Source organism: Zophobas morio, unplaced genomic scaffold (genome assembly GCF_036711695.1).
Source record: "Zophobas morio isolate AGI-343-1 ecotype UQ-CSIRO unplaced genomic scaffold, CSIRO_AGI_Zmor_V1 ptg000007l, whole genome shotgun sequence".
Classification (NCBI taxonomy): Eukaryota; Metazoa; Arthropoda; class Insecta; order Coleoptera; family Tenebrionidae; genus Zophobas; species Zophobas morio.
The window spans coordinates 990,356-1,112,251 of NW_026972112.1; the positions used below are offsets into that span (position 1 = coordinate 990,356).

Here is a 121,896-nt window from a genome sequence, read left to right on the forward strand (position 1 = left end):
ATTTTCACAAAAACATACCATAAATATTCAAATATGTCATAACTACCATCCACGTACAATTCCAACACGCCTATAGATAACAAAAAAATGTAACATTATAGCTATAATTGAAAATCGATTACACCAAATCGCCTCAACAAATAAAACCTCATTAATAACCACTCATATCATATTCCACAATCGATTGACCCAACGTACCATCGTCAGACAACACAATTAAACCATAATGACGGAAAATCCACACGGAAGAACTATATAAAGCTCCGCTTTTTTACCAGCAACCAGAATCACCAGCGTCTTCAACAATGAAACTCATAGTAAGCAACCACTATAATTACCAACACCCATTTTACTTTGTTTCCTAGATTCTAGTGTGCCTGGCTTTCGCCGCCGCCAACGCCGGCATCCTCGGCCGCGTCAGCTTCGAAGAGCACCACGAACTCCTCCCCCTTGACGAACACCACGACGAAGGCGGCGACGATGGACAGTACCATGAGATGCACGGTGACGAAAGCGGCGAGGATGGTAGCTACCGTGTTATCGAGGGCGTGGATGATGGTAGCTACCACGGAGACCACTCCACTGAAGGCGGCGATGATGGTACTTACCATGAAGAGTTACCAACCGGAGACGATGGTTCCTACAAGGAGTTGACGGTAAGCGAGGGAGACGATGGACTGTACCATGAGGAAAAGCACGAGGAGGGTGATGATGGTACCTATCACGAAGATGACGCGCATAGAGAAGTTCGCGAGAGTGGCGATGATGGACAGTACCACGAGTTGGTCAACCCCATTCGACTGGTACCTGTGCCATTGAAACCAGAGTATGTTCTGCCGTACGATGGAGGGTTGTACCCTCATCATCTGCCATACAATGGAGGGTTGTACCCTCATCATCTGCCATACAGCGGGTTATCTCACTTTTACCCATATGGCCCTGGTTATGGTGCTTATCCTTATAGCCATCTTGATGGTCATTTCTATAACCATTTTGGTACTCATCCCTATAATCTCCTGAGGTTGTAAAATTTTTGTTTTTAAAAATGTAATGCAGGAGAATGTTAATAAAATTTGAATAAAAAGTAAGGACTTGGGTTTGATTGCTCGCTTCGAATCATGGCGTCCTGATCATTTGCTAATGACGGAAACTTGATCCACCTAGTAGACCTATAATTTGTTTAACGATACTTGCAAAATTTTTAACCAAAATATTAAAACTAGAGACTGTACAGGTTATTCAACAGCGTCTAATTAGTTAAAATTGCAGAATTACCATAGAAAACTTGGTCATATACAATTCGTACGAAAATTGAAATTTTACAAAAATTTGCAACACTCACCTTTAAACTGTGGTTGGACAAGCACCAGAAGCTAAGTTCTTCAGTTTTACACAATTTTCCGCACATGTTTGGTATTTTTTTCACAAACAAAGTTCTAAAATGCAAACGACTTAACTGAACCGCCGTATCAACTGTCAAAAAATAGTCATAGTCCTTCCGTGTGGATGAACGTCTCAATTGAAGAGGGAGCTGTTAATTTATGTATTGTAACAGCAATATTTCTTCTACTAAATAAGAAAGCTACCAGCATTTACGACACTGCAGTATATAAGATAAAATCGAACAGTTTTGAAACACAATGGGCACTCTTACTTTAAAGGAAGACTTTATCCCTATGGTAGGACTGTTGTTAGATTTTTTTGACATTTGGTGTGGAGGGGTTCAGACTAGTTAGCTATTGTTTGTATTGTAGCATTTTTGTGCGAAAAATAGCAAAAATATTACAGAAAAATGTGTTAAATTTAAGTTTGTGGTTTCCCGTACAAGGTCAGCAGTAATCTACAGGTACGTAATTAATATTTTCAGTAAATTCGATAAATCTACCGAAAACGTCCGTATCGAAATTTTTCATAGGGCACTGGAAATTCTAAGCACAGAGGACCTAAATGTATACTGAGTCCTTTTAAAAGTACTCCAGAGTCTTTAATTTCAATATTCCAAGTTAAATAGTGTAATATTCCAAGTGAAACAGTGTCATTCAAAATTATAGATCTACCGGGTGGATCAACTTTTGTTCAGAATCCACAAAATCAAGTTGTCCAGAGCAGATTACAGGTTGTAACAATTTTTTTTAAGTCCCGTTTTTATCTACTTCCAATGTGATTTGTATATCCAAAATAATGGTTTTTGAAATATTCTCACTTACTTTTGTTTACATCAATTTACTACAACATGTATTTTAGAACTTTCAAGATTTTGAGAATCAAACAGTTTGATAAATTTTGGAAAAAAAAAATTTGAAACATTTTATAACGGACGATGTCTCTACAGTTATTATTCGAGTTGTGAAAGTATGCAAAATCAAAAAATAAGAGTATTTTAAAAATTTTCAATTAAAAATGAAAAATTTTCGAAATTTGGAAATTTTTTATACCACGTAATTTTCAGTTCTACGCTAGTTGGCGGCAGTTTCATTACCAGAAAGTTTTGAATTATGAGTGTTATGACATACATAACTTCCGACCTTCATATTCTCAATTAGCCGATGATTCAAAAAATGAAACATCTAATCCAACAATTTAATAAAAAATAAACACACGAAAATATTTCAAAACTTCGGAACATTCCAAACCTTAACATTAATTCTTAACTATTACTAAAATTACTATTTTCATATTTTCAAATGTTCATTTCAACAGTTTTTCGATTTTTTAATTTTTTTTTATTTTTATTTATTTATTTATTTTACAGAGAAATTACAGAGTAGAGGAAAAAAAAAAATCCTATGGGTACTCTATACAAATTAAACTAAATTATTAAAGTTAACTAATTGAAAGTAACAGAGTTGATTCCCTTTTTGAAGATGCTTGTAGTGGGTGCGGCGACTAGGGTAGGTTGTAAAGAATTCCACTCCTTGAAAACGCGATTGGGTAAAAAAAATTGACGGCTCTTCGTCGAGTATGTCTGGTGTTTTAGTTGTCGAGGGTGGCCTCGTAACCTGTTGTCATTTTGTGGTTTGTAAATGTGCGAGAGGTCCACGCTGAACTTGGATGTTAGAATGTTGTAGGTGGTTATAAGATCGAGTTTTCTCAGTCTCGTTGTAATTGGTTCAAGACGCATTTGTGAGAGGCGTTCGGCATATGATGGTCTTCGAATTCCAAAACCAAGACGGGTGGCCTTTCGTTGTGTTTGTTCTAATAGATTTCTGTCCCGACAAAGTATTGGGTACCATATAGCGCTGGCATATTCCAGGAGGGGTCTGATATACATGATGTAAAGTTTCCGAGTTGTTTCATACGACGGCTTTGAGAAAATTTTGTTACAGATGTATATCGTTGAGTTAGCTTTCTTGCATATTTTATCAATGTGTTGTGTCCAAGTCAAACGGTCATTAATGATGACACCCAAATCGTTTACAGATTTTACAGAGCGCAAGAGTTTTCCATTGATGGAGTAAGTGTTAAGAGGGTTGTTTGGCCCGATGTGAAGAACGACGCATTTGTCTTCGTTTAGTGGTAGAAGCCAAGCTGAAGACCAAATGGCGATTTTGTGCAGATCACTTTGGAGAGTGTCCCAGTTAGATGTTGGGTCAGCAAAAATTTTTGCGTCGTCAGCATAAAGGGCGCATTTTGAACTGATGACAGCGACGAGATCGGATGTGTAAGCCAAGAAGAGTAGTGGCGCCAGGACGGATCCTTGTGGTACACCACTTAAAACACTTCTGGGATTAGAATACTCCTTGTCCACCCGGACTTTGAACGAACGGTTATTAAGAAACGATGAAATCCACGTTAAGAGGTCTCCACGGACGCCTTGGTGATGGAGTTTGTGCATCAATCGCTGATGAGGGACACGGTCAAACGCTCGGGAAAAGTCTAAGTAAATGACGTCTGTAGGCTTATGTTTGTCAAGTGAGTCAGACCACTCGTTTAAGCATGATAATAAGTTGGTGACGATTGAGCGGCCTTTAAGGAAGCCATGCTGAACGTTAGGAATGATTTCGTTTTCAACAAGAAATTGAGATAATGAATCGACTATGATAGATTCCATAATTTTGGACACCACTGACACTAAGCTAATCGGCCTGTAGTTGTCTGGAGAGAGCTTGTTGCCTTTTTTAAAAATAGGTGTGACGTAAGCACAACGCCAGACGTCTGGCACAATGGAAGTTTTAAAAGAGTTTGTCATTATTATGGCCAGGGGTGAGCTTAGGGAGCTGATACAGTGTTTCAGTAGGTGCACATCAATGTTGTCAGGTCCAGGGGCAGAGTTGGACTTAAGATTTTTTATTTTTTGTCTTATTATCGATGGAGTGAAATTGATGTTACTTAGAAAGTTCTCACAACTGGGAGTAGAGAGTACTGCTGTCAGTGGATCGTTTGGCTCTGGTGTGAAAGACTTGCAAAAACTCTCAGCTAATAACTCGGCTACTTCCAGGTTGTTGTTGCACAGAGTTCCGTTGGGGTGTTGGATCAGAGGTACGCTGACCTTTGAGCACAGGGCATTCCGAATGTATTGGTGGAACTTCTTTTGGTTGTTGCTGAAAATTACTGACTGTTCATATGCCTTCTTAGCTTTCTGTAATTTGATAGATAGTTCGTTTGAGAAAAGCCTGTGAGCTACGTAGTCATTATTGCATTTTGTTCTCCGAAATTTTTTCCAAAGGGCTTTCTTTTTTGATAATTCTTTTATAAGGTTACGATTTATCCAAGGTTTATTTTTCGCTCGTTTGATAACCATCGTCTTAGTGTATTTTGCTTTGAGTGATGTAATGATCGCTGTCAGGTAATTCCATTGCTCATTTGGATCTAAGTTACGGAGACAGGAGTGCCAATCAATTTGATTAATATCGCTGTTAACTAAATTGTAGTTAATACGCTTAACCACCGTTGAGTCAACGCGATTGGGGTGAGTCGAAACAAAAAATTGAATTTTTGTGTCCTTAATTTTTTGATTTGCGATGTTTCAGTCTCACTTTTTCCGATTGTACGATTTTCCGAATTACGATTTTGCAGTTTTTTCATTTGTATAATTATTCGTATTTATAATTTGCAAATTGTACAATAATTTGTCGATTGTTCAATTTTTCAATTTTACAATTTTTCCAGGTTTTATCTTAGATTTTTCGTTCCTTCATTTGTTTTTTTCAATTTCCCACTTTCAAATATTTGGCTTTTCCATCTTTTCTGTTTATCAATTTCTCGATTTTTTAACTTTTCGTTTCTTCTTTCAGTTTGCAAATTTTCGATTTTACATTTTATTTATTTTTTTTATTTTTCACATTTTCGGTTTTTTGGTTTCTCAATTTTTCTTTTCTGGTGTTTCCAACTTTTGTTTCTTCAATTTTTCGACTTACAACTATTCGATTTTACTTTTATGGTGTTTTCAAGTTTTCGTTTCTACAGTTTTTTGATTTTACAATTTTCACATATTTATTTGTAATTTGTAAATTTTACAATTTTTCGTTTTTTGATCGTACTTTTTTCGATTTTGCAATTTTTCTGGACCTTTATATCTTACATTTTTTAACCTTCTTCAACTTTTCAATTTTCCTGCATTTTTGTTTTTCAATTTTCCTGTTTGCAATTTTTCGATTTTAGAATTTTTCCATTCTTCAATGTTTAGATACCTACATATTTTACTTTTGGTATTTACTATTTGAATTTTTGCGAATGTTCAATTTCCCGATTTTTCGTTTCTTTGTTTTCAATTTTTGAATTTCAAATATTTGGCTTTTTCAACTTTTCGTTTTTTCGGTTTTTAAGTTTGCAATTTTTCTTTTCAATTATTCGACTTGCAAGTTTGATCTTACTTTTTCGAATTTCCAAGTTTTCGTTTCTAGGCTTTTTCGATTTCTCACAATTTTTCGTTTTTCCACATTTACGATTTTTTAATTTCTCAATTTTTCCATTATTCACAATTTTTCCATTTTCGGTTTTTTGGTGTTACTTTTTTCGATTATACAATTTTTCGTATTTATTATTTTCCGAAATTTGTAAATTTTTCATACCACCTAATTTTCAGTTCTGCGCTGCTGCAGTTTTATTACCAGGAAGTTTTGAGTTATGAGTGTTATGACATACATAACTTCCGACCTTCATATTCTCAATTAGCCGATGATTCAAAAAATGAAACATCTAATCCAACAATTTAATAAAAAATAAACAACGAAAATATTTCAAAACTTCGGAACATTCCAAACCTGTGGTCATTAATTCTTAACTATTACTACTATTACTATTCATATTTTCAAATGTTCATTTCAACAGTTTTTCGATTTTTTAATTTTTGTGTCCTTAATTTTTTGATGTGCGATGTTTCAGTCTCACTTTTTCCGATTGTACGATTTTCCGAATTACGATTTTGCAATTTTCCAGTTTTTCGTTTTTTCAGTTTCTGGATTTTTCAATTTTTCGATTTTGCAGTTTTTTCATTTGTACAATAATTTGTAGATTTTTCAATTTTTCAATTTTACAATTTTTCCAGGTTTTATCTTAGATTTTTCGTTCCTTCACTTTTTTTTTTCAATTTCCCACTTTCAAATATTTGGCTTTTCCATCTTTTCTGTTTATCAATTTCTCGATTTTTTAACTTTTCGTTTCTTCTTTCAATTTGCAAATTTTCGATTTTACACTTTATCTAATTTTTTTATTTTTCACATTTTCGGTTTTTTGGTTTCTCAATTTTTCTTTTTTGGTTTTTTCAACTTTTGTTTCTTCAATTTTTCGACTTACAACTATTCGATTTTACTTTTATGGTGTTTTCAAGTTTTCGTTTCTACGGTTTTTTGATTTTTTTTTAATTTTGTGTCCTGAATTTTTCAAATTGCGATGTTCCGATCTCACTTTTTCGTTTTTTCAATTTTTCGTTTTGAAGTTTTTTGATTTTACTTTTTCCGATTGTACAATGTTTTGATTTTATGATTCTTGATTTTGCAGTTTTTCAAATTTATAGTTTTTCGTTTTCTGAATTTTTCAATTTTTCGATTTTACAATTTTTGATATTTATTTGTAATTTGTAAATTTTACAATTTTTCGTTTTTTGATCGTACTTTTTTCGATTTCGCAATTTTTCGGGACCTTTATATCTTAAATTTTTTAACCTTTTCAACTTTTCAATTTTCCTGCATTTTTGTTTTTCAATTTTCCTGTTTGCAATTTTTCGATTTTAGAATTTTTCCATTCTTCAATGTTTAGGTACCTACATATTTTAATTTTGGTATTTACTATTTGAATTTCTGCGAATGTTCAATTTCCCGATTTTTCGTTTCTCTGTTTTCAATTTTTGAATTTCAAATATTTGGCTTTTTCAACTTTTTGTTTTTTCAGTTTTTAAGTTTGCAATTTTTCTTTTCAATTATTCGACTTGCAAGTTTGATCTTACTTTTTCGAATTTCCAAGTTTTCGTTTCTAGACTTTTTCGATTTGTCACAATTTTTCGTTTTTCCACATTTTCGATTTTTTAATTTCTCAGTTTTTCCATTATTCACAATTTTTCCATTTTCGGTTTTTTGGTGTTACTTTTTTCGATTATACAATTTTTCGTATTTATTATTTTCCGAAATTTGTAAATTTTTCATACCACCTAATTTTCAGTTCTGCGCTAGTTGGCGGCAGTTTCATTACCAGAAAGTTTTGAGTTATGAGTGTTATGACATACATAACTTCCGACCTTCATATTCTCAATTAGCCGATGATTGAAAAAAATTAAACATAATCCAACAATTTAATAAAAAATAAACACACGAAAATATTTCAAAACTTCGGAACATTCCAAACCTGTGCTCATTAATTCTTAACTATTACTACTATTACTATTTTCATATTTTCAAATGTTCATTTCAACAGTTTTTCGATTTTCTAATTTTTGTGTCCTTAATTTTTTGATTTGCGATGTTTCAGTCTCACTTTTTCCGATTGTACGATTTTCCGAATTACGATTTTGCAATTTTTCAGTTTTTCGTTTTTTCAGTTTCTGGATTTTTCAATTTTTCGATTTTGCAGTTTTTTCATTTGTATAATTATTCGTACTTATAATTTGCAAATTGTACAATAATTTGTCGATTTTTTAATTTTTCAATTTTACAATTTTCCAGGTTTTATCTTAGATTTTTCGTTCCTTCGTTTTTTTTTTCAATTTCCCACTTTCAAATATTTGGCTTTTCCATCTTTTCTGTTTATCAATTTATCGATTTTTTAACTTTTCGTTTCTTCTTTCAATTTGCAAATTTTCGATTTTACATTTTATCTAATTTTTTTATTTTTCACATTTTCGGTTTTTTGGTTTCTCAATTTTTCTTTTTTGGTTTTTCAAACTTTTGTTTCTTCAATTTTTCGACTTACAACTATTCGATTTTACTTTTATGGTGTTTTCAAGTTTTCGTTTCTACAGTTTTTTGATTTTTTTTTTAATTTTCGTGTCCTGAATTTTTCAAATTGCGATGTTCCGATCTCCCTTTTTCGTTTTTTCAATTTTTCGTTTTGGAGTTTTTTGATTTTACTTTTAACGATTGTACAATGTTTTGATTTTATGATTCTTGATTTTGCGGTTTTTCAAATTTATAGTTTTTCGTTTTCTGAATTTTTCAATTTTACAGTTTTTTGATTTTACAGTTTTTCATATTTATTTGTAATTTGTAAATTTTACAATTTTTCGTTTTTTGCAATTTTTCGGGACCTTTATATCTTAAATTTTTTAACCTTTTTCAACTTTTCAATTTTCCTGCATTTTTGTTTTTCAATTTTCCTGTTTGCAATTCTTCGATTTTAGAATTTTTCCATTCTTCAATGTTTAGGTACCTACATATTTTAATTTTGGTATTTACTATTTGAATTTTTGCGAATGTTCAATTTCCCGATTTTTCGTTTCTTTGTTTTCAATTTTTGAATTTCAAATATTTGGCTTTTTCAACTTTTCGTTTTTTCAGTTTTTAAGTTTGCAATTTTTCTTTTCAATTATTCGACTTGCAAGTTTGATCTTACTTTTTCGAATTTCCAAGTTTTCGTTTCTAGACTTTTTCGATTTCTCACAATTTTTCGTTTTTCCACATTTTCGATTTTTTAATTTCTCAGTTTTTCCATTATTCACAATTTTTCCATTTTCGGTTTTTTGGTGTTACTTTTTTCGATTATACAATTTTTCGTATTTATTATTTTCCGAAATTTGTAAATTTTTCATACCACCTAATTTTCAGTTCTGCGCTAGTTGGCGGCAGTTTTATTACCAGAAAGTTTTGAGTTATGAGTGTTATGACATACATAACTTCCGACCTTCATATTCTCAATTAGCCGATGATTCAAAAAATGAAACATCTCATTCAACAATTTAATAAAAAATAAACACACGAAAATATTTTAAAACTTCGGAACATTCCAAACCTGTGCTCATTAATTCTTAACTATTACTGCTATTACTATTTTCATATTTTCAAATGTTCATTTCAACAGTTTTTCGATTTTTTAATTTTTGTGTCCTTAATTTTTTGATTTGCGATGTTTCAGTCTCACTTTTTCCGATTGTACGATTTTCCGAATTACGATTTTGCAATTTTTCAGTTTTTCGTTTTTTCAGTTTCTGGATTTTTCAATTCTTCGATTTTGCAGTTTTTTCATTTGTATAATTATTCGTATTTATAATTTGCAAATTGTACAATAATTTATCGATTTTTCAATTTTACAATTTTTCCAGGTTTTATCTTAGATTTTTCGTTCCTTCATTTTTTTTTCCAATTTCCAATTTTCAAATATTTGGGTTTTTCTATCTTTTCTGTTTATCAATATCTCGATTTTTTAACTTTTCGTTTCTTCTTTCAATTTGCAAATTTTCGATTTTACATTTTATCTAATTTTTTTATTTTTCACATTTCGGTTCAGTTTCTCAATTTTTCTTTTTTGGTTTTTCCAACTTTTGTTTCTTCAATTTTTCGACTTAGAACTATTCGATTTTACTTTTATGGTGTTTTCAAGTTTTCGTTTCTACAGTTTTTTGATTTTTTTTAATTTTCGTGTCCTGAATTTTTCAAATTGTGATGTTCCGATCTCACTTTTTCGTTTTTTCAATTTTTCGTTTTGAAGTTTTTTGATTTTACTTTTTCCGATTGTACAATGTTTTGATTTTATGATTCTTGATTTTGCAGTTTTTCAAATTTATAGTTTTTCGTTTTCTGAATTTTTCAATTTTTCGATTTTACAATTTTTGATATTTATTTGTAATTTGTAAATTTTACAATTTTTCGTTTTTTGATCGTACTTTTTTCGATTTCGCAATTTTTCGGGACCTTTATATCTTAAATTTTTTAACCTTTTCAACTTTTCAATTTTCCTGCATTTTTGTTTTTCAATTTTCCTGTTTGCAATTTTTCGATTTTAGAATTTTTCCATTCTTCAATGTTTAGGTACCTACATATTTTAATTTTGGTATTTACTATTTGAATTTCTGCGAATGTTCAATTTCCCGATTTTTCGTTTCTCTGTTTTCAATTTTTGAATTTCAAATATTTGGCTTTTTCAACTTTTTGTTTTTTCAGTTTTTAAGTTTGCAATTTTTCTTTTCAATTATTCGACTTGCAAGTTTGATCTTACTTTTTCGAATTTCCAAGTTTTCGTTTCTAGACTTTTTCGATTTCTCACAATTTTTCGTTTTTCCACATTTTCGATTTTTTAATTTCTCAGTTTTTCCATTATTCACAATTTTTCCATTTTCGGTTTTTTGGTGTTACTTTTTTCGATTATACAATTTTTCGTATTTATTATTTTCCGAAATTTGTAAATTTTTCATACCACCTAATTTTCAGTTCTGCGCTAGTTGGCGGCAGTTTCATTACCAGAAAGTTTTGAGTTATGAGTGTTATGACATACATAACTTCCGACCTTCATATTCTCAATTAGCCGATGATTGAAAAAAATTAAACATAATCCAACAATTTAATAAAAAATAAACACACGAAAATATTTCAAAACTTCGGAACATTCCAAACCTGTGCTCATTAATTCTTAACTATTACTACTATTACTATTTTCATATTTTCAAATGTTCATTTCAACAGTTTTTCGATTTTCTAATTTTTGTGTCCTTAATTTTTTGATTTGCGATGTTTCAGTCTCACTTTTTCCGATTGTACGATTTTCCGAATTACGATTTTGCAATTTTTCAGTTTTTCGTTTTTTCAGTTTCTGGATTTTTCAATTTTTCGATTTTGCAGTTTTTTCATTTGTATAATTATTCGTACTTATAATTTGCAAATTGTACAATAATTTGTCGATTTTTTAATTTTTCAATTTTACAATTTTCCAGGTTTTATCTTAGATTTTTCGTTCCTTCGTTTTTTTTTTCAATTTCCCACTTTCAAATATTTGGCTTTTCCATCTTTTCTGTTTATCAATTTATCGATTTTTTAACTTTTCGTTTCTTCTTTCAATTTGCAAATTTTCGATTTTACATTTTATCTAATTTTTTTATTTTTCACATTTTCGGTTTTTTGGTTTCTCAATTTTTCTTTTTTGGTTTTTCAAACTTTTGTTTCTTCAATTTTTCGACTTACAACTATTCGATTTTACTTTTATGGTGTTTTCAAGTTTTCGTTTCTACAGTTTTTTGATTTTTTTTTTAATTTTCGTGTCCTGAATTTTTCAAATTGCGATGTTCCGATCTCCCTTTTTCGTTTTTTCAATTTTTCGTTTTGGAGTTTTTTGATTTTACTTTTAACGATTGTACAATGTTTTGATTTTATGATTCTTGATTTTGCGGTTTTTCAAATTTATAGTTTTTCGTTTTCTGAATTTTTCAATTTTACAGTTTTTTGATTTTACAGTTTTTCATATTTATTTGTAATTTGTAAATTTTACAATTTTTCGTTTTTTGCAATTTTTCGGGACCTTTATATCTTAAATTTTTTAACCTTTTTCAACTTTTCAATTTTCCTGCATTTTTGTTTTTCAATTTTCCTGTTTGCAATTCTTCGATTTTAGAATTTTTCCATTCTTCAATGTTTAGGTACCTACATATTTTAATTTTGGTATTTACTATTTGAATTTTTGCGAATGTTCAATTTCCCGATTTTTCGTTTCTTTGTTTTCAATTTTTGAATTTCAAATATTTGGCTTTTTCAACTTTTCGTTTTTTCAGTTTTTAAGTTTGCAATTTTTCTTTTCAATTATTCGACTTGCAAGTTTGATCTTACTTTTTCGAATTTCCAAGTTTTCGTTTCTAGACTTTCTCGATTTCTCACAATTTTTCGTTTTTCCACATTTTCGGTTTTTTGGTGTTACTTTTTTCGATTATACAATTTTTCGTATTTATTATTTTCCGAAATTTGTAAATTTTTCATACCACCTAATTTTCAGTTCTGCGCTAGTTGGCGGCAGTTTCATTACCAGAAAGTTTTGAGTTATGAGTGCTATGACATACATAACTTCCGACCTTCATATTCTCAATTAGCCGATGATTCAAAAAAATTAAACATAATCCAACAATTTAATAAAAAATAAACACACGAAAATATTTCAAAACTTCGAAACATTCCAAACCTGTGCTCATTAATTCCCCCATCAGTACTGTTCATCACTGGCTTCCACTTCGTCTTATATAAAACGCGCAAGGTTAGTCGAGCGAAGGTCACGGGTCCTAAAATGTCGCAATACGGACCACACTAAGGTAATCCAGTGGCGCATCACTCGGCCAGCGCTCAGAGAAAGGGAGGCCAATTCGGGCCCTTCCAATCGCGCTCAATCAAGGGCCACAGGCCCAGATGTTCCACCTTTTCGTCCCAACGCAAAACGACCATGAAATTTACCACACACTAAATCAAAGTCCGTCGAACATCGCGAATTCTTTCAAATGTTAAGCAACAACAATAACAATGAGTTATGGCCATTCTCTGGACCAATGAGGGTAGATTTGACGTTTTTGTGCGATACATTCACATTTTTATGTGTGTCTCAATGTCGCCGCCATTAATCAATTAAAAGAAGAAGGTAACGTTCTGCATAAAATTAGAACGGTGATAATGACGTCGGTGGCAATTTTTCGGAAAATTGCCAATTATGGAATTTTGTAGACGATGATAAAGCGCCAATTAAGAAAATTCCGTGATTTATGAGGTTCGTGTGCGTTATAAGTTTTTCGATATTGTTCCGTGTTAATTAAAAATTTGGTTTTGGGGGGAACCACACCTTCAAAAAAGTGCTATAAAAGCGAATCTGGCGTGGTGATGAGCAGATCCGTGCAAAAAATCCTACACAGCAACATGGTGTTCAAAGTAAGTAGCTGAGAGTACCCAAAACGGTCCCAATTAGCGGTTTACTCAAGTGTTATATTTTCTTCAAAATCTTGTTTTTTTGATTTTATTTTTTCGATTTGCAAATTTTCGAGTTTTCATGTTTGAATTTTTCGCTTTTTCACTTTTAAAACTTTTGAATTTTTCAATTTTTTGATTTTTTCTATACTCAAACATATTTTTTCTTATAATGAAAATATCCATTTTTGCTGATGTTGGACCCGAAATTAGCAAGGACCCGAAAACGTCCCTTTTTTCCAAAAATGAAATTCCTTTTCAGGTCGTAGTTCTCGCCGCCGTCTTGGCCGTGGCCCGCGCCGGCGTGCCCTTCAGCTACTCCGCCGCCCCCGTGGCCCACGTGGCCCACGCGCCCGTGGCGTACGCCGCCCCCATCATCGCCGAGCCGCGCGCGCCCGCCCACTACGACTTCGGTTACGCCGTCAACGACCCCCTGACTGGAGATAGCAAGAGCCAGCACGAGGTCCGTCGCGGGGACATCGTCCAGGGCAGCTACTCGGTGGTGGACCCCGACGGCACCAAGCGCACCGTCAACTACGCCTCCGACCCCCACAACGGCTTCAACGCTATAGTCCACAAGGAGCCGCTGGCTGTTGCCGTCAGGGCGGTGGCACCAGTGGCGCACGTCGCCCCCGTCGCCAGGGTCGCCTACGCCCCGGCCCCCCTGCACGCGCACTCGCACGCCCATGCCATCCACTACTGAGCACGATTGTTGATTTTGTAAATTAATTACGTTCGTTATGAAAATAAAAATAAAGTTGGTTTTGAGAGATGTTGTCGTGACTTGGTGCTGGAGGAAATTGGACGCCTTGACCATAGAGCAATGCGGAGTCAAGGATTTTTTCGCTGGTTTTTTGCCGCGATGGATGCGGATGTTGGGGGACCTTCGGTGATGGGGGGTTTGGTGGGTGGATTTTGGTGGAGGTTGGTGCGACCTTTGGGTTGGATGGGTTGAGGAAAGATGCGGTGGTTGCGCAAGGTTTGGCAGAATTAGCAAAAAACGGCGCAAGAAATAAATCATGGGTAACTGAAAGCGCAAAGCATGTGCAAGTCATGGTCACTTTCGTTATTTTGAGATTGGCATGGGAAGCTTCCTACATGGTTGGAAGCGATTTGTAAATAATTAATTATTGAAACAAAAATCGACACAAATATGCAGTTAATTTGCATTTTTAAATATGAGTCGTGGCGATGATTTTTGCATACGGTAATATTTTCTGAAAATAAATAAATTAACTTTTATAAAATGACATCGGAATCTTAAATATTTAAGATCTAAGAAAAGTTTGCTTTCGATAAATATGAGACAAAAGCTGGTAGAATTAATAATTATTGATTTATGCAAAACGGAAAACATCCTGTTTACTATAAAATTCTGAAAAAAAAAAATATATTCAGAATTATAAGTTGAAAATATCGTAATACAACTTACAAATGTGCAAAACGACTTTATTTCGAAAAAGAAAAAAATGTATTTAAGCTTAAACAGATCGCGTATACAGAGTAAGTCACTGAAGGATTTGTCAGTTTTTCGATTTTTATTTATAACTTTTCGTTCCTTCAATTTTTTGATTTTTCACTTTTTAATTTTTTCGTTTCTTCAGTTTTCTATTTACAATTTTTCGTTTCTTCAGTTTTCGACTTACAATTTTTCGAACTTACTATCTTCATATTTTCAAATGTTCATTTCAACAGTTTTTCGATTTTTTAATTTTTGTGCCCTTAATTTTTTGATTTGAGATGTTTCAGTTTCACTTTTTTGGTTTTTTCACTTTTTATTTTGCAGTTTTTTTTATCTTACTTTTTCCTATTGTACGATTTTTCGAATTACGATTTTGATTTTGCAATTTTTCAGTTTTTCGTTTTTTCAGTTTCTGGATTTTTCAATTTTTCGATTTCTGAATGTTTTGTTCTGCAATTTTTTGTTCTCATGTTTTTGATTTTTTAGCTTTAAGTTATATCGATTTTTTGGTCTGAAAGGTTTTTATCTTAAATTTTTGGTTCCTCAATTTTTTTTTCAATTTCTCATTTTCAAATATATGGCTTTTTCAACTTTTCAATTTCTCGATTTTTTAACACTTCGTTTCTTCTTTCAGTTTGTAAATGTTCGATTTTACAATTTATCTTATTTTTTTATTTTTCACATTTTCGGTTTTTTGGTTTCTCATTTTTTTTTTTATTTTTCCAACTTTGGTTCTTCAATTTTTCGACTTACAATTATTCGATCTTACTTTTATGGTATTTTCAAGTTTTCGTTTCTACAGTTTTTTGATTTTTCACAATTTCAATTGTTCAATTTTTCACTTTTTAATTTTAGGTTTTTCAAATTTTTGTTTCAACAGATTTTCGATTTTTTTTTAATTTCCGTGTTCTGAATTTTTCAATTTGCGATGTTTCGATCTCACTTTTTCTTTTTGTCAATTTTTCATTTTGGAGTTTTTCGATCTCACTTTTTTCGATTTTACAAATTTTGATTTTGCAGTTTTTCAAATTTACAGTTTTTCGTTTTTTCAATTTCTGGATTTTTCAATTTTACAGTTTTTTGATTTTACAATTTTTCATATTACTTACTTATTTATATAAGTATAATTTGTAAATTTTACAATTTTTCGTTTTTTGGTGGTACTTTTTTCGATTTTGCAATTTTTCGAGGCTTTTATGTCTCAAATTGTTTAACTTTTTTCCACTTTTAAATTTCTTTGCTTCTTTATTTTTCAATTTTTCGGTTTGTAATTTTTAGATTTTACAGTTTTTCCTTTTTTCAATTTTTAGGTACCTACATATTTTAATTTTGGTATTTCCCATTTGAATTTTTGCGAATTTTCAATTACTCGATTTTCCGTTTCAATTCGTTGTTTTCAATTTTTGAATTTCACATATTTGGCTTTTTCAACTTTTCGATTTTCTAATTTTTCGTTTTTTCAGATTTGAAGTTTGCAATTTTTCATTTCTAGACTTTTTCGATTTTTCACAATTTCGATTTTTCAGTCTAATTTTTATCGATTATACAGTTTTTGAATTTACTACTTTCCGAATTATTTTCACATTTTCGCTTTTTAGTTTCGCAAATTTTTATTTTTAGATTTTTCAATTTTTCGTGTTTAAATGTTTCGATCTTTCTTTTTCCAGTTACAGTTTTCGATTTTACAATATTTCAATTTTGCAATTTTTTAATTTCCCGATTTTTTTTACTCTATTTTACGATTTTTCTTATTTTTTTGATTTTTCACATTCTCGACTTGTCGGTTTCTCAGTTGTTCGTTTTAGGATTTTCCAACTTTTCGTTTTTTCGACTTGCAATTTTGCGATCTTACTTTTTCTGTATTTTACAATTTTTCGTTTTTTCACATTTTCGATTTTTCAATTTCTCAGTTTGCCAATTGTTCACAATTTTTATTTTAAAATTTTTCCATTTGGGGTTTTTCGATCATACAATTTTCCGTATTTATCTACTATTTTCCGAATTTCCACATTTTCGTTATTTCAGTTTCTTAAATTTAAATTTTTAGATTTTTCAATTTTTCAATCTTGTAATTTTTCAATTTTACAATTATTTTTTGTTTATCCAAATTTTTTCGATTTTGTAATTTTTCAATTTTACACTTTTTTGTTTATCCAAATTTTTTCGAATTTTTCAATTTTGAAAATTTTCAATTTTTCATATTTACAATTTTTCACTTTTACAATTTTTCTATTTTTCAGTTTTTTGGTTTTTGAATTTATCGATTTTTCACATTTTCGATTGTTCAGATTCTCAATTTTTAATATTCAGGATTTTTCAATTTATTCTTCACAATTTTTATTTTAAAATTTTTCCATTTGCGGTGTTTCGGTCTTACTTTTTTCGATTATACAATTTTTCGTATTTACTATTTTCCGAATTTCCACATTTTCGCTATTTAAATTTCTTAAATTTTTATTTTTAGATTTTTCAAATTTTCGTTCTTAAATTTTTGTTTTCGGATTGTACAATTTTGGAGTTTACAATATTTCCATTCTGAAATTTTTCAATTTTTCGATTTTCGTATTAACAATTTATCACCTTTACAATTTATCACTTTTTCAGTTTTTTAATTTTTTAATTTATCGACTTTTTGCATTTTCGATTGTTCATATTCTCAAATTTTAATATTGACAATTTTTCCATTTCTCAGTTTTTCAATTGTTCACAATTTTTGTGTTAAAATTTTTCCATTTGCGGTTTTTCGGTCTTATTTTTTTCGATTATACAATTTTTTGTATTTACTATTTTTCGAATTTCCACATTTTCGCTATTTCGGTTTCTTAAATTTTAATTTTTAGATTTTCAATGTTTCGTTTTTTAATTTTTTCTCTTTTCCATTGTTTGTAATTTTATTTATATAATTGAAACACAATTTTTCTATTTTTCAATCTGAATTTTCAATTTCTCGATTTTTCGTTTCTTTTTTTTCAGTTTTTGGGTTTGCAATTTTTCGATTTTCTGTTCTCAATTCTACATTTTTTCTAATTTTTGTAATTTTTCACTTTTTCGATTTTTCGGTTTCTCAGATTCTCATTTTAGGTTTTTCTAACTTTTCGTTTCTTCAGTTTTTTGACTTGCAATTTTTCGATGTTACGTCTTTCGTATTTTCAAGTTTTCACAATTTCCATTTTTCAATTTTTCGTTTGTTTAATTTTTCCATCTGCGATGTTTCAATCTTACTTTTTTCGATTATACAATTTTTCGTATCTACTATATTTCGAATTTTCCCATTTTCCCATTTTCAGTTTCTAAAATTTTAATCTTTAGATTTTTCAATTTTTTGCTTTTAAATCTTTCGATGTTACTTTTTCCGATTTTACAGTATTTGAATTTTGGAATTTTTCAATTTTTCGATTTTGTAATTTTTCAATTTTACAATTTTTTGTTTATCCAAATTTTTTCGAATGTTTCGATTTTTCGTAAGTATTCACGATTTTTCAGTTTTACAAGATTTCGTATTTTCGATTTTTCAGTTTTTTGGTTTTTGCATTTATTGATTTTTCAGATTTTCAATTTTTAATTTTTATATTTTTCAGTTATTCAGGGTACTGAAATATTTTGTTGTTGAAAAAGTTGACAAAAAGTTCCCTAGAAATTCTGGCATATAGAGTTCGTTGTGCTGATTCAAAAAATATAGCGCTGCAAAATTTAAAATATTTCATTTGATTTTTTTTGTCCAAAAAAATTGCAATATTGGGCGAATCTACAAAAGTGGTAGGAGCTATCGAAGAAAAGATGTCGAAACTAACTTCTGAGGTCGTAATTTATTAGAAAATGTTTTTTGTTAAATTTCGAAAATTGTCTAAAAATTTTGCTTTTGAAAGTGTAGCAAAAAAATCCCAAAAAATTCAGGGATATAGAATTTCTCGTGTTGATTCCTAAAAACAGTGTTTTTATGATGCTGCTGGTGTAACATTTAAAAACATTTTGTTTGAAAAATTTTTTTTTTCAAGTTTAAAAAATTGCAATAGTTCAATGGGCAATTCTGGAAAAATGGTAGGAGACACCGAAGAAATGAGGTCTAAACTAACTTCTGGAAGTCGAAATCTATAAAAAAAAAATTTAGTTAAATTGTCAAAAATCGGTCAAAATTTTAAAAAATTTTGCTTTTGAAAAAATTAACCAAAAAAAATCCCAAAAAATTCAGAAATTGTTCGTGTTGATTCCAAAAACGGCGTTTTCATGCTCCTAGTGCAAGACATAAAAATATTTTGTTTGAAAACAATTTTTTTTTCAATTCCAAAAAAATTGGAATAATTTAGTGGACAATTTTCGAAAAATGATAGGACCAATTTGACCAAAGAAAATGTCTTTGGTTAAATGTCGAAAATTTTGGAAAATTGGCCAAAATTTTCGTAGGGGAAGTATTAAAAAATTTTGGTTTTGGAAAAGTTGCCGAAAGTAGTTTATACGAGACTATAAAAGTGAGTTAATGGGTTTTTTGGTAACGCTATAAATTTAATGGTAGTTGTGAGAGCAGTTAAAATTAGAGTATAATTGCATGGCAACAAGAATAATTAGCTCAATACTTTTATAACTACGAAAATAAAAACGCCCTTACTTAATTAACTTCTTAATATTTTTTATTTTATTTTCGCTTAATTAAGTCATAAGCTAGCATTAGCACTTACAAAACAACCACCCAAAACCGGTACCAAATTTTGAAAAAACAAAGATCAATAAATTCGCAAGATCGAAGTAAAAGTGCTCAGCCTCTCCGCAAAAAGAACACGACTGACCGAAACAGGTAACTGGCTTAAAAAATTCCCCAAGTTATCACACCGCCAAAGCCAGAACTCTTACAAAATAAACGAAATAATGTGCACATTCTCCACTAACCCTATTTGTCGCACATTTCTCGCGTCTCCTAAAACGCGTTACAACCTCACCTATCCATTAAAACCCACCCAGAAACCCATTCCTCCGCCATAAATCCGTCCAAGTTCCGCAAATTTCGGCATGCACTTAAAAAATTTCCTGTCGGAAGAAACCTCGAAACCGTCGGCACTTTTACGTCAGCCGTCCATCCTCCCACTAACACACATTATAAAAATGAGCAAAACCCGCTGTGCTCTCCCACAAAAAACACTTATGTCATCCAGTGCAACAAGCAAACAAGTTTGTTGCTCTCGTACCCACATAATCGCAATTAATTAAAAAAATGTTATTTAACTGCGGAGCGAGATTTCACGTGAAGACACACCTCTGGCCGGTATATATAGAAGCGCGACATGCACGCGCACATCCGACTTAGGCATGGCAGCTAGAGTAAGTAACCTACTTAAGTAATTGACTAAGAGCTAGCGACAGACTTAGTTTGCATATTTTAACAGCCGACAAAGTCTCGATATTTTTTTGTCACCTAGTTCTTAGTCACCTGAAACGCGATTTTTGGCAGAGTCTCATCATAGTTGCCATTATTGGGACCTCTCTGGCCCAGAGTGCCCCATCGGTACCATTTTCGTTATCCTTCAAGAGGGTCCAGCTGCCACTACCATCCCCAGCGCAGGAAAAAATCACCCAGGCGATCCTACCCCAACCCACGGCGGTACCCAACTACGACTATAACTACGTAGTGCGGGATCCGCACTCCGGGGATGCTAAAAGCCAGCAGGAGTCCAGGCAGGGGGATGTGGTTAAAGGGAGGTACGAGTTTGTGGAGGCCGATGGGAGCAGGAGGATCGTGGAGTACTTCGCTGATCCTGTTCGAGGGTTTAACGCGGTGGTGAAGAGGGTGTACCCGAATCGGGGTGGGGATGACTTAAGTAATGAGTTGTTGCAAGTTTAAGTTATTTGTTGTTGTAGGTTTGTAATAAATTTTGTGATTTAAAGTTGTGTGGTCAGTTTTATTGTTTTATTTGCATGGTCAGTATAGTGTTATTCAATAAAGTACTGTTTTTGTATATTTTTTGGTTTTGTTGTGTTAAAGACGGAAAGATTTTTAGAAATGGTGAGGAATGTCGTGTCTGGTTGCAAAATGTGGAGCTATAAATATATTAACGATTGATAATGGGTTTGTGATGTTATGTGTAGGAAGGAACTGGTTGGACTGCAGTGGCAGATTAAAAAGTGGATCAGTTTTCTAATACTGGTGGCGATTAAAGTTTTTCGGGGCTATAAAATAGATATTTATTGTTAATTTGAATAGCGAAAATAACGATACAAACAAATAAAAAAAATTTCGTATTTTTTCGGACCGTTTGAAAAATCGTTGCTACTTTCGATTTATTAATTTTTTTAAATTTGGAAAAGAGGGCCTCATTTAAAGTTCAAGTTGTTAATAAGGAAGTAGTTTTAAATATAAAAATAAAAAAAACAAAGGGTGATGAAATTGTAGCTTTAAACATTCCTATGCTATGAAACAAGGTATAGAAACTTTTTAAGTCTTTAAAAAGTTGTATGTATTTGATTCCGACTGAAAATATAAAACCATTTTTTTTTCTGAACTAGTGAATTTCTTTTTTCAGAATTTTTATGTTCCCTATTTTTGTTAAGAACAGTGCCCCTGTTTTTGAAAAAATTCAAAAAGTTTCTTGGATTTAGCAGTGTTTTGTTCTTGAAAAATTGAAAGGATACTGGGAATTTTTTGTGTTTTTAAAAATTTGAAAGAATCTTTGAGCCCGTGGTGTTTTCGTTTTTGAAAGAATTTAAGAATCTTGGACGTCCTAGTGCTTTCTTTTAAGAAATTTCAAAAATTTTTCAACGAATTTGAAAGAATTTTTCGTTTTTGAAAGAATTTAAGTGTTCTTCTTCCGTATATACTATTTTCCGAATTTCCACATTTTCGCTATTTCAGTTTCTTAAATTAAAATTTTTAGATTTTTCAATTTTTCGATTTTGTATTTTTTCAATTTTACAATTATTTTTTGTTTATCCAAATTTTTTCGAATTTTTCAATTTTGAAAAATTTAAATTTTTCGGACTTAAATTTTTAGACTTTTCGATTTTGTAAATTTTCAATTTTACAATTTTTTGTTTATTCAAAGTTTTCGAATTTTTCAAATTTGAAAATTTTCAATATTTCATATTTACAATTTTTCACTTTTACAATTTTTCGATCTTTCAGTTTTTTTTTTAATTTATCGATTTTTTACATTTTCGATTGTTCATATTCTCAATTTTTAATATTCACGATTTTTCAATTTCTCAGTTTTCCAATTTATTATTCACAATTTTTATTTTAAAATTTTTCCATTTGCGGTTTTTCGCAAATGGAAAAAGTAAGAACTTTTTTCGATTATACAATTTTTCGTATTTACTATTTTCCGAATTTCCACATTTTCGCTATTTCAGTTTCTTAAATTTAAATTTTTAGATTTTTCAATTTTTTGTTTTTAAATTTTTTCTTTTTCGATTTTTAGGTACCCACATATTTTAATTTTTGTTTTTTCCGTTGTTTGAATTTTTATTTACATATTTGAACCACAATTTTTCGATTTTATAATCTGCGAATTTTCAACTTCTCGATTTTTCGTTTCTTTTTTTTTCAATTTTTCATTTTCAAATATTTGGTTTTTTAACTTGTCCATATATCAATTTCTCGATTTTTTAACTTTCTTTTTTCAGTTTTGAGTTTGCAATTTTTCGATTTTCTGTTCTCGATTTTACAATTTTTCTAATTTGTTTATTTTTCACATTTTAGTTTTTCAGTTTCTCAATTTTTCATTTTAGGTTTTCCCAACTTTTCGTTTCTTCAATTTTTCGACTTGCAATTTTTCGATCTTACTTTTTGGTATTTTAAATTTTCCTTTCAATAATTTTTCAATTATTCACTTTCTTTTAATTTTTTCCGTTGTGGTTATTCGGTCTTAGTTTTTTTGATTAAACAATTTTTCGTATTTACTATTTTCCGAATTATCACATTTTCATATTTTCAGTTTCTCAAATTTTAGTTTTTAGATTTTCCAATTTTTCGGTTTTAAATTTTGTACAACGATTTTACCATGTTTCGGTTTAGAACTTTTCAATATTTCGATTTAATTTTCCCGATTTTACATTTTTTCTAATTTTTTTCATTTTAGTGTCCCTGTTTTTTTGAGAATTCAAAAAGATTCTTGGATTTAGTAGCCTTTTTTTCTGAAAAATTGAGAGGATTCTGGGAATTTTTAGTGTTTTTAAGAATTTGAAAGCATCTTTGAGCCCGTGGGTTTTCGTTTTTGAAAGAATTTAAGTGTTTCCTTTTAAGGAGTTTCAAAAAATTTTCAACGAATTTGAAAGCATTTTCCGGTTCTTAGTGCCTCTAAGAAATTTTGAACAAACCTGGAACGCTTAGCGTCTTGTTTTAAAAATCTGGGTTTGAAAAAATTTAAGAATATTGGGGACAACTGGTGTTTTTTTTTTGTAAGAATTTGGAAGTTTATGTTTGAAATAATTTGAAAGAATTTTGGAAGCTCTTGGTGTTCTTTTGAGGAATTTCAAAAAAATCTTCCGGTCCCTTGTGTCTTTATTTAAAAATTCTGTAAATAATCTTGCGTGATGTTTCTTTACGAATTCGAAGGAATTTTGGGACATCTAGTGTCTTTTTTTTTAAGAATTTGAAAAAATCTTGTATTTTTTTAAGAACTTTCAAAAATCTTGTGGTGTTTATTGTAAGAAGCTAGAAAGAAAGTCTTCGAGATCTGGGGAGACCTGTGGTCTTTTTTAAGAATTTGAAAGGTTTTTGATTTGATTTCCCCAGTGTTCTTGTTTTTGAAAAATTTGAAAAGATTCTTGGAGTTTGTGGTGTGAAAAAAATTTAATAAATTCTGAGAATTTTTAGTGTTTTTAAGAATTTGATAGAATTTTTAGAAACCGAATGTTGCTTTTTAAAAATTTGAAAAAACTTTTGTGTTCTCTATTTTTTTTAAGAAGATGCAAAAATCTTGTGGGCCTTGGTATTTTATATTTGATAGAATTTTCGTAGTTTCTTGAAAGAATTTGAAAAAATGATGAGAATCATGATGAAGAATTTGAAATTTTTTCCTGCGTATCCTTGTTTTATGGAAAGAGTTCAAAAAGTTTCTTGGAGTTAGTGGTGTTTTTGTTCTTGAAAAATTGAAAGGATTCTGGGAATTTCGACTGTGTTAAGAATTTGAAAGAGTTTTTGAGCTCGTGGTGTTTTCGTTTTTGAAAGAATTTTAGAATCTTGGGCGCCCTAATACTTTCATTTAAGGAGTTTCAAACATTTTTGAACGAATTTAAAAGAATTTTCCGGTTCCTAGTGCCTCGGCTTACCAAATTTTGAACGATCGTGGAACGCTTAGCGTTTTAAGAATTTAGAGGTTTTCGGTTTGAAAGAATTTGAGAATGTTTTTTGAAAGAATATTGGAAACTCGTGGTGTTTTTTTAAGAAATTTGAAAGAATCTTCCGGTTCCTAGTCTCTTAATTTAAAAAATCTGAAATAATTTTGAGATACGTGGTGTTTCTTTACGAATTTGAAAGAATATTGGGACAACTAGTATCTTTGTTTATGAAAGACTTTGAAAGAATCTTGAAATTTTAGTGTTTATTGAAGAACTTTCAAAAATTTTGTCGAAGTTTTGGCGTTCATTTTAAAAAAATAGAAAATCTAAAAGAGATCGTTAGCGTTTTGTGTTTCCAAGAATTTGAAAGAATCTTGAGAGACCTAGTCTTCTTTTAAGAATTTGAAAGATTTTTGATTTAATTTCCCCAGTGTGCTTGTTTTTGAAAGAATTGTAAAGATTCTTGGAGTTTGTAATGTTTTTGTTCTCGAAAAAATTGGATGAATTCTGGGTTTTTAGTGTTTTTTAAGAATTTGATAAAATTTTAGAAACCGAGTGTTTCTTCTTTAAGAATTTGAAAGAACCTTTGAGCAGTTGGTGTCTTGGTTTTTGAAAGAATTTAAGAATCTTGGGGGCGTTGTGAGAAATTGCCAACAATTTCGAATGAATTTGAAAGAATCTTCGTGCTCTTTGTGTTTTTATTTAAGAAATTTGAAAAAATCTTAGTTTTTCTAATGTCTTTGTTTTTGAAAGAACCTTGAGGACTCTTGGTGTTTTAATTTTGTAAGAATTTGAAAGTAACTCGACGTTTCAAGTTTTTTTGTTTTTGAAAAATTTTAAATAATCTTGGGAATTTTTATTGTTGTTTTTAAAAATTTGAAAGAATCGTCAGGTTTTTTGCATCTCATTTTAAAAGAATGTAAGAATCTTGGGATGCTTGGTGTTTTATTTTTGAAGGAATTGGAAAGAATCTTCCATTCCCTAGTGTCTTTATCCAGGAAATTTGAAAAAATCTTGAAACAATTTGAAAGAATTTTAGGCTCGTGGTGTCTTAATTTTTGAAAGAATTTAAGTATCTTGGTGGCGTTATTGCTTTCCTTTAAGAAATTGACAATATTTTTGAACGAATTTGAAAGAATCTTCAATTTTTTGTCTTTATTTAAATAAAGAATTTGAAAAAATGTTGGTTTTCCTAATGAATTTGTTTTTGAAAGAATTTTGAGGACTCCTGTTCTTTTTCTTGAAAATATTTGAAAGAATCTTGGAGATTTCTATTGTTGGTTTTAAGCATTTGAAAGAATCGTGAGGTCTCTTGCGTGTTTGATTTTAAAAGAATTTAAGAATTTTGAGACGGGTAGTGTTTCTTTCAAATTTGGAAGAATCTTGCGATCAGTTAGTTTTTCAAAGAATTTAAGAATCCTGGAAGTCTTAGTGCTTTCATTTAAGAAGTTGTCAATATTTTTGAACGAATTTGAAAGAATTTTCCGGTCCTTTGTGTCTTTATTTAAAAAAGTTGAAAGAATCTTGGGATTCCTATTAAAGGATTTGAAAGAATTTTGGTTTCTCTAATGACCTTGTTTTTGAAAGAATTTTGAGAACTCCTAATGTTTTATTTTTGTAGAATCTGAAAGTACCTCAGGGTTTCAAGTTTTTTTTGTTCTTCAAAAAAATTTGAACGAATCTTGGGGATTTCCAGTGTTGTTTTTAAAAAATTGAAAGAATCTTGAGGTCTTTAGCATTTTAAAAGAATTTAAGAATTTTGGGAGCCCTGGTGTTTTTATTTTTGAAGGAATTTGACCCTTAGCGTCTTGTAAAAATTCTGAGAAATTTTTCTTTGAAAGAATTTAACAATTTTGTGGATCTAGCGTTTTATTTTTTGTGAGAATTGACAGTTTATGTTTGAAATATATAATTTGGAAGAATTTGGGAGGCACTTGGTATTTTATTTTTGAAAGAATCTACCGGTAGTTAGTGTCCTTATTTGAACAAATTTCGAGAATCTGGGACACTTAGCATCTTGTTTTAAGAATTTAGAACTAGTGACAAAATTATTTCAATTTTTTAACGTTTCATTAATTAATTTTATGACAAATTTCTGAAATTGAAAGGCCAACAATCAGACCACTGCTTGCCTCTTGAAACCCCAAAACCTGATCTAGAACGTCACCTTTGCTAAAATAGAGTCTCATTTAAAATTCAATTTATCGAATAATAATAAAAAAAAAAAATACAAAGAATTAAGAAACTGTAGCATTCAGCATTTCCTGAAGATGCATGAAACAAGATACAGATTTCAAAAATTTCAAATCATAAAAATACAAACACTAAACAATAAAACTAAATACGAAACCGTATAATTTTTTCTGCACCTGAAGTAGTGAATTAATACCTGTTATTTTTTCCTTCGTGTGATTTATAATACCCACGTTTATACCAACCTCTTTATTAGGCTGTCCACTTAACACATTTTCCATTACTCAATTCTTCAAAATTGGTAAGGAAGAATGTTTTTCGGTCGAAATCTCGCTGATTCGATTTTCGACATTGACATTATACGAAATTTATGGATCATTGAGATCGTTTAAAATTCGGTTTGCCACATACCGAAAACTGTGTCACTTTTTAATCGGACCGGTTGATAAATTGGGCAACTCTCGGTCGGAGGCATCGTAAATACCTCATTTGAATTTATTCATAAAAACAGGTGCTATTTTTAAATTTTTTATTTATATTATTTAATTATATAATCGTCAGATTACTTAAAAATCAATAACTATGTACAACAAAGATCAGTCTCATAATTTAGAGAAGAGCTTTGGAGTAACCCAAACCGCTGGAGTATCCCAAGCCGGTGGAGTATCCCAAACCGGCGGAGTATCCCAAACCGCCGGCGTATCCCAAACGGCCAGAGTATCCCAAACCGCCGGCGTATCCCAAACCGCTGTATCCCAAACCGCTGTATCCCAATCCACTGACTCCCAATCCGCTGTAGCCCAAACCGACGGCGGGAGCGGCGATTCTAGCTACTGGGGCGGCGATCCTGGCGACGGGGGCGGCGACGGCGACTCTGGCGACGGGAGCGGCTACGGCGACTCTGGCGACGGGAGCGGCGATTCTAGCTACGGGGGCAGCGACGGCGACGGGAGCGGCGATTCTAGCTACGGGGGCAGCCACGGCGACTCTGGCGACGGGAGCGGCGATCCTGGCTACGGGAGCGGCGACGGCGACGGGGGCGGCTACTCTGGCGACTGGGGCGACGGCGACGGGGGCGGCGAGGGGTTCCTTGTGGACGACGGCGTTGAATCCGTTGAGGGGATCGGCGGCGTAATCGACGGTACGTTTTGTGCCATCAGAATCAATCAACGAATAGCTTCCTTGGACGACATCTCCACGACGAGATTCATGCTGGCTCTTGACGTCTCCGGTGTGGGGGTCGTTGACGGCGTAGCCGAAGTCGTAGTGGGCGGGGGCGTAGGTCTCAGCAACCACGGCCTTGGCGACGGGGGCGGCTACGGCGGCTACAGCGGGAGCGTGGTAGGCGGCTACAGCGGGAGCGTGGTAGGCGGCTACAGCGGGAGCGTGGTAGGCGGCTACGGCGGGGGCGGCGTGGTATGCGGCTACGGCGGGAGCGGCGTGGTATGCGGCTACGGCAGGGGCGGCGTATGAAGCGATGGCGGGAGCGGCGTACGAGGCGTAACCCAAGCCACCGGCACGAGCGAGAGCCAAGAGGGTGGAGAAGACGACGAGCTGTAATTAGAAACGATTAGGAATGTTTTTGGTGGTTGGTGGTGTACTTACTTTGAATGCCATTTCGTTGATTGTTTGATGGTTTTTGGTTTGAGTGTGCTTTCTGTATGCAGTGGTCAGTTTTTATACTCAATTTTGGGGAGGGTGTGGTTTTGTGTTGTAAGGGACATTCTTGTAAAACGAGTCAAATTTCGGGCATTTTTTATTATTGCATTATCTTGATTGCATTTTGCTATTATTTCAAGGTTCCGGTTTCGGCGACATTTGGAGGTTTCGCAAATTTCTGGAGCGACAACTGGTGCTGGTCTACCCAAATACGTGTGGTTTTTATGAAATATGGCTTTGTGGATAGTGAAATATGAGTTTGTTGTTGTTATAAACTGGTTTAGGCGAAGACACTTTATTTTATTTATTGGTACAATAAATTTCTCGAAGAAATTAAATCTTGACTCTTCTTCATCCAAATCATAGATTATTTTGTTTTGTTTGAGTTAAGAATACTTATATATTATAAATTAATTTAAATTCAAATGTATTCCTTATTAATTAACACATCAAAGCAATTGGTTTGAAATGTGTTTTTTTTTAATATGTGTCGGACACTTTGGGATCCCCTGTATCTTATATTTTTTTACTTTCCGGACGTAAGCCAAGGTCTATCCGGATTTTTATTTATTATTAATAATTTATTATTTTTTATTAATTTTCGAAGCTACTGGACCGACTGTAGTCAAATTTTGTATGCAAGTGGTAAAACGCCAAACAAAAATTGGCTAATAATCCCCACCAACAACTTAATGACGTTTTTTCCAAAATTTACATTACCTACATAGTAAATTTGATTTTATTTTTATGAAATAAGATTCTCCTCCACTTGTGATGTATGAATCTGTGTTGAGTTTTCACCCCAGACATCCAAATTTTTGGAAAAAAAAAATTAAAATTGTGTAGCAACATTTTGCAATTTAACAATTTAACTATGAAACTTCTCAATTGAACGCACTGAAATTCTGTAAACGTTTTAAGGTTATGTAGTCATGGTAAACGGTAATTTATTCGTTTATCCTCTCTATTTTTAAGTTGTTCAATTTTTAATCTTCCGATTTTTCAATTTTTTAGTTCCTCAATTTTTGAAATTCTTGATTTTCAGTTTTTAGATTTGTCTCTTTTCACTTTATTGTTTTTCGTTTGTCAATTTTATAATTTTGCAGTTTTTTCATTTTTTGAATCGAAAAGTTGAAAAAATCTGAAAAAAATGAAAAACTGGAAGGTTGAAAAAACGAAAAATTGCTAAATCCATAAAGTGTAAAATAGAAAAGTTACAAATCGAAGAAATGAAGAAACGAAAATTTGAAACATTGGAATACCAAACACCAAGAAATGAATAGGAAAATTGGAGTGAAGAAAAAAGCGAAAGCGAAAAAACGGAAACCCAAAAATTGTAAAATCGAAAAATTATAGAATCGTTAATAGTTAAAAAACATTGAAAGATCGAAAAATTGAAAAATTAAATATCAAGAAAACTGAACAATTGAAATTCGAACAATCGAAAAATCGAATAAATGAAAAAGTCTGAAAATTAAAAAAACGAAAACTTAAAAAATTTAAAAGTTGAAAATTCAAAAACTGAACATTTTCACACTGAAAATCACAAAAATTAGAAAATTAGAACATTGAAAAACCGATAAATTGAAAAAGTAAAGTAAATAAAAATCCGAAATGAAGAATTGCAAATCGAAAAATTGAAGAAATGAAAAATTGAAAAATCGAAAAATTGAGAAATTAAAAAGTCGTGAAATTGCAAAATCTGAAAATTGAAATATCCAAAAGTTGGAAAATCGAAAAACTGAAAAATTTAAGAATGAAAACTCGATTAGATGCATATCGTAAAATTGAAAAAAATATAAACAATTGGAAAATTGCCAATCGAAAAACTAAGAAATGAAAATACTAAAAATCGAGAAATGAGTAGAAAAATTGATATGAAGAAAAAACGCGAAAGCGAATAAGTGAAAAACCCAAAAATTGTAAAATCGAAAAATTATAGAATTGTCAAAACTGTAAAGTCGAAAAACATTGAAATATCGGAAAATTGAAAAATCGTATAAATGAACAATTCTGAAAATTAAAAGATCGAAAACTTAAAAAATTTAAAAGTTGAAAATTCAAAAACTGAACATTTTCACACTGAAAATCAGAAAAATTAGAAAATCAGAGCATTGAAAAACCGATAAATTGAAACAGTAAAGAAAATAAAAATCCGAAATGAAAGATTGCAAATCGAAAAATTGAAGAAATGAAAAATTGAAATATCTAAAAATTGAGAAATTAAAAACTCGTGAAATTACAAAATCTGAATATTGAAATATCCAAAAGTTGGAAAATCGGAAAACTGAAAAATTTAAAAATGAAAACACGAGGAGATGCATATCGTAAATTTGAAAAAAATGTAAACAATTGGAAAATTGCGAATCGAAAAACTAATAAATGAAAAATTGAAAAAACTGAATTTAATAAAAGACAAAAATTATAAAATCAGAAAACCGAAACGAAAAATTGGGTATCGAAGAACTAAAGAAACGAAAATATGAAACATCGAAATACTAAAAACCGAGAAATGAGTAGAAAAATTGGAATGAAGAAAAAACACGAAAGCGAATAATCGAAAAACCCAAAAATTGTAAAATCGAAAAATTATAGAATCGTCAATAGTGTAAAGTCAAAAAACATTGAAAGATCGATAAACGAAAAAATTAAATATCAAGTAAACTGAACAATTGAAATTCGAACAATCGAAAAATCGAACAAATGAAAAAGTGAAAATTAAAAACACGAAAACTTAAAAAATTTGTAAGTTGAAAATTCAAAAACTGAACATTTTCACACTGAAAATCAGAAAAATTAGAAAATCAGAGCATTGAAAAACCGATAAATTGAAAGAGTAAAGAAAATAAAAATCCGAAATGAAAAATTGCAAATTGAAAAATTGAAGAAATGAAAAATTGAAAAATCTAAAAATTGAGAAATTAAAAACTCGTGAAATTGAAAAATCTGAAAATTGAAATATCCAAAAGTTGCAAAATCGAAAAACTGAAAAATTTAAAAATGAAAACTCGAGGAGATGCATATCGTAAAATTGAAAAAAAATATAAACAATTGGAAAATTGCGAATCGAAAAACTAAGAAATGAAAAATTGAAAAAACTGAATTTAATAAAAGACAAAAATTATAAAATCAGAAAACCGAAACGAAAAATTGCCTATCGAAGAACTGAAGAAACGAAAATTTGAAACACTGAATAATTGAAAAACCCAAAAACTGTAAAATCGAAAAATTATAGAATTGTCAAAATTGTAAAGTCGAAAAACATTGAAATGTCGAAAAATCGAATAAATGAACAAGTCTGAAAATTAAAAAAATTAAAACTGTAAAAAAAAGAAGAAACCGAAACGAAAAATTGCGAATCGAAGAACTGAAGCAATAAAAATTTGAAAGATTGAAATACTAAAAACCGAGATGTGAAAAGAAAAATTGGAATGGAGAAAAAACGCGAAAGCGAAAAATTGAAAGCCTAAAAATTGTAAAATCGAAAAATTATAGAATCGTCAAAATTGTAAAGTTGAAAAACATTGAAAAATCGAAAAAGTGAAAAATTAAAATTCGAACAATTGAAAAATCGAATAAATGAGAACGTCTTAAAAACTGAAAAATTCCACACTGAAAAAAAGAAAAATTAGAAAATCCGAACTGAAAAACCAAACAATTGAAAAAATAAAGAAAATAGAAATCTGAAACAAAAATTGCAAATTAAAAAAATGAAGAAATATTGAAGAACGGAAAAATTGAAAAATCTGAAAATTGAGAAAAAATTAAAACCTCATGAAACTGCAATATGGAAAAATGCAAAATCGAAACATTGTAAAAATAAAGAAGAAAAGAAAAGAAAAAACCGAAGCGAAAAATTGCGAATAGAAAAATTGAAGAAACGAAAATTTGAAACATTAAAATACTAAAAACCGAGAAATGAATCGAAAAATTGGAATAAAGAAAAAACGCGAAAGCTGATACTGGGAGTCATTCGCCTTCCCTTAAGACTTCCGACTGGGGGTCAGCTTTATCACACTCTTAAATAAATATTTTTAAAAACCACAATAGTTTTGCATAAGTCTTATCTCTGTTTTAGTAGCAACAAGTTTATCACGAATTTGATTTTCAGTTGAAAAAAAGTCCAATTAAATTTGAAAAACAAGATTTATTTAGTTGTTTTTGGCGTTCTTCATTTTTCTAGCGTCCAAAACCAAAACCGGAAGAAAAAGCGTAAGGGGTACGAGGGAGAAAATTACCGTAGGGCGCAAAGGGTGGCTGGGATGGAAAAGCGGACCGACTCCCCAGAACTGGAGGGTAAACGGGAACAGGAACATAACGCACGTTTTTTTCGGGATCTTCCTTTTTGTCTTCTTTTTCGTCTTCTTTGTCACTGCTTTTTGGTTCTTCGGTTGTGCCGTCTTCATCGGGAGACGCAGTGGTGGTGCTATCTTGGTTCTTATCGTCGTCTTTATCGTCCTTCTTTTTGTCCTTCTTCTTGGTTTTGGGTTTAGGGGGTTCCGTTGGTTGTTGGACGACGGTGGTGAAGCCGTTTTGACCATCAGAGGAGTAACGGACGGTCTGTTTTTTACCATTGGGGTCGATGAAGGTGTAGCTGCCCTCCACTATGTTACCAGGACCGGGGGGTCTGAAGTTGCGGTTGGGGAAATTGGGGACGTTGTAAGGGAGGGGGTACTGAGAGTAGGCAACCGCTCCAAAGGCTACTACTAAGAGAAGCTAAAATAAATAAATTAAAATTATCTCATTTTGAGCATATAATTAATTTTAATAAAATTAATGTCGGTACTTACAACACATTTCATCGTCGTTCTTTTCTTTTCAGACTTGTGCTTGTTTGATTGGATTTCCGTTTATATACCCAATATAGCGGATTCTCGTGCATCATGTAGAAATTAATTATAAGGCACAAGAACTCCAATGCTATACTTAAGTCACTGCGAATAATAAGAAATAATAGTCGGGCTTTCATTGTGGTTAATCAAATAATCAATTTCCATTGTAAAACAAAATTTACATTCTTGAAAGTTGACGTAATTCTTCCTAACAGATATAAACAGTCTGTGAAGGAAAATATGAAGACACAATAATTCTGTTTTTACTTCCGGAGCGTAAGTTAAAAGTGGTCTCCCGTTTCCGTATGTCTGTCGTCTGTCAGTCTGTCTGTCTGTTAGCATTTTCCAATTTAATTTTAAACTGCAAATCCGAATACTCTGAATTCTTGCAAACGTTTTAAGGTTGTCGTAATCACGGTAAATTATTAATCAAAATTTAGTCGTTTATCCTCTCCCAAAAATTGATGACGTCATTTCAAAATTTTGCTTATTAAATCCTCTCTGAAATATGCAAAAATTGTAACTCTATACTTGTGGTTAATCAATGCAATGAGTTTTTAGAATTATTTATACAGGGTGAGTCAAAAAATTAATGAAGGCGGTAGTTTATTTTATTAATTAAATCAAGAACAACGCACTCCATTTTTCCGAAAATTTGAAAATCAGTATTCTTATTATTATTATTACATTGCATCTGTCCAGACTGATAATATACGTCTCTTTGCGAAAATATCGATGACGTCATCACAAAATTTTGAATAGAAAACTCACTTAGGTATATTTACTTTAACATTACATACATACCTTTATTTTACCATATAAAAGTTATCATAGAAAAAAATTAAATTCCTAAAGTCAAGTCATAATTTTCCAAAAAATCTGGGTTTATGTACCTTCGACCAATTTTTTGATATCACAATTTTTCATTGTTTCCTCAATTTTTCGAAGTTTCAATTTTTGGTTTTTTATTTTAATTCCTTAATTTTCTATTTTTTTTATTTTTGCAATTTTTAGATCTTTAATTTTCATTATTTCAATTTTACATGTTTCTTTTTTTTTTGATTTTGCACTTTTTCGATTTTTAAGTTTTCTAGTTTTTAATGTTTTTCGTTGTTTCAATTTTTTAAGTTCATGGTTTTTAAATTTTTCTAAGTTTTCATTTTATATACTGTTTGTTTTTTCATTTTTGGTTTTTCAATTTCACAGTTTTGCAATTTTTCCATTTTTTTTATTCGAAAAGTTGAAAAACCGAACAATTTTAAATCGAAAAATTAAGGATCGGAAAAATATGAAAAATCGAAAAACTGAAAAAACGAAAATTACAAAATCGAAAAACTGTAAATTGAAGAATTGAATAAATGAAAAACTGAAACACTGAAAAACTAAAAATCGAGAAACTTAAAATTGGAAAGAAGAAAAAACGAATCCAATGGAAAAACGGTAACACTGAAAAATAGAAAAATAGAAAAATTAAAAATCGAAAAACTGAAAAATCGAATAAATGAAAGAGTTTTAAAATCCAGTGATTGAAAAATGGAAAAATTCTAAAATCGGAAAATTGAAAAATTATAATTATAATTAATACTAATATTTAAAACGAAAACTAGAAAACTTGCAAATAAAAATGGAAGAAACAAAAAATTGAAAAATCGAGAAACTAAAAATTATAAAATTGAAAAATGAAAAATTCGAAACGGAAAAATTGCAAATCAAAAAATTGAAAATTTTGACAATGAAAAAAGAAAACTTGGAAAACCAGAACACTGAAATAGGAAAAAAATGAAAAATTGAAAAATGTAGAAATTGAAAAATTAAATGTTGAAAATTTGTGAAATTGCAAATCAGAACATTGCAAAATCTAAAAACTGAAACATTCATAAGTTAGAAAACTGAAAACTTGAAGAGATTAAATAAATATGAACAAATAACAATAAAGAAAATAAAACACGTAAACCAAAAATTGCAAATTGAAGTTTGAAGAAGTGAAAAATTAAAAAATTGAAAAATTGCAAAATCTAAAAATGGAAAAAACTGAGAAATGAAAAATTATAAAATTGAAACATTGAAAAATCGAATAAGTGAAAAAATAAAGACAGTAAAAAAACCTGAACGAAAAATTGAAAAATTAAAATTTGAAAACTTGAGAAACTGAAAAAATTGGAAAATAGATAAACTGAAAATTTTGAAATTTCTTCAATTTTTCAATTTCGCAACTTCCAAATTTTTCAATTTTTCATTTCTTGCAATTTTCCAATTTTGCAATTTTTGGTCATCATAATTTTTGATTTTTTGATTTTTTAGTTTTTCGGTTTTTAATTTTTGGATTTTTCAATTTTTCTTGATATTTATTTTTCATTTTCTCCATTTCTTATTTTCATTTTCTCGATTCTATACACAATTTTTTGTTTACTCAATTTTTCAAAGTTTCAATCTTGAATTGAAAAATCGAAAAATTGGAAAATTGAAAAACTGAAAAATTTAAACATGAATAAATGAAAAAGTTTTAAATACATATAAATAATTTTCCAATTTTTAGTTTTTTCGGTTTTACAATTTTTGGTTTTCCATTACTCGATTTTGCCATTTCTTTAATTTACTATATTTTGATTTTACAATACTGGTCGTTTTTTCAATTTTGCATTTTTTTAATCTTTAAGTTTCTTAGTTTTTAATGTTTTTCGATTTTTCAGTTTTTCAAATTCATAATTTTTAGATTTTACAAAATTTTCATTTCATACTTTTTCCTTTTTGCATTTTTCATTTTACGTTTTTTCATTTTTGATTTTTCAGTTTTACTGTTCCGGAATTTTTTAATTTTTTTATTCGAAAAGTTGAAAAATCTAAAAATTTTAAATCGAAGAATTGCAGAAACGAAAATTTGAAACATTGAAAAATTAAAAATCGAAAAAAATTAATGAATCGAAAAATTGGAAAGAAAAAAAACGAAGCCAATCGAAACTGTAACATTGAAAAATAAATAAAAATTAAAAAAAAGTAAATATCGAGAAATTGAAAAATTAAAAATCGAAAAGCTGAAAAATCGAATAAATGAAAAGGTTTTAAAATCTAGTGATTAAAAAATGGAAAAAATCTAAAACCGGAAAATTGAAAAATTATAATTAATACTACATATTTAAAATGAACACTAAGAAACAAAAAATTGAAAAATTTTACAATGAAAAAGAAAATTTGGAACATTAAAAAAGAGAAAAAAATTAAGAAAATAAAAAACCGAAACAAAAAGTTGCAAATTAAAAAACTGAAGAAATGAAAATTTGAAAAATTGAAACATCCAAAATTTGAAAATCGAAAACTAGAAATTTTAAAATTGAAATAAATCTGAGATACATACTGTAAAATTGAAGAAAAAAATAGATTAAAAATTCAAAAATTGCAAGTGGAAAAATTCAAAAAATATAACTGAAAAAACAAAATAAAAAACCGGAACTAAAAATTGCAAATCGAAAAATTGAAAAATTAAAATTTGAAAACTTGAGAAACTAAAATAAATTGGAAAAATAGAAAAACTGAAAAATTTTAAATTTCTTCAATTCTACAATTTCTCAACTTCCAGATTTTTTAATATTTCGTTTCTTGCAATTTTTGCAATTTTTGGATTTTTCAATTTTTCAAGTTCTTGACATTTGTTTTTCATTTTATTATTTCATTTTCTCGATTCTATACACAATTTTTTGTTTACTGAATTTTTCAAAGTTTTAATCTTTGATTTTCTATTTCAGTTCCTTAATTTTTCGATTTTTCAATTTCATAATTTTTAGATTTTACAAAGTTTTCATTTTATACTTTTTCGTTTTTTCATTTTGATTTTTCAATTTTACAATTTCGGATTTTTTTTATTATTTTTTTTATTCGAAAAGTTGAAAAACTGAAAAATTTTAAATCAAATAACTAAAAAATCAAAAAAATTTGAAAAATCGAAAACCTGAAAAAACGACAAATTGCAAAATTGAAAGAGTGGAAAATCGAGAAACTGAAAAATTAAAAATTGAAAAACTAGTGATTGAAAAATGGAAAATTCTAAAATCGGAAAATTGAAAAATTATAATTGTAATTAATAGTACATATTTCAAACAAAAACTAGAAAAATTGCAAATCAAAAATGAAAGAAACAAAAAACTGAAAAATCTAAAATTGAAGAAATGAAAAATTTCACTATGAAAAAAGAAAAATTTGAAAATCAGAACACCAAAAACAAAAAGAAAATAAAACGAAATGAAAAATTGAAAAATCTAGAAACTGAAAAATTAAATATTGAAAACTCCAGAATTGCAAAATCTAAAAATTGACAAATTATAAAGTGAAAACTCGAAGACACTCATACGTAAAATTGAAGAATTAAAAAGATTGCAACTGGAACAATTGAAAAGATTGAAATTGAAAAAACAACAAATAATAAAGAAAATAAAAAATCGAAACCAAAAATTACAAATCGAAAATTTGAAGAAGTAAATAATTAAAGAAAAAACTGAAAACTCCAGAAATTTTAAATCGAAAAATTGCAAAATCTAAAAATAGAAAAAACAAAAAAATGAAAAATAGCAAAATCACAAATCGAAAAAGTGAAGAATTAAAATTGGGAAAGAAAAAATTATAAAATCGAATCATTAAAAAAATGAAAACAAAAAGAAACCGAAACGAAAAATTGAAAAATTAAAATTTGAAAACTTGAGAAACCAAAAAAATCGGAAAATTGAAAAACCGAAAAATTTAAACTTGAATAAAAGAAAAAGTTTTAAAGTCTTGTAACTGAAATTTGGAAAAATTCTAAAATTGTCAAACTGAAAAAGTGAAAAATTTTAAAAATTATGATTATTACTATTTAGTATTTAAACTGAAAACTAGAAAAATTGCCAATCAAAAATTGAAGAAACTTAAAATTGGAAAATCGAGAAACTGAATAATCTCAAACTGAAAAAACGAAAAATTCAAACATCTAAAAGTTGAAAAATCGAAAAATTTTAAATCGAAAAATAGCAAACAAAAATATTAAAAAATCCAAAAATGAAAAATCTTGCATTAATAAAAAGAAAAGTCAGAACACTGAAACTTTGAAAAATTGAAAAAACAAAAAAAAACAAAACCGAAACAAAAAATTCAAATCGAAAACTGAAGAAATGAAAACTGAAAAATCGAAAAATTGAAAATCAAAAAGTACAAAGTTAAAATTGAAAACCCCAAAATTTAACATTTTAAAAAGAAAAAATTATTTAATCAGAAAATTGGGAAACCGAAAAAGTGGAAAAATAAAGAAAATTAAAACCGAATCGAAAAATTGCAAATCGATAAACTAAAGAAACTGTTAAGTATGTACGCCACTAGTTTTTACTTTATAGCGGTTATTAGAAAATAAAAATCCCATTTTTTTATAATTTCTCAAAGAAGTTTGTCGAAATAACCTTCGACCAACTTTTCACTTCCATCAAGAATTACTCAGCAAAATTCCGAAACAACGTCATTAATTTTTCGAAACTTTACTAACGCTCGCGTTGAATATTCCCTACAATCCATCCATCCCAATCCTTCCCTTACCTATCCCCATTAAGCCCCTTTGTTCGCGCCACAAAGCAACCAAAGAATTAATTTTTCCACACATCCTCTCACAATCCTGATCTCCTCTCCTGATTTATGGCTCCTGCAGGGCAATAATTTATTTACAATGGCCACAGCTGAAAACCCGCGCCACGCGGAAATAAAAAAATGAGGAAAACCGTACCGAGAGCGGATTAATTTTAAATATAATAAAAACTGAACAATACACATTCTCCACCATCACGGATCAGTCGGGCGCAAAACATAAATCTCAAATCTGAATCTGAAAAACGAGGATAATTTCAATAACCACTGCCGCTGGCAGAAAACTTTTAAAAATGATCGCAGGAATACGGTGCGCGATTTATTTCGCAGGAGCGTATTATAGTGTCCGTGCTGATGTCCGGCGGGATTTTTTCACCGCCACCAGTCAATGTCGGCAGCAGATCCTGATTTGGATAAAACCGGACGAGATACGGTTTCGCTGACCAAAGCTTCCTGCGAAATTTCTATCTTTAATCCGTCTAGTGGTATTTCACGATTCCATTAATGCAAAAACTGACCCATTTTCTAACAACTGTTTCTATTTTGTTTACGTTAATGAGCGTTACCCTCTACAGTATTTAATTCAATCAATTTGTTACAACTCTATAGGCAACCCACCGTACCTCTGTGTACCTCGACTATCTAAACACCACACATCAGATATTCGCCTTCTTGTGTCCCACATATCGATTTCCGTCCACCCTCGCCCTACCTGTCTCAATCCTTCAATTAAACAAACCAACCCCCGTAAAAATATCGAATCTTTGATCGGCCTCAAGCTCAAACGTACCTGTTCACCCTTAAACAGGGGTTGAGTTGCGTGGGAGCTGCGGTCTCCACGGCGATCTGATAAGCCCTAGGCGCTGCCCTTATTATGTAACATATTGTGATACAAATCGGCCGATATTCAATCTCTCTATTAACCTTACGAGTTCATCCCCATTGTTGGTGGAGCATCGCGAACAAAGGGCGCCTTTACCGATGGTATTTCGTGACAGTTTTCCAGCGATTGGATCCGATGGTCGCGATAAGGCCGTGTTGTTGTGGGTTTTGGGTTTCGGGAGACACCTGTTGGATCAGGGTTGCTACTGTTGCTGGGTTCGAGGGGAGATAATCTTGGCTTGATTTGGTAAACACTTGAGGAAAGTGGCGTTGTTATTTTTGAGTGTGTACATTGCGAGTCAGGTCGACGGGGAAAATATGGGCTGAAAGTGGATCAGAGGGTGCATATGAGACTTTATTTAATGGTTAAAGTTACACAGGTCCGTTAAAAAAATGTAACGTTGTTTCGACGTTAAAATGTGACCGAATTAATTTTAGTGGTTGCTTGTCCCACTAAAAACGTCACTTTAACGTCGACAACGTTTAATTAACACTATATCAACAAAGGTGTGTTTATTGACAAGTACCGCGTGATCAGAAATGACTGAGTATTTTTTAAACCAAGTTGTCAACTTTTCTTGTGGTTATGTTGGCATACTGGAAGTAATTGTGTGACAGATATGTTGCAAATTAAAAATGTCAACAATCTGTCAATCTTGACAGCTGACAAAAATCCAGGATTGCCAACAGACTCAGTCATTTCTAATCACGCCGTATATGACACAAAGAAGATTCAATAACGCTACAGAGATGTCTAAACAATTTAAAACTATATATATTTACATCTATAAGAAATAGGACTTTGTGTAAATCTAGTTACATCTAGTTTCTACGCTTTAGACCCTGTTTAATGTTTTTGTTCAATATCACAAAAAACAGAAATATAACACACCCTTGAGAACTCACCAAAATGTCAAATATCACTGCAGGTACCACATTAAATTTCGTGAAAAATCCAAAAACCCAAATTAACCCTAAATCAAAAAACAAAAATATAAAAAGACGCGTGTGGTACGTAGCTTCGGTACCACCGAAACGAACGAAAGGAAGTTTATCAAAACAAATTTTGTACACAATGAAAGAGAAAATGATAATGTTGGATACAATAACAACAGCACCGGGAAGCCAAATTGCCAAGTATAATTCAAGACCAGAGAGGTAGCAAAGACCACCAATTTCCGTATAGCAACCAGTACCACTAACTAAAACAGTAGTTACCGGGATGACGATTGGACACACCCACCCTACCAAGCAAGTTTTTAGCACGATATGAGTATACTGTCTAGGAAGAATAAGCACAAAGCGCTGATACTGGAAAAAGGCGATGACCAGCATCCAAGAAAACTGTGCCAAAACAAAATAATGCAAGATAAATCCAAGCACAAGACACAGACTGCGGTCAGAAAAGCCACTCGACATGTAGAACGCAACCGTCAAGCATAACCCACACAGTACAAAATTGAACAAAATTTTATTCTCGACTCGTTTCCTCCAAAATTTATTTACAACTGCAAATACCATGATGAGGGTGTAGCAGCTTGCAGACAAAATAGTAACGTATGTGAACCAGTCCAAAATTTTAGAGTACGTACCTTCAGGGAAAAAGAGTTGGGCGAAATGGGTTGCGTGCCAAAACTTACACACAACAAACGAGCCAAATTCCAAGGCTTTGTTGTCGAATTGCCAAAAACCAGAGATGTTAGCGGGGACGTTGTAGTCCCAGTGGGAGCAATTTTGGTTTGTTCCCTCCAGTTTGTGAAACACTTGGATGGGTCCCGATAGATTACCCGAAAAGTCTGGAAGGAGCAGGTCGAAAATTTTGCTAACTTGTTTGGTCTGTGTGGACCCTTTTTCGTTAAACAGAACATCTTTGAAGAACACATTGACTATTACTTTTGTGTCTTGGGTGTCTGTTGTTATTTGATTTTTCAGTTCAGGGGTTAAAATTATAGCACTACTAACATTTTTGTGAAGATCTTCCGGCTTGACCGAATTGTTCAAAATTCCCACTGAGCCATTTTCGAATAATACGAGAGAGCAGAAATTGGTATCATTTAAATCGGTAATGTAGGCAACAAAGTTGTCTGTTTTTATGGGTTGCATGCCAGGTACATATTCCTGGTTCTTCATAATGACCTGAATATAGTGTAAAATAATATCCGTACCGTTATCGTTGTCTTGACTTTTTTCCAGTACTGCCCTATCAATTTTTTGTAGATTGCTGACAACTTCACTCAAACTTTCTAAACTGACGTTGTCGCTGTCACTAATCTTTTTGAAAACCTGACCGACAAGAACAACATCTTTAGAATTGAATTGGTGATAGTTAGACGAAAGGTTCGTCAGCGTTTCCAAAATTTCATTTGGGGGGTCATCAGACTTAAGTATTTCATCCAAATTGTTCGTCACGTTTTGGTCAGAAAAGCAAGCAAAATTTCTGCTCTGAAAATAGTCGCATTGAATCAAAGGAGAACCTTTTTTAGCACCGTGGTCTTCCTTCCAAAATCCGGAGACATTTCTGGACGCGTCATACGACCAGTAAGCGCACACTTTTCTAGATTTCTGTTTATCTGGTCTGTGATAAACTGAAATGGGTCCTTTAAAAGTCGTTATATTGTCAGAAAGGAGAACGTCGAAGATTATACTATTGATTTGGTTGTTGTCTTCAGCATTAAACAAACTGTTTTTGAGGAACACTTTGATTGCAATTTTTGTATCATTTGTTTCTTCTTCGATCTGTTGTTTTAGTTCTGGGCTAAGTACCAAAGCACTATAAAAATGTTCAAATTTTAATAAATCTTCTGTCGTTACAGAACCATTTAAGATCTGTATTTTGTCATTTAAGAGTACTAGTCCACTAAAACCAGCATTCTTAACATGTTTGACAACAATAATAAAGTCATCTGCGATATTCAAAAAATTATCATAACTGTGTATATTGTTTTGGATGATGATGTCTGTATAGTTCAAAATTGAATCTGTGCTGCTTCCTACTATCACATTCTTATCAATTTTTTGTAAGTTGCTAATAACTTTGGTCAAATCTTCTAAATTAACATATTTCTTACTGTAACTTACATGACTCAAAATTTGAGCAACCAGAGGTAGCTCAGTCGAATTGAATTCATCATATGCATTTGATATAGCATGCAGAATTGATAATTTTTCAAAAGGATAGCTCTTTGATTTTAGTAGATTTGTTAACGTAGTCTTCACTGAATCCACTAGAGTTATAACAAAATGGCTGCTGCCGCTCACTTCGCATCGTATATGAGAATAAAACTTTGTTTTCGCAGCCTTTCCCCAGAAGTGGTTATTATTTTGAACTCCATCATAAGAATGATAGAAGCATTCAGCTGCCCCTGGAATCATTGAATTCACTTGATAATAAACTAAAATAGTAATAGAAGAATTTGCAAAAATTTCAGGCACTTTAACAGTAAGTGTGTGATAGTCATCGGAAGTTTTTTTCACCATAAGAATTAGTTGCTCATCTACAGTCAAAGCAGTTTGCACTTTAACCACAGCAAGACAATTTTTGCATTCTTCACGGAGAACCGCGCCATCTTCAATAATTGTTAGTTCTTCACCGTTGAATGCAATACCAGCACACCCTTGTTTTATGGCACAAAAAAAGTAAGTAACGTCATTATCAGCAAGCTTGTGGTACATCATGTTGTAATACCGCATTAGCAGTACGTTGTAGTTGTAATAAACATTGTCTTCGGCACCAGCTTCTGTGACTTGACTCTTTGATAATACCTCACTATCAATTTTTTTAAAATTGTGGATGATGGTATCAATCCTGTGTAAAAGCAGTTCATTTAAACTAACCTTTTTTAAAGCGTTTCCAAAAAGGGTCACATCTTCCGAAGTAAACTCAGTATATCTGTTTGATATTTGATAAAGTATTGACATGATTTCCTCGTCATCACAAGTACTGTCACACTCTGCTATTTGCTTCAAGGTGTGCGTTGTTCTATCGAAAGTAGTTTGATACATTGAAGCAAAATAATTACTTTTCGGAAAATGACAAGCAAAACCAAATTCCCAGGAAGATACATTATTTTGCCAATTATTAGTCCAGTGCATGCATTTACCTTTAAAAATTTCAATGTTAAAAACATTTAAATCTGTCAAAAACACGTTTTGAATTGCAAACTCTCCCACAGATTTTATGACATCTCTTGATGGAGAAAGTAGCATGTCATTAAAAAAAATGTCGTTGAAAAAAATTATCATATTTGCTGATTTCGGTGATTCCGAGCGATTAATAAGAGCAGCATTTCTAGGTTGTGTATTAGGAAAAATTGTTAATTTTTTCTTTGTAATAAACGTTTCGTGGTTTTCAGCTAGGACCAATTCGCATCCATTGTTTTCTATAGCGTCTTCATCAAACTTGAATTGAAGCAGTGTTTGGTCATAAGAGCTTTCGTTTGAATAATCGGTTGCATTGAACCATATATCTGTAGAAGAAAAGGCTATTGCATCCATTAAGACGTGTTTATTGACTTTCAAAATATTGTTGACAACGTTATCAAATTCATCAAAGTGTGTCCATTCTGCACGCATAAGTTGAGAGATCAAGTAAACGTCCATTGCATTAAAATTTGCATAGTTTTCTGCAATAAGAAGTAAGTCTAGTAAAGCCTCTTTGTCACGTTCGTCTATGATGGAAACAAAATCTTCCGTCGATGATGATAGTTTTGGCATCAAAGAACAATTGGTATCAATTTCTGACGAACTGAATAATTCACTGAAATGCGTTTTCTCATCAGCAGAAGATTCAAGCCAAGCAAAGTGATCAGAAAATGGAAGTTGATAATCCACGGCCCACAGACTCATTATTTCAAGGTTCGCTTTACTGGAGTTTGTATACAAGCTATATATCAAAGTTCTCACCTCTGCGTTCGTTTCCGTTACATTTCCGTCTATATAAGTGAGGAGTGCACATCTAAAGTGGACTCTCACAGAAATTTCTTGCTTTTCTTCATTGATGTCCACAATCTTTGAAATTTTGTAAGGACAGTAACTGAAGTTTAACGAATCTTTAATTAATTCTACAACCTCTGGACCTAACGGGTTAATGTCGTGGTAAGTGAGACGAAAAATAACAACAAACTTGTCATTCTGAAGAAGTACAACATTGCTTGTGACTACTTTTAGATCGAAAGATCGGACACCTTCGCACCAGTATCTACCAGAAGCGTTAGGAAACGGTGACAACTGGTAATTCATAGTATAGGGAGATTTATGCGTCAAGTTTAATTTTGAATAGCGGTACAATAAAGAGAAAGAACTCGCGTCCGTGAAGCAATAAACTAGTGTATCAGAGTCGAGATGACGCAGATCAGAAAATTTCGAAATATGCAATTTTAGTTCATAATTAACAGAATCAACATCTAGTTCTAAACTAGGGTAAGTCTTCTTTACCTGTTTTTGAACTAAAGAACATTCCAAGGGTTCTTCTGTTAAAATCCAACCCGCTGGCGATAAACCAACGTAATCACCAGTGTTATTGTCATTCGCAGCCCAAAAACTATAGTTTAGTTGAACTTGAGAGTTAGCCCAAACATAAGTACCATTTTCAGTTTTTTCAAGACCGATGGCACATGTTTCATTTTCTAACAAATCATAAACATTATTTTGAAACGGTTCCAGGAACTCAGCGTTAGTATATGTGGAATTTTGTCTCTCTACGCACACACAGCCTGATTTATAATTTAAAGTACTTTGAACGCAATTACCACAAAGAGTGTGGTTTTTTGGCAGTATGTCGGAAGAACAAATCTCTCTGTGTTCGTACTTACAATAAGTCGCTGGAAGGCAGTAACCACAAAGATTGTGGTTTTTTGGCTGTTTCTCATAAGCACAAATCGCTTTATGTTCGTTTTCGCAAGAAATCGCCTCGACGTGCGAACGATTGTGATACAGAAGACAATCTTTACCCTTAATTCCACCTGTGTAGAAGAAAGGGTCGTCGAAGACAGTCTTGTAGCGGCTACTGAGTTCCATCCACAGAAGAAATCCGAGACCGTTGCTGAGATCTCGTTGAACTGGCAACCATACCGGAAATTCGATTTTTTCCAAAATGTGTTCGTAAGAATCGAAAGGTACGACGTTTTCAAATGGACACTGCGGTGGAAAAGAGGATTCTTGGCTTACGGTGTAACAGAGGGTACTGGTTTCGGTGAAACCTTGCGGACACTTTGGTAGTGTTTCAGGTTGGTAGTTAATCTGTTTCGAGAATAAAACCAAGAACAACGTGAAAATTGAGAAATGACAAACTTACAAATGTTGAAAGGTCTTCCGGTACGTCAGTTGTCACGCTTTGTACCAACACCAATTGTAGCTAAAATTATAACTTAAGTACGACGTGTATGAATAGTACCATTTACGTACCAACATAACGAGGCAAAACACCATTTCGTTTTTTTCAGACATTGTCGTAACTGTACTCATTGACTACAAATTTCAAAATGAAAAATCAAAGTTCCACAACGTAATGTTATCTCTTATTTGCGCGTAGATTTTGTTTCCTGTATTTTTAGAGACCATTGTTAATTTAATCTTTATTAAATATGTTGCATTTTTTCGCAACGGGATTAACAATTGAAACGAAACAAATAGACCATTTAGTTTAATTGTCACAATATCAACAATTTTAAATATTTTGGTGGAGAATAAACACACCGAATCCTAAAATAATGTAACAATACTGTTGCCTATGTAGGAGAAATAACGGAGCGTGGGAAAAATGTGATAACTAGTGATAAGTTATGTAAAAAGGTCAGAACTGTCTCGAGTGACCAGTTATATATTGTACATGCTTTTATATACACAATTTAATGTATTAGTATAATATGTCTACATATACGTATTATGTAGTACAGAACAGTGAATACTGTAAAACGTTTTGGTAATTTAAGTTTCTATAATTTTTATTTTTTGTAAATAAATCAACTTGTTATTTTTTATTTTTATGCATAGTAAATAACATTGCCCTATCAGGATTCCGCATTACGTGTTACACTATTACAAAATATGCAAGCCCGACATAAAAATTGTAAATTAAAATTGTTTTTATGCTGTAATATATTTTGTCGCTACCTACCTAGTTATTGATTTATCAATAAAAGATATTATTTTCATTTATAATTTTTGAAACTTTATTTAGGTGACCTTTGTATTAAAAATGAATTTTGAAAATCTTTTAAATGTGTGTGTGTAAGTTTATATTTGTAATGCTCTATGTAATGTTATAATCATTACCAGTGAAAGTGGTACTTTCAAATTCTAAAATACTTACAAATAAATTGTTAATAAAAGAAAGACATCTTTTTTGATGAGAGTGAAGGCTCCTGCGACCCTATAGCCCTCACATGTTGATTAATTAATTATGGGTAAATATGGCACTTACAAATTACAAAACTCAGCTTACAAATACATACTTACAAATGTTATACAAATTAAAAGTAAAACAAAAACATCATTTTGGACTAACGTTGAGGCTTCCGTGAACTTAGCTCACTTGACTAATTAATTGTAGATTGATATGGCGCTTAGAAGTTATAAAATGCAGCTTACAAATACTTACAAATGTTATAGAAAATATTACGACAAAAAAAATCATTTTTAGAAAACTAGGGAATTTAGCCCCGACATAAAAATTAATTAATGGCAGATAAACATATTACGTACAAATTATTAAACTTGACTTACAAATACTTACAAATAACCTACTAATTTTTTATAGTAAATTTAGGGAAATATTTTACATTGTGGAGTCAACTTCACGGATCTCACAGACATGTCAAAACTATTTAAAACTATTATTAAGCTCCATAGATCAAAATTTTCTCAGTTTTTGTACAAATCTTAAATATCCACTTTTATATAAAAAATATATACTTAGGTCCATTATTTACAACTATAAGAAATAGGACTTTGTCTAAATCTAGTTACATCTAGTTCCTACGCTTGTGTTTGTTCAGCATCACAAAAAAAAGAAATATAACACACCCTTGAGAACTCACCAAAATGTCAAATATCACTGCAGGCACCACATTAAATTTCGTGAAAAATCCAAAAACCCAAATTAACCCTAAATCAAAAAACAAAAATATAAAAAGACGCGTGTGGTACGTAGCTTCGGTACCACCGAAACGAACGAAAGGAAGTTTATCAAAACAAATTTTGTACACAATGAAAGAGAAAATGATAATGTTGGATACAATAACAACGGCACCGGGAAGCCAAATTGCCAAGTATAATTCAAGACCGGAGAGATAGCAAAGACCACCAATTTCCGTATAGCAACCAGTACCACTAACTAAAACAGTAGTTACTGGGATGACGATTGGACACACCCACCCTACCAAGCAAGTTTTTAGCACGATATGAGTATACTGTCTAGGAAGAATAAGCACAAAGCGCTGATACTGGAAAAAGGCGATGACCAGCATCCAAGAAAACTGTGCCAAAACCAAATAATGTAAGATAAATCCAAGCACAAGACACAGATTGCGATCAGAAAAACCACTCGACGTGTAAAACGCAACCGTCAAGCATAACCCACACAGAACGAAATTGAACAAAATTTTATTCTCGACTCGTTTCCTCCAAAATTTGTTTACAACTGCAAATACCATGATGAGGGTGTAGCAGCTTGCAGACAAAATAGTAACGTATGTGAACCAGTCCAAAATTTTAGAGTACGTACCTTGAGGGAAAAAGAGTTGGGCGAAATGGGTTGCGTGCCAAAACTTACACACAACAAACGACCCAAATTCCAAGGCTTTGTTGTCGAGTTGCCAAAAACCAGAGATGTTAGCGGGGACGTTGTAGTCCCAGTGGGAGCAATTTTGGTCTGTTCCCTCCAGTTTGTGAAACACTTGGATGGGTCCCGATAGATTACCCGAAAAGTCTGGAAGGAGAAGATCGAAAATTTTGCTAACATTCTTGGACTCTGTGGACTGTTTTTCGTTAAACAGAACATCTTTGAAGAACACATTGACTATTACTTTTGTGTCTTGGGTGTCTGTTATTTGAGTTTTCAATTCAGGGGTTAAAATTATAGCACTACTAACACTTTTGTGAAGATCTTCCGGCTTGACCGAATCGTTCAAAATTCCCACTGAACCATTTTCGAATAATAGAAGAGAGCAGAAATTGGTATCATTTAAATCGGTAATGTAGGCAACAAAGTTGTCTGTTTTTATGGGTTGCATGCCAGGTACATATTCCTGGTTCTTCATAATGACCTGAATATAGTGTAAAATAATATCCGTACCGTTATCGTTGTCTTGACTTTTTTCCAGTACTGCCCTATCAATTTTTTGTAGATTGCTGACAACTTCACTCAAACTTTCTAAACTGACGTTGTCGCTGTCACTAATCTTCTTAAAAACCGCACCGACAAGAACAACATCATTAGAATTGAATTGGTCATAGTTAGATGAAAGATTCGTCAGCGTTTCCAAAATTTCATTTGGGGGGTCATCAGACTGAAATATTTCAACCAAATTGTTCGTCACGTTTTGGTCAGAAAAGTAAGCAAAATTTCTGCTCTGAAAATAGTCGCATTGAATCAAAGGAGAACCTTTTTTAGCACCGTGGTCTTCCTTCCAAAATCCGGAAACATTTCTGGACGCATCATACGACCAGTAAGCGCACACTTTTCTAGATTTCTGTTTATCTGGTCTGTGATAAACTGAAATGGGTCCTTTAAAAGTCGTTATATTGTCAGAAAGGATAACGTCGAAGATTACACTATTGATTTGATTGTTGTCTTCAGCATTAAACAAACTGTTTTTGAGGAACACTTTGATTGCAATTTTTGTATCATTTGTTTCTTCTTCGATCTGTTGTTTTAGTTCTGGGCTAAGTACCAAAGCACTATAAAAGTTTTCAAATTTTAATAAATGTTGTGTCGTTACAGAACCATATTTAAGATCTGTATTTTGTCATTTAAGAGTACTAGTCCACTAAAACCAGCATTCTTAACATCGTTGACGACAATAATAAAATCATCTGCGATATTTAAAAAATTATCATAATTGTGTATATTGTTTTGGATGATGATGTCTGTATAGTTCAAAATTGAATCTATGCTGCTTCCTACTATCACATCCTTATCGATTTTTTGTAAGTTGCTAATAACTTTGGTCAAATCTTCTAAATTAACATATTTTTTACTATAACTTACATGATTCAAAATTTGAGCAACCAGAGGTAGCTCAATCGAATTGAATTCGTCATATGCATTTGATATAGCATGCAGAATTGATAATTTTTCAAAAGGATAGCTCTTTGATTTTAGTAGATTTGTTAACGTACTCTGTACTGAATCCACTAGAGTTATAACAAAATGGCTGCTATCGCTCACTTCGCATCGTATATGAGAATAAAACTCTTTTTTCGCAGCCTTTTCCCAGAAGTGATTATTATTTTCAACTCCATCATAAGAATGATAGAAGCATTCAGCTGCCCCTGTAATCGTTGAATTCACTTGATAATAAACTAAAATAGTAATAGAAGAATTTGCAAAAATTTTAGGCACTTTAACAGTAAGTGTGTGATTGTCATCGGAAGTTTTTTTCACCATAAGAACTAGTTGCTCATCTATAGTCAAATCAGTTTGCACTTTAACCACAGCAAGACAATTTTTGCATTCTTCACGGAGAACCGCGCCATTTTCAATAATTTTTAGTTCTTCACCGTTGAATGCAATACCAGCACACCCTTGTTTTATAGTACAAAAAAAGTGAGTAACGTCATTATCAGCAAGCTTGTGGTACATCATGTTGTAATACCGCATTAGCAGTACGTTGTAGTTGTAATAAACATTGTCTTCGGCACCAGCTTCTGTGACTTGACTCTTTGATAGTACCTCACTATCAATTTTTTTAAAATTGTGTATGATGGTATCAATCCTGTGCAAAAGCAGTTCGTTTAAACTAACCTTTTTTAAAGCGTTTCCAAAAAGGGTTACATCTTCCGAAGTAAACTCAGTATATCTGTTTGATATTTGATAAAGAATTGACATGATTTCTTCGTCATCACACGTATTGTCACACTCTGCTATTTGCTCCAAAGTGTGCGTTGTTCTTTCGAAAGTGGTTTGATCCATTGAAGCAAAATAATTACTTTTCGGAAAATGACAAGCAAATCCAAATTCCCAGGAAGATACAATATTTTGCCAATCATTAGTCCAGTGCGCACATTTATGATCATAAGTTTCACCCTGAAAAACCTTTAAATCTGTTAAGAACACGTTTTGAATTGTAAACTCTCCCACAGATTTTATGACATGTCCTGATTGAGAAACAAGCATGTCATTAAAAAAAATGTCGTTGAAAAAAATTATCATGTTTGCTGATTTCGGTGATTCCGAATGATTTATAAGAGCAGCATTTCTAGGTTGTGTATTAGGAAAAAGTATTAATTTTTTATTTGTAATAAAAGTTTCGTGGTTTTCAACTAGGACCAATTCGCATCCATTGTTTTCTACAGCGTCTATATCTAACTTGGTTTGAAGCAGTGTTTGGTCATAAAAACTTTCTTCTGATGGATCGGTTAGATTGAACCATATATCTGTAGCAGGAAAGATAATTGCCTCCATCAAGACGTGTTTATCAACATTCAAAATATTGTTGACAACATTATCAAATTCATCAAAGTGTATCCATTCTGCACGCATGTATTGAGAGATCAAGTAAACGTCTATTGCAATAGTATTTGTATAGTTTTGTGAAAGAAGAAGTAATTCTTCTAAAGCCTCTTTGCTACGTATGTCTGCTATGGAACTAGGTCTTCCCATCGATGATGATAGTTTTGACATCAAATGACAATCGGTATCAGATTCTGACAAATTGAATAATTGACTGGAATATGTTTTCTCATCAGTAGATGAATCAAACCAAGCAAAGTGATCAGAAAATGGAAATTGGTGATCCACAACCGACAGGCTCATTATTTCAAGGTTCCCTTTACTGGAGTTTGTATACAAGCTATATATCAAAGTCCTCACCTCTGCGTTCCTTTCCGTTACATTTCCGTCTACACAGGTTAGAAGTGCACATGTAAAGTGGATTCTCACAGAAATTTCTTTCTTTTCTTCATTGATGTCTATAATCTTTGAAATTTTGTAAGGGCAGTAACTGAAATTTAACGAATCTTTGATTAATTCTACAACGTCTGGACCCAACGGGTTAATGTCGTTGTAGTAAGTGAGAAGAAAAATAACAACAAACTTGTCATTTTGAAGAAGTACAACATTGCTTGTGGATACTTTAAAATTGAAAGGTCGAACAACTTCGCACCAGTATTTACCAGAAGCGTTAGCAAATGGTGACAACTGGTAAACCATAGTAAAATCAAATTGATACGTCAGATTTAAATTTGAATAGCGGTACAATAAAGAAAAAGAACTAGCGTCCGTGAAGCAATAAACTAGTGTATCATCCAAATCAGGAAACTGCGAAATTTGCAACTTTAGTTCATAGTTAACATAATCGACACTTAACTCTAAACTAAGATGAGTCTCAACTGCTGGTCTTTGAATTAAAGAACATTCCAACGGTTCTTCTGTTAAAATCCAACCCGCTGGCGATAAACCAACGTAATCACCAGTGTTGTTGTCATTCGCAGCCCAAAAACTATAGTTTAGTTCAAGTTGAGAGTTAGCCCAAACATAAGTACCATTTTTAGTTATTTCAAGACCGATGGTACACATTTCATTTTCTAACAAATCATAAACGTTATTTTGAAACGGTTCCAAGAACTCAGCCTTACTATATGTGGAAATGTATCTCTCTACGCACACACAGTCTGATTTATAATTTAAAGTATTTTGAACACAATTACCACAAAGATTGTGGTTTTGTCGCAGTTTGTCGTAAGCACAAATCCCTTTATGTTCGTTTTCGCAAGAAATCGCCTCGACGTGCGAACGATTGTGATACAGAAGACAATCTTTACCCTTAATTCCACCTGTGTAGAAGAAAGGGTCGTCGAAGACAGTCTTGTAGCGGCTACTGAGTTCTATCCACAGAAGAAATCCGAGACCGTTGCTGAGATCTCGTTGAACTGGCAACCATACCGGAAAATCGATTTTTTCCAAAATGTGTTCGTAAGAATTGAAAGGTACGACGTTTTCAAATGGGCACTGCGGTGGAAAAGAGGATTCTTGGCTTACGGTGTAACAGAGGGTACTGGTTTCGGTGAAACCTTGCGGACACTTTGGTAGTGTTTCAGGCTGGTAGTTAATCTGTTTGGAAAAAAACAACAACAACAACGTGAAAATTGAGAAATGACAGACTTACGAATGTTGAAAGGTCTTCCGGTTCGTCAGTTGTCACACTTTGTACCAACGCCAATTGCACCTAAAATCATAATTTAAGTACGACGTGCATGAATAGTACTTTTACGTACCAGTATAATGACGCAAAACACCATTTCGTTTTTTGCAGACATTTTCGTAACAGTACTCATTGAGCACAAATTTCAAAATGAAAAATCAAAGTTCCACAACGTAATGTTATCTCTTATTTGCGCTTAGATGATGCTTCCTGTATTTTTAGAGACCATTGTTACTTTAATCTTTATTAAATATGTTGCATTTTTTAGCAGCGGGATTAACCATTGAAACGAAACAAATACACTGTTTAGTTTAACAGTCACAAAATCAACAACTTTGAATATTTTGGTGGAGAATAAACACAGATCGTGGCATCTCGGTTCTGGTCAATAACCGAAAATCCAAGTAAGCCCGAGCACAAACGAACGGACAAAGTTGTGTGATCAAAAACGTTTTGATTTAGAGTTGGCTGTGGCTAAGTCACCGAAATCCAAATTTTGGCAAAAAAGCACATTTTTTACTATAATGTTTCTCGAGTTTCTTTCAAACACAAAAGCAAAACACAAGGGGTTCTCGAGATATTTTCAAACTATGTACTTAAAAAACACACACAAAGGGCTCTCGAGATTCTTTCAAATACCTCAAAAGTAAGACCCCTAGGGAGTCCCCGAGATTTTTTCAAATTACTTCAGAGATAGTGGTACCATCTGCAAATCGGGAATATGCTTTTAAAAATGAAGTAAACACCAGGTTCCATACGCCTCTGCTTTTATTTTATATATACCGGTTGTCTAGAAAATGTAAATGCATTCTGCTCCTGAATACTAATCGTAACTTTTTTGTTATACTCTTTTCTATAAGATTTATTTCTTATTTCATAAAAAAAAAATGAGAGAACGGGTGGGTGGGTGAGGCTAAGTTTAAGTTTTACGAAAAATAATCGTAAAATTTAAGAGACGAAACATTTAAAAATGAAAAATTCAGAAGTTGAAAAATCGAAAAATAGTTCACAGTATAACCTCTATAATCCGAACACACGATTATCCGAACATCCAGTAATCCGAACAGAGGCTAGTTGAAATCGATATCTCTTTAATCTGAACAAAACCTCTGCAATTCGAACTGAACTCGAAAACATGCACTTACTTGCAAAAATGACGCAAGATCTTCTTTCTATAAGTAATTTTTTGAATTTTTTAAAAATTGTGATATTTCAATGCACTGAATTAATTATCTAGTTCTGGAAAAAATGTTAAGGTTATCGAAGAAATGAGGCCGCAAGTCACTTCTGTCCTCGAAATCTACAAGAAAAAGTATTTAGTTAAATTTCGAAAATCGTCGAAAATGGGTCGAAATTTGCTAGTACTTGTCAAATAAATAAGTATACAAGCCCCTCCCACCCACCCTTTATTTTCTTTGAAGAGTGGGTCATTTGCCAAAATCAGTCTTATTTTAACAAATACTAGCCCCGCCCACCCACCCTTGTTTTCTTAGAGGATATGTCATTTGCAAAAATCAATCTCATACTTGCGAAGATAAGACTGATTTTGACAGATGACATATCCTTTATTTTCTTAGAAGAGTGGGTCATTGGCCAAAACTAGTTTTATTTTGGCAAATACTAGCTCCACCCACCCGCCCTTTGTTTTCTTAAGAGAGTAGATCATTTGCCAAAATCAGTCTTATCGTAGTGCGTACTACTACTACTTCAGTTTTTCGACTTTTCAACTTTCGAATTCTTCAATTTCTCGCTTTTTAAATTTTTAATTTTTTGATCTGTCTTTCGATTTTTGATTTCTCTGGACAACTGAAAAAAACTTTTTTTAATTTTACAATTTTGACATTTTCCGAATTCGCAATTATTTGATTTGTAAAAATATCGAGAAAATAGATGTTTATTTTTTTAATTTTCAATTTTTGATTTTTTGTCATCGAGTTTTTGGAAGGAAGTAAAAAGCACTTTTCATCAGCGATTTGCCATGTTTACCGAAACTTTAAAACATCTGCAAATTTTGTTCCTAATTTTCAATTTTTCAAGATTTCGGTTCGAATAAATTTGTTCTTTTAGTAAAAAAATCGAAAAATGACAAATCGCGAAAAGGAAAAATTTTAACTTGAGAACTTGAAAAATTAAAAATCAAAAGATTCAAAAATTGTGAAGTTAAAACTTGAAAAATCAAAAGATTGGAATTAAACACTGCAAAATTGTCAAACAAATTATCAAATGAAATATTCAAAAGTTGAAAAATCTAAAAACTAAAAAAAAGTTAAAACTGGAATTTCGAATTCGATATATAAGATTTGTTTTTTCAATTTTTCGATATTTCAGTTTTTGATTTTCCGATTATACAGTTGTACAGTACAATTTTCCGATTTCTCATTTATCCGATTTTTCAATTTGTCATTTTTTGATTTTTAAATTTTTTTGTTTTTAGCAAGTGCTGACCCCATCCACCCATGCTTTATTTTCTTAGAAGAATAAGTCATCTGCCAAAATCAGTCTCATCTTGACAAGTACTAGCCCCGCCCACCCACCCTTTACTTTCTTAGAAGAGTGGGTCATCTGCCAAAATCAGTCTTATCTTGATAAGTACTAGCCCCGCCCACCCACCCTTATTTTCCTAGAGAATATGTCATTTGCAAGAATCAGCCTCATGTTTGCCAAGATAAGATTGATTTTGGCAGATGACCTACTCTTCTAAGAAAACAAGGGGTGGGTGGGTGGGGCTAGTATCTTTTCTTAGAAGAGTAGGTCATTTGTCAAAATGAGTCTTATTTTGGCAAATACTAGCCTGGCCCACCAGCCTTTTATTTTCTTAGAGGGTAGGTATTTGGCAAGTACTGCCATTGTGTAAAATTTCATTTTTGAAAAAGTTGTCTAAAAATTCTGAAAAAATTCAGAGATATATCCCGCGTGCTGATTCCAAAAATATAGCAATATTTTCGGAAAATTCGGTGTGAAATTCAATTTTTTTTTAATTTTTAAAAATTGCGATATTTCAATTGACGATTCTGGAAAAACGGTTAAAGTTATCGAAGAAATGAAGCCAGAAGTTACTTCTGCGACCCAAAATCTACATGGAAGTATTTAGTTAAATTTCGAAAATCGTCGAGAATGGGTCGAAATTTGCATTAGGGAGGTAATACGAATACATAATGAAAAATTTCATTTTTGAAAAAGTCATCTAAAAATTCTGATTGAGTTCAGAGATATAGATCCCGACGTGTTGATTCCAAAAATATAGCATGGTTATGGTCACAAAGTAATATTTTTTTAGAAATTTCGAAGTTGTTATTCTATTTCCTTTCAGCTTTTTGGGAAATTCGCTGCTCCGAATAAATTGCTATTCCGAACATACCTTTCCCCAATTAATTCGGATTATCGAGGTTATGCTGTATTTTCCAAAAATCGGAAAAATGAAATTATGAAATCAAAAATTGAAAAATTAAAAAAACTCGTGATTTGCCAAAATCACTCATATTTTAACATGTACTGGCTCCGCCCACCCGCCTCGCTCTTTATTTTCTTGCAGGGTATGTTATTTGCCAAAATCAGTCTTATTTTAGCAGGTACTAGCCCCGCCCACCCGCCCGTTATTTTCCTAGAAAGTATGTCATTTGCTAAAATCAGTCTTATCTTGGCAAGTACTAGCCCCGCCCACCCGCGCTGTTCTAATTCTAACGACTAATTTTGCTCCGTATAAGATCCACTTTTCATTCAGACAATAAAGTCGATCACTGAAATGGAGGCGGGGTGGGTGGGCGGAGCTAAGTATGTTCTTTCTCTAGAGTGGGAGTGGAAACTAATAGAATCTAGGTTGTGAAAAAAGTAAAAAAAGCACGAAACGTATTTTTTTTTGTTATACTATTTGCTATAAGATTTATTTCTTATTTCAGCAGAAAAAATAAAAAGAGAGAACGGGTGGGTGGGTGGGGCTAACTTTAATTTTTTCGAATAATAATGTAAAATTTGAGAAACGAAAAATTTAAAAATAAAAAATTCGAAGGTTTAAAAATCAAAAAAATTTAAAAATTCACTACTGACACCTAAAAACATCGCAAATCGAAAAATTGAAGAAATAAAAATCTGCAAAAACCGAAAGGTGGAATTCCAAATAATCTGGTTGCTGGATGAACTTGAAAACATCGTTTGAGCTTTTAGTGTTTTATTGTTTATGAATTTGAAAGTCTTGAGTGCCGTCGAATTTTTTTTTTAATTCGGGAGACTCGTGGGCACCTACGGTGTATTATTTTTGGAGCCCATGAAGAATTTTTTGTAAATTATTTAAAACAATTTTGGGGACTTTGGTGACCTATTTTTGGAAAATTCTGATCTGACCTGCTTTAGAGTTAGTTTTGGGACCCCGTTTTTTCTTTTCAAAAATGTAAAACAATCTTGAGGTTCTAAGTATTCCTGTTTGGAAAGAATTTGAAAGTGCTTTGGAGCCTCTAGTGTATTTTCTTATATGTATTATTCGATTAAATTTCTTAGAGGATACATTTGCCAAAATCAGTCTCATCTTAGCAGGTAGTAGCCCCGCCCACCCACCCTCTCTTTTCTTAGAGGGTATGTCATTTGCCAAAATCGGTCTTATTTAGGTTTGATTCATAACTTGCTAGATGGGTATTCGCTATTCTCATAATTAAGCACTGTGCTTCAGCACACCACACATAGGCAGACTCGAATCTTGCCTCAGTACTGTACTCAAAACTGATACCGTTTAATATCTAGGCTGTCCATAATGGACCCATAACCGGTTGTGTTAAAAAAAGATAAAATTGAGGCTGTCCTCATTCAACTCCAGGTTTGTGATACTTCTTTTTGGAAAATTTTGAAAACATATTTTCCAGTTTTTCTAAATTATTTAAAAATCTGTAGCAAAAGTGGCTCGTAATCTACTCTAGTCTGAGTAACTTGAGTAAGAGGTACGATAATTGACTCTCGTTAGTCGTAGTATAATCATCTTTATTTAAATTACAAACCTAAAATACAAACACAACTTAAAATTACATACACTTAGGTATTCCCAAACAGTTTTCGTAAATAAAAATTTCTGACGTTTTTATTGACGACGATAAAAATAATAAACACAACAAAACCTTGCGAACTAGCCAGTAAACAAAACAAATACGCAAACAAAATTCCTGCACTAGCTTCCGCTAAAAAACCAAAAATCCAGGTCAGTCCTAACATAAAAAAGAGAAAAATTACCAACCTCCATTTGTATATAGAAGCTTCTATGTGATCGTCTTTGCTATTAAACACTGTGCATACAACGTAACTAAAGACAAAAAAATTAATTGTCATGATAAATAAAACAGGGAACCACAACCCTAAATACAAGAAATACCCCGAAGGGTAACAAAGCCCGGTAGAGTTAGCAGTATAATTTTCGGCATCGACCACCAAACTGACACCAACAGGAATCGCTGGAAACCCCCATCCAAACAGACAGGTCTTCAAAACCAGGTGTTTAGAATGCGACGTGAAAATTAGCACGAACCGCCTAAACTGCAAAATCGCGATATTTAACATCCAGCAGAATTGGACCAAAACGGAATAATGAAGAACGGCCCCCACAAAAGTGCAGACAAATTTCTCTTCACCAACGTTACTAGAAACATAGAAAGCAACAATCTGCAAAATTCCACTAACGACAAAATTTAACAGGATTTTCGTGCTAGATTTTTGCCTCCAGAAATCACAAACGAAGACAGTGAGTATGATACAAGAGTAACCAAGCAGAGACAGCGAACACGCAATGTTGGTCATCCATTCTAAGAACTCGTCATCGTCCTCTATGTCTTTATCCATAATGAGTTGTGTAAAATGCGTGGTGTGCCAAAAATCACACCGCACCAACGTCGAGAAGTTGACACTTTTGCTTTCGTTTTTCCAAAAACTGCCACTGTGGTTGAGATTGTCGTAAACCCAATAGGAACAGAAAGTTTGTCGTTTTCTTTGAAAGATAGAAATAGGGCCTGAATAGTTGCCTTCAATTTCTGGAAGAATTACTTCAAAAATTTCGTTCACGCTGTACTTGAGGTTTTTCTTCACATCGTTGAAAAGAGCGTCGTTGAAAAAAATGTTGACGATGATTTTTGACTCGTTGTCCATTTGGTTTTGTAATTTAGGGCTAAACATAAGTGCACTTGTTAAATTTTCGTACTTAGTCAGAATTGAGGGGTTGGAAGGATTTTTCAAAATTTCCACTGTGTGGTTGTCTAAAAGCACAAGTCCAGAGAAATTTGTCACGTTTACAACTAGGATCGCAAAACGTTCACTTTTTGAAATGAATTCGTCGTCAAAATTGTGGTTTTGGATAATTATGTCAAGACAATCTAGTATAGAATTGGTGGCATTGTAATCAAACTGGCTTTCAGCAAGGACACTTTTTTCAATGTGTAGTAAGTTGCTTACAATGAGGCACAAAGAATCCAAATTCGTAGTGTTGTCGGTCGTGAGCTTTTTTAGAATCACTGCTACAAGATAAACATCAACGGAAGTAAACTCTTTATAACGAAAAGACTCATGCAAAAGTTTGGTCACCCGTTGAATGTTGCTGATATTGGCTCCAATTATATTAATTAAATTATCCGTTAGATCGCCTGGTGGTGTCATCATCATACCAAAATGTATTATCTGTGAATTTACAACGATAAGATTTCTATGATCACAAAGTCTAAAAGTACAAACGAAAAAGTTTTCACTTATTTCAAACTCCCCAAACTCGATCCAAGAAAACTGGTCGTCATTTTCTAACCAAACGACACAGGAAACACTTTGGTTGACTGTAGCTTCATTAAACCTCAAAATCAAACGAAATGTAAATATTTCACAACTCTTCACGTTCAAAACTCCAAAAAAACCACGTACGTTTTTTGACGAATCGGGAAAATAGCTGCCATTGAAATATGCAACGTATTTTCCAAACATATTTTTGTCATTATGATCAAACCAAAAGCCACTTACGAGGTTCTCTGTTCTTAACACATCGTCGAAAGCTTGGTCAATAGGAATTGCAGTCGAGACTAGTCGTTCTCGTGCTCTTTGAACCGTTACTCCGTCCATATACGTTTGGTTAATTTCAAGAAACCCAAAATTCTCTTCTAGGACCAAATTCTTCGCAACCACCGTCGAGACAATAAGGTTAGCAATTGCAAACAACCACAATTCTGTGGTGCGCACTTTTAACTGTGCCTCCATCAAAATCGACCTATCGATGTTCAAAATATTATTGATCAGACAAAAAGCTGTTTCCAGATCTGTTTTGTTATCCACGGTAATAAAAAGTACGACTGTCGTATAAATATCTAGAACAGTAAATTGATCGTAGTCCTTTGATAGTTCACACATTTGGAACAATTTGTCTTCCGCTTGTTCTACGTTAGAAAGATTTTTTGTTATCGAGGAGTCGTTTAGAATTTCACAGGTTTCAGTGATTGGAGGCCAGAAAGGCACATTTTCGTTTTCACACAGGCTTATCAAACAACAACCGTCTGGTTTGATGCAAAACGGTGCCGGAAAGGCGTATTGTCCCACTCTTGTTTCGGGCCAACTTAATTTGAAATCCATCTTACACGGACAGCTTGGTACTCCTGTTTTAATTTTTGGTGCTATTGATAGGGAACCATAGTCACACCCGTTCAGCATCAAGCAAAGCTTGTTTGTAATTTGAGAATTATCTGGACACTGAGTTGAAGTTCTGGCGGATACAGACATCTAGGAAGAATTATTAAATTAAATTAATTAGGTAAATATTTACGTTGCAAGCTGGAGATACGACTACTTACTGTGTTTTTTGCTAAAACTGTACAAAACAATAAAAGTGTGAAGCTCATATTTACGGCGTCAAGTTGATACTGAGATTATATTTTTTTATTTGGGAAAATCTGGTTTTCGTTATCACTTATATCTACTGCTTTAATAAATCTATGCAAATCTGCTTTATAGTTTATTTTTATAATTATTGAGTTATTTCCATAAATAGTTTTTTTTAATCTTGGTTATAATTGGAATCGTCGAATAAATTTAGTAATAACAGCGTGTAATCAAAGGGTGAAAGTGAACATGGATCCTAACGTTGCTATTGGCTGGACAACGCGTGTCTTGAAATTCAGTAGATTCAAATCAGTTTTAGTCTGAGATGGCCATGTGTTGTTCACGTGATCACGTTTATTTCAATTTTTTCAAGTAGTGACATAAAAATGATATATACAGGGTGTTTAGCAAACATGCGACAAAAATTCAGAAACATTTTTTGATTTTCGGAAAGAAGCTTTGTTTCAAAAGTATAAGACGATAAAAGCTTTTTGAAAAAAAAAAGAGTCACTCTACAAAAATTGCTGATAATATATAATATTTCACTGGAGTGGTATTCAGATAATCTCATAAATAAAACAACAAAATTAAGTCCTGAAATCGAGCAGACCATAAGTTAAATTTTTAAATGGCTGTGTGAAGTCGTGTCTAAATATCTGTAGACCATTTTTTTTTTCAAGTAGAACGTGTTTTGTTTTATAACTGTTCGAAATAGATAATTTTTTATTTTTTCAGTGGCATAACACTTTATATAAATTAGTTTGATAAAATGCTTTAAAAATATTTAATATTTTAAAAAACTAAATTTTGAAACTTTGTAGCGTAATCGAGGCAAAAATTCCATAAAATCCAGAATTACAAATTTTTGGAATTTCCAAATATGTAATAATTTTTACTCCTCGAACTAAGGAAGTATTGTAATAGAGTCCATCGGACGAACAGCTACTTGCGTGTTTTCTAGACATTTTATCACCTCTAGAGTACGAAAAAGTAGGTCGCGCGTTTCCGTCTTGTCTTTGAAGTAATTTGAAAGTATCTCGTGGACCCTTCGTGTTTTGTTTTTGAAGTAGTTTGAAAGAATCTCAGGGACCCCTTGTGTTTTGTTTTTGAAGTAGCTTGAAAGAAGCTTGAAGGCTGTCTGTCGGTCTTGTTTTTGAACTAATTTGAAAGAATCTCGGGGGAGTCTTGTATTTTGTTTTTGAAGTAGTTTGAAAGAGTCTCGGGGACCTCCTGTGGTTCTCGTTTTTGAAATAATGTGAAAGAATCTCTAGGACCATTTTTGTTTTATTTTTGAAGTAGTTTGATAGAATCTTGAGAATCTCTTCTGTAAGTAATCTAAAAGAATTTTCGGGAATCTTTCTGATTATTTTTTTGGGCAATTTATTAGAATATTGTGTTTTTGCAGTAGCTTGAAAAAAATCTCTAGGATCCCGTGTCGATTTTCGAAGTAATTTGAAAAAAATCTCCGGGACCTCTTCTAGTTTGTTTTTTGAAATAATTTGAAAGAATCTAGAGACTACTTGTACTTTGTTTTTGAAGTAGTTTGAAAGAATCTCAGGGACCCCTCGTGTTTTGTTTTTGAAGTAAGTAATTTGAAAGAATCTCGGGCGAGCCTTGTATTTTGTTTTTTAGTAGAAAGAGTCTCGGGGACTCCCAGTGGTACTTGTTTTTGAAATAATGTGAAAGAATCTCTAGGACCATTTTTGTTTTATTTTTGAAGTAGTTTGATAGAATCTCGGGAATCTCTTCTGTTTTATGTATAAAATAGTTTGAAAGAATTTAGGGGACCTTTTTTTTGTTTTTGAGGTAGCTTCAAACAATTTCAAGAACCGCCTGTGGGTCTTGTTTTTGAAGTACCTAATCTTAAAGAATGTCGGAGATTCCTAGTCTTCTTTTTACAGTAAGGTGAAAGAATTTTGGAGACCACTTGTGGTTTTTTAAATAGTTTAGAAGAATTCTGGAATCTCGTGGGGGTCTTGTTTTTAAAGTAATTTGAAAGAATCTCGAAGTTCCGCGTTCCGTGATGTCTTGTCTTTGAAGTAATTTAAAAGAATTTTCGGGAATCTTTCTGCGTATTTTTTTGAGCAATTTATTAGAATCTTGGGGACCCCTTGTATTGTATTTTTACAGTAGCTTGAAAAAAATATCGCGCATCCCGCGTGGATTTTCGAAGTAATTTGAAAGAATCTCGAAGACTCCTCCTGTTTTGTTCTTTTGAAATGATTTGAAAGAGTCTAGGGGTCACTTGTATTTTGTTTTTGAAGTAGTTTGAAAGAATCTCAGGGAACCCTCGTATTTTGGTTTTGAAGTAGCTTGAAAGAATCTCAAAGATTGTCTGTGGATGCTGTTTTTGAAGTAATTTGAAAGAATCTCAGGGGAGCCTTGTATTTTGTTTTCGAAATAGTTTAAAAGAGTCTCAGGAACCCCCTGTGGTTCTTGGTTTTGAAATAATGTGAAAGAATCTCTAGGACCATTTTTGTTTTATCTTTGAAGTAGTTTGATAGTATCAAGGGAATCTCGTCTGTTTTATGTATGAAGAAGTTCGAAAGAATCTCGGGAACTCCCTGTATCTGGATTTTGAAGTAGTTTGAAAGAATTTAAGGGACCCTTTTTTTTTTTTTTGAAGTAGCTTCAAAGAATTTCAAGAACCGCCTGTGGGTCTTGTTTTTGAAGTACCTAATCTTAAAGAATGTCGGAGATTCCTAGTCTTCTTTTTACAGTAAGGTGAAAGAATTTTGGAGACCACTTGTGGTTTTTTAAATAGAGTTTAGAAGAATTCTGGAATCCCGTGGGGGTCTTGTTTTTAAAGTAATTTGAAAGAATCTCGAAGTTCCGCGTTCCGTGATGTCTTGTCTTTGAAGTAATTTAAATGAATTTTCGGGAATCTTTCTGCGTATTTTTTTGAGCAATTTATTAGAATCTTGGGGACCCCTTGTATTGTATTTTTGCAGTAGCTTGAAAAAAATATCGCGCATCCCGCGTGGATTTTCGAAGTAATTTGGAAGAATCTCGAAGACTCCTCCTGTTTTGTTCTTCTGAAATGATTTGAAAGAGTCTAGGGGTCACTTGTATTTTGAAGTGATCTTAAAGAATGTCGGAGATTCCTAGACTTCTTTTTAAAGGTGAAAGAATCTTGGAGACCACTTGTGTTTTTTTTAAGTAGTTTAAAAGAATTCTGGAATCCCCTGGGGGTCTTGTTTTTAAAGTAATTTGAAAAATCTCGAAGTCCCGTGTTCCGTGATGTCTTGCCTTTCATAATTTAAAAGAATTTTCGGGAATCTTTCTGCGTATTTCTTTTTGAGAAATTTATTAGAATCTTGAGGACCCCTTGTACTCTGTTTTTGCAGTAGCTTAAAAAAAATCTCGAGGCTTCCGTGTGGATTTTCGAAGTAATTTGAAAGAATTTCGGAGACCACTTCTATTTTGTTTTTTTTTTAAATAATGTGAAAGAATCTAGGGGCCTATTTTGTTTTTGAAGTAATCTGAAAGTATCTCAGGGACCCCTTGTAGGTAGCTTGAAATAATCTCGAAGACTGTCTGTGGGTATTGTTTTTGAAGTACTAATTTAAAAGAATCTTTGGGGAGCCTTGTATTTTGTTTTTGAAGTAGTTTGAAAGAGTCTCGGGGACCCCCTGTCATTCTTGTTTTTGAAATAATGTTAAAGAATCTCTAGGACCATTTTTGTTTTATTTTTGAAGTAATTTGATAGAATCTCGGGAAACTCTTCTGTTTTTTGAAGTAGTTTGAAAGAATTTAGGGGACCCTTTTTTTGTTTTTGAGGTAGCTTCAAAGATTTCAAAAACCGCCTGTGGTTCTTGTTTTTGAAGTAATCTTAAAGAATGTCGGAGATTCCTAGTCTTTTTTTTAAAGTAACGTGAAAGAATCTTGGAGACCACTTCTTTTTTTTTAAGTAATTTGAAAGAATCTCGGGGACTTTTTTTTGTTTTTGAAGTAGTTTGAAATAATCTCGAGGACCCCCTGGGGTCTTATTTTTAAAGTATATAATTTGAAAGAATGTCGGGGACTCTTTTTGTTTTATTTTGAAATACTTTGAAAGAATCTTGGAGTCCCCTAATCAGGCACGGATTATTAGGTTTACGATAACTTTATAACGTGTCCAAGATTTTATAATTGTCAAGTTAAGTTACGGTAAAAAAAAAATGCGGATTTGTAGATTACAAGTAGGTACAGGAGTATGTTATTTAAAGAAATTTAAACAGCATTTACCACGCAAAATTTTGAGATGACGTCATCAAATTGTTGGTGGGGATTATCAGCAAATTGTGATTAGCGTTTCACTATCTACACAATCTTGATAAAATATGTATAAAATTTAACTGCAATCAGATAGATAGACGACAGATAGACGACGCACCGACGACAGACTGACGAAAACAAGAGACTAATTTTTCCATTCTCTAGAGGTCATGAAACATCAAGAAAATATGAAAGTAGCCGTTTGATGAATAGCCCCTATTACAATACTTCCTTAGCTTGCGCTCACAGGTACAAAAGCGCATTATTTTTCACATCAGTTTAATAAATTACCCAACAAACGCCAGAAATAAGAACAGATAGATAGAAAGAGAAGACCTACTTTTTCGTATTCTAGGAGCCATGAACGGTCGAGTAGACATGAAATCGACTACTCCGGACATAAATCCTATTTCAGGACTTGGTCTATAATTTCGCTCAGGAAGCAAAAATAAAATAATAGCGTAAACATTTTGCTAAAAAATATTTCAAAGTGCTTATTGGGAATAAAATGGATTTATTGGAAGTCAAGGAACTAGAAAAAGAATCATTGAAAGGAGGAAATTCGGCAAGAATTCTATCCAGGGAAAAAGAGAACTAGAAGGACCTAGACTGAAAATTATAGAAGAGTTGACTATTAAATTCGCAATTAGCACATTAGAAAAAACAGTCTCAACATTCTAGAAGAATTCTTGACACAGATGGCTTCGATTTGGTCATCGAAAGAAAACTAGTTTGAAAAAAAGATGTTCCATTATAGAAGAAAATCTATCTGCCAAATAAAAAATTACCGAATTAAAAGTAAGAATAAATTAACAGGAAAAGGAATAGATACTTGCAGATGTAACAATAGCAACAGAAAAATTTATTCATCAAGTTAAACACCTCTGGTATGTTTTTAAAAGACTAATAAGAGTTATAAATATAAAATTGATGAATAATTTTGTTCTCTAGGAGCATTTTAGTTTAATTTCTCATCTTCTTACTCTTAATTAATGTAGTTTTTTTAATCCTTTTCAAATTTCTTGCTTGTTTCCTGAGTCGCAGGCGACAAAGACAAGACCAGTGTAATTCTGATAAGTCCTTTTGCCCTTTCTTTCTCTCTGCTTACAGTTCTTGTAGTTCTTTTTAGTCGTTCCACGCTGCATTTTGCTTTTATTTCCGGTCGATTACGGCACACGTACCTAGTCCCCGCCCATGTTAATTTTAATTAAATCCGTCCTCCGCTCCGCCAACAATAATCCAAAATCCTAATAAAATGTGTATACAATATAATAAAATGCTCGCACCTCTTCATCTCTCGCTCCGCCGCGATTTCACTTTTTAATAAAACTCGGAACCGGCGCGAACGCTATCAAATTCAATTACAATCTTAATAAATCCCGTTTAAATTGCGAAACTGAATGAATACACAATAACTTCAAACTTGATATGTATGCAGAGTAGACAGAATTAATTGAATTTCATGCTGCCAGTTTCGGCATTGTTGGCGAACGTATATCTATGCAAAGTCACAATTCTATTGTAATCAGGCACAATGGCCGATATCGCATTGTAACTGGCAAACTTTAAATTAATCCGCCGCCGCCGCCGCACACCTTGGCGGAAAAAACGGCAGCCCCCGGTGGCGGCGGCGGCCGTCGTAATCCGCGCTTAATTAAATTCCAGGAGCCGCGATCTTAGAGCACCTCGCCGTCATTATCCCCTTCTTTTATTCTACATATAACCTTTCGCATACCGCGCTTTGTGCCCGGATTCAAAGAGACAATTTCATGTAATTGTGCATAAAAGTAGACTGGTGTAAGGAAGAGACACCACAATGGAGCCGGCCGCCTGGAATGACTTCACAAATAGCTCGACCATTGTACAAGATCGTCTTGGAAACTTCATCGCATTTGTAATTTTGCGGCGGAGGCGGGGGCGGCGAGGGAAACGAAGAGGACAAAGTCGGAGGAGATACCTGCCCAGAAATGATAATAAGTAAAAGATTGATAAGTGGATAGAGAAATCTTTGACCGTTTTTCCTAAGTTATTATCTTCCGTACAACTTTCATTACCTCGTTCTATTTCGTCTATATGTCGCACTATCGCTGTAATGAATTTTTTCCTTATTATTTAAAAATCCTGCAATTGTTTTGTCAATTTGTTTTGTATTCAGCCAGGAAGTTTTTATTAATGGAAGATTTTTAAATACTCCTATATCTCTTTTACATAAATCAGATTCGATTTTATTGGAACCTCAAAGTTGTACAGGTTTTTGTCGCCTACTCTCTACAATTATTTTTAACCATACAGAGTGTTCTGTTTTTAGGGAGCAACACAACTGTTGGTTTTCTCTTTTTCTATCGTCCGCTTTCTATCATTCTTTATTTCGTTTTCTCTCTTTCTCTGGCTGGTTTTCTCTCTTCCTTTTACCCGTCTTCTGTTACTCATATTGGCTGCTTCCTGCTCTCCTATTCTCTTTCCGATTACCTTTAATTCTTCTTCTATCACAAAAATATATCTCTAGTTCTCATTACCTCTCTCCCTCGCTCAGTTTCTTTCTCTCTCTAGCTCGTTCTCTCTCCTTAGTCTTGTGCTGTCATCCTTTTGTAGGTTCCTTGTTTTTACTCTATCCTTTGTCCATCATTTCTTTCATTTTTTTTTGCTTTGTCGTTTGATTTCTATATCATTTTCTATTCCTTTCTTTCCCATTCTCCTTGGATTTCTCTGTGATTGTCTCTCTTCTTGCCACCATTTTCTCTCTATCTCTCTCTCTCGTACTGTCTGTGTTACTCCCCCTGTCTAAGTGTATCTGTCTTCGTCTGTCATTTTATTCTTGTCTGTCTTTAAAAGATATCATCACGATCAACTATTGATTTTTGAAAGTTTCTTTCTCTGGCTCGTTCCCCTTTTTTTCTCTCCTTATCCTTGTGCTCTCTTCCTTTTGTAGGTTCCTTGTTTTTACTCTATCCTTTGTCGGTCATTTCTTTCATTTTTACTTCCCGAGCGTAAGCAAAGGAAGTATTGTAATCGAGTCCGTCGGCCGACTCTCTACTTTTACGTTTTCTCGATCTTTCATGACCCCTAGAAGACGAAGAAATAGGTCTCCCATTTCCGTCTGTCTGTCCGTCTGTCCGTCTGTCCGTCTGTCCGTCTGTCCGTCTGTCCGTCCGTCTGTCCGTCTGTCCGTCTGTTGTCACGGATTTTTATTAGACAGATAATCTCCGAAAGTACTCGACCGATTGTTGTGAAATTTTGTACTTATATTAAGAATATCATGTAGATGGTAAAACGCTAACCAAAATTTGTCGAATCATCCCCACCACTAAAGCGATGACGTCACTTCAAAATTGTACATAGTAAATGGGTTTTCAATTGTATAAAATAACATAGTCCTACACATGTAGTTTACAACTCTGAATCGACTTTTCACCCGAAACGTCCAGATTTTTGGAAAAAAAATCAAAATTATAAAACAACATTTTGAAATTTAATTTTTAATCTGCTAACCAGAATGCTTTGAAATGTTGCAGATGTTTTAAGGCTATAAAGAGCATCATAAATCTTTAGTCAAAAAATATTTGCTTATCCCCTCCAAAAACTTGATGACGTCAGCTCAAAAGTTTGTGGAATAAATCATATCTAAAATGTACAAAATATGATGAGTCTGTACTTGTGAACTATCACTCCATTAATATTTTTTGGATTTGCATATACAGGGTGACTCAAAAAAATTAATGAATGCGTAAATATATTTTATTGATTTAATCAGGAACTACAAAACCGAATGCTCTGAAATCTTGCAGATGTTTTAAGGTCATAAAGAGCATAATAAATGTTTAGTCAAAATATATTTGCTTATCCCCTCCAAAAACTTGATGACGTCAGCTCGAAAGTTTGCCGAATAAATCATATCTAAAATGTACAAAATATGATGAGCCTGTACTTGTCATTTATCACTCCATTCATATTTTTTGGATTTGCATATACAGAGTGACTCAAAAAAATTAATGAATGCGTAAATTTATTTTATTGATTTAATCAGGAACTACAAAACCGAATGCTTTGAAATCTTGCAGATGTTTTAAGGTTATAAAGAGCATAATAAATTTTTAGCCAAAATATATTTGGTTATCTTCTACAAAAAACTGATGACGTCAGCTCAAAAGTTTTCCGAATAAATCGTATCTAAAATGTACAAAATATGATGAGTCTGTACTTGTGATTTATCATTCCATTCATATTTTTGGATTTGCATATGGAGGGTGACTCAAAAAAATTAATGAAGGCGTGAATTTATTTTATCGATTTAATCAGGAATTACAAAACCGAATGCTTTGAAATCTTGGGAATATTTTAAAGTTATTATAAGCATGGTAAACTTTTGTTCAAAATGTATTTGTTCATCCCTCCTAAAAAAATTGATGACGTCACCCTTAAATTTTGCTGAATAAATCCTATCTAAAATGCAAAAAATATGATGAGTTTGTACTTGTGATTTATCATTCCATTCATATTTTTTAGATTTTCTTAAGAGGTGGTTCAAAAAAATTAATGAAGTCAATTTATTTTATTGATTAAATTAAAGGCAACACTTATTATTAGTATTACACCCCAACCAACCCAATTTGGTAGACACAAAATTTGTTAAAGGAAAAACTCGGTTGAAACATAAGGGTAGCACGCTTATTTACATCGACTTTAACATTACAGACCTGCATTTGTTTTATGCGTTCACTTGATTCCGCGAATGTGAAATAGACATGTTTATAATCAACCAATTGTGAATTTCACCGTCAAGAATTAAAATAAAACCCAATGTTTTATATAATAAGCGGAAGTCGAAGCAATAAAACCGACGGTCGTTTTGTTTACAGTTTCTGTGTTTGGCTCTCACGTATGCTGTTACGCCTGCCATCTTAAATTAACAATGTTTATACATACACGATTTTCAGTTGCCTCTGATACGTAGGTATACGTGAGTAAATTGTTTCGTTATTTTATTGATTATTACAAATCAATATTCAAACGACCCAATTCATTTTCCCGAAAATTTGAGAATATAATAATTTTATTCTTAGTATTACACTACATCTATCCCAACTGATATACGTGTCCTTGCAAAAATGTTGATGACGTCATCGCAATTTTTTTTTAAATTCCCACTACAAAAATGTAATGAGAAAAAAAACACAATAGGCATGCAGTCGTCAAGTTTCCGACAGCGAGGGAAGTACTGTCTAAACTCTTTAGACCAATTTTTTTGCTTTGTCTTACTTTTTTGATTTCTCTATCATTTTCTTTTCCTTCCTTTCTCATTCTCCTTGGATTTCTCTGTGATTGTCTCTCTTCTTGCCACCATTTTCTCTCTATCTCTCTCTCGTACTGTCTGTGTTACTCCCTCTCTCTAAGTGTATCTGTCTTCGTCTGTCTTTTTATTCTTGTCTGTCATTAAAAGATATCATCACGATCAACTATTGATTTTTGAAAGTTTCTTTCTCTGGCTCGTTCCCTTTTTTTTCTCTCTCCTTACTCTTGTGCTCTCTTCCTTTTGTAGGTTCCTTGTTTTTACTCTATCGTTTGTCCGTCATTTCTTTCTTTTTTTTGCTTTGTCTTATTCTTTTGAGTTCTCTATCATGTTCTTTTCCTTCCTTTCACATTCTCCTTGGATTTCTCTATGATTGTCTCTCTTCTTGCCACCATTTTTTCTCTATCTCTCTCTCGTACTGTCTGTGTTACTCCCTCTCTCTAAGCGTATCGGTCTTCGTCTGTCTTTTTATTCTTGTCTGTCACTAAAAGATATCATCACGATCAACTATTGATTTTTGAAAGTTTCTTTCTCTTGCTCGTTCCCTTTTTTTTTCTCTCTCCTTACTCTTGTGCTCTCTTCCTTTTGTAGGTTCCTTGTTTTTACTCTATCCTTTGTCCGTCACTTCTTTCATTTTTTTGCTTTGTCTTACTTTTTTGATTTCTCTATCATTTTCTTTTCCTTCCTTTTACATTCTCCTTGGATTTCTCTGTGATTGTCTCTCTTCTTGCCACCATTTTCTCTCCATCTCTCTCTCGTACTGTCTGTGTTACTCCCTCTCTCTAAGTGTATCGGTCTTCGTCTGTCTTTTTTTTCTTGTCTGTCATTAAAAGATATCATCACGATCAACTATTGATTTTTGAAAGTTTCTTTCTCTGGCTCGTTCTCTCTTTTTTTCTCTCTCCTTACTCTTGTGCTCTCTTCCTTTTGTAGGTTCCTTGTTTTTACTCTATTCTTTGTCCGTCATTTCTTTCATTTTTTTTCTTTGTCTTACTTTTTTGATTTCTCTATCATTTTCTTTTCCTTCCTTTCACATTCTCCTTGGATTTCTCTGTGATTGTCTCTCTTCTTGCCACCATTTTTTCTCTCTCTCTCTCTTGTACTGTCTGTGTTACTCCCTCTCTCTAAGTGTATCGGTCTTCGTCTGTCTTTTTATTCTTGTCTGTCATTAAAAGATATCATCACGATCAACTATTGATTTTTGAAAGTTTCTTTCTCTGGCTCGTTCTCTTTTTTTTTTCTCTCTCTTTAGTCTTGTGCTCTCTTCCTTTTTGTAGGTTCTTTGTATTTACTCTATCCTTTGTCCGTCATTTCTTTCTTTTTTTTCTTTGTCTTATTTTTTTGATTTCTCTATAATTTTCTTTTTCTTCCTTTCTCCTGCTGCTTTTATTTTTCTGCGATTGTCAAAAAAACAAACAAAATCCCGATTTAGATTCAGAAACAAGAAAACAATAGATAAAGACAAGATATCTCCAAAATTGTTTTGAATAATAAAAGTCTGATCGACTTCAGGTACCCAACACAAAATAATTAATTAAAATATGGTGAAATAAAAAAAAATAAGACTGGGAATTTTTTTATTGATTTTTTTCTGCTCGATGAACGGTCTTGGACAACGTGTCATAAAGTTGGTGCAATTTTTTTGAACACCGGCTTAGAAAAAATCAAGGCGTATTCATAAACCACAAGTACAGCGTATGTTATTTTTTAAAAATTCGAATAAAAATGATAGTTAAAACTACTACAAACTTATAGACGAAAATGGAAAAAGAAAGTACATAAATAATTGCAAAAACATAAATTAAAGTTACTGGTTTAATCCATTTTGCAAAATGTAACATTGACCGTCTAAAACTTTGTCAAATTGTTGTTGGACATGATATGAAAAATTTAACTTACCGTTTCACCAATTGCAGGCTATTCCTAACATATTTATAAAATTTGATAACAATCAGTGCAGTAGTTTTGAAGATTCTCTGTCTAACCAATATTGACAGCCGATATGCAGACAGATTACAGATAAACAGAAACAGGAGACCTATTTTTTCATAATCTAGGGGTTATGAAACGTCTAGAAAACATAAAAGTAACCATTCATATAATATATAAAAGTAACATATTACAATACTTCCTTAGCTTGCGAAGCGGAGTAACTACTTAAAAAAAGTTTTAGAAGATTCCGTTCGAATTGATTTATTTGTAGACCTTGATATAGATTCGAACATTCTAGAAGAAATTCTTCTTTTTGTTAGACACAGGTGACAAAGATTTTGACGTCGAAAAATGCTATAGCTTACGAAAACAAAATATTCTATTATAGAAGAAAATCTATTTGGTATTATAGAATAAACGGAGCCGCAACTGGTTTTTAGATTATCTTTAAAAACACTGCAAAAGAAAACTTGTGCATTATTTAGTAAATTAGTAACTAGAATAGCATTGTCGTAATAAAATTTGACAACATTCTTAGATATTCTTTTAAAGCAGGAGATGAGAAGGTTTGGTAAGAGTTTTCTAGAAGCTTGTTGGTTCTTATTCCAGAGATGGTTAAGCAGAAGTTTCTAACATTAACTGAAAATTTAATAACAGAAAGTAATTAATAATAAAGATCTAGATATTCCAAGAACGAAACAGAGAAAGGGGCGATTAAATTAAATAATAATTACTGAATTGAAAGCAATAATAAATGAATGAGCAAACAAATACATGTTGACTTATAGATATAAAAATATAGAAAAATTTATTCGTAAAGTATACGTCTATGGTGTATTTTTAATAGAAGCGGCGAAACAATTACAATTCAATGTCAAGTGGTTTAAACGTAAAATGCATTAAATGTTCCGCAGTCCGTTGATCAGGGATCCCAGTTTTCATAAGGCGCTAGCAAGCCGTATAAGTATTGATAATAAAATCAAAATAGCAAATTACTAATATGACGCTCATTTTACAACCCCCTGTATACACACCACTTAATAATTAGTCCTTCAAACTTAAAAAACTCGTCCATCCACCACAAAATCCCAAACCCTCCCCCAGCCCCGAATTACCTCTCATCTACCTCTAGTCATTATCTAAATGTATAGTATCAGAGTCCTCAAGAGCCCCCAACAAAGCCTTTGAGAGTGTAGTTCTCGGTCCTCGAGCCCTCCTTCGCCATCGTACATAATAGCCGTATAATATATTTGCCATTGAAAACTAGTTTGTATTCCTATTATTCTATCCATTATAATACCCCACATAATACAGTAAATATCAAGAAAGCGGGGTCGGTGGGCGTTCTCGTCGGCAACGTCATCTGTCCGGGGCGGGGCTTGAGGGTAAGCTACGTGCGATTGGCCGATGTAACAAGCGCGGCCAACCAACAGTGGTAAGGACTGTTGCGACCACCGGATACGGTATCATTACGCAGAAATTGTCCGCTCAGTCTCGAAAACTCCGGAACTAAGGGTAGTGGCGGTTTCGTGTGGCGGCGGCGGCAGCGAACTGTGATGTGGTGAATTGGAGACGGCGAACAGTAAGAAGGTGAGGGATGTTGGTTTGAGTGGGTGTTTGCGGAGCTGGCTGAAAGAACGGTGTAATGAGATTAGCTGGTATATATGTACGTTGGTGTTTTATTTATATAAGTATTATGTAAGGTTTGGTGACGTAAATTGATTGATTACGTATTTGGTCCTAAATTGTTTGCGAAAATTTTTATGAAAACCTTAGACTAACATTTTTGTTGATACAACGGAAAATGTTAGGTATGACAGTAGGTACCGACGGTAAGAGTAATTAAATTTTCTAATACATGATATGCATTTTTTTTCTAATTTATTCTTTTTTTTAATGCAACTATTTTTTTATTTTGTATATACTTGGTTTAAGCATAAGAAATTTTACTATTTATCTCAGAAACTATAGATACATAACGAACTTTTTACATGTAATGAGTTTATGTCAAAATTGTTAAATGCTGTTTTGTTTAAATTTTTTACATACAAAATATAGTCTTAATTCGTTTCTGGAGGAAAAAACTAGACATTAATACTTATTTTGGATTGTAGAAACTAACTTTAAACAAAATTAAAAATCTTGTTGAGCTTATTTGTTCGTAAGTTATAGTGTGTTAAAATTGCTGAATATTTTCTTAATTTATAAAGCTTCCTTGAAATTTTTTTAAGTAAACAAAAAATTGATAGAACTGTTTTTTGTCATTGTTAGTAGATAAATAAATAGAAATCGATTCTACAACATTTTATTACTCTTCAAATGCCGCTGTACAAAAATTTTGTCAACCTTTTTTGGCTTCTTTGAATAATTGCTAACTTGATTCCGCCTCTTAGAAAAATTTCCTTGGCAAAATATCACGCAGCGCACTAATTACACGATTAATATATTTTAATTGGATAGTTTTTGTGTTCTTTAATGAGGGTTAAAATTATAATCAGGTAGGTACATGTCTGCAGAGCGTATATAACTATACCTAGTGATTATAATTTATTCGCGCTTCGACTAGGCGGCAAAAGTCAAGTTGTGCACAAGTCTGTAGACATTTTGTACTGTGCTATACGTTGGTTAGTTAAAACTGTCAAAGAGCTTATTACACGGTCTGTTAGCTATAAAAAATATACTTACATCTAAATAAAATAAAAAGTAATTTTCTATAAAGCTCTGATTTTTTTTTCGTTTGTTGGTTTAATTTTTATTGTTATTTGTGCTCTGTATTTTTGAAACATCCTGTGTCGGCAACTGACACCAAGAAATTTTCACACAGATTCCTTAATATACCTATTCTTTCCGGTGAGGATAAATACATAAATTTTATCGCCCCAATTTTTTTATTGGTAGGCGGAATCTCCTACAATTTGGTCTATTTAAAATTGACAAGACCCAGAACAATCATCTTAGACTCGAAAAGAATATTCAAGGGCTTCTGATTTTATTACAATTTTTTTCCTTGCATCTATCGGAAAATATCAGCGCTCGATTTATGGTTGTCATAAACGAAAACGACTTCTAGTTTCGGCTTGAAAATCAAGTGATGCGACCAAAAAATTCCAAGGATTCGATTAGCGTAAAGCTTAATTCTCTAGGTCTTTCGGTTCCGGAGTTGTACGAACTCGTAAATTCGTAGAACATTTTTTCGAACTCAAAAAAATTCTGTTCGGATGGAAATCGACAGATATCTTATACCTAATTGAGGCCAGAATTAGATTTAGCGACGCAAAATTAGTTGAGAACATAATTTTGAAATCGATGTGAAGATTTTCATTTTTTCGCTAAATTTTTTCTCCTCAAATTTCTCCGATTTGGAAATATCGTAATAATTTTTTTATTCGAATACGTAACCTCCTGAAATTTTGTCTATTTGTTATTAAGAATGTCCAGAATAAGCATCTAGAGTCAAAAAATAATGTTCGAAAGCTTTTAATTTTATTTCCAATTTTTTTCCTCACACCTATCGGACAATAACAGCGTTCGATTTATGATTGTCATAAACGCAAAAGAATTCTAGTTTCGGCTTGAAAATCAACTGATACGACCAAAAAATTCCAAGGATTCGAGTAGTGTAAAGCTTAATTCTCTAGGTCTTTCGCTTCCGGAGCTGTACGAACTCGTAAATTCGTAGAACATTTTTTCGAACTCCAAAAAATTCTGTTTGGATGGAAATCGACAGATATCTTATAATTGGGGCCAGAACTAAATTTAGCGCCGCAAAATTAGTTGGGAACATAATTTTGAAATCGATGTGAAGATTTTCATTTTTTCGCTAAATTTTTGCTCCTCAAATTTCTCTGATTTGGAAATATCGTAATAATTTTTTTATTCGAATGCGTAACCTCCTGAAATTTTGTCTATTTGTTATTAAGAATGGCCAGAATAAGAATCTAGAGTCAAAAATAATGTTCGAAAGCTTCCAATTTTATTTCCAATTTTTTTCCTTACACCTATCGGAAAATAACAGCGTTCGATTTATGATAGTCATAAATGCAAACGAATTCTAGTTTCGGCTTGAAAATCAACTGATGCGACCAAAAAATTTCAAGGATTCGATTAGCATAAAGCTGAATTCTCTAGGTCTTTCGGTTCCGGAGCTGTACGAACCTGTAAATTCGTAGAACATTTTTTCGAACTCCAAAAAATTCTGTTCGGATGGAAATCGACAGATATCTTATAACTGAGGCCAGAACTAGATTTAGCGACGCAAAATTAGTTGGGAACATAATTTTGAAATCGGTGTGAAGATTTTCATTTTTTCGCTGAATTTTTGTTCCTCAAATTTCTCTGAATTGGAAATATCGTAATAATTTTTTTATTCGAATGCGCAACCTCCTGAAATTTTGTCTATTTATTATTAAGAATGTCCAGAATAAGAATCTAGAGTCAAAAATAATGTTCGAAAGCTTCTAATTTCATTTCCAATTTTTTTCCTCACACTTATCGGAAAATAACAGCGTTCGATTTATGATTGTCATAAACGCAAACGAATTCTAGTTTCGGCTTGAAAATCAACTGATGCGACCAAAAAATTCCAAGGATTCGATTAGCGTAAAGCTTAAATCTCTAGGTCTTTCGGTTCCAGAGCTGTACGAACTCGTAAATTCGTCGAACATTTTTTCGAACTCCAAAAAATTCTGTTCGGATGGAAATCGACAGATATCTTATAATTGAGGCCAGAACTAGATTTAGCGACGCAAAATTAGTTGGGAACATAATTTTGAAATCGATGTGAAGATTTTCATTTTTTCGCTGAATTTTTGTTCCTCAAATTTCTTTGATTTGGAAATATCGTAATAATTTTTTTATTCGAATGCGTAACCTCCTGAAATTTTGTCCATTTGTTATTAAGAATGTCCAGAATAAGAATCTAGAGTCAAAAATGGTGTTCCAAAGCTTCTAATTTTATTTACAATTTTTTTTCTCACACCTATAGGACAATAACAGCGTTCGATTTATGATTGTCCTAAACGAAAACGAATTCTAGTTTCGGCTTGAAAATCAACTGATGCGACCAAAAAATTCCAAGGATTCGACTAGCGTACAGCTTAATTCTCTAGGTCTTTCGGTTCCGGAGCTGTACGAACTCGTAAATTCGTCGAACATTTTTTCGAACTCCAAAAAATTCTGTTCGGATGGAAATCGACAGATATCTTATAATTGGGGCCACAACTAGATTCAGCGAGGCAAAATTAGTTGAGAACATAATTTTGAAACCAATGTGAAGATTTTCATTTTTTCGCTAAATTTTTGTTCCTCAAATTTCTCTGATTTGGAAATATCGTAATAATTTTTTTATTCGAATCCGTAACCTCCTGAAATTTTGTCTATTTGTTATTGAGAATGTCCAGAATAAGCATCTAGAGTCAAAAAATTATATTCGAAAGCTTCTAACTTTATTTCCAATTTTTTTCCTCACACCTATCGGACAATAACAGCGTTCGAATTATGCTTGTCATAAACACAAACGAATTCTAGTTTCGGCTTGATAATCAACTGATGCGACCAAAAAATTCCGAGGATTCGACTAGCGTAAAGCTTAATTCCCTAGGTCTTTCGATTCCGGAGTTGTACGAACTCGTAAATTCGTAGAACATTTTTTCGAACTCCAAAAAATTCTGTTCGGGTGGAAATCGACAGATATCTTATAATTGATCAGAGAACTAGATTTAGCGACGCAAAATTAGTTATAAACATAATTTTGAAGTCGATGTGAAGATGTTAATTTTTTCGCTAAATTTTTGCTTCTCAAATTTTTCTAAAAATGCCCAGAATAAGAATCTAGTGTCGAAAAGAATGTTCGAAAGCTTCTGATTTTATTTCAAATTTTTTCCTTACACTTATCGGAAAATAACAGTGTTCGATTTATGATTGTCATAAAAGAAAACGTACTCTAGTTTCGGCTTGAAAATCAACTGATGCGACCAAAAAATTCCAAGGATTCGATTAGCGCAAAGCTTAAATCTCTAGTTCCGGAGCGCTATACGAGCTCGTAGATTCGTAGAACATTTTTTCGAACTCCAAAAAATTCTGTTCGAATGGAAATCGACAGATATCTTATAATTGAGGGCAGAACTAGATTTAGCGACGCAAAATTAGTTGGAACATAATTTTGAAATCGATGTGAAGATTTTCATTTTTTCGCTGAATTTTTGTTCCTCAAATTTCTCTGATTTGGAAATATCGTAATAATTTTTTTATTCGAATGCGTAACCTCCTGAAATTTTGTCTACTTGTTAATAAGAACGTCCAGAATAAGAATCTAGAGTCAAAAATAATGTTCGAAAGTTTCTAATTTTATTTCCAATTTTTTTCCTTACACCTATCGGAAAGTAACATTGTTCGATTTATGATTGTCATAAACGCAAACGAATTCTAGTTTCGTCTTGAAAATCAACTGATGCGACCAAAGAATTCCAAAGAATCGACTAGCGTAAAGCTTAATTCCCTAGGTCTTTCGGTTCCGGAGCTGTACGAACTCGTAAATTCGTAGAACATTTTTTCGAATTCCAAAAAATTCTGTTCGGATGGAAATCGGCAGATATCTTATAATTGAGGCCAGAACTAGATTTAGCGACGCAAAATTAGTTGGGAACATAATTTTGAAATCGATGTGAAGATTTTCATTTTTTTGCTAAATTTTTGCTCCTCAAATTTCTCTGATTTGAAAATATCGTAATAATTTTTTTATTCGAATGCGTAATCTCCTGAAATTTTGTCCATTTGTTATTAAGAATGTCCAGAATAAGAATCTAGAGTCAAAATAGTGTTCGAAAGCTTCTGATTTTATTTCCAATTTTTTTCCTCACACCTATAGGGCAATAACAGCGTTCGATTTATGATTGTCATAAACGCAAACGAATTCTAGTTTCGGCTTGAAAATCAACTAATGCGACCATAAAATTCCAAGGATTCGATTAGCGTAAAGCTTAATTCTCTAGGTCTTTCGGTTCCGGAGTTGTACGAACTCGTAAATTCGTAGAACATTTTTTCGAACTCCAAAAAATTCTGTTCGGATGGAAATCGACAGATATCTTATAATTGGGGCCAGAACTAAATTTTGCGACGCAACATTAGTTGGGAACATAATTTTGAAATCGATGTGAAGATTTTCATTTGTTCGCTAAATTTTTGTTCCTCAAATTTCTTTGATTTGGAAATATCGTAATAATTTTTTTATTCGAATGCGTAACCTCCTGAAATTTTGTCTATTTGTTATTAAGAGTGTCGAGAATAAGAATCTAGACTCAAAAAATAATGTTCGAAAGCTTGTAATTTTATTTCCAATTTTTTCCTTACACCTATCGGAAAATAACAGCGTTCGATTTATGATTGTCATAAACGAAAACGAATTCTAGTTTCGGCTTGAAAATCAACTGATACGACCAAAAAATTCCAAGGAACCGATTAGTGCAAAGCTTAAATCTCTAGGTCTTACAGGTCCGGAGCCGAACCATTATCTAGACTGTAAAAGAATGTTGGATTTTTTTGTACTTTTCAAACGGAGTCTGACAACGTTCCTCTTCCAGACCGTCAACATGAGCATCCCCGGCAGCGGCGTGGACATGACCTCCCTCATGTCCCAGCACCCGGTCTTGGGCGCCATCCCCCCGGCGTTCTTCCTGCGGGCGTCCGAGCGCTACCAGCGCACCCCCAAGTGCGCCCGGTGCCGCAACCACGGCGTCGTCTCGGCCCTTAAGGGCCACAAGAGGTACTGCCGGTGGCGCGACTGCAACTGCGCCAAGTGCACCCTCATCGCGGAACGACAGAGGGTGATGGCGGCCCAGGTCGCCCTCCGACGCCAGCAAGCCCAGGAGGAGAACGAGGCCCGGGAGCTGGGAATCCTCTTTCCCACCCCGTCGACGGTGGTCGGGGAGAGCACGCCGCCGGTCAACCCGCCCACCCTGCCGCAACAGGACATGGGCATCCAGCAACTGATGCAGAGGAACACGTTCCCCACGTCGGATTCGTCGGAGCCGTCGAGTCCTAGTGAGTACACATGTTATTGCGTCATGCATGGACATTTTCGTTGCCCAGCAGTTAGATTGTTTTCTTTCTCTCTGGCGCCGGCAAATTTCTCTCCGATTTGCGCGAGTTTTTCAAATTATAATTTCCACCATTTTCCGTATTGAAATCTGATCTCGAATAAAGACGATGTCACAATGCCATCTCGACTCTCGCCTGCAAATTTACTCTTTTGTGGCGCCGATGGCGACTGAAATGTTGCGTCTGACGTCCCATCCAATATCGACTCATTCAAATCAATGTGTTTTTTCGAATCCTTTTGTACTTGAAGATAATTGGTTTGTCCTACAACTGCTTCCATCGCAGGCAATAATTTCTATCACCCGAAGAAAAAAACTTAGTTTTCCTATCACGACCGGTTTTTAATATGTACGTGCTTGTGACGTGAAAGGGGACGATTAGTTAATAACTAAAGAGCGTAAAATACACTATTTTGTTTGAAAAAAAAGTTGCAGTCACTGCCGGAAAAGCCGAAAGTGATATAATACTACTCGTGTATTCTTTTAATAAATGTCTTAATGTTCATTAACGATTCTAAATTTCAAACTTCACTCTTTCCTAATGACAGAGATACTAAAGAGGAACAAGTAGGTTCAGACACCCGGTATATTTATCTCAGTTGTTCTAAATATACTTTATGCTTGTATTTTATCGTTCAAGTCAAGAGTTGCAAGTTATTTTTAATAATAATTATCACTTTTTATTTGTTTAGTTGTACGTATTACGAGTTCCGGTTCGACTTTCGACAAATACGGCGTATTATAATTCTATTATTGTAAGTTTTCACCCAACTGGCCTTAATTGTCATCCTCTATCCAAGCAGCTTCGGGTTATGAAACTGTTACGTCCCACCTCAAGAAAGCACTGTAACATTTACAGAAATAATGGCTCGGTAAACAGCACCCACTTCACGGAGATGCTCTCGAGAATACTAATGAACACGCTGACGTCTCAAGAACTTTTTTTTAATTTCGTTCCGTCGTGTGTGTTTTCACAGAAATAGGAGCCTCGCCAGCGTTTGAAAATGGATACTTTCAATGTTTGAGTTCCTACTGTTGCACTCTTACAACGACAAGAATTTCAATTGCAAACTTCCCGGCGAGTTTTTTTCGAGAGTAACACTACACCGTGGCTCGGGTGGAATCTTGTATTATGGGGATTACGTGGGGCGATCTCAAGCCGGGGCAAAAACTGACAAGATCGGAGAAAACTGTTTTGTATTTATATTATAGTCACTTCTCAATACAGAAGAATAAAGAGCTTGAAAATCTAACGTCATATTTGTCAGAAATGGATCTAGAGATCCAAAATTAGTTTAATTTTGAATTTTTGTTTGGCAAATTTCTTAAATTTGAGCATACGGCCTAATTTTTCTTATTTAAACGCGCAATTTCCTGAATATTAATTTCGGCTTGAAAATCAACTGCCGAAACGAAATAATTCCAAAGAATCCAGCGATGTAAAGTGAGATTTATAAATTTGCTGTTGACGTTGAAGTCGCCGTTCCCGGTGACGTTGTTTTTAGAGCTGAAAATTTATAAACTCCGTTGCCAAGCTGCTCTTAATATTTAAACGGGTTGTAGAAGAAAATTGTAGGATTTAAGTTGATTACCACAAAAATTTACCACTTTAGACATGTTTTAAGTTTCTTGTTATCGAAATAAGTCTACACATATTACGAAAAAAAGGCAAAATGGAGCCCCGCCCACCCGCCCTATCTCTATTGTGGTGATTGTTTTTTATTCGTCGTGAGCCAAGAAGGCGGCGCTTAACTGCAAAATCCTTGTTTCTCAACGAGAAATTAAAAACACGTTTTTGAGTAACTATTGTGAAAAGAATACTACTAGGTATGTATATTAAGAAAAAAATTGTGATACATTTTTCATTCGTTGTCAGATCGAGGGGGAGGGCTTAATTGCAAAATGCATACCTATTTGTCTACAAGAATTTACCATTTTAAACATGTTTTAAGTGTCTTGTTCTGAAAAGACGACTACGTATATTAATAAAAAAAGGAAAAATATGAGCCCCGCCCACCCGCCCTATCTCAATTGTTATGATGTTTTTTAATCGTAAATAAATAAAGAGACGTGGCAACGAAATTTAACTACAAAATCTTTATTATTTCTCTACAAGAAATTATCATGTTTTTGAGTATCGTGTTTTTCGAAAAATACTATACATACAAAATACTAATGAAGTTTTCACTGTTGACAGACCTAGAGGCGGAGCCTAATTGCAAAATCCATACAAAAGTTCACCATTTTAAACGTGTTTTAATTTCCTAAGAATAAAGAAAATCATTACAATTGAGATGAGGCGGGTGGGCGGGGATTATATTTTGCCTTTTTTTCTTAATATACACAGTATTTTTGAACAACACGCTACTCAAAGCAGGTTTTTAATTTCTTGTAAAGAAATAAATATTTTGCAGTTAAGCTCCGCCCCCTTGGTTCAGGTGATTAAAAAAATTGATTACAATTGAGGCAGGGCGGGTGGGCGGGCTTATATTTTATCTTTTTTTTTAATATGTGTATGGCTGTCATAGACTGAAACGAATCGTAATGTCGATGTTGGCTTGAAAATCAACTGTCGTAACGAAAAAATTCCAAGGAATCCAGCGATGTAAAGCTCAAAGCTCTTCGCCTTGCCATTCCGGAACTACGGGTTAGTAAATTCGGAAAACATATTTTTCGCCTTCCAAAAAATGTTCTTTTTGTGAAAATCGGACAAATGTCTTATACCTCTTATAATGGATGCCAGAACTGGGTTTAGCGATGCAAAATTAGTTAAGAATCTAATTTTGAAATCGATATGAAGATTTTGATTTTTTCGACAAATTTTTGTTTCGCAAATTTCTTAGATTTGAATATATCGTCTTACTTTTCTTATTTGAACGCGCAACCTTCTCAAATTTGGTCTTATTACCAATAAAAATGTCGCAACCAACATCGAGCCTAAAAAAAAGTATGTTCGAGTTCTTCTGTTTTTTTTTTTCAAATTTTTTCCCTCATATCTATCGGAAAATAATACTGTTCGATTCGCTGACTTAGCTGAAACGAATCCTAATTTCGGTTTGAAAATCAACTGCCGTAACGAAAACATTCCAAGGAATTCAAGGGGTTTTGTAGAAGAAAATTGGAGGATTTAAGTTGGTTACTACAAAAAGTTACTATTTTAGATATGTTTTAAGTTTCTTGTTGTCGAAATAAGTCTACACATATTAAGAATCAATGGCAAAATGTAGCCCCACCCACCCACCCTATCTCAATTGTGATGATTTTTTTTTATTCGTCGTGAGCCAAGAACGCGGAGCTTAACTGCAAAAAATCCTTATTTCTCTATGAGAAATTAAAAACATGTTTTTGAGTATCATGTTATTCAAAGAATATTGTGTGTATTTAAAAAATAAATAAAGAATGATTAGGCCCCACCCATACCCGCCCCGATCTCAATTCTCAATTGTGATGAATTTTTCATTCGTTGTCAGATCGAGGGGCGGGGCTTAATTGCAATCTCCATATTTGTCTACAAGAATTTACCATTTTAAGCATGTTTTAAGTTTCTTGTTCTGAAAAGACGACTACATATATTAAGAAAAAAGGCAAGATATAAGCCCCAGCCACCCACCCTATCTCAATTGTGATGATTTTTTTTTAATCGTTGAAAGCTGTTGGAGCGAAATTTAACTGCAAAATCCTTATTATTTCCTGATTCGAACACGCAACCTCTTGAAATTTGGCCTATTTACTAACAGAAATGTCGGGAACGATCATTTTGACTAAAAAAGAATATTCGAAGTCTCCTGATTTTTTTCAAATTTTTTCATATCTACTGCCAGAAAATAACACCGTTCGATTTATGGTTGTCATACACTGAAACGAATCCCAATTTCGGCTTGAAAATTCACTGTAAATCCAGCGATGTAAAGCTCAAAGCTCTGCGTCTTACCGTTCCGGAACAAAGAGTTCGTAAATTCGGAAAACAAATTTTTCACCTCCCAAAAAATGTTGTTCTTATGGAAATCGGACAGATGTCTTATACATTTTGTAATTGATGCCAGAAATGGCTTTAGTGGTGCAAAATTACTTAAGAACCTAATTCTGAAATCGATATGAAAATTTTGATTTTTTCGCCAAATTTCTTAGATTTGAATTATCGCCTTACTTTTCTTATTCGAATGCGCAACCTCCTGAAATTTGGTCCACTAACCAGCAAAAATGTTGGGACCAGCATCTTGACTAAAAAAGTATGTTCGAATTCTGATTTTTTTTCGAATTTTTTCCCTCATACCTATCGGAAAATAACACTGTTCGATTCGCTGACTTAGCTGAAACGAATCCTAATTTCGGTTTGAAAATCAACTGCCGTAACGAAAAGATTCCAAGGAATTCAAGGGTTTGTAGAAGAAAAGTGGAGGATTTAAGTTGATTACTACGAAAATTTAGCATTTTAGACATATTTTAAGTTTTTTGTTGTGGAAATAAGTCTACATATATTAAGAAAAAAAATGCCAAAATATAAGCCCCGCCCACCCGCCCTATCTCAATTCTGATGATTTTTTGTATTCGTCGTAACCCGAGAGGGGGATCCTTAATAGTTGTAAAATCCTTATTTATCTAGGATAAATTTTGTTCTTAAGTAATCGTGTTATACAAAGACCACTAAATGTATTAATTAAAAAAGAAAATCAAAAGAGAAGCCCCACCCATCCGTCTCGATCTCAATCGTGATGAATTTTTCATTCGTTGTCAGACCGAGGGGCGGAGCATAATTGCAAAATACTCCTAGATATTTTCCTATACAAATGTTTTAAGTTTTTCGTTATGAAAAGAGGACTACATACTTATATTAAGAAAAAAAGGCAAAATGTAAGCCTCGCCCACCCGACCTATCTCAATTGTGCTGATTTTTTTTATTCGTCGTGAGCCAAAAGGGGGGAGGGAAATTGCAAAATCCGTATTTATCTACACGAAATATACAACATAAGTATTTTTGACTACGGCGTTCTTCAATAAATAATGTTTGAAGTCATATGATTTTTTTTCACAATTTTTTCCCTCATTCTTATCAGAAAATAAACCCCGATTTATAATTATCATAAACTGAAACGAATTCTAATTTCGGCTTGGAAATTAACTGTTGTAACGAATAAATTCCAAGGAATTCAAGGGGTTGTAGAAGAAAAGTGGAGGATTTAAGTTGATTACTACAAAGATTTACCATTTTAGACATTATATTTTAAATTTCTTGTTGTCGAAATAAGTCTAAACTTATTAAGAATCAGAGGCAAAATGTAGCCCCGCCCACCCACCCTATCACAATTGTGATGATTTTTTTCATTCGTCGTGAGCCAAGGGGGCGGAGCTTAACTGCAAAATCCGTTTTTCTCTATGATAAATTAAACACATGTTTTTGAGTATCGGGTTGTTCAAAGAATACTATGTATATTAACAAAAAAATAACGCCAAAGATTAGACCCCACCCAGACCCGCCCCGATCTCAATTCTCAATTGTGATGAATTTTTCATTCGTTGTCAGATCAAGGGGCGGGGCTTAATTGCAATCTCCATATTTGTGTGCAAGAATTTACCATTTTAAGCAAGTTTTTGAGTTTCTTGTTCTGAAAAGACGACTACGTATAGTAAGAAAAAAGGCAAAATATAAGCCCCACCCACCCGCCCTATCTCAATTGTGATCATTTTTTTTTGCCTTTTTGTTTCAATATGTGAAGACTTTTTTCACAACATGAAACTTAAAACATGTTTAAAATGAAAAATTTGTGTAAGGAACAATTTGCAATTAGGTTCCACCTCATAATTGAAAAAATCATATTTCCTTGCAAAAATGTACCATTTTAACCATGTTCTCAGTTTCTTGTTGTCAAAAATGGCTACATACCTATATTAGAAAACACAAGCCAAAATATAAGCCCCGCCCACCCGCCCTGTCTCAATTCTGATGATTTTTTGTATTTGTCGTAACCCGAGAGGCGGAGGCTTAATAATTGTAAACTCCTTATTTATCTAGGAAAAATTATGTTCTTAAGTAATCGTGTTATACAAAGAAAAATAAATGTAGATATCATTAATTAAAAAAGAAAACCAAAAGAGAAGCCCCACCCATCCGTCTCGATCTTAATCGTGATGAATTTTTCATTCGTAGTCAAACCGAGGGGCGGAGCGTAATTGCAAAATAGATATTTTCCTATACAAATTTACCATTTCAAACATGTTTTAAGTTTCTTGTTGTTAATTTTTAAATCAATATGAAGATTTTGATTTTTTCGTTAAATTTTTGTTCCGCAAATTTCTTAGATTTGACCATATCACCCCTTACTTTCCGGATATGAAAGCGCAACCTCCTGAAATTTGACCTATTTACTAACAGAAATGTCGGGAACAAACATCTTGACTAAAAGAAAATATTCGAAGTGTTCTGATTTTTTTCTAATTTTTTCATACCTACTATCAGAAAAGAACACCGTTTGATTTATGGTTGTCATACACTGAAACGAATCCCAATTTCGGCTTGAAAATTAACTGTTGTAACGAAAAAATTCCAAGAAATCCAGCGATGTAAAGCTCAAAGCTCTGCGTCTTACCGTTCCGGAACTAACAGTTCGTAAATTCGGAAAACATATTTTTCATCTTCCAAAAAATGTTGTTCTTGTGAAAATCGGACAGATGTGTTATACATTTTGTAATTGATGCCAGAAATGGCTTTAGCGGTGCAAAATTAGTTAAGAACCTAATTCTGAAATCGATATGAAAATTTTTATTTTTTCGCCAAATTTTTGTATCGCAAATTTCTTAGATTTGAATATATCGCCTTACTTTTCTTATTCGAACGCGCAACCTCCTATAATTTGGTCTACTTACCAATAAAAATGTCGGAAACCAGCATTTTGACTAAAAAAGTATGTTCGAATTCTTCTGATTTTTTTTCTAATTTTTTCCCCCATACCTATCGGAAAATAACACTGTTCGAATCCTAAATTCGGTTTGAAAATCAACTGCCGTAACGAAAAAATTGTAAGGAATTCAAGGTTTTGTAGAAGAAAAGTGGGGGATTTAAGTTGATTACTAGAAAAATTTACCATTTTAGACATATTTTAAGTTTCTTGTTGTGGAAATAAGTCTACACATATTAAGAATCAAAGGCAAAATGTAGCCCCGCCCACCCGCCCAATCTCAATTTTGATGATTTTTTTATTCATCGTGAGCCAAGAACGCGGAGCTTAACTGCAAAAAATTCTTATTTCTCTACGAGAAATTAAAAACATGTTTAAGTTTCTTGTACTGAAAAGACGACTACATATATTAAGAAAAAAGAGAAAATACAAGCCCCGCCCACTCGCCCTATCTCAATTGTGATGATTTTTTTTTAATCTTCGAGGGCCGAGGGAGCGAAATTTAATTGCAAAATCCTCATTACTTTTCTACAAGAAATCACCATGTAAGACATGTTTTTGAGTATTGAAGTTTTCACTCGTTGACAGATCTAGGGACGGAGTCTAATTGCAGAATCCATATTTCTTTACAAAAATTTACCATTTTAAACGTGTTTTAAGTTTCTAAGAATAAAAACAATAATCACAACTGAGATGGAGTGGGTGGGTGGGGCTAATATTTTGCCTTTTTTCTTAATATCATAGTATTATTTGAACAACATGACATTCAAAAACATGTTTTTAATTTCTTGTAAAGAAATAGGTATTCTGCAGTTAAGCTCCGCCCTCTTAGTTCACATCGAATAGAAAAAATCGTCACAATTGAGATAGGGCGGGTGGACGGGCCTGCATTTTGGCTTTCTGTTTGAATATGTGTATAGACTTCTTTTCACAAGATGAAACTTAAAACATGTTTAAAATGGAAAATTTGTATAAGGAAATATTTTTGCAATGAGGCTACCTCTACCTCATAATAGTAAAATCCATATTTCCTTTGAAAAATTTACCATTTTAACCAGCTTTTAAGTTTCTTGTTGTGAAAAGATGGCTATGTATATTAAGAAAAAAACGCCAAAGTATATGCCCCGCCCACCCGCCCGATCTCGGTTCTGATGATTTTTTTATATTCGTCGTAAGCCGAGGGGCGGGGCTTAATTTTAAAATCCTTATTTTTGTGGTAGAAATTACCATGTGAAATATGTTCTTAAGTAATCGTGTTATAGAAAGAAAACTAAGCCCTTTACGCCTGACCATTCCAGAACTACGAGTTCGAAAATTTCGAAAACAAATTTTTCGCCTTCCAAAAAATGTTGTTTTTGCGAAAATCGTATAGATGTCTTTACATCTTATAATTGATGCTAGAAATGTGTTTAGGGGTGCAAAATTAGTTAAGAAACTAATTTTGGAATCATTGTTAAGGTTTTGATTTCTTCGACAAATTTTTGTTACCTACGTAGGGTAAATGTGTACAAGAGTACGCACTTAGTGTAAAACTGTCAACAACTTTTTAATTTTTTTGGATAGACAAATTTTATGATATGGGTTCGTTATATACATGTTTAGAGATCAGATATATTTAATTGTACGTCCCAAGATCACTATATTTTAAGAGTAATTTCAATTTTTGTCAAGATGTGTAAATGCGCACTCTTAGACAGTTCATTGCACAAGAGTGCGCATTTGAACGCTTATGAGTGCGCATTACATTTTATGAAAAAATATTTGTTTCTAAGGTGAAAATAAATGGGAATAAGTGACTACAGACTACACATAAAACGGGAGATCTATTTCTTCGTACTCTAGGGGTCTTGAAAAGTCGAGAAAACGTAAAAATAGAGAGTCGGTCGACGGACTCGATTACAACACGCTCAGGAAGTAAAAATAAAAAAAAAATCACCATAACCACCACCACACAACTTGAAAAGCAGTACAAAGTAGTAGAGTTAAATAATTCATTATCGTATGATATGTATCTCCAAGACTATTAGACTACGTATTGAAAACAATGCCCAATCTTATACAATACCTCTCTGCGCACTCTTGTACATTTGTACATAACCTAATGTTTTCAAAGTTAAAAGCTTTTGATCGTAAAATAAAAGACCTGGTACGTACCTTACAAAAAACTAAAACTATGAGCGGTAAAAATTACATCCACACAACGTGCGAACATAAAATCGTCAGTACGAGCAAACTATAAACTATATTCAGGTCACTTTTGCACCTTTATTTCAGGTTTAGCATTAAATTCTGAATGGTATAACTTCATCTTACCCAGATGGCACTAATAAGCAGAAATCATTAAAGTCCCTAGATAACCAAAGTACCGCAATTGAATGTTTCAATGTGTTAGAAGAGAACGTGTATTTCGGACACAATATGGCGACTGACAAACGTCAATGTTAATTGTCAAACGCTGTTTAACGCATCACCTGTTTTGCAAAGTTGTTTGTGTTTTTTGTAAAGTTGTTTGTGTTTTTTTGTGGTGTTTTATGACTCTTATTTTAAAATGCCAAGTTGTGATCCTTTGTGTGGAAATAAAAGCCGATTGTTTCGTCTTCCAACAGGTAGGTTACAACTGAGTTTTCAATTGAGTTTTCTCAACTAATTTAAATTGTTGCAGGTGTTAGTCATAGGGCTAGAAGAGGAGAATTTAATAGGCCGGGACGATTTGAACGACAACTCCAGAATTTGCGAAGTAATTTGTTTAAAGGTAGAATATGTAATTGCACAATGTTAAATACTATTTACTTTTAGTTACATTTTTCTGAACAAGAATTCGAAGCAAAGCGAGCAGAAGGAAGGAAACTATTGCGGCCGAAATTTTGTTAATAAACTGGTATTGCAAGGCTTCTCATCTATATTTTTTACTCACCCCTTATGTTTATCAATAGCATTTAAGTGCATTGAACAAATAACGCTTAAACATAAATAAATGCTTATTTGAAAAAAATCTACATTTACGTTTTGTACGAAAGTATCGAGTCCGTTAATTTTTATTTATTTATTTTGAATTTGGCGCGGACACAATATGGCGCCCAATTGCGCTACTTTATCTATCTAGTGACTTTAGAAATCATTAATGTGACTCGATCTTGAAATGTGTGGCAATTAGTAACTTTTATGAAATAGAAATATATCTGTGTCCTTGTTATGCTCCGTCTTTTCGACAGCAGGTATTTTTTGCTTCCAGTATGGCGATCCTGTTACTGTCATTTGGCCGTCAATTGCCTTGGTGGTAACACGTCTTCCACGACTGTTTGCTGGTTACCGGTGACACTTTCTCGTTGAATAGGGCTGGAGTTACTTTGGGACTGGAATAGTGTTCTTTCCGGTCCGTTAACTCAATAATTCTAGTACAGTCTGTCGTAACCTCAAATCGTAAACACATCAAACTTTCGTTGACAGATAGCGAAAATTACTAGCCTCGCGCTATCTTTGTTTAACACATAGGTTAGGTTCCTCTCTGTCGAATTCCGACCACAGGCAGTTTGCCGTACTTTCTAAAAGTAATAGTAGATCTAGTGACTTTAGAAATCATCACTGCGTACTCTTATACATATTCGCACTCTTGTACACATTTACCCTAAATTTCTTACAATTACGCAAATCGTCCTGACTTTCTTATTAGAAGACGCAACCTCATGAAATTTGGTCTAAGTATTAATAACAATCTGGGGAAAAAGAACATAGACAAAAAAAAGAATGTTTGAAGTCTTCTGATTTTTTTCACATTTTTCCCCCAGTTCTATCGGAAAATAAACACCGATTTATGGTTGTCATAAACTGAAACGAATTCTAATTTCGGCTTGAAAGTCGACCAAGCAATCCATGGATGTAAAGCTCAAAGCTCTACAACTTATCATTCCAGAACTATACGGATTAGTAAATTCGGAAAACATATTTTTCGCCTTCCAAAAAGTGTTGTTCTTGTGAAAATCAGACAGATGTCTCATACATCTTGTAATTGATGCCACAAATGGGCTTAGCGGTGTAAAATTAGTTAATAACCTAATTTTGAAATCGATGTGAAGATTTTGATTTTTCGCCAAATTTTTGTTTCGCAAATTTTTTAGATTTGAATATATCACATTTTCTTATTCGAAGGCGCAACCTTCTGAAATTTGGTCTACTAACCAACAAAAATGTCGGGAACCAGCATCTTGACTAAAAAAGTATGTTCGAGTTATTCTGATTTTTTCAAATTTTTCCCTCATACCTATCGGAAAATAACACTGTTCCATGCGCTGACTTATGCTGAAACGAATCCTAATTTCTGTCGTAACAAAAAAAATCCAAGGAACTCCAGTGGTTATAGAAGAAAAACGAAGGATTTATGTTGATTACTACAGTAATTTACCAATTTAGACATATTTTAAATATCTTGTCGAAATAAGTCTAGACATATTAAAAATAAACGGCAAAATGTGACCCCGCCCACCCACCCTATCTCGATTGTGATGATTTATTTTATTCGTCATAAACCAAGAACGCGAAGCGTAACTGAAAAATCCTTAGGTATTTCTCCAGGAGAAATTAAAAACATGTTTTTAGTTTCATGTTGTTCTAACAATACTATGTATATTAAATAAATATATAAAGTCAAAGATTAAGCCCCACCCATACCCGCTCCGATCCCAATTTTCAATTGTGGCAAATTTTTCATTCGTTATCAAATCGAGGGGCGGGGCTTAATTGTAAGATCCCTATTTGTCAAAAAAATTACCATTTTAAACGTGTTTTAAGTTTCTAAGAATAAAAAAAATTATCGCAATTGAGATGAGGTGGGTGGGCGGGGCTAATATTTTGCCCTTTTTCTTAATATACGTAATATTCTTGGAACAACACGATACTCAAAAACATGTTTTTAATTTCTTGTAAAGAAATAAGTATTTTGCAGTTAAGCTCCTTGGTTCACGGTGAATAAAAAAAATCATCACAATTGAGACAGGGCGGGTGGGCGGGCTTATATTTTGCATTTTTGTTTTATTATGTGAAGACTTCTTTTTACAACATGAAGCTTAAAACTTGTTTAAAATGAAAAATTTGTATAAGGAACAATTTGCAATCAGGCTCCACCTCATAATTGAAAAAAATTGGTCTAAAGAGTTTAGCCAGTACTTCCCTCGCTGTTGGAAACGTGACGACTGCATGCCTATTGTGTTTTTTTTCGCAGTAGATTTCATATATTTTTTTTTGAGTTACCCGGTATATGCAAATTCAAAAAATATGAATGGAATGATAAATTACAAGTACAGACTCATCATATTTTGTATATTCTAGATAGGATTTATTCGGCAAAGTTTTGAGCTGACGTTAACAAGTTTTTGGAGGGGATAACCAACTATATTCTGACTAAAGATTTATGATGCTCTTTATAACCTTAAAATATCTGCAAGATTTCAAAGCATTCGGTTTTGTAGTTCTTGATTAACTCAATAAAATATATTCACGCATTCATTAATTTTTTGGAGTCACCCTGTATATAGAAATCCAAAAAATATGAATGGAGTGATAGATCACAAGTACGGACTCATCATATTTTGTACATTTTAGATATGATTTATTCCACAAACTTTTGAGCTGACGTCATCAAGTTTTTGGAGGGGATAAGCAAATATTTTTTGAGTAAAGATTTATGATGCTCTTTATAGCCTTAAAACATCTGCAAGATTTCAGAGCATTCGGTTTTGTAGTTCCTGATTAAATCAATAAAATATATTTACGCATTCATTAATTTTTTTGAGTCACCCTGTATATGCAAATCCAAAAAATATGAATGGAGTGATAGATCACAAGTACAGACTCATCATATTTTGTACATTTTAGATATGATTTATTCCACGAACTTTTAAGCTGACGTCATCAAGTTTTTGGAGGGGATAAGTAAATATTTTTTGACTAAAGATTTATGATGCTTTTTATAGCCTTAAAACATCTGCAACATTTCAAAGCATTCTGGTTAGCAGATTAAAAATTAAATTTCAAAATATTGTTTTATAATTTTGATTTTTTTTCCAAAAATCTGGACGTTTCGGGTGAAAAGTCGATTCAGAGTTGTAAACTACATGTGTAGGACTATGTTATTTTATACAATTGAAAACCCATTTACTATGTACAATTTTGAAGTGACGTCATCGCATTAGTGGTGGGGATGATTAGACAAATTTTGGTTAGCGTTTTACCATCTACATGATATTCTTAATATAAGTACAAAATTTCACAACAATCGGTCGAGTACTTTCGGAGATTATCTGTCTAATAAAAATCCGGGACAACAGACGGACAGACGGACAGACGGACGGACAGACGGACAGACGGACAGACGGACGGACAGACGGACAGACGGACAGACGGACAGACGGACAGACAGACGGAAATGGGAGACCTATTTCTTCGTCTTCTAGGGGTCATGAAAGATCGAGAAAACGTAAAAGTAGAGAGTCGACCGACGGACTCGATTACAATACTTCCTTTGCTTACGCTCGGGAAGTAAAAATCATATCTCCTTGGAAAAATGTACCATTTTAACCATGTTCTCAGTTTCTTGTTGTGAAAAAGGGCTGCATATATTAAGAAAAAAATGCCAAAATATAAGCCCCGCCCACCCGCCCTATCTCAATTCTGATGATTTTTTGTATTCGTCGTAACCCGAGACGGGGAGATATAATAATTGTAAAATCCTTATTTGTCTAGGAGAAATTATATTCTTAAGTAATCGTGTTATACAAAAACAACTAAATGTATTAATTAAAAAAGAAACCCAACAGAGAAGCCCCACCCATCCGTTTCGTTCTCAATCATGATGAATTCTTCATTCGTTGTCAGATCGAGGGGTGGAGCATAATTGCAAAATACTCCTAGATATTTTCCTATACAAATTTACCATTTTAAACATGTTTTAGGTTTTTTGTTGTGAAAAGATGACTACATACTTATATTAAGAAAAAAAGGCAAAATTTAAGCCTCGCCCATACGACCTATCTCAATTGTGATGATTTTTTTATTCGTCGTGAACTAAATGGGCGGAGCGAAATTGCAAAATCCTTATTTATCTACACGAAATATAAAACATAAGTATTTTTGAGTATGGCGTTGTTCAATAAGTAATGTTTGAAGTCTTCTGATTTTTTTCACATTTTTTTCCCTCATTCTTATCAGAAAATAAACCACGATTTATAATTGTCATAAACTGAAACGAATTCTAATTTTGGCTTGACAGTCGACTGTCGTGACGAAAAAATTTCAAGGAATCCGTGGATCTAAAGCTCAAAGCTCTATGCCTTACCGTTCCGGAACTACGAGCTCGTAAATTCCAAGAACATATTTTTCGGATTCCAAAAAATGGTGTTCTTGTGAAAATCGATGTCTTATGATTGATGCTAAAAATGACCGGGTTTAGCGGCGCAAAATTAGTTAAGAACGTAATTTTGAAATCAACATGAAGATTTAGATTTTTTTCGACAAATTTTTGTTACACAAATTTCTTACAATTGGGCAAATCGCCCTAACTTTCTTATTAGGAAGCACAACCTCCTGAAGTTTGGTCTATTTACTAATAATAATGTCGGGAACAAGAATCTAGACTAAAAAGGGATGTTTGAAGTCTACTGATTTTTGTTCTAATTGTTTCACTCATTCAATTTATAAATTCATTGACGGGATTAAATATTTTTATAATTGTGAAAATTAAAGCTCGAAAGGAAACATTGTTCTATTTTACAATATTGAAATTGACAAACACGACAACCGAAATAATTCTTAATCAATTTTATTTTATTTGATACCACGACGGTCAAACATTTTTATTGTTGGAAAAATCTAAAAAAAAATACTCCTAATTAATTTCAGATTAGTAAAATTAAATATGTTCCCACGATGAAAGCTATTTTCGAGGTAAAATAATAATTACGCACTTTACAGTATTTTGCACAACCTCTTTGTGCATTTTCTTATTCCACTTTCCGACTCCCATCGCAGCAACATAAACATTTGGCAATTTAAAAGTATAGTCCTGTAATGTTTAATAACGTATGGTCAATATTGACACAGTGAACGTTCGCCACATAATAGTCGGATTTTTTAATTTAAGAAGAAATTCTTGCATGTATCTATGGAAATGTAAATTCTAAAAGGTCGCACAGTGTTTGCCCATCGGGGTCCCAGTTTCAGTGTATTTGTTCCAGCAGCTAACCATCATTACCACTGGTGTGTTTAGTTAGCGGAACTCTTGTATTTTTACTTATTATTACTCCTCAAATACTCTAAAGTTGTGCAAACGGACGGCATTAAATAACAATTAGGATTTTTTCTGTTTGCGCAGTTTCGTACACGGATTTATTGTTGCTAATTAATTTTAATTGGGAAAGGCAATTAGCCAGAGTAAACACACTTTCGAGAGCTACGCGACTCAAGTCGCACACTGTTAGATTATGGTACAATTTCGCTAGGTACATCCCGGTCTTCAGCCATCCCGCCCCCGCCGCCGTCACCGGCTGTAAATCGCAGCCGTCAGTTACAATCCGTTCAATCCGGAAACTTTTTAATGAACGATTAAAACGCAGCTCGTCGTAAATTCGAACAATAGCCCGACTTGGAACTTTACGATCTTTAGTTATTGAATATCATTTTATTTCCTTCCCCGAACGCGCGGATTTTAATGGGATTGTATCTGAAAATCTGTATTAGGTGTTGGTAAGCTTCATAAATCTGGCAGCTACCCTTGCCAACGCACGCTTGCTATTGTTCGGAACGTTAACAGAACACGGTGGCGGCATTGTCTTACACAATTGTTATAGAATATATATGGTCCTCTGCAGACGACATGTTAACTGTTCGATATCAAAACCGAATGGGTGTCATGATGGGGAGCGAACGCTCAGGAATTTAAAGCGGCGTTAAGTCGAAAGTAAAGTAACTGCAAATAAAAAAATTGTCGTATGTAATTTAATTATGCTTCTTTGATTAATTAAACATTAGGATTTTTTGACATTTTTGTTTTCTGATGACTTGTAGAAAGCAAAAATTGCTGGAATAAATAACAATCCCGCAGCTTTTTCGATTTGTGAGTTTTTCAATTTTATAACTTTCGAATTTTTCAAGTTTTAGATTTTGCAAGTTTTCGATGAGTATCCAGAGTTTAAAATTTTTAGCTTTTCAATTTTTAGTTTCGGTTTTTTATTTTCTTAATTTTTTTAAATTATTCCGTTTTCAATGTTTTGATTGTATATTTTTTTGTTTTTTTTTTGTTTCTTCAATTTTTAGACTTTCCAATTATTTTTAGAATTTCCCGATTTTCCAATTTTTATTTTTACGATTTTTTGATTTTTCAGTGTTCTGATTTTCTAATTTTTGTCTTTTTTTCAATTTGAAATATTTCAAGTTTTGGATTTTTAATTTTTTGATACCATAATTTTTGGTTTTTGCGTCTTTAATTTTCCATTTTTCAATGTTTCGGTTTAATAATTTTGGCTTTTGTAACTTTAATTTTAAGAATTTTTCAGTTTCGTCAATTCTTCAGTTTTTCAGGTTTTTGTTTTTTTTTTGTATACTTCAGTTTTCAGATTTTGCATGACTTTTCGCATTTCTTGAGTTTAAAATTTTTATTTTTTCGATTTTTAGATTCTTTAATTTCACATTTCTTTAAATTTTTTATTTGCATTTTTTCGTTTCAGTTTTTTATTTTCTCTATTTTTACAATTTTTCTATTTTTCAATGTTCCAATTTTATAATTTTTTTGTTTTGCAATTTTTCGTTTCGGTTTTTTATTTTCTGTATTTTTACAATTTAGCGATTTTTCAATCTTCCTGTTTTATAATTTTTGTTTTTTTAGTTTTAGTTTTTTCAGTTGTTTGTTTATTCAATTTTTCAACTAGCAGTTTTTCACTATTTCATTTTGGTTGTGTACAGTTCAATTTTTGGTTTTTTAATTTTCTAGATATCACAATTTTTAATTCCTTCGTCTTCTTTAATTTTCCAATTTTTCCATTTTTCAATGTTTCGATTTAATAATTTTTCGACTTCGCACTTTGATTTTTAAAATTTTTCAGTTTCTCGACTTCCAAAATCTTCAATTTTTCGGTTTCCCAATTTTTCGATTTGCAATTTTTCAATTTTTCGCTTGGAGTTATCGATTCTTTACTTTTTCAGTTTTTAGAGTTTAAAAAAAAATGTTTCGATTTTCCAATTTTTAGTTTTTTCGGCTTTCTAAATATTAAATGTTTTGATTTCTCGATCTTTCGGTTTTAGTTTTTACGGTTTTTAAAATTTTTTATTTTTCAATTTTTAGATTTTTCGATTATTCAGTTTTTTTTTTTAATTAAAAGATGTGCACGAAGCTGAGACAATTTTTCGTTTCTTCATTTTTTCGTTTAACAATTTTTCGTTTCGGTTTTTTATTTTCTTTATTTTTACTATTTATGGATTTTTCAATGTTCAGATTTTATAATTTTTTGTTTCTTTTTGGTTTTAATTTTTTCAACTTCCCGATTTAACTTTTGGATGTTTCAGTTTTTAGCTTTTGCAATTTTTTGATTTGCACTTTCACGAATTTTCAATTTTTAGATTCTTCAATATTTAATTTTTTTAATTGTTCGATTTGCAGTTTCTTGTTACGATTTTTAATCGTTTTTATTTTTTGGATTTTTCGGTTTTCAATGTTCTGATTTTCTAATTTTATTTTTTTTTTCAATGTGAAATATTTCAATTTTTAGATTTTAATTTTTCTGATATCACAAATTTTAGTTTTTTTCATCTTCTTTAATTTTTCAATTTTTTCCTTTATCAGCGTGTCAGTTTCATTATTTTTCAATCTTTCGACTTTCAAAATTTTTCGTTTCGTCAATTTTTCGATTTACAATTTTTCAGTTTTTTGCTTCGATTTTTAGATTTTTTGCTTTTCAATTGTTTAATTTTTTTGATTTAAAATTTTTCGATTTTCCAATTTTTCAATTTTTTGAGGTTCGATTTATCGATTTTTTAATTTTTCGGTTATTCAAATAGTAGATTTTTCAGTATTTTGATGTTTTGATTTCTCGATCTTTCGGTTTTAGTTTTTTCGGTTTTAAAATTTTTTACTTTGCAATTTTTAGATTTCTCGATTATTCATTTTTTTTTAATTAGAAGATGTACAAGAAGTTGAAACAATTTTTTTTATTTTTTATGTTTTCCATTTCTCAATGATACATAATTTTCATTTTTAATATTTTCAATCATTCAATTTCTCAACTTTTCAATTTTTCATGTCTTCAATATCTCAATTTGCAAATTTTCAAAATCTCATTTTTCCTGTTTCTTTAATTTTTAGGTTTTGAAATTTTTCGATTTAAAATTTCTCTAGTTTACAATTTTTGATTCTAAGATTCTTTAATTTTACATTTCTTCAAATTTTCGATTTCACAATTTTTTGTTTCATTTTTCGATTTTCTCTATTTTCACAATTTTTCAATTTACAGTGTTCCGGTTTTATAATTTTTTGTTTTTTAATTTCAATTTCTTCAACTTTTCGTTATGCAATTTTTCCTTTCGATTTTTTTTTATTTTTACAATCTTGATTTTTCAGTATTCCGATTTTATAATTTTTTGTCATTTTAGTTTTAATTTTTTCAATTTTTCGTTTCTTCAATTTTTCGATTTTCATCTCTTGGAGTTTCCGTTTTTGAATTTTTCAATTTTTCCGATTTTCCAACTTTTGCATGTCTCAGTTTAATTTTTTTTAAATTTTGCAATTTTTTGATTTGGAGTTTCACGAATTTTCCATTTTCAGTTTTTCAGTTTTTAGATTTTTCAATTTTTCATTTCTTCAATTTTTCGATTTGCAAATTTTTGTTTCAGTATTTTATTTTCCTTATTTTTTTCAATTTTTCGGTTTTTCAATACATTCCGATTGTCCAACTTTTGTTTTTTTTTTTTCAATGTGAAATATTTCAATTTTTTGATTTTTCAATGATTTTTGTGATTTGATATCACAGTTTTTAGTTTTTTCATCTTCTTTAATTTCCCAATTTTACCATTTTTCAATGTTTCGGTTTCATATTTATTTTTTGATTTTGCAACTTTAATTTTTAAAATTTTTTAAATTCTCGACTTTCAAAATTTTCAATTTTTCGTCTCTCCAATTTTTCGATTTGAAATTTTCAATTTTTCGCTTCCATTTTTCCATTTTTTACAGTTTCAATTTTTCGATTTTTACATTTAAAATTTTTCGATTTTTGTGGTTTCGATTTATCGATTTTTCAATTTTTCGGTTTTTTAAATATTAGATTTTTCAATGTTTTGATGCTTTGAATTCTGTCAAGAAACTGAGACAAATTTTTCTTTTTTCTCATTTTTTTTAATTTTCAATTTTTTCGATTTTTCAATATTCGGTTACATAATTTTCGTTTTTAACATTTTCAGTTTTTCAGTTTCTCAACCCGTCAGTTTTTCGTTTTTTCAATGTTTCGACTTGAGAGTTTTCAATTTTGCAATTTTTCGATATTACAATTTTTCGTTTTTCGATTTTTCAGTTTTTCGTTTCTTCAATTCTTCAAGTTTTTAATTTTTATTGTTCATTTTTCCATTTTTTTTATTTTCATTTTCTTGATTTTATATCACAATTGTTCGTGTTTTCATTTCTTTTATTTTCTCATTGTTCCTTTCGATTTTTTAATTTTTCGTTTTTTCAAGTTTTAGATTTTACAGGTTCCCAATTTTTTAATTTTTCGTTTCTTCAAATTTTGATTTGCAATTTTTCTAATTTTAAATATCTATCTTATTACAATTTTTAAAATTATGCACAGTTTCAATTTTACAATTTTAGAGTTTTTCAATTATTCAATTTTTTGATTTTCAATTTTTGGATCTTCCAATGTTACAATTTTGACAAATCTATAATTTTTCGATTTTACAATTTTTGGGTTTTCCCATTTTTCGATTCGATTCGCTTTTTCTTTCTTCCAATTTTTTCATTATCCACTTTGTTGATTTTTCAGTCTATAGATCTTTAAGTTTTTTCCGATTTTTTAGTTTTTCGATTTTTAATTTTTCAATTTTTCATTGTTTCGATTTTTCAACTTTTCGAACAAAAAAAATGGAAGAAACTAAAATTGAAAAATCAAAAATAGAAAACGAAAGGTATAAAATGAAAACTGAAAAATAGAAAGAGTAAACATTAAGAAACTTAAAAATCGACAAACAGCAAAATCGAAAAAAAAAAGGTAAAATCTAAACTTGAAAATTGAAGAAATCGGATATTTGAGAAATCCAGAAATTTCAAAACTGAAAAATTTAAAAATTGGAAAATCGAGCTACTGAAAAATCAAAAACGGAAAATTTGAAGAACTGAATAAACGAAAAATTGTAAAACTAAAGAAAGATCGAAAAAATAAAGGAAATGAAAAACCGAAAAATTGTGAAAATGAAACAGACTCGAAAAAATTAAAAGTAAAAAATCGGGAAAATGAAAAATAATAATAATAATCAAGAACTTGAAAAATTGAGGAAACGAAAAATTGAAAATTCGAAAAGGTAAAAGCTAAGAAACTGGAAAATCGAAAAATGCAATACTGTAATATCGAAAAACTGCAAAATTGAAAAATTGAAGACACGGAAAATTGAAAAAGTTGGAAGTAGAGGAAACAGAAACCGAAACGTCGAAAAATGGAAAAATTGAAAAAATAAAGAAAATGAAGAGGAAAAATTGTGGTTTAAAAAAATTGGTCGAAGGTAAATAAATCCAGATTTTTCGAAAAATTATATGATTTGATTGTGCAAATTTTATTTCATTATGATAACTCTTATTAAAAAAAACAGGAGTATGTTTATTATTTTATAAAATAGAAGCAAATTTAGTATGTAAATTCTGCAGATGACGTCATAAAATTCTTGGTGGGGAGAATGATTCAATTTTTAGTTGGCGTTTTACCACCTATATGATCTCCTAATATAGCCTTAATACATATAAAATTTGACAACAAACCGTTCAATAGTTGCTAAAAATATGTGTCTAATAAAAACCCGGACAGACGGCAGACAAACAGGCGAAAACAGTAAACCTGTATTTTCGTACTGTAGGGGTCATGAAACGTTGAGAAAACATAAAAGTAGCCAGTCGGCTCGCAAACTAAAAATTAAGTGTCAATTTTGCTAAAATACTCTATCCTAATAGACTAAAACAGTCGTTTCGGACGAATTTTCTCTTAACCAGAAATCGCTCAATAGATTTTCTTCCATAATTACGACCTATTGTCACCCCAATCGATCCTAATTACTCCCCCTTATATGACCCATAAACGGGTCGTTTAGCGCTCCTCGCTCTATATTAAATGGATACTCATATTTCTACCCCGCATTCCTTCCTTATTGCGAATTCCCCAAGTATCATTTGAGGGTAATGAAGTGGCGACAGCTCTTTTCTCCACCCCCGGTGGCACAGCGAAACGTCTCGCCGTTGCCCCAAATACGCACTCGTTCTACTTGGACAAAAGCTCGGACTGTTCATTATAAATTAATGGCGAGTCGTGCTTTGATTTGTTTTCATGGAAATATTCTCCGGGAGGGCTTTTTAAAAGCTTTTATTGCCGGAATAAAAGACTGTATACCAAGTTAATTCCTACGTTCAACATTTTGTTTTCAGTTTCAGAGTGGGCACGGTCCGGTCAAGAGCAGTCCTCGATTATTCGCCGGATTTCGATCCGGGGGACCGGAATAATGCGGACGCCGGAGCGACGGCGTTCCGGAATCGTTAGTCGCTGCGTAATTATACACGTTGAACTACGCCGTTACTAATAAAAGTAACGGTTTGGGGTTTAAAGTCGATCGGGAAATAATAGACGGTTTTTAGAGTGTAGTACTTATTTTGTCGTGCTAAACAAAAGAACGTATCTCGAGATTGACGTTTTCGAGAAAATAGAAATTTTAAATTTTCTTCACACAAAAAGTTCTGTTGTCAAAATATATAACACAGTACTCAGATATTAAAATATCTTTCAAAATATATAATTAATAATATTTTCTGAATTTTTGACACATGTTATTTTAATTACCAAAAACATACACAAAATAACAAATTTAACGTAAATTAGATGTGTAGTAACACTACATATTTTTTTTAATTCATTTTCATTGACACTACATTTTCTGGAGTATGTGCTTAAAATATGGCCATAAAAATTGCAGTATTATAAGTTTCTAGAAAATCTAGACTTTTGTTTGATTTTCGTTTTCTGAAGACCTCTGTAAAATAAAAGTTTATTCATTTTTTCAATTTGCAATTTTTCGGCTTATCAGGTTTAAATTTTTCAGTTTGTCAATTTTCCAACTTTTGAATTTTTCAATTTTTAGATTTTGCAGTTTTTCGATTTGAGTTTTTCGAATTGTGAATTTTTCAGTGTTTAATAAAAACCGACACAGACAGACGGACAGACAGACGGACAAACAGAGAGTCAGACAGACGACGGAAACGGAGGACCTCTTTTTTCCGTCTCTAGAGGGCATAACACGTCGAGAAAACATTAAAGTAGCAAGTTGCCAGGTGGACCCGGTTACTGTACTCCCTGAACCTTATGCTCAGAAATAAAAAAAAAGGATTTCGAATATGCAGAAAGTATGGTTACTGCTGAAAATAAATAACATGAGTAAGGTTAAAAAATTTCCAAAATTATAGTAAATTTGAAAAAAAAAATATTTCGTTGAAACTCAAACATTAAAATCAGTTAGACTTGAGCTCAGTTTTTTGTACATCGTGTTATTAAAAAAAAAACTGAAACATTGAAAAAACTAAAAACCGAAAAATTGAAAAATTGAAAAAGAAAAAAAATTAAAAACAGAAAATCTAGAACCGAAAGATTGACAAATAAAACATCAAGACATTGAAAAGGTTAAATTTTTAGAAATTCGAAAAATTGGGAAAAAGAAAAATCGATGAATCGAGAAACCGAAAATCTAAAATTTAAAAAACCGAAAAATTGAAAAAAAGAAAGAAGAAAGAAAAAATCGAAGTGAAAAATTGAAGAATCGGTATTGAAAAATTCCAAAGCTGAAATATCGAAGAATTACAAAATTTACAATTCAAAAAGTCGAAAAATCTAAAAACTGAAAAATTAAAAAATTGAAAAATCAAACACATGAAAATAGACAAATTATTGAAGAATTGCAAAATCCGAAAAATTGGGAAATCGAGAAATCCACAAATCGAAAATTTAGAAATGCCAAAAATTGAAAACTAGAAAAATCGACGAACTGAAAAATCGAGAAATCGGAAAATCGAGAAAACGAGAAGTCGAAAATGGAATCAAGAAATGGAAAAGACGAAAAAATCGAGAAATCTAAAGTTAAAAAATCGAGAAATCGAAAAGTTGAACAACTCAAAATTTATAAATGACAAAAATGAAAAATAGAAAAATCGCAGAATTGAACAACCTAAAATTTAAAAACCGAAAAATAAAATATAAAAAAATTGTAACAATCAAAAAACCGAAAAATCTAAAATTTAAAAAACCGAAAAAGTAAAAAATGAAAACATCGAATTGAAAAGTGGAAGAATCAATAAATCAAAAAAATCCCAAAACTGAAATATCGAAAAAATTGGAAAATCTAGAACTCGAAAAGTCAAAAAATCAAGTCGCAAAATCGAAAAACTAACAATAAAAAAAAAAAGAATAATCAAAAACATAAAGAATAGACAAATTGAAGAAATGCAAAAACTGAAAAACAGAGAAATCGAGAAGTCGAAAATTCAAAAATCGGAAAATTGAAAATTTAGAAATTCGAAAAATTGGAAACTAGAAAAATCAAAAAATTAAAAAATCGAGAAATAGACAAATTAAAGAATTAACAAACTGAAAAATCTCTAGAAATCGAGAAGTGGAAAATGGGATCCAGTAATGGAAAAAACAAAAATCGACAAATCTGATAGTTGAAAATCGAGGTATCAAAAAGTTGAAAAATCGAAAACTCGATTAATAAAAATCCAAAAACTGAAAATTTATAAACGACAAAAATTGAAAAGTAGAAAATTCGCTGAATTGAAAAATTGGGAAATTGAAAAATGTAAAATTTAAAAACCCGAAAATAAAATATCAAAAAATTGAAAAATTGAGAGAACGGCACATCACAAACTCAAAAAATTGGAACATAATGCGGGAAATTGAAAATTAGAAAAATTGAAGAACTGAAAAACTGACAAATCGGAAAATTGAAAAACCCAAAATTTAAAAAGTTGAAAAAAAACTGAAAAATCTCAAAAATGGGAAAGTGAAAACCTGAAAAATCGAGAAACCGAGAAGTCAAAAATGGGATCGAGAAATAGAAAAGATAAAAAAAAAAGAAAAATCTAAAAGTCGAAAAACTAAGAAAAATCCAAAAACTGAAAATTTAATAGTGACAAAAATTGAAAAATAGAAAAATCGCATATTTGGAAAATTGGGAAATCAAAAAATGCAAAATTTAAACACCGAAAAATATAATATTAAAAAAATTGAAAAATCGAGAAAACGACGCATCAAAAAACCGAAAAATTGCAATTCGAATAATTGCAGAATTAAAAATGTAAAAAACCGAAAAATCTAAACGAAATATCGAAAAATTGAAGAAACTAAATACTGAGATACAAAAATTAAAACATTGTGATATAGAAAAATCAAAAACTCGGCAGTTCGAAAAATCGAAAATTTTCAAAATTGAAAAAATAAAAACCCATAAAATTAAAACAAATTGGAGAATTGAAAAACTGAAAATACGCGAAACCGAGACGTTGAAAGACGGAGAAATCGGAAAATCTAAAAATCTAAAAGTCGAAAAATCGGAAAATAAAAATCTAAAAAGCCGAAAAATTAATTAATCGAGAAATCGAAAAATCGGAAATGTAGCAACGCCAAAAATTGGAAAATTAAAAAATTGTGAAACTAAAACAGCGGAAAATTGAGAAATAAGAGATAATTTGAAAATTCAAGAAACTGAAGAAGCGAAAAATTAAAACATCCCAAAACTGAAACATCGCAAAATGGAGAAATCGAAAATTCGAAAATTTTAAAAATCGAAAATTGAACAACTGAAAAACATAAAACCGAAAAATTGAAAAATAAATAAATAAGTCGAAAAAATGAGAGATCCGAAAATCAAAAAATGTCGAAAAATCGAAAGATAGAGAATATGAAATGACGCAAAACTAATTAATCAAGAAATTGAAAAATTGTAAAACTACCAAAACATCGGAAAATTGAGAAATTTAGAAAGAAAGAAATCGACAAATCGATAATTTGAAAAATCAAGAAATTGGAGAAACGAAAAATTGAAACATACCAAAACTGAAACATCGCCAAATTGAGAAATCGGAAGATCGAAAATTTAAAAAATCGAAAAATTGAAAAATCAAAAGCCTGAAAAATCGCATAAACGGGCAAATTTTGATTAACGGTAAATCTGTATGTCTAGGGTAAAATCTCAACGCGGATTCATAAATTACACATGAAAAACAAAATTTAAGGAACATTTATTATGCAAAACTGTAAAATGACATCATCATTTGTTAATCTTGTTATAAAATCTTGATTTTTTTTCAGTTTCAAAGTTAAATCGCTAAATATTGTTATACAATTTTGATTTCTTTTTTTTTGCAAAAATCTGAATGTCTAGGGAAAAAATTCAACGCGGATTCATAAACTACAAGTACAAGAGCATTTTATTTTATAAAATTATAATAATATTACTGCATTCGATTACGATTTCTATAATTATTTTGTAGCTGAATAAAAAATGGAATTGTCCGTACCACCTCCGGTTCCAAGTCGCCCGTATAATCGAGGTTCTATGGTATATATATTGTGTATAGAAATGGCCCGATAATAGTTCCTCGCGAGCCCACACGTGTAAAACCGTAAGTCCCTCTAATTGATCGCTCTCTCCTTGCACTAATGGCTCTTGAAAACGATACAGAGCTCGTTAACGACGCCCTAGAACCCGGCGATCACTTCGTGCGTGCACGCGCACCCAAATTAATTAAAGTCGCACTCCGTCCGAATATTTACACAACTCAATGCCGAATTTTTTCGCCATTCGTCAACAGTATCTGGGTTTTTGCGCTTACGTAACCCGAGATTCAATTTAAAGAAGACTCTAAAGTGGCCACTGTTGACTCCGACTTTACAAAAATGATTATTTTTACGTGCCATTTAATATGGGAAGCTGCTGGAAAAATATTGTTGATTAAAAGTTTCACGATTCTTATTGTTCCAGCCTCCAAGCGCCCTCGCATCAACGTGGAAGATTGCTCCCTGGAGGGCTCGGACTCCGAGCCCGAGGATCTCAAGAAATCGCGCCAGTCCAGCCCTGTCACCGTCCCTCCCCCGGTTCCCGCCGCCCCCTCCCCCTCCCCCGAGCCCACCACCAGCCCGGACCCGGACCTGGACGTGGAGGACGACACCCAGAGCGAGGCTCCGGAGAACCTGTCGCTGAAGAAGCCCTCCAGTCCGGAGACGCCTCCGCAGCCGGCGCAGAACTTCATCCCCTACCAGCAGTTCGCCACGTTCCCGCCCTTCCAGCCGCAGTACACCACGCAGCGGTCGCCCGTGGACGTGCTGATGAGGGTGTTCCCCGGGAAGCGGCGGTCGGACGTGGAGGCGCTTCTGCAGAGGTGCAAAGGGGACGTGGTGCAGGCTATGGAGATGATGGTGAGTGGGGCTCATGAAGAGGTCACGCTGCCGTCGGCGTTCAGCCCCCTGGGGCCGCCGAGCAACTTCCACAGGTTCAGCCCGTCGAGGAGGTTCCTGTCGGCGCCCTACGCCGGCACGGGGTACTTGCCCACGGTGATCAGGCCGCCCCCGGACTACATGTCCATGGTGGGGTCGGTCCACGACATGTACGCTAGCGACAAGGCTTCGGCGTCGTCCCCCGGGTCGAACACCAGCTCCGACAAAACATCTTACTCGGAGTAGTTTAATTTTGTACGCCCTGTATATTTCCTGTGAGCGGATTAATGAAGACCAGTTCGAGTTTCCGCACGAACAATCACATCAGAATTTAATTATAAAATACATATGAATCAAGTTCCACCCCTCTTCCCTGTATTCATCCGACCCCTACCGTATTGAATACATGAAGCCAGTTATTAGGTCTCTATTGTTAGCCTGTAGCTACCAGATCATATAAATTATATTGTAAACAGTGGCGTGTGTTCGGTTTTATTGTCTGTATTAAACTGTGGTTATTTCCCTCTAATTTGTGACGGTCGCCACTGGTTTCACCCATCACGTTGTACATAAATTTTCTATTGCTTTAGTCTTGACTATTTCAAGTGTTTGTAAATAATTGTGTATAGTTTTAGAGGTTGTTGTTAGCGACCGGTCTAGTACACTCTGTATATTATGGATAGATTGTTAGAGTAGTTCATGTACTAATGAAATTGGATTGTATACGAAATTATATATAAATTATGAAATAAAATGTTAATAAGGAGACGAGGGTTTTTTTGCCAAGCAGTCAAATTAAAAGGTGCGCCCACTGGAAAAACTTATGATTACGCCGACTTCGCAAACATTACAAAAAAAGGTAAACCAAGTCAAAAACATATTTTTTAATTCGATTCTACACTGATGGATTAAATTATATTTTAAGATGACGTCACAGTTTCGACAAGAAGTAAATCCCCCATTTTTTAAAGCGGTATTGCCCAAGTAGTCGACTCAGAAGGTAAGCTCACCCTATTTAGAACATACAAGCTTTTTTCGTCTGTTTAATCAATTATTGACTTGAAATTTTGAGGTTTTTACAACGAGGAAAAGAAAATGAAACACGTGGCAGCAGTTGTTCTTTGTATTTTTATATACAGGGTGATGTCACTACTCTAAAAAAATGTTTACTATGCAAAGTGTTCTGTTTTTAAAGCGTAACACACAACTTAGTTTTATTAAATTAATTTAAACACCCTATATATTTTTATATATTTTCATTGACCTCTTCTTAGGCTTTAAAACCACAGTTTACTTTTGAAATTGGGTTATTTTTAAAGTCTGAATTACAATATTTTGTGAAAGGATAAATAAAAGTACGCGTTTTGTTGTGATATCAACTAAATCAAATTTTAATATACAGAGTGTTTATAAAAAATCTAGCTTTACAATTTTCAAGTATCGATATTTCAGTTTATACTTTATACTCTGTTTTTTGGGTCATTCAGTAACTAATCAAGCTTAAATATAGAACAATTAAAGAAACTAATAAATGAGTTTTAATATCCTATAATTTTGGATAATCTAAAAATTTTAGAAACGAAAAAATTATAGAATTTAAATATCGAACAATTTAAAGATGAAAAATCGAAAAATTAGAAAATTTGTTAACTGAAAAATCAATGGTTGAAAATTGATTAATTAAAAAGCGGATAATTGAGAAATCGAAAACACAGAAATATAAAACTGAAAAATACAAAAATTGCAAAATTACAAAACTGAAAATATGGATAATTGTAAAATCAAAAAATTATTAAACCATAAATCTGGAAAATAACGTAAATGTAAACTTGAAAATCCAGTATTAATTTTAAAATCGAAAAGTTGAAAAATCAGATAATTATAGAATAAAAAAATTACAAAATTGAAAAATTGAGAACTTGCAAAACTATAAAAATCAAAAATCAAAAACTTTAAAAATTTATAATTGAAAACTTTAGTCATTAAAAAGCGGAAATTTGAGAAAACGAAAAATTGTGAAAACATAAAACTGAAAAATAAAAAAATTGCAAAATTACAAAATTGAACTTATTATACTGTAATCTGAAAATTACAAAATAATGTATGTAGAACAATTTTAAAATCGAAAAATTACGAAATCATGGATTCAAAAATGAAAAACTTCAAAATCGAAATTTTTGAAAAATTAAAAATCAAAAATTATAAAATCGAAAGGATGAATTCGAATAATTGAAAAATTAAATAATTGAAAAAAATTAAAAACTGAGAAACAGATTATTCAAAAACCGAATCATTGAGACATTAAAAAAATGTAAAAATGTAAAACTGAAAAAATCAAAAATGTGTAAAAGCGAAAAAATCGGATATTTTTAAAAATGAAAAAGTGTAAAATAGGTAAACCAAAAAGTCAAAATCTTGAAAAATTAAAATCGAAATTTTGAACAAATAAAATTCAAAAAATTGAAATATTGCAAAATTACAAAATTGAAAAATTGGATAATTTATTAAACTGTAAAACTGAAACATTGCAGAATTATTAAATTGAAAAATAAAAAAATCGAAGGATTCCAAACCGAAAAATTGAAAAAGTGGGAAATTGGAAATTTTGATGATTGAAAAATCGAAAAATTGTAAAAGTAAAAACTGAAAATAAAAAACTTCAAAAATTAAAATTGAAATTTTGAACAATTAAAAATCAAAAAACCTGAAACATTGTAAAATTACAAAATTGAAAAACTGGATAATTGTAACCTCTATAATTCGTTAAAAACTGAACAATTGAAAAATCGAATACATCAAAAACGAAAAATTAAAGTCGAAATTTTACACAACTAAAATCCAAAAAATTGAAAATTTGGAAAACTATAAAATTGAAAAATTGGATAATTATTGTAAAATCTAAAAATTTTAAAATCTAAGAATTTTGAAACTGAAAAAATTCTAAGATTATCAGACTGAAAAATGAAAAATTGGAAAACTGAAAAATCTAGATTTTGGAACATTAATTCATTAAAAACCAGAGAATTGAGAAATCGAAAAATTGTCAAAGTATAAAACTGAATATCAAAAACTTGAAAAATTAAAATTAAAATTTTGAACAGCTAAAAATCAAAAAATCGAAAACGTGGATAAGTGTAAAAGCTAAAATTTTTTAAACTGTAAAAATAAAAAATTGCAAAATTATTAAATCGAAAAATCATAAACTTGAAAATTAGGAATAGAAATTTTTAAATACCCATTAAAAATGAAAAAAAAAAAGTAATTCTAAACAAATAAATGAAAACTTAAAAATTGAAATCGAAATTTTAAACAATTAGAAATACAAATAATTTCAAATTTGCGAAACTATAAAACTGAAAAAGTGGATAATTATTCTAAATTCGAAAAATTTTAAAATCGAAAAAATTTGAAATCTAAAAAATTCTAAAATTATCAAACAACTGAAAAATGAAAAACTGGAAAATATGATCACTGAAAAATTGATTAATTAAAAACCAGACAATTCAGAAATCGAAAAATTGTAATAGTATAAAACTGAAAATCAAAAACTTTAAAAATTAAAATTGAAACAGTTAAAAACACTAGATGACTGTAGAAAAACTGAAAATTTAGAAGCGACAAAAATTGAAAAATAGAAAAATCGCAGAACTGAAAAGTTCTAAAATTGAAAAATCTAATATTTAAAAAACCGAAAAATAAAATATCAAAAAATTGGAAAATCGAGAAATCGAAAATCCAAAAACACAGAATTAAAAAAAAAATGAAAAATTAAAAACCTGAAAAACAATAAATTGAGCAGTTAAAGAATTGACAACCTGAAAAATCCAGAAATCGAGAAGTCGAAAATGGTAACGAGAAATAGAAAAGCTCAAAAAATCGAAAAATCTAAAAGTCGAAAAATCGAGAGATCGAAAAGTTGAAAAAAAACTTTAGAAACTGAAAATTGAAAAATCGAAAAATTGGGAAATCTGATAACTGAAGAATCAAAAATTGAAAATTGATTATTTAAAAACCGAGATATTGAGAAATCGAAAAAATGTAAAACTGAACAATCAAAAAATTCCAAAATTACAAAATTGAAAAATTGGATAAATGTAAAATCGAAAAATTACAAAATTTAAAAATCGAAATTTTGAAAAATTGAAAATCAAAATTTTTAAAATCGAAACGATAAATACGGATGATTGAAAAACCAGAAATTGAATAATTGAAAAAACGAAGAATTATGAAATTGTAAAAATATCAAATTCAAAAAAATCAAAGAAGTGTAGGTAGTAAATCGAAACAATGGAATTTGGATAATTGAAAAATTAAAAATTGAAAAATCGAATACATCAAAAACGAAAAATTGTAAAATAATTAAATTGAAAAATCAAAAACTTAAAAATTAAAATCGAAATTTTGAACAATTAAAAATACAAAAAATTTAAAATTTGCGAAACTATAAAATTGAAAACGTGGATAATTATTGTAAATTCGAAAAATTTTAAAATCGAAAAAATTTGAAACCGAAAAAATTCTAAAATTATCAAACAACTGAAAAATGAAAAACTGGAAAATCTGATCACTGAAAAATTGATTAATTAAAAACCAGACAATTGAGAAATCGAAAAATTGTAAAAGTATAAAACTGAAAATCAAAAACTTGAAAAATTTAAATTAAAACAATTAAAATTCAAAAAATTGAAACACTAGATAACTGTAGAAAAACTGAAAATTTAGAAAGAACAAAATTGAAAAATAGAAAAATCGCAGAACTGAAATGTTCAAAAATTGAAAAATCTAAAATTTAAAAAACCGAAAAATAACATACCAAAAAATCGGAAAATCGAAAAACCCACAATTTAAAAAAAATGGAAAATTAAAAACCTGAAAAATCGGTAAACTGGCAAACTGAAAAGTCGAGAAATCGAGAAAATGGTATCGAGAAATAGAAAAGCTCAAACAATCGAAAAATCGAGAGATCAAAAAGTTGAAAAATTGAAAAAAAAAACTGAAACTTTAGAAACTGAAAAATGAAAAATCGAAAAATTGGGAAATCTGATAATTGAAGAATCAAAAATTGATTATTTAAAAACCTAGAGATTGAGAAATCGAAAAAATATAAAACTAAACAATAAAAAAATTCCAAAATTACAAAATTTAAAAATTGGATAAGTGTAAAATCGAAAAATTACAAAATTTAAAAATCGAAAAGCTGCGAGATCATGAAATTCAAAAATCAAAAACTTAAAAAATAAAAACCGAAATTTTGAAAAATTGGAAATCAAAAATTTGAAAATCGAAACGATAAATACCGATAATTGAAAAACCAGAAATTGAATAATTGAAAAACGAAGAATTATAAAACTGTTAAAATATCACATTCAAAAAAATCAAAAAAGTGTAGGTAGTAAATCGAAACAATGAAATTTGGATAATTGAAAAATTAAAAATTGAAAAATCGAATACATGAAAAACGAAATATTATAAAATAATTTAAAGTGAAAAATCAAAAACTTCAAAATTAACATCAAAATTTTGAACAATTGAAATTCAAAAAGTTGAAAGTTTGCATAACTATAAAATTGAAACATTGAATAATTATTGTAAAATTGAAAAATTTAAAATCTAAAAATTTTGAAACCGAAAAATTCTAAAATTATCAAACTGAAAAATAGAAAGTTGGAAAATTGAAAAATCCAGAAATTGGAAAATCTGATCATTGAAAAATTGATCCATTGAAACCAGACAATTGAGAAATCGAAAAATTGGAACAGTATAAAACTGAAATCAAAAACTTGATATTTTGAAGAATTAAATATTAAAAAATTTAAACATTGTAAAATTACAAAATTTATAAAATTCGGATAATTTAAAAATTAAAAATTGAAAAATCGAATACATCAAAAACGAAAAATTGTAAAATAATTAAACTGAATAATCCAAAACTTAAAAATTAAAATCAAGATTTTGAACAATTAAAATTCAAAAAATTGAAAATCTGAAAACAACAAACTGAAAAATAAAAAATTGGAAAAATAAGTATAAAACTGAAAATCAAAAAATTACAAAATTACGACATCGAAAAATTAATTGGTCCAAAGTTATTTACCGTTGGTGTATAATAATCAAATCCAGCTTTATAACCTTTAATTTTGGATTTATTTATGATAACTCCTATAAGGTAAAATAAAGGTATATATGTAATCTTAAAGTAAAAGTACAGAAGCATGATATGTGTATGTTTCACGCGAGGATTTACATTACAAAATTTTCTGATGACGTCACCACCATTTTTGAGCATTTTACCATCTATACGCTATCCATAAAACACATATAAAGTTTGGCAACAATCGGTCCAGTAGTTTCGGAAATTATCTGTCTAAAATAAAAATTGACGCAGACGACAAACAGGCGGAAACGGGGTCATGAAACGTCGAAAAAACATGAAAGTAGCAATAAACTCGATTACTAAATATACTTCCTTAGCTCATGTTGAATTAAATTATGTAAATATAATAGTGTTTCTTTAAAAAAAACTAAGTTGTGTGTTACGTTTTAAGAATAGAACACTCTGTATACATAGTTAAAAATAATTTTAGAGTGTAGTCTTCAAGGAAACGTGCAACCTCGAACCTTGACTTTGTTCTGTTTATATAGAAAACAAAAATAATTTGAAATAAGGGTTGTGTTTCCATTTATAGCTTATTATAAATGTAAAACAGACCATTTTTAATCTAGAGTCTGCCAAGTAGTACACACAAAAGGTGAGCTCACTAAGTAAAAGGTGAAAGTAGTGTGATTTTTTTTTAATTGGCACTGTGCTTTTTCAAATGAGTATGTCAAAAACTGACTAAGTCAAATTTAAATAAATATGACATTTTCCATTTAAGCGACAATTAAACACTAACTATAGACATTATTTTTACTGTCAAGTTATATGTTATCCGTGTATTTTCAACCGACTTATTTAGCAACTAATTAGCTTGGTATGTGGCCCGTGTTATGTTATCAGGTAGGACACACTTAATGACTTTTATTTTAATTATTCGTTTTAACGTTGTAAACACGTCGCGACTTTTTCTTTGTGTGCTGGTAACAGATGCATAAGTAAGTAAAAATTTACATTTATCAAACAATTAAAACATAATTTTTGGTGGTCGTATAATTAAATAAGAGAGCTAAAGCCCACAGGAAACAAATTGTTGTTAACACTTTCTTCCGGCGATGTCCTTAAAATCGCTACATATTCATCGAGCTTACTCAAGCTAAAAAACGCAAAGATCAAACCAAATACAGCGCCAGCTCTCCAGCCAGACCTAGTCCCAATCCAAACAAGCCCCTTAAAAGTTAAGCAAACCCGCCGAGAACCGGCCCTTCGTCACGTTCCTTAAAAACAATAAACAAAACCGCCCCTTTTTCCGCCGCCCCATTGATTAAATCGCCAAACTATTCGCCTTCGGAACGATCACCGCCGAACCATGCAAATGAACTAATTTGAATATTAACTGAAATTCCCCAAACAATAATATCATTCCGGAGGCGGCGGCGGCGCCGCCGTAGTAAAACTGATAAATAACGCGTCGATGATGCAAATCAGATTATTATCTAGAACTTAAGACCGAATTTTTCAATTTAAGAAGTTAATTATGAAAAAATCTGGAGAGGACCGTGGAGGACTGTCTACAAAGAGAATACTAATAGTATTTCAATTAACTTTTCTCCGGCTCTGAAGAAGTTGTGAAAGAGTGTCTGGCGTGCGCCTGACAACCGTGGCCAAGATATCATTTCCAATTTTATACCCGTGATTCAATAAAGTCTCAACACCATCGGCAACCCTTATATAAATAGCGCGGCGAGGCAGAGGCGGGTAAGAGGGTTCCAGGTTTCACTTATTCCAGGCGACGCAGAATTTTTATATAAACGGCTGAAAATTCAACTAAATAAATAAAAAAAAACGCACTAATAAAACTATAAACGGATTTTCGGTTAAAAATCACAGAGCGTCAAGGACAGGTATGTACCTACCAGCTCCCATCTTTGTCAACACGGTGTAACAATAATAAATCCGAGCTAATGGCCCCACTGGCCACTCGAAGCATCGACAGTCGTCGCTAGTGGAAAAAACGTAATAAAAATAACAGGTGGTAACTGCGTGACAATATTTAGTTACTTGAACGGTCGCCTAATGGCTTGGTCAACAATAGGTGTTCGCTGCCCTTTTACCAACTAGAAAAATTCACTTTTTTATTTTTTCGACAATTTGTTTAATTTTGTAACCGTTCGAAGGCGGCAGATGTGTGCGAGTTGAGGCTAAATATATTCAGCTGAGAAGTGCAAGCACCTTGTATACACACGAACCAATTATTTTTGTGCGACATTTCCATATCCCCTGCTCTCGAGAAACCGCTTAGAGATTTCCGCTAGTCGGTATCAGCTTGGGAGGCAGAGGCGGCGGTTTGGGTTGGCAAAATTTGGTTATTGTTTTTAATATTACCTTCAACATTTTTTCACAGATGTAACATCAATGTTTCTTTTTGGCTTAAACAGGATATCACGATGTGGCAAAAGTTTTTTTTTTGGCTTTATTTCTTCGAAAATTCCTACCATATTTTCAGAATCGCGTAATCAAAGTATGATATCTTCTTGGGATTTTTAAAAGTTTTTATCAAAGTCATTCGGAACATTTTTGTCGATTTTTTAGCAACACTTCCGAAAGCTCAATTTTCCAATATTTCCTTCTAAATTTTCGATTTTTGACCATTTTCGAAGATTACCTAAATTGATCTTTTTTGTAGATTTTGACATCCAGAAGTTATTTCAGCTTCATTTTTTCTAAAATTGTGGACATTTTCCAGAATCGCTCAAATAAAATGTGGCAAATTTTCAGGATTTTTAAAACGTTTGAACTTCAAGGCGTATATTTCGAAAATCATGCTCTGGAATGATAAACACATTGTTTTTCAATTGAAAACGTCGAGATGAATTTTTAGTTGATTTTTACGCATTTTTTCCAGAATTTTAAATTTTCAACATTATACAAATTTACGAAATTTTAGACGTATTTTCGATCGGCTTAAAAAATTATCTAGAAATTTGTTATAGATTTCTACTTCCACAAATTATTACCCTTTTTCCAGGATCGTCCAAATGAGATTTTCGGGATTTTAATAAAATTTGAATTTCAAAGTGAATATTTCTAAAAACGTGGTCGGGGACTAAACACACTATATTTTTGAAATAAACGCGTCGCAATCTACATTCTAGAATTTTTTTATTGATATTTGAAGACTTTTCCCAAGAGCTCCAATTTTCACATTCGCTCCATTAACGAAATTTTCGACCTGTTTACGACTACTCCACATTTAAGAAATATTGGCCTGATTTAGCCCACGATCGAAAATTACCTCAAGCAATATTTTTGGTGATTTCGACATCCAGAACTTATTTTTGACTTCATTTCTTAAAATTGCTACCAATTTTTCAAAATCGCCTAAATCAGTTTGACTTTTTGAGGATTTTTAAAAATTTTTATATCAAAGAGAATATTTTAAAAAACGTGGTCGGGGATTATAAAAACACTATATTTTTGAAATGAAAAACTCAAAATCTATGTCCCAGAATTTTTTGCTGATTTTTAGGAAATCTTTCCAAAAGCTCAAATTTTTAACACTCCATTTACAATTACGAAATTTTTAATACGTCTTCAACCGTTTTCAAAAATTACCAAACGATGCTTTCTTATATATGTATTTCGATTTGTAGGTTTTATTTTCGTTTTCATTCGAAATTTGCTGCCATTTTTCCAGAATGAAATATTCCAAATTTTAGGATTTAAAAAAAAAATAATTTTTCAAGTGAGGACATCAAGATAAAAATTGCTAAAATTTCGAAATTTTTTAAATTTTCAAAAATTCGCAATTCGCAGAGATTTTTTCGAAAACGCTGCTTCCTGACCATCAACATGCTATATTTTTGGAATCAGCGTGTCGAGATCTACGTCCCTGAATTTTTTTTATAATTTTTAGACAACTGTTTTAAAATTGGAATTTTTTAATCTTAATCCCCTTCTTCAAATTTCGCAAAAACGTTGACAATTTCGAAACTTAACTAAACACATTTTCTTGTAGATTTCGAGCTCCAGAACTCAAATCCGTCTTCGGTTTTTTGATACCTGCAACCGTTTTTCCAGAATGGACAGGTGAAATTTCGAAATTTTTGAAATTTTCAAAATTTCGCATTTCGCAGCGATTTTTTCGAAAATGTTGCTTCGTGACCATCAACATGATATATTTTTGGAATCAGCGTGTCGAGATCTACGTCCCCGAATTTTTTCATAATTTTTAGGCAACTTTCTTAAAATTGAAATTTTTTAATGGTCCCCGCCTTCTTCAAATTTCGCAAAAATTTTGACATTTTCGAAACTCAACTAAACGCATTTTCTTGTAGATTTCGAGCTCCAGAACTCAAATCCGTCTTCGGTTTTTTGATACCTGCAACTGTTTTTCCAGAATCGACCGTTGAAATTTCGATATTTTTGAAGTTTTCAAAAATTCACATTTCGCAGCCATTTTTACGAAAATGTTGCTTCGTGACCATCGACATGCCATATTTTTGGAATCAGCGTGTCGAGATCTACGTCCCTGAATTTTTTCATAATTTTTAGACAACTTTTTTAAATTTGAAATTTTTTAATGGTCCCCCCCTTCTTCAAATTTGGCAAAAATTTTGATTTTTTCGAAACTCAACTAAACACGTTTTCTTGTAGATTTCGAGCTCTAGAACTCAAAGCCGGCTTCGGTTTTTTGATACCTGCAACCGTTTTTCCAGAATCGAGCGTCGAAATTTCGAAATTTTTGAAATTTTCAAAGATTCGCATTTCGCAGCGATTTTTCGAAAATGTTGCTTCGTGATCATCAACATGATATATTTTTGGAATCATCGTGTCGAGATCTATGTCCCTGAATTTTTTCATAATTTTTATACAACTTTCTTACAATTGAAATTTTTCTTCAAATTTCGCAAAAATTTTGACATTTTCGAAACTCAACTAAATACATTTTCTTGTAGATTTCGAGCTCCAGAACTCAAATCCATCTTCGGTTTTTTGATACCTGCAGCCGTTTTTCCAGAATGGACAGGTAAAATTTCGAAATTTTTGAAATTTTCAAAATTTCGCATTTCGCAGCGACTTTTTCGAAAATGTTGCTACGTGACCATCAACATGCTATATTTTTGGAATCAGCGTGTCGAGATCTACGTCCCTGAATTTTTTCATAATTTTTAGACAACTTTTTAAAGTTGAAATTTTTTTAATGGTCCCCCCTTCTTCAAATTTCGCAAAAATTTTGACATTTTCGAAACTCAACTAAATACATTTTCTTGTAGATTTCGAGCTCCAGAACCCAAATCCGTATTCGGTTTTTGATACCTGCAACCGTTTTTCCAGAATCGACCGGTGAAATTGCGAAATTTTTGAAATTTTCTAAATTTCGCATTTCGTAGCGATTTTTTCGAAAATGTTGCTTCGTGACCATCAACATTCTATATTTTTGGAATCAGCGTGTCGAGATCTACGTCCCTGAATTTTTTCATAATTTTTAGACAACTTTTTTAAAATTGAATTTTTTTTTAGTGGTCCCCCCTTCTTCAAATTTCGCAAAAATTTTGACATTTTCGAAACTCAACTAAATACATTTTCTTGTAGATTTCGAGCTCTAGAACTCAAGTCCGGCTTCGGTTTTTTGATACCTGCAACCATTTTTCTAGAATCAACCGTTGAAATTACGAGATTATTGAAATTTTCAAAAATTCGCATTTCGTAGCGATTTTTTCGAAAATGGTTCTTTGTGACCATCAACATGCCATATTTTTGGAGTCAGCGTGTCAAAATTTTGACATTTTCCAGAATTTTTATCCATTTTTAGACAATTTTTGCAAAAATTAATTTTTCAAAATTTTGCTCTTATGAAATTTTTGACATGGTTTTCGACCACTTTCGAAAATTACCTCAAGCAATTTTTTTGTCGATTTCGACCTACAGAAATTATTTTTCTCAATTTTGCGAAAAATTCCTACCATTTATCCAGAATCATCCATGAAAAATACGGGAGGTTTTAGATTTGTATTTGAACCATGGATTTTCAAATTAAAAATTTCGAAAAATTTGCTCCGGAAAAACACTATATTTTTCAAATGAACGCGTCAAGGTAAAAATTTTTGCTGATTTTTAGTACCGTTTTTTCCAAAAGCTCGAAATTTCAACTTTCTTTTCCCATTTACGAAATTTCCGACCTGTTTTCGACCACCTCTCAAAAATCACATAATTTTTTTTCTGTAGATCTGAATCTCCAAAAGTTATTTTCGGCTTCATTTCTTCAAAAATGTATGCCATTTTTCTTAAATCGCCCAAATGAAATGTGGCAATATTTAGAAGTTTTAAAAAATTTGAATTCCAAAGAAAATATTGCAAAAATCTTGTCCCGGAAGCATAAACATACTACATTTTTTGTCCTGACCTGAACTGACCCAATTTTGAAAAATTACACCCTTCACAAAATCCAAATGGCCTACTCAGATCTAAAAACGTAAACACAATATAATTAACTTCAAACGTTTTGTCACTGTGACTTTAGTTTGACAGCTAGAACTTCCAGACGAAACTAAACTTCTCCACCTCAAGAACCTCCAGAGATGTCCGACACCTTCCTGTCCTCCCGCTCCACCATCAACACCATCCGCGGCATCAGCACCACCAGGGACAAAGTCCTCGTGGGCCTCATAATCGTCAACTTGTTCTTCTTCGTTTTCCTCATGTTCATAGTCAACCTCCTCCCCAGACAGTGTTAACCGTTTGAAATAAACCCTTCGAGCAGACGTTTGGCCAATTATTTTTTCCATCAACTCTCCAGCTCGATTACACTCGACGCTCCTCAGCAACATGCAACACCGTAGGTCACGAATGCGATACAATCATTTGCCCGATGTAATTAATTTTCGAGGACCCAAACATACGTCACAATGCTGGTAACAACAGTTACGTCAGGCTGAAGGGCGCCCTCCATAAATGTAATTCAATTTTAAGTGTGGCCGCAGAGAGGGTCGCCACGATGTCTGTCACTGGCAGGGATGCCACCCTGATGGCGATATTTCGATACTTAAGGTCAGGAAGTGGGAAGAAAGGGTGAGGGGTTGTGGAGAAGTGAATTTTTTGGTTAGCGGTAGCTGATTTTAAAAGTCTTTATTTGTAGAACAACCACTTATTTTTAATATTTTTTTATCATTATCATTTATCATTAATAATCCTAAGAAGTTAAAAAGTATAGTAGTGGCTTTAGTTTTACATTTTCCGTTCTAGTGGTTAGGAAAAGTGATTTATGATCCAAACTCTTATCACGAAAAACACATTTCTTCTAGATAGTTTCCTAATGAACACAACTCGGCGCCATAGACTGTATATGAAATACACGTTGTTTGTGTCATCCTGCAAGAACACAAATTTGGCACGCTCCACTATAAAATATCCGTGTTCACACAAGAAAAAATCGCCTTTAAGGGTGTTAAGTTTAGAAGTTCCATCGATTTCGAGAGTACCATTGAAGTACCGCTGGACATACTTCCAGCTTTTTTCTTCACAGTGTCTTTTCTCCAATGCTGAGTACACCGTATCACTGCGATCAGCCTATGAAAGGTAACATACAAATAATAAAAAAATTACATTAAACTTAGTACTTACCAAACAGGTCGATGCGGCTGCAGCAATTACGACGAAGAAAAGTACTTTATTCATTTTTTAAAACTGGAGTCAAATTGGACTGTCCTAGACACGGGTGGGGTTTATATAGCGAAGTACTGCATATTCAGTACCTACGCTACAATTTTTATGTACCTAAATAGAATTGTTAATTTTATTGTATCTGATTTCTGTCGGTAGTTATTTATTTCGTCGATTTTTAATTTGTTTTTCAAGTAAATATAAAATAAAGCATAAAAATACGCACGCGCCAACTTTGGCCATTTCTGTTTCATTATATTATTCATATACTTTTATTACTATTTTTGCACTATCTTCATTATCATATATTTTTTTAATTTAAACCCTCAGTAACACAAAAATTTAATGGGTTTTTATTTTTTACATTTTTTTTAACAGTTTAGTTGCACCAAACGCAACCCATAAAAAATTTGAGAAACAACAAGGTCGCAAATAAACAGTGTAAAAAATAAAACAGTAAAGTTTATAGTGTTTGACGTCACGGAAGCAAAACAACTAGTAATAAACAAATTTAAAACAAATTTAAAAAACATTATTTGTACATTTTTATAACTTATTTTAATTTTATGTATTTCCTTCAAACACGGTTTTCGCTTTTCCTTCTTGACCTTTTATGACCACTAGAGTACGAAAAAATAAGTCGCCCGTTTCCTTCTGTTTGTCTGTTTTATTTGCTGATAATTTCCGAATCTACCAGACCGAGTTTCGTCCAATTTTGTATGTATGGTAACTTTTACAATGTAAATGTTATTTAGCTCAAGCATTCAAATTAAAAAAAAAAACTCAAGACTATATAACAACATTTTATAATTTCCACATTTCAATTTTACGATTTTAAAATTTTTCGATTCTTCAAATTTCGGCTCTTAAATTTTTCAATTTTTTAAATTTTCGATTTTTCAACTACGGCTTTTTGGCATTTTTTCTCGATTTTTCATTTCTTTGATGCTTCAGTTTAGGATCTTTCAGTTATTAAAGTCTACAATTTTTCTTGGATTTTTCATTTTCGATATTTCAGTCTTGGGATTTTTAAATTTTAGATTTTTTAATTTTTCCACCTTTTTATGTATCGATTTCTCGATTTTTCTATTTTTCGATTCCTCAATTTTTCAATAGTTTAATTTTTCAATTTTTAAAATTTTAGACTTTTAAAATTTACATCAATTTTTTGAATTTTTAAATCTCTTGGGCTTGTCAATTTTAGATTGTTGGGTTTTTCTAATTTTTCTATTTTTCAATTTTTCTATATTTACAATTTTTAATTTTTCAATTTTTTTAATTTTCGGCTTCTATTTTTCGACTTTTCGACGTCTCGATTTTTCAATTTTTTGGTGTTGGGCTTTTTCGATTTTCGGGTTTTCATTTTTTCTTTGATTTTTCAATTTTTCAATATTCAATTTGGGATTTATAAACTCTACTAGATTTTTGAAATTTTCGGATTTCTGAATTTATCCAGATTTTGAGGTTTCGATGTATCGATTGTTAAGTTTCTGGATTTTTCAATTTTTCTATTTTTATAGTTTTGATTTTGTAATTTTTCGGTTTTTTCAATTTTCAACTTCGATTTTTCGATTTTTCACCTTCTGGATTTTTCAATTTTTCGATGTTTCAATT

The 121,896-nt window shown here is 32.2% G+C and overlaps 6 protein-coding genes and 1 long non-coding RNA gene across 11 annotated transcripts; 3 read left to right on the forward strand and 4 right to left on the reverse strand.

The window, feature by feature from the left end:
* Window positions 1–1,724: 1,724 nt before the first annotated feature.
* LOC135124177 (doublesex- and mab-3-related transcription factor A2-like) lies at window positions 1,725–107,199 on the forward strand. Of its 2 annotated transcripts, none has more exons than XM_064049069.1 (3): window positions 1,725–1,846; window positions 79,415–79,874; window positions 106,075–107,199. In XM_064049069.1, exons 2-3 carry the CDS (start codon window positions 79,424–79,426, stop codon window positions 106,770–106,772), a joined length of 1,149 nt encoding a protein of 382 aa, XP_063905139.1. In that variant the 5' UTR covers window positions 1,725–1,846; window positions 79,415–79,423; the 3' UTR covers window positions 106,773–107,199. The 2 variants fall into 2 exon arrangements, with proteins under 2 accessions (XP_063905139.1, XP_063905140.1); XM_064049070.1 differs by lacking the exon at window positions 1,725–1,846 and adding an exon at window positions 73,356–73,427.
* Window positions 13,239–14,035, forward strand: LOC135124180 (larval cuticle protein A2B-like). The gene is made up of 2 exons (XM_064049073.1): window positions 13,239–13,256; window positions 13,555–14,035. The coding sequence occupies exons 1-2, from the start codon at window positions 13,245–13,247 to the stop codon at window positions 13,993–13,995; spliced, it is 453 nt and encodes a 150-aa protein (XP_063905143.1). The 5' UTR covers window positions 13,239–13,244; the 3' UTR covers window positions 13,996–14,035.
* Window positions 19,938–20,653, forward strand: LOC135124181 (cuticle protein 8-like). The gene is made up of 2 exons (XM_064049074.1): window positions 19,938–20,064; window positions 20,195–20,653. Exons 1-2 carry the CDS (start codon window positions 20,053–20,055, stop codon window positions 20,582–20,584), a joined length of 402 nt encoding a protein of 133 aa, XP_063905144.1. The 5' UTR covers window positions 19,938–20,052; the 3' UTR covers window positions 20,585–20,653.
* LOC135124178 (cuticle protein 18.6-like) lies at window positions 26,773–28,114 on the reverse strand. The gene is made up of 2 exons (XM_064049071.1): window positions 27,817–28,114; window positions 26,773–27,765 (listed from the first exon to the last, which is right to left on the reverse strand). The coding sequence occupies exons 1-2, from the start codon at window positions 27,826–27,828 to the stop codon at window positions 26,821–26,823; spliced, it is 957 nt and encodes a 318-aa protein (XP_063905141.1). The 5' UTR covers window positions 27,829–28,114; the 3' UTR covers window positions 26,773–26,820.
* LOC135124663 (uncharacterized) lies at window positions 32,050–32,797 on the reverse strand. The gene is made up of 2 exons (XM_064049896.1): window positions 32,661–32,797; window positions 32,050–32,586 (listed from the first exon to the last, which is right to left on the reverse strand). The coding sequence occupies exons 1-2, from the start codon at window positions 32,670–32,672 to the stop codon at window positions 32,050–32,052; spliced, it is 549 nt and encodes a 182-aa protein (XP_063905966.1). The 5' UTR covers window positions 32,673–32,797.
* LOC135124176 (uncharacterized) lies at window positions 39,509–52,704 on the reverse strand. 4 transcript variants are annotated; one of them, XM_064049066.1, is made up of 3 exons: window positions 52,614–52,704; window positions 52,505–52,564; window positions 39,509–45,416 (listed from the first exon to the last, which is right to left on the reverse strand). In XM_064049066.1, the coding sequence occupies exons 1-3, from the start codon at window positions 52,671–52,673 to the stop codon at window positions 40,002–40,004; spliced, it is 5,535 nt and encodes a 1,844-aa protein (XP_063905136.1). In that variant the 5' UTR covers window positions 52,674–52,704; the 3' UTR covers window positions 39,509–40,001. The 4 variants fall into 4 exon arrangements, with proteins under 4 accessions (XP_063905136.1, XP_063905134.1, XP_063905135.1 ...); XM_064049064.1 differs by lacking the exon at window positions 52,505–52,564 and adding an exon at window positions 45,472–45,531 and having other exon boundaries at window positions 52,614–52,695; XM_064049065.1 differs by lacking the exons at window positions 52,505–52,564; window positions 52,614–52,704 and adding exons at window positions 45,472–45,531; window positions 45,582–45,691.
* Window positions 107,200–119,733: 12,534 nt separating the features above from the next.
* On the reverse strand, window positions 119,734–120,328 carry LOC135123958 (uncharacterized). The gene is made up of 2 exons (XR_010279727.1): window positions 120,244–120,328; window positions 119,734–120,189 (listed from the first exon to the last, which is right to left on the reverse strand). It is a non-coding gene; the product is annotated as an uncharacterized LOC135123958 (long non-coding RNA).
* Between the last annotated feature and the right edge of the window lie 1,568 nt (window positions 120,329–121,896).

Excerpts from the sequence above, each read along its gene's own strand:
- LOC135124176 (XM_064049066.1), bottom strand. The coding sequence starts at position 52,673 with ATGAGTACTGTTACGAAAATGTCTGCAAAAAACGAAATGGTGTTTTGC. Across the intron at positions 52,565-52,613 it reads TGTTTTGCGTCATTATACTG|GTGCAATTGGCGTTGGTACA; the intron begins GTACGTAAAAGT and ends TTATGATTTTAG. Across the intron at positions 45,417-52,504 it reads CGGAAGACCTTTCAACATTC|ATTAACTACCAACCTGAAAC; the intron begins GTAAGTCTGTCA and ends TTCTCGAAACAG.
- LOC135124177 (XM_064049069.1), top strand. The coding sequence starts at position 79,424 with ATGAGCATCCCCGGCAGCGGCGTGGACATGACCTCCCTCATGTCCCAG. Across the intron at positions 79,875-106,074 it reads GTCGGAGCCGTCGAGTCCTA|CCTCCAAGCGCCCTCGCATC; the intron begins GTGAGTACACAT and ends TTATTGTTCCAG.